Genomic DNA, 143,320 nt, shown 5'->3' on the forward strand with positions numbered 1-143,320 from the left:
AGGCCCGACGGCGGGAGCCCGGCTGCCGAGCGGTAGGGGCTGCGGTCCGCCCCGGAGAAAACTGGGGGAAGGGAGCAGCTCCCGCCGGGGGTAAGGCGGGCGAGAGGAGCCGCGTGGAGCGGGGCTCGAAGTCCGTGTCGTGCCTTGCAAGGGGAGCGGAGGGCGAGCGAAGTGCCAGATGTTGGAGAAGCTGCCCGAGAGCCGCTTGATCTGGGAGCAGCCCCGAAGGGAAGGGAAGGGGAGGGTCGGCGCTTCTGCGGGGAGACCGGGCTGGAAGCCGGGCTGCGAGCTGCGCAGCAGGGACGGGTGGGCTCCCTGCGTAGGTAGTCCTTGTGCCTCTCCGCTTTTGGAGGTTTAGGGGTTTGTAAACACACACGCACATAAATGTAGAACCGTAGGGCTGAATGTAAATTTCAACAGGCGCTTGTTCTGTTTGATGTTCAGAGTCGGTCTGTCCTGACTACAAAGTGAGCAGTTTCTATGGCTTTCCTTTCTTAGAAGGACCCGTTCTTTCCTACTAAGTAGCAAAAATAAACTTCATTAAAGGCTTACATGCACATAGGCTTGTTATCAAAAGGCTTTGTAAGCGCCAATGGATCGAGCTTAAATAAAATTAACATGGTAATCAGGCACCTGTGGGCGAGCTCTGGCAGCGTGCTTTCACTGTCTAAATTACACTTGTTTAGTAGACCCATTAATTCTTTTACGTGATGTGGCTTTTCCATTTTCTCTGTGGTTGGTTAGGTATTAACGGGTTGCAGTTCAGGTCTGCCCCTGAGGCTTGGTGTTTGCCATCTCTGGTATCTGTGAGGAGCGAGGGAGGGGAAAAAACAATACACACAAAACAAAAAGCAAGTCGCCTTCAAGCAAAGGTGAAGGCACTGTGAAGCTGCTTTATTTAAATGTCACTGTTGCTGCCCTTGTTCTTCCTATTCATGACCTTCACCTCCATCGTGTTTAGTGCATTCTCTGAAGCAGAAGCGGTCTTTTCAGGTGTGGTTGGTAAATGTTGAGCAGCCCTTGTGAGTGTCTGAAGGCAACAGTTTGTAGATATCTATGCTGAAAGTTTGGAAGGTATCAATTTGTTTTCTCTTCTGGAGCCTCTCTCAGAACCAAGAGCTTGTTTTCCTCCCAGTGTTGCAATTCATGTGCTTCTCTGTCCTTATCTACCTGTAAGAGTGCAGTGGCAGTAGGGTTATGGGTTATTACACTGGTAAATAATCTATTAAATGGACTTTTCCACCAGTTTTCAGCCTTATTTCTAGTAAGGACAGTTTATATTGTGTGTGATAAACTGTGACAATCCTTTTCTAAAACTTCATTTCACTTAATCCTAGTAATATTCTCTTTGAGATATCTCTTTTTTTTTTTTTTTTTGTACCTGAGGGAAGGAAGAAATACTTTAGCTTATTGGTTTTGGTGTCCTATACGGATCTGTGCTCCTTTAAAAACTGTTGGCAAACTGTAGTATCTGTGTCTTTGAGTGATTTTTGCATTTGCAGCCACCTTTTCTGTGGCAGAAGTTGCATGGGGAGTTTAGACATGATTCTTTTAGAGTATTTCAGTTGCTTGTGAAATGCTTGAAGTGTCGAATCAGGTAGCACAGCATCTTGTAACAAGCGTTTTGAGCCTGTGCTCGTGAAATTATTTATTTTAAATGGTTGTAGCAGACTTGCTTTATCAATCAGGCATGTGAGCATTATACTTTCCCCCCTGCCAATATTCACTTGTATGATACGCATGTCTTCCTACAGCCAGAGCTTGGGCAAGATGTTCTTCAGTTGTCTTGAATTAAAGTATTAAAATGGTATCCTGAGTAGATGCTACATGGAGGTTTTGTCAGTTTTGGCGTGATGTTAGTTCTGACATTTCAATGCATGTAATAAATTTCCTGCCTAGCCACCAGTTTCTCAGTATATGTTTATGGAGCAGTGATATGATCTACTCTCCCCTTTTTTTGTTCTTTCTTTTTTTTTTTGTATGGTTGGGGTTTTTTTTTGTTTAGCTTTGTTTTTACCTTCTTAAATGTTTTGTGCTTTGCTCTGCTAAACGGCAGTTGATGAAAAGATGTGTTAACATACTGGGCAGCACTAGGTCTGATTTGCGTCTCGTACAGTGGGAAAACAGTTAAATTCAAGTTCGAAGTAGAAAACGTTACATAACACGTTCGAGTACCAGGAGTTGGTGATCCTGCTGCTTCAAAGTAGAGTGGTTATGACATTGCTATGCAATTTTATGCATTTCATGTGAATAACAACTCTATATTTTCCCCTACAGGCAGAGAACAACGTTTCAAAATGCTGGAGATTATCTGGTTGAAGCTAGAGATTACATTTAATGTGATTGTGTCCTCAGACATTCTGCTCCTGCATCTCCTGCGCTAAAATATTTTATAAAAATGAAATTAGATACCTTCACTGATCTCCAAGTTAACCGCGTCCTGTGAATTCAGAGAAGACTTCCTGAAGGAGGAGTAGATTCATCACATACGTGGACTTCTGTTGTTCCTCAAGGATACTTTTTTTTTTTCCCACTCTAAAAGGCTATCTAGATGAAGATGAGCCTGCATTTAAGATGTGATCTGTGGAATTAGGTGAACAAGGATATTTTTAATGAGTTACCAGCATTTATTTCCATCTGTGATTCCAGCTTTTTTTTTTTAGTGCATAAAAATGAAGGGCAAGTATAAAACAGCAGAGATGATGTATTTCTGTGAGGCCTCTATGTAAGCCTCTGTTGTCTGGACGTGGTGCTAAAGGACAGACAATCTGCTTTTGATCAGCTGATTGTGACTGCAGAAAAAGAACCTTTAATTTAAAGTAACTTACAGCTGAAATTATTTTACTCTTTGGCTTGCACAGAATGAAAGGGAAAATTAAGTTTTACTGGTCAGGGGTGTTTTACTGAACTAAGAAAGGGAAAGCTGCATTATCCTTGTTTTCATCGCAAACCAGGAACTGACAACATATTTTTCTTAGAATTTGACTACTAGGGAGATCTCGCCAGAGTAAAGCAAGTCAGATGTCAGCAAACAACTCTTCTCCCCCATCCTTACAGAAGTTTTCCCCACCTACGTGTCATGCTGCTGCACCGCAAACCCCAACCTTGTCCTCAAGTCCGCAATCGGGACTCTCCAGTCGACTCTCCAATGGCAGTTTCAGCACCCAGAGCCTCACCAACTCCCGGGGCTCTATGCATGGAGTCTCCTTCCTCCTGCAGATCGGTCTCACTCGGGAGACTGTCACCATTGAAGCTCAGGACCTGTCCCTCTCTGCTGTTAAAGACCTCGTGTGCTCTATAGTTTACCAGAAGGTATGGTATGACGCCTCCGGGTCCTGCTGATGACAACAGTTGTTGTGTAACAGAGTGCAGTAGTAATAGCAATGTGTGACTGGAGTATGCTGAGAAGTTTTGTACCGTGGCAAAGATCCGTGTTAGATGTTTGCAGTTGTGTGCAAAGAAATTTTGCAAACTCCCAATAGAGAAGCTTTTCATTTAAAGGGAGTAAAGCCTCCTTTGACTCTCTTCCTTGTGAAATCTGGTAAAAGAAGATATAGGAGTAAATTTTCTGCAAGAATTAGTTTTGGAACTATGGAGAAGACTTCTTTCTTTCCAGTGATTGTCACTGGGTATTCTAAGTCTTTACTAGTGTGTGCTTACTACTGTTGAAGGAGTATTCTTGGAACAGTATAGCCAGCCATAATGAAAGGACCGATTTAGCTAAAGAAGTGCGCTGAAGAGTTGCACGATACTGGCTTTTCTTTTTGTTTCCAGTTAACTATTAAAACCCCTACCAAACAGCTAATGGTGTCCTACTGCTGTTTTTCCACATAAAGAATACATGTGTTACTCCTTATGAGAGGACTGTTATCAGCACAATTTGCATTAATTAGAGGGTCAGATGAGAAATAAATAAAAAAATCTGAGTATGCTTTTCAAATGTGTCTTGGTTAAGCTTTTGCAAGGTCTGACTCTCTAGGAAGGAAATAATAGCAAACTTGCCTTTGGATCTAAGTTATATCTTATTTAGGTTAGGTAGGTAGATACTGCTGAGCAACTTGAAAAGTAGTTAGCATTGTTTCATAAAATGATGAAGAAATAACTGCTCTCTTCCCTCAAGGCCAGGGGTCAGTGAGAGGGAGGGAGTTGAAGGTAGATGATTTGAATTTTCTCCATGGCTTTTTGTTGATTAGTTTTATTAGATGGTTCTTTTTCACTTAATCGCTTGAAAGAAAGTAAATGAGAACATTATATGAGCTCTCATTTGCATGTGCTTGTGTGTGTCTCTTCCCCGTCTCACAGCTCTACCTCATCTTTCGTATTTTCACAAACTAGTTGTCAAGCAAGCAAGCTGATTTCAGAATGACTTTATAGGCTACCAAACCGTAGTTCATGATGTTAGTTCTCTTCTGAAGAGGCAAGGTATTTGGGTCAACCCTTGTCTTTTTTCTGCCACTCATGTTAGGTGCACTTCTTCGCAGCCATTTTAGGGGCCCGCTTTTTCTTTCTGTATCACCTCCCTCTCTTTGCATCTGCATATTTCCTGTCTTCTGTCTTCAAGATGAAAACATACACGTTCACACTTACTTTTCTTTTTCCTTTCTGTTCTTTTGGCAGGCTCAGCTAAAAGTTTAGCTCAAGTTTTTGTTACAGTTCAAAAAACTTTCTTTATATTGAGCCTGGTCTACTGCAAAACTGATGATCTGTTTTCCTCTTTTGTCTGGCTTTGGTTCAGTTTATGCTGTCTTGCAGCTGATGCTACCGAAAGTGACTGCTTGGTGAGAACATGTTTGCAGGCAGCAAACTGATCAGGAAACAACCTTATGAAACAACCTTATGTGTGGTGGATTCATCTTTCATAAGTAGCTTTGCAGCCAGTGCACAGGTGGCAATATCCTCCTTCCACCCTCTATTTGACAGTGATGCCTTCTGACTTTTTTTTCTGGTGACTGTTGCAAGGACATTAAATACACCACTGTTAATATAGAGCTAATTTTATAGTTATGTAAAAACTGTAAGCCGTGCTCATGTGTCTACTGTCATGCATATGGCTGCCTGTTTTTTTCCAGTTGAAAGCTTTGAAGCTACTGAGCATGTCTTTGAGATTCAACAGTATTCAAGCTTCCCTTTCCTCTGTTTTTCCACAGCCTGCTAAAACTGCATTTTCTCAACCAGTACCTTCAGGATACTGTAGAGTTTGTTCTTGTGTTAGTTCTGTGTTTAGCAATATCTATTTACTGTTGTACTGCTTTAATAAAAAAGGAGGAATGTATCTTTTTACTTAGAATCATTTACAGCTTTTCTTCCTGTTTGAGTGGTATCTTTGCTAGAATTAAATGGAAGTTTCCTTACTTATTTTTAATGATACCTTTAATTCACACATTTCAGGCTTGTATTTCTCTACATATCTTGAACAAAAAACGGTATTTCAGATGTTCTTCCTCATTTGCTTAGGAGCTTGAACTGCCTGCCTATCTCTATTGGTGACTGCAACTGCAGTACCAAAAATGTTGGTTAGGACTTTGAGCAGATCTCTGGGGAGGCTGGATTTTAACTTTTATAAAAGTAATCCTAGCATTCTCAAAAGTTTGTTTTTTTTTTTTTAATAACTTAGATGCCTCATCTTTATTTCTTCTGGGGGAAATGAACCCACTGTGGGGAAAACAATCCTGCAGAAGCCTGTGTAGGAGAGCAGTTTAGTTAGGAAATAAGTACTGTGTTTACATAGTGTGCTTTCGTAGTGCTTTCTGTATTGCCACTCCTGATGTATTGTTGATGGTCAACTGTGCTTCCTGCTTCAGACGCTGCTGGTCAGCATAGCTTCTTCAGGTTTTGCAGAAGGGTACTTAAAAGTAACATCAACAGAAGTGAAACTAGAGGCATGTGTCCGCAAGGAGAGCGAGATGAGTAATGCAAATATTTGATGTGTCTCAGCTCTGTTAAAAATATTCTAAACATTAGCAGAGGAGCAAAAACTTTTTCCAACTTGTGAAGTTAAATTTGGGGAGCTTTATTAGCAGTATTGTATGCTAGAGTGCTTAATAGAGGTCTTCAGAAAACCCAAACTTTAGACTTCATAGGGGTGCTTCAAAAGATTCTTGGTTGTATTCTCCATCTGTCTTCTCGGTTTGTTCCTGATCTAGATTAGTGTATGTTAAAGTACCAGACGCATACAGATCTTGGGGGAATTTTAAGAAGAACCAAAGCATAAATATATACGAATGCTGGAAGAGAGGGAGTGTGTTTAGAAGCAGAAAAAAATGTGTAGCATAAATTGCAGAGGACATTGTGTGTCTCTGCACAGTGATCAGATATTACAGAGGCAAGTTCTAATATTGTTTTAAATACTGTTTCTTCCTTTCTTATGCAAGAGGACATGAAGTAGAACATATGGCTTACTAGCTTCAAACTAGGAATTTGCAGGTGGTGATGCTCCACTGCCTGCAAATCGAGAATTATGTGGAACAGCACACAATAAGTAGTTTCTAACTTGTTTATTTTGCTCTAGTTAAACTAAGAGCTCTAAGTGTTCTATGGCATTGTTTGTATATTATCAATACCTGCAGGTTTTATTAAACTTTTTTCTTAAACTATTTGAAAAATGATTCTGAGACTTCCCTTATCTACCTTTTTTGTCTACAAACCTGCCCTTCATCCTTTTTGTTTTCAGTCATACTCAACATCCTCCTCCTTTACATGCTTTTCCTCCAATGCCTTTGCTACATTTTACGCTGAAATAGGCCAGTTAGTTTGCCTGAAATTCTTGTGATCCTTTCTAACTGTTGCCTTCTCTTTGACTTGATTACTGATACACCGTTTGCCCATACAGTATGTTTCTTAATCTTCCAAACTAGGTTTTTCTTTTTCCGTTTCACTGAACCCATGCAAATGGTTGCCACTTAGCAAAGTGCTATCTCTTATGTCTTACTGATTAAGAAAACTATCTCAAATTTTTCTTCTGTGTTTTCATAACATTGTGCTCCCATGTCTTAAATTTTAAAAAAGGGGAAAAAAAAAAAAGCCAAACCAAACATTTGTTCGCTACTGTCATCTTCTTTCTCTGCCCTTATATATTTCTAGTGTTTCATTCATGTTTGCTGCACTTGTTTCCTGTCTCTTTATCTTTTTCTTATCAAATTGGATCCAGCCTATTATTTTTTGGTTTATCTTGTGTCTTACTTAGTTGGCCTCCAAAAGTAATTTTTCCTTCCATGCCCTGTCTGTTTCAGGTTTGTTCTTAAGCCTTCTCCACCAACAGTGTTTACATTGCTGCTCTTGCTGCACACTTCCATGTGTAGTACTTGTAAAAAAAATTATTAATTTCTTTGAAGTAGTCTCAAAATGATCTTATGTTTAGGCTTGAAACCTTTATTTAGCACCTGTTGCTTTCATCTTAATTCCTGTAACTCCCGTGTGTTTGGTGTCTTTGCTTTTGCAAGCAATCTCGCTTTTATTGTCTTAATTTTTCTTCATCCTAATGCGATCAATCTCATTCAACTGCACATGTAACTGTCTCTCAACAGCAAATTCATGATTGTGTGCAAACTCCTTTCTACTTGGTTATTGTGTTTGTGCTGCTATGTTCTTTCATCTTTTGGCTAACTTTTCCATCATTTGTTTTTGGTCATCTTGCCATAGGCAGAGTCCTTAAGGTGTCACTGTTTACCTTAATGTTGTCTTCTCTGCCAACAGTACTTATGCTTTCTTACTGGTGTCAATTCCCTAATTGTTTCCCCACCATGTTATGTTGACTTGCCCGAATTCAGGCCTTACACAGGTACCTAACATGTAAACACTTTTCTTCAAGACACTGAACTGCCTAAGGTGTTGAGAACACAAGCACTGGAAGTGTAACTGTTTAAAAGGAGTTACAAAAACATAAAACAACAGAAATAGTAGTAGAAATATTTACAAGCAGGTGTAATACACAAAATGTAAGTGTTGCAGTCCCAGTACATTGTATTGCCTCATCAACACTGTCAGTAATCTGAATGGAATGTGTTCCTCCCTCTATGCACTTTTTTGATAGACCTGCCTATTATTTTAATTAGACTAGGTGGGATTTAATTTTTGATAATTGCTGTAGGATGGAAGTCCTTGAATTGCTTGGAAAACTAGCCAGTTTTCTTTGAAGATGAAATAGACTGGGAAGCAAGGGGAAGAAAGGTGAGGACATGTGTTCACTTTGGTAATTGAGGGGTGGGGAAAAAAGCTCTGACATGAAGAACACACTAATATATATGTAGACTTGGTTAGACCAAGTCTGACCAATTAACTGTCTACCTGTATTATCTATGTACCAAGGAACTCAAGCTTTAGTAGGGCTGAATTAGTTTGGATAGCTAGCTCTTCAGTGAGAGCTGTTGAAGGGAGGGGGAAGTGTTTGTTTGAAAAAGACTTTAAATTGTCATATTGTGAACAGAACAAAACATGTGGAGTTAATATGATCTGTCTTCCAAAGGTTTGGATACTGTTATGGTAATGGGGAACCAAGTTGTGACAGAAGTGTTGACTTGAAGCTTAATACGATTTCTCAAGTGTTAGATGATGGTTTACTGATAACATACTGAGAAGTAAAAGAATCATATTGCAAGGATCATATTACTGTCCATCATTTGACAAATGTGTCTTCCCAACTCTTGCAGTAGCATCTTGAAGTAATACATAGGTAACAGTACTGTGACTGTCCTGGGTTTTTCTCTAGGTTAAGCTTGTTAATAGTTCATGGTGCTTATTTTTGAATGGCTGTAAAATTAATGCAAATCATGTTTTATATTCATCAACTGTGCTCAGATCTTTTTTTGCCCCTGTTGGTCTGCTGACTTGACTTGTCATCTGATTTCTTCGTATGAGCTAAATAGGGCAGCAGAACAACAGAGTTGAGATGTGAGAAGCAAATGTGCCTGTGAGAAGATGGGAGCTGGGGAGTACTGGGGGCGTGGAGCTGGTCTATGTGGGGCATATTAGTATTTCCAGCATGGTAATAGGTTTTTATGCTGGAAAACCTAGCCAAGCAGTAGTCCAAGTACGTCTGTACTGAGGCATCTGGTGAGGGACAGATCTCATGCAACATGTTTGAAGCTCATTTTGTGTGTGATAATGTGATTTGGCACACAACTCTAAAGAGTGGGAGTGAATAGCTGGGTAGGGACTTGGGATAATAGATTGGAATGATTTCAGTGAAGGAAGAAACTTTCCAAGGTAATGGGTGTTTTGCACCATTAGACTTTGGAATTAACTTTCAGTGGTTTGAAGCATTTGTTTTGAGTTATGTTGGGTCATGAGATATTGGACCTTGAAACAATATCCGCCTACGCTTTTCCCTAGTGTGAATTTTTGGCGACTGGTCCAGAACTTTGTAAAGTAAGTCCTGGAACTTGAAGTAGATGGATTTTTTCAGTTACTGCCAAGATAGAAAGAAGCCTTAGTTGTGTTTCACTCCAGCAGTGTTGGCTGCTGGGTAAAAGGAACGGTGTAACGCACTGTCAGTTAAAGCTAGACATAATGTACTACTTGCAGTATAAGCCTGCTAGATGACACCAGTTGTTTTTCTCCATGCAACTGCAATAATGCACTGGTGGTGTTACTTGTGCTACTACCACCCAAATACAATGGATCACATACATTCTTTATGTTAAATTGATGGTATTAGCGTACCAGAGATTCTGGCACGGTCTATCGCATACGTAGACTTCCCGCAAGTGGTTTCCTGTAGTTAGATGCTCTCTTGGAACTGTTAACAGTGGGAACAGTCGTCTTTCTGCTTTTAGGAAGCATAGTAATGGTGGGATTAGCAGTTTATATGTTCCAATTCACTGTGTAGATGCTTTGGGCTTTTATGCAGTAAAGTAATAGCTGTATAATCCCATAAGATAAAACAGGCTTAAAAAAATTCTGCTTTGAGTTTTGTTTTCAAGTTTACATTATGAGCTCTTAACACTTCAAAGGAGCTGGATAGTGTTCTTCCTTAACAGCTTTGTGTAATTGAGCGTAAGGGAGGCTATAAAAGCTGTGCTTTGCTGCAAGTACAAGAGAGACAAATTTGGTAGCGTGCAACTTGAACATAGCTTCAGCTCTGGGTAAAAAATTCTGTTTAAAAGATACCGCTTGAAATAAAAACCTTGTTAATCGATGAGGTTATTCTTGGCCAGCAGTCTGCACATAGCCTTCTGGCTAAGGTGCTAGCAAGGAATGCTGTATTCCCGAACGTACTGGGGAGTGGAGGAGAGAGCAGGGCGCTGCACGCCTGTGAGGGGCCAAGCTGCTTGCACGGCTCCCCCATCGAGGCCTGGCCCGGTGCCTTAGGCGCCGGCTCTGAGGGGCCACCTGCAGCTCATCAGGGCCGGCGTGCAGAGGGCAGCCAGCCAGCACTTCCATTGCTTGGGTGCGCGGGGCTGTACTGGGGGCAGAGGAGAGTAATCTGAGATGAAGTGTGCGGAAGGGAGCAGTCAGAGAGGCATCTTTGTGCTAGGGCCTCTTCTTTCGTAACAGGGGAATCATGTAGGCCGGGGTGTTTGTGCAAGGAGAGGGCAAGACTTGTTCATCAGACTTTTTTGGGATGACTGAATCTGATGGCCTCCTGGCAGAGATGAGGGTGCTCAGTGCCCAAGGTCCAACCAGTAGTGAGACTGACCATGTTGGTGGCACAGGCACTTGGATACAGGTGTACAGCGCATACATGTGCACACACAAGTCAACAGAGGCCCACAGAGCACCCACATGAACACAGACACCACCAGTAGTCTCATACTGTACCCTTCTCTGGTGGTTCAGGGTGAAAGTCTGTTAGCGGGCACACACCCACCCCCCCACCGACATAGTGGATGTCTGCGGCAGCTGGATTTAGGCACCTTCTGCCCAGTAGCAGCTGCTGGATCTTGGTCTTTCCAGTTGCTGGTACCTGGAAATTCAGGGTCTTGATTTTATTCAATCTGGTCCCTCCAGTCACTGACACTTGGACAAACAGGTCCTCTGACCTGTGTTCTGGCTCTAGTTGCTGCCACTCAGACCCCCTATGCATACACATGTGCTTAGAATGAGAACCCATCATCCAGGATAATAGAAGTGGAATTTAATTAAAAGATAGGACAGATGGTGCTGATCAGGGACAGGGCATGTCTGGACAATTGTGCTGACCAGCCCCTGTTTACAGGTGAACAGCCTTTGTAATCTTCTTACCCGTCTGTTTTTTCCCCATTTTTGTTCCTCGATGAATCACCTCTTTTCTTACCTTTCGTTCCTTCCATAATCATTCCATACAATGTCTTGTATGATCCTGATCCTACAGCATTTTATGTGTTCCATATCATTGGACAGCAAATCCTCTCAGTCCAAAAGCTACTCTAATGTTGACTTATTTTGTTGGGTTTTATTGCTGGCAACTGGGGCTAAGGCTCTCCTGTGACATGCTGTTCTAGGCTGCTCCCAGCACTAGCCTTTTCTGAGACTCCTTAATTTTGGTTCGCCACCTGCCCACTCTCTGGCATGTGGAGATGGGCCTTTGGTGGGCTGATGGCTCCTGGGAAGGGTCTTAAAGGAGCCAGGCATGGTGTTGTATGGGCTGGCCAACCTCTGTACTCCTTTGTGGACATCCAGACAAGCACCTAACCTACCAGGCAGGATGGTTAAGGGAGCTGTTGCAAGGTTCCTCAGCTATACCTGTCTCTGTTTGGGATTCAGGAAAACCTTGTGGCAGCTGCAACTCTAGTACCAATGAACAGGTTACCTGTAATGCCTTTAGGTTTTGGAATTCTTGTTTTAGAAATGGAGATTAGGCGTGTGCCACGCATAGGAAAATGTGTCCTGGACAAAGTCTGTCACATATATCTATAGAAACTCTATACAAAGCCTGTGCTTTAATGATAGATTTCTTGCAACAAATAATAGCATAGGTTATTGTTAGTTAGGCCTGGGATTGTGATTCTGCATCTTAGTCTAGAAGCTGCTGATCAAGCTGAAGCTTGTAAGTAGAGGAATTACCTCTTACGAAGCTAAATATTACAGTTAGAAAACCAGACAGCCTTCCACAGACATTTCATCCACGTGTATGTGTACTTGTTTTGAGAGAAGGCAGTAAAACATGTCATTGCAGTATCATAAACATTCACAATACACAGCTTAAAAGGTTGATTTAATTAGTGTAAAACCAAACTCAGATTTTGATGTCAACAGTTTTCACAATCTAGAATAGATGATTTAACTTTTTTTTTTACAGTACATTTATTCCATAGAGGTTAACTTGGCTGTTGGAATTTATTTGAAATCTGAATCTTAATTATAGGTATTATGCTGTTATTTGCAAATTATGGAATGTTGATGTTGCTTTCTACAGAACGTAATATCTCATCTTTTTAATGATTACACTTGGTGTCACAAAGAGGATTTGGGTATTCATCTGTAACTTTTGTTTATGGTGTTAACCGATGCTTTTTAGTCACCAGAATTAATGTAGAGTTTAAAACATTTTAATAAATCCAAGGTTTGTACATGAGACTGAGTAAAAGGTGCACATAGCATTAAAAATGAGTGCTTCTGGGTATATGATTATGTGACCTCTGGTTACTAGCCTGGGGGATTATGTGTAGAGATGTTCTGGCAGCTGCATGATAGGTTTAACGGTCTCAAAGAATGAAAAAAAGAAAACATAGATGTATCTCTATCCAAAGGAAGACTTAAGCCTGTGAAATATCTTAGAAGTTTCTTAAAATCTGTGGTTTGTTGGTGCTTCTGTGAACTTAATGTAAAGAGGCAATAGTTCACACTGATTCTCTGAAGCACCAGATGTCCATCCTGGCAGCTGAAATAATATCAGCATTAGTAATAAAAAGTGTCATGTGTATCTGCAGGCAGATACATACCATATTCACGTTGATTTTCTCTGCCTTTTGTTGGAATTAATTTCTGTTCGTGGTACATCAGTTGCATCGTGCTGCTGAAGAACTGACCTTGGAGGATACGACAGATTGTAGCATGGATGCGGTAGCTTCCTCTTGTTCATACTAGCATTAAGATGTGATACCTGGCTAAACAGTGTGTACAGTATCAAGGAATAAAAGCTCACAGCATTTATTAAAAATGTAAATATAACTCATTCTCCTGCTAATTGAGGTGCAGTACAATTTCAAGTTAGAGTGTAAAGCAGGTTTACGTACTGTTTAAGATATGAAGGACTTTCAGTTCCTTTGGAAGAATTACTAGCGTGCTCTATCTGTGCATGTTATGACTATGAAGTCCAGTTGTGTGCATGCATACAGAGACACTGAGACACATATTTGGGCAGCACAGCTAATTCTTAAGATTTTAATCTGCTTTCCTAATACAAATAATCTTTGCGAGACTGGAAAACTTCTAATTTGCAGAATATTCATGGACATTTGTTATTTATCAAGATGAATGAGCAGATGAGTGTACTGAAATAAAGTATGGTAAGAGGGGAGTTCTCAGAGGCAATTCAAGGTGACCTAAGGGATTTTAAGCAATAGCCTTTTATTGTATAAAGGTTTAAAAAGCATCTGGCTTAAGGGAATAGATTTCTGTGGTCATATCTGTACCCTCATGGCTATTGTACAGAGTACAAGAGCATCTCAAATTTCTATGGGGAGCCCAAGAGTGAGTTGGGAGGCAGAGGAAGCAGCCTGCTGCTTTGACATCAGCGCAGTAAAGCAGTTTCTTGGTGTCTATAATTTTTTCAGGTCCATCTTTTGCTTTTGCAGGACTAAATGGCACACATTCTGCCTCTCTTTCTGACTATCCTAGTAGACAGTATGTGTTCCAGGGCATGGGGATTCTTCAATATTATGTGTAATGTGAATGTGTAGGGTGTGCACACCAAAGCAGAGAAGGCTAACTTAATATTTTGGCTAAAATTGCTACCGGAAAGAGGAAATTATTTTCTCTCTGAATGGGAAGGGAGTGTGAAAACAATGGGCGTGGCGGATACCTTCATTATGTCTTTGATTTGGTACAAACAAGTCTTTGTCTATTTTAGTGAAGGACAATTAATATACCATGAGCTTCAGGAAGAGTAGACCCTGTTACTTACTGACTGCACAAGATCTAAATTACCAAACTGTAGTCTGTTACCTAATTGAAGCTTGTTGTGTCCTTTTCTATTCCTCCCCCTATTTTTCCTGTTTTCTTTTGTGGAGCACTTGTTTGTTTGTGTGTGTGTGTTCCCACCTTGAGTTTGGATCCTGGTTTGAACGAAAAGGCTGAAGGAGCTGATTGATTGGTACTCATTCCTCTCCAGGGTATATTCCTGCTCTTTTCTTTGTGAATCCTCAGTTGATGTTTTAAGATTTTTGTTTTAAGAAGTTTTACTCACACTTGACAATATTTTGAAGAGTGGAGAAAATACAGAATAAGGAAGCTATTTTCATTGAAGCATCATGGAGAAGTGGTGTGTTATGTAGTGTATCTTTTCCCTATATGGATGTACAATGCTGCCTTCTGTCTTTGGAGTAAATTGAGTTCTCCTTTTCTTGCACCTGTAAGTCTAAACTGTTGTAAAACAGTGACATGGAGCCTCTCTTGACTTGCTCCTTCAGAAAAGTGTGGCAGGTGCTATTGGCATGTCTTGAGCTGAATATCTGCCTGCCTGACAGAGAATGTCTGTGACATAAGGGTTATGGGTGGTGGTATTTCAGTTAGAAAGATCTGCGTTGGCTTTTAGGTGCCAGACTGGTTATGCAGGTCTGAGAGATTAAGAACCCAGAGAAGCAAAATCCCTAACACTTCTTCTGTTCAGGTTTGATAAAAGCGTCACTTCGATAAAAGTGGGGGGAAACAGGGAAGAAGTTGGTATTGATGGGTTTTACTTGGTGGTTATTTTTTTATATGTTTTTGTTGTGGGTTTTGGGTTTTTTGTAACCTTTTAATACTACATTTTAGTTCAGAAAATGCATAAGTTCTTCAAAAATGAGAAGACGAATTTTGTTTCCTTAGAATGTTTAAACCACTCAAGCTCTGTAGCTGTTATTAAAAACATTTATGGGTAAGATTGTCAAAGATGATGTGTTAATTTCGAGTTTGCTTTCTGTTGCAGTTCCCTGAGTGTGGTTTCTTTGGCATGTATGACAAAATTCTCCTTTTCCGTCATGACCTGAACTCAGATAATATTTTGCAACGGATTACATCAGCAGAAGAGATACATGAGGGAGATCTTGTTGAGGTTGTGCTCTCTGGTAGGTATTGTTGTAATGGTGGAGCAACACTGTATTCGGTAGATTAAAAGAAAACAGTACTTGGTGGAACGTTATCATGATGTTTGCCTTGAGCTCTTTGACTTACAAGTGACCCAGTGTAAGATTTTTTTTTAGGTCGAGGTCTCTGAGAAAATCCAAGTGGTACTGATAACTCAGTACTGAGTTTTGTTATTGCTGCTTTGCCACTTTTAAATCTTCTTCAGGCTTATTCTTATAAATAAATCTGAATTATAAGAATATGAATTTGTAATTGCAGCAGTACAAGTTCATTATAATTATTGAAGCTGAAATACAGGTATGATTCTGGATTTGCTCTTCCAACCCTGTTGTGTGGGCTTTTCCTTGTATTTGTCGCTTTGTTTCACAGCTTTGGCCATTGATGGTTTATTCTGCCAAAAGGCTTCATATAAGTGTAGTTGCTGAATCAGACCTACAAGGACAGAGTCTTAAGGGTTATTGTAGTGTTTGAAAACAGTTCTTTTTAGTTCTTAGTTATAGTTATTAACGTGTAGTATTCTTCAAGAACAAGATAAAGAAACCACACAAACCCGATCTGGTTTGAATTGTATTTATTTCATCAGTACACTGGCAAAGTCAACCAAAAGCCAGCTGTAATTAAACTGCAAATACCAATTGGACTAGTACTGAGCAGTTCTTTCAGACTTTGAGGACTAAGTGCTCAACTGAGGTTTCATCCTAGAAAGAGAGATCTCTTGGCTGTCACGAATTGGATTTGGAAATTGAGTCGAAGTATGATCTCCAGAGCGTTAAGGCTGAGTTCTTTGGCTGCATTTCAGGACCTACAGTTCTAGGCATGTCTAGGACATCCAGTAGTTGATCATCTTGGTTTGAGCTTGATTGCTTCCAGTGAACGGTGTAGTTGGAGTCGTGTGTGCCTCTTTGTGACAGTGTCTGACAGTTTCCTTATAAACAGACCGCAGAAACTGAGGCATTTTGAAGATATGTTAATCTTTTTCAGCAGGGTTTTTAAACTGTGAGGTATGAGAAGCGGAAGTTTTAGTACATATTTGTTCAGAGACTAGTAACTGTCAGAGGTAGGCAACATTGGTGTAAAATACCAGTTTGGGTTGGTTGGTTTTTTTCAGCCTTAAGAAACAAGACAAAAATGAATTTGAATTGTTGCTTGTTTAAGAAAAAGAACATTGTTAGTGAAGTGTTCACTGTTCCATGGAAACTCTATCCACAGTTCTGTGTTGATACACACAGAGTTCAAGCTAATAAGCATTTACTGAAAAAGTCTTTTAGAAGATAAAATTTAACCTGTACAACTGTCCTCCTTTGAAAATGTAGTTTACAAAACATCTTGGAAATTTAGTTGTTGTTTCAGATGTTTACTGTTGAGTTGATTTTAGCAAAGCTCACTGTATTTACCCTCTCAACTTAGTGAGGTTTTCAACACCGTGACTCATTCTGTTGATTAGTTGTGGCCGTCAGCCTGCAAAAGGTAGCAGATTTTTTTTTTTCCCTCGGTGGAAAAAGCTTACTGAAAACTATATAATCTTCTAAATGCATATTTAAGTGATCTACTGTGAAATGTTGATGGCTAAACAGCCTATTGCTGTTCTTTGAATCTCCCTTTTTAAAAACAACATATTCTTTCCATAAATCCTTGTTGATCCTGTGGCAAGAACCATAACTTACTGCAATTTTTTAAAAGCTTTGGCTACAGTTGAAGATTTCCAGATTCGTCCTCATGCACTTTATGTGCATTCCTACAAGGCTCCTACTTTTTGTGACTACTGTGGAGAGATGCTGTGGGGTTTGGTACGACAAGGATTAAAATGTGAAGGTAAGTCTGTGGTTTTTAGTGGGGATTTTTTTTGTGTGTGTATTTTTATAAACGATGAGGAAAAAGAAATTGTATCTTGTTCCATTTGTTAGCACAAGGTAAATGTAGGATTTCACAGAGTTGGAGTGGGTTGTGCATCAGGATCCTGGCTGTAACACAAATGCTGTGTGACCTTGGGCAAATGACTTAAGAATTGTTCTTGTTTCCCACTTTGGAAAGCAAGAAAAAAAGAAAAGACCTAACTTTCAAGTGTGTATTCTTCGCACAAGGACCACATACTTTGGAGAGACTCCCAAAGGGGAATCCCTTTCCTTATGGCCTTCATCCAGCTGGCTGCAGAGCACTCTGCAGCCTGCTGTCAGGTACTGACGCTGCCTGCTCACTGGCTTCTCCTTGGCTCTTGTGCTCCAAAGTCAGGGAGTGATGAAAACCTCCTGGTGAAGGGAAGTTGTGAGGGTGGCCATCAGCTGCTTCAGCGTCTGAGACCTTGGGGACCAGTATTTTAGCACATAGTGCAAAATGCTGTTTCTGTGGATTGCATCAAGAACGTTAAAATAAGAGAATTTAATAGGAAAAATCTATTCCTTTACCATTTTCCTGGATCATCTTTTTAACTGTTTTATCAAAATATTAGTAGTGTTTTGTGTTGTGGGTTTTGTTGGTTTTTTTTTTTTTTTTTTACTTTGAATGTTGGGATGCTCTTTTTGTCTAAAAACCCCTTCTCTTTCAGGTTGTGGGTTAAACTACCATAAGCGCTGTGCCTTCAAGATTCCAAATAACTGCAGTGGAGTGAGAAAGAGGCGCCTGTCTAACGTGTCCTTACCAGGAGCAGGGCTTTCAGTTCCGAGACCAGCACAAGCTGAAAACACATCCTCTGCCTCTGAGGAAGTATGTAGTTGAAAGGGGAAAATGTCTGGTTTTCAATCCTTTAACTTCTGTGGAACTAGATAGTGTTGCAGGTGGCTCATGATGAGTATGAGGGAGTTGAGCTTAGCCATTATGATTGGTTTTAGTTCGCTTTAAAACCTGGTGAGTCTTAGACTGTGACACTTCCTGATAACTGTTATTACTGTGAGAAATGAATTGGGGAGTAAATTACAACTCCTGTGTAATTTTGTTATTAGCCTGTCACTTCTGGTTGCATGAACTCTGAGATCTTTGGGTTCAAGAATGATAAAATACCTTGCCTTCTTTGTAATACAGATTCGTTCTGTAATTGTGGTATCAGTGTAGAATAGTTACTTGGCTAAAGCAGTACAAATTGTAAGCTTTTATGCTGGGAGAGGAGAGAGTGTTCCTGATATGCTCTTATGCCTTTCACATAGTTGATCTAAAAAAACCCACCAAAAGCCCTGTCAAGGAGGGTGTAGGGAAAGAAGGGCTTACAGTGAAACCCATCCGTCATCCCTAATAGCTCTTTTTTATAATGGTTAATGATGATTGCTGAGAAGTTATGGATGATACTGCAACTGCATTGGGATTGTAAGGCAGAACAGGCAGTTATTAGATCCATTTGTTTCATTGCTGCTTTCACCATGGGGTAAAAGCAGTGCTTTTGATAGTCTTTCCTATTTACCTAATTCCATTGCTACAGTATAGCATTTCTTGCTTTCTTACATATAAATGGTATAGATTTTTCTAGTTGAAGAACACTGTTACCTTTTTGTAAATTTTTTTGCTAGAGGCTATGAAGCCTTGTCTTGAGTCACGAAACATGCTTATTCTGATGTTGATAGCTCTTGGTAAGATTTAGTTGTTGAACACAGAATTGTAATAGCTTCTCCTATCACAGAATTTAACTTTTGATTTCTACATGAGTGTTTAATACCTCGTTGACACCTCTTCTTTGCTATCCAGTTTTGCATACTTGGCTTAGGTGATCAGTAGTATATTGTCATATTTGTGGTTCATCTTTGAGCAGTCTTAAAATTCTTTTGTTCAGATGTCCAAGGCCATGTTACTTTACATTTTTTGTGGGGTTAGGTAACTGTAATTTTATCCTGCTGGATGTTCAGTATGATACTCAATACCTTTTTGCCTTAATTGCCAAAGCTTTTGTTTTAATGTAATTCCAAAGATTTTGGGGCTGTGGGTGTTGTGGTGTTAATTTCCAAAGATACTTTTTCACTTTTCTAACCGTTTTTTCCTAACTTAGGAAGTTATCTAGGCACTTTTGAATTTTGCTTTTTAAAGCTGACAGTTTGAGGTATTGATTGCGTTTTGGTTTGCCTACCTCCTGTATTTTCCTTATTATCCTCTAAATGGTGGTCTCTGTGTGCTGATTGTGAACCTTGCCAGGTAGCTTTTAAACAAACAAAAAAAATCATAAGAGTGAGTTTTTAGCCTTTTAGTTTCTGTGGAAATAAAGATTCATACATACTTTCCTGCTCTCTGCAAGGTTTTTCCATCTGGTGCTGTCTTGATTGTTTTATGATACCAGAATGTCCTCTGAAAGCTTCTTGGACAGTTTGCTTTCTTATCTGGTCACTTTCTGAGCCAACACTTTGCTCCCAGCCCCATTGACTATTTTTCTCTCCTCTAAAGTAGAATCACAGAATAGTTTGGGTTGGAAGGGACCTTTAAAGGTCATCTAGTCCAACTCTCCTGCAGTGAGCAGGGACATCTTCCACTAGATAGGTTGTGCAGAGCTCTGTCCAGCCTGACCTTGAATGTTTTCAGGGAGGGGACATCTACCACCTCTCTGGGCAACCTGCTTGTGTTTTCACCAACCTCGTTGTAAGAAATTTCTTCCTCATACCTAGTTTAAGTCTATCCTCCTTTACTTTAAAACCACTGCCCCCTGTCCTATTGCAACAGGCCCTGCTGAAAAGTCTGTCCCCATCTAAACCCCCTTTAGGTACCAAGAGGCTGCAGTGAGATTCCCCCCCCCAGAGCCTGCTCTTCTGCAGGCTAAACAGCCCCAACTCTCTCAGCCTTTCCTCATAGGAGTGGTGTTCCAGATTTCATTTTGTGGCCCTCCTCTGGAGTTGCCCCAACAGCTCAATGTCTTTCTTGTATTGAGGACTCGAGGTGGGGGTCTCATGTGAGTGTAGTAGGGGGGCAGAGTAGCTTCCCTTGACCTGCTGGTCACGCTGCTTTTGATGCAGCCCAGGTTATGGTTGGCTTTCTGGGCCGTGGAGCACACATCGCCAGCTCACAGCCAGCTGTTTTCATCCAGCAGTCCCCCTAAGTCCTTCTCTGCAGGGCTGTTCTCAGTCCCTTCTTCCTCCAGCTCATACAGCTTGTATTGATACTGGGGGTTGCCCTGACCCATGTGCAGGACCTTGCACTTAACCTTGTTGAACCTTATGAGGTCCAGGTGGGCTCATGTCTCAAGCTTGTCCAGGTCCGTTTGGCATCCTGTCACTCAGGCATGTTAGCAGCATAACTCAGCTTGGTGTTGCCTGCAGACTTGCTGAGGGTGCACTCAATTCTTTGGTGTCATCAGTAAAGATATTAAAATGGTACTGGTCCCTGTATGGACCCCTGAGGGATGCCACTTGTCACTGATTTACATCTGGACATTGTGCCATTGATTGCTCTGGATGTGACCATCCAACCAATTCCTCATCTACTGAACAGTCCACCCATCAAATCTCTCTCTCTCTCCAATTTAGAGAGAAGGATGTTACAGGAATTCTGTCAGAGGCCTTGTAGAAGTCCAAATAGATGACATCTATAGCTCTTCCCTTGCTCACTGATGTAGTCGCTCCATTGAAGAAGATTGGTCAAGCAGGACTTGCCCTTAGTTAAGTCAGTGCTGGCTGTCTTGAATTCACCTCCTTGTCCTTCATAGCATAGCTGTTAGGAGAATCTGTTCCATGGCTTAGAGCTGAGGCTGTGACAGGCTAGTAGTTCCCAGGGTCCTCCTTCCTACCCTTTTGAAAGATGGATGTAATGTTTCCCTTTTCCAGTCACCAAGGATTTCACCTGACACCTGTGACTTTGAAAAGCCTGAACTCTTTTGGTGCAAATCACATATACCTTCTTCATTCCAGCGCTGCTGCCCAGAACCTAGTAAGAGGATTCCCTCCTGGAGCGGTCGTCCCATCTGGATGGAAAAGATGGTGCTTTGCAGAGTGAAGGTCCCACACACCTTTGCTGTTCACTCTTACACTCGTCCCACCATATGCCAGTATTGCAAACGGCTGCTCAAGGGCCTTTTCCGCCAAGGAATGCAGTGCAAAGGTAAAAGTCTCATTTTGCTGCTGCAGTGAAGTAAGGATCTTGTGTTTAAAGCTGGTTTCAACTTACGTTTTGATTGCCAGACAGTTGTTGTGTAATGTGAGATGGGCAGTACAATTTCTGAAAGATTGCATGTTTTTGAGAATTCCATAGCAGCCCTTGTTTTCTTTAGTACACTGCATTGCCTGCTTTAATGAAAAATAATATTTAATCATGGGTAGACTGGGAATACTGGAATTCTAGGAGGATAATTCTAAATTCATAAAAATGGGAAATACTTCCCTTTGTTCAGTGCCTGTCTTCTGGACTCATCACTAAAGAATTTTTAAGTTTTCATTGTATTATTCCAGTACAGAACACCGGTTACTATCCTTTGGGAAAAAAATCATACAGCCAAGTGCCTTTCCTGAACTAGCTTAGGCTTCATCAGCTGTGTGTGGGTTTTTACTTAGCGTCCGTTAAGATGCATGACACCAGTTTTTAGGCTCTTCCATGCAGTTCCCATGGCATAACTATGACATTGTGATCATCCCCTTCTGTCTCTCTGTTGCTGGATAGTGCAGATCTGTCAGCTTGGTGGCAGGAAAGAAATCTGCCCTGATGAATCATAAGCATTGATATGGAAAGGGCTTTCCATCTCTGCCACGTGAGGTTATCAAACGTGAGCACCGAAGGTCAGCGTTTTGGAAGAGATCCCTGAATATGTTTTCAGTTTCCTTTAGGAGGATAAAACAAAAATTGTAGGCTTATAGCTGAGTTAACTTTCTGTTGACTAAAAATACTGCTGTCTCATGTAAATAACGTAGTTGTATCTCTCACTTCTGTGTTTATTAATTTGCAGTCTTTGTAGCCTGCATCCTAAACTAGTTTTTTTGATGATTTTTGTTTTTTATAGTCAGTGTCTCTTGACCATGTGTAATACACAAATAACACAGCCTGAAAAATGCTTTGCAGTTTTAACATACAGAGGCTACTGACTGTATACAGCTGTTGTGACTGTATCTACAGTGGGACTGAACCAATGGGGCTACCTCATCAGTTTCAGGGAAGTGAGGGACACTAGATAAAACCAGCATTTATGTATGGAAAGCAAGCCTAGAGAAATGTTAGATACATGCACAGACCAGTAATAAATATATTACTAGGCCTCCATTTATGCAGTATTATCCTGGGCATATTTTAAATATATCAGGGATTTATATCAAGCAAAATATTTTCATTCTGCCTTATACACATTCTTAAGATTTCTGACTGAATTCCTTATGCACATTCCCAAAGCTTGGGGTCTTTCAGCAGTAGCATGTTCCTGAGTACTTGTAAGAGCCCTGGATTTCTTGAATCCACCCAGGCTTCCACTTGGACTCTGATGATCTTTGGGATGCTAAGGCTAAGTTTGTGGTAATAAATGTTCCCAGGAACATTCCTGGACACTGAGGCAACTGGGACAAAATGACCCATACTTGTGAACAAGGTTTCTAAGCATCCCAGCCTGGGTGGCTGTATGCAGACTGCCTGTTGGGAACAATTTCATGGGATGCACTGATTTATCAGCTAGACCTGGGAACTGTTTGGGATTGTGCTAATGCTGTGGGCCATAAGTGCACTAGGGGATGTTTCTTACTGTTCACTAGGCTTGACTTCCACTGCATTACTCAAGAATGTTTCTGGATGTAGTTTCATTTATTAGGATTGAGCAGCTCTCAGTTTTTCTAGTTTCCTGGTAGGATTTGTGCTTCTGTTGCTCCCAGCACCCTTCAAATTAACCTCCCTTTCAAAATAACCATATTGTATAATATGGACTGAAAAAGCCACTGTAGAAAGGACAGTTCATTTGTCTCCTAGGATGCTCACAGGCACTCAGAAGCTGAGCGGGACTGTGTTTTGCTCCAGGGTTTGGCTTCTCTGCTGCTGTAATGTGGAGATAATGATTTTTCTCTTCTCTGGGTTTAAAAGGAAAGCACAATGAGCTTTCTTTGGATAGCAGAAAGGGGCTAAATTACTAGTTTAAGAACAGTTGTGGAAGCAGTACAGAGTTTTGAAACTCATGATGTTGATACAGGGTTGAAAATTACAGTGATGATGCTAATAAAGGAAATTCCAGTTAATACCACTAATGTGGTATGCTGAACTTTGTTCAGGAGGCTGCATCTGATACCTCAGATGCAGAAATGGCACACATCCAGGTTAGATTCCATGTCCACGTCAGGCCAGATCTGGACATAATGTTATTCTGCCTGTCCTGTGTCAGCAGGCAGAAATGGAGCTTCAGTGTTCAGCCAGATCTGTAATCTGAATGATAGGGGAACTGGACTTTGGGATTTGCCCAAAATCTGCTCTGTGACAGAGCCCAGGGGATCTGATGGCTGCAAGGCTGGGCACCAGGTGGGGAAAAGTGATAGAGATGAGACATTTAAGTCATCTAGCAATGGAAAAAAGGGTGTGGGACAGATGAGAGGATAGGAAATATTACATCATAGTGGAAAGAATAGCTACAGAGAAAGCTAGAAAAGTAGAAAACTGTTTTGTGCTGGAAGGGGAAGCGCTGACATAATACATAGTGATGGGGCAAATCAACATGTGACATCAGGACAAGACTGTTAATTTCCTTCTGGAGGTGACCTCATTGGTGCTGTCTTCAGTTACACGCCAGTGTATAAACCTGAACTGAAGCTTGTGGTGGACGTAGTGAATGATAGAATGGTAGTGTTGGAGTGGAAGTAACATTCTGGTGTCCTGGGCTTATTTGTCTTCCATTTAAGATTGCAGATTCAACTGTCACAAACGCTGTGCATCTAAAGTACCCAGAGACTGTCTTGGAGAGGTGGTTTTCAATGGAGGTAAGATGAGAAACATGCTTTCACACACTGACAGAACTTTGGAGGCTTAACAAGATGCATTAGCTTTTGCTTCCCTCATCTTTGAACATGTTATGTATTTTTGTTTTATCTTCCCAGTTTTTCTATCTGCCCTCACTGACAATTTAAGAGATTCATTGTAGAACTTCCACACTCTGGTGGCCTTAGTTTTACTTAATCAGTCTTGGCAAATACAGTATGTTTTGCTTGAGATTGCTCAAGGAAAATAGAAAATCAAGAAGCCTTCTCAAAGCACAAAAATTAAACATCTGTTGTGATTGGTCTGCTTGTTTTTTACCATGAAATTTTTATTTTTAAGTGTTAATTTCTGAAAACAAGTACCATTTTTTGTGACTTTCTGATATTCATGATTTCTAGTGGCCAGAGCTAGTCCAGCAGTTTGTGAGGTAAAAGAGAAAAAACGCCAAGCCAAACAAACAAAAAACCCCAAACCCCACACTCAATTTTTTTTGAAACCTTAGTTAGGTAAGACTGGTTTTGAAATTGGCTGTAGAGATTTGGAAGGGGAAGGTGAGGAATAATATGTGGCAGAAAGTTTTAGAGTCTTACATGTGGAACTTTTTGATTAATGTTAAGTTGACGATGTATGAGATGGATGAGCAAACACCGAGGTGGATTGAAAACTGGTTGAATGGATGGAGCTAGAGGGTAGTGATCAGTGTCATGAAGTCTAGTTGGAGGCTGGTAACTAATGGTGTACCCCAAGGCCAGTACTAAGTCCAGTCCTGTTCAACGTTGTTAATGATTTGGATGATTAGAGTATACCCTCAGCGAGTCTGCCAGTGACTGGGAGGACTGGCTCAGATTCCAGAGGGTTGTGCTGCCATCCAGAGGGACTTTGACAGGCTGGAGAAAATGGACTTACAGGGGTTGTTGGAACAGATGACTTCCAGAGGTCCCCTTCAGTTTCAACCATTCTTTCACTGTGTTGCTGAAAGTCCTGATTCTTAGCATGTGTATTTTTGAGGGGAATGAATTTGATGGCAGATCACACCAAACTCTACAACATGATTCAGGGGCCTGGACAGCAGCCCTGTTAGCCTGTGGGTCTGTTGCCATTGCACAGCATATCCCATCTGTTCATGCCTGTCTTCTACAGCTCCAAGGCTCTTGCCTGCGTTTTGAGATTGGTGGCCATCAGCAGTAATGTGCCACACGTTGTTGCTGTAGCCTGCTTTGACACCCTTACGATGCTGAGGTGCTAGAGCATGTAGTTTTGGACAGTTCTTCCATGGATGTAAGCAGTTGTTTATTTTTTGGCTCTTTCTCCACCCTTTAATTGGGCTTTCCTCAGACAAAAAAAGAAGTAAACCAAACCCAAATCAAACCACAAAAAATTAAACACCCCCCCCTGCAACTCCAAAACAAACAAAGAAGGCAAAAACCCCCAAATCAAAAGGCTACAGATGAAGGTATGTGTTTTCCTCAGTGCAATTTGTACAGATTTTTGGAAACTTTAAACTTTGGCCAGCTGAGTGTGTGTAAAATCTGTTCTGCTTTTCTCTTTTCTGGCAATACCACAGCTCCCTTTTTCTCTCTTTTGCTATTATGGGCTACAAGGGCAGTGAGAACAGAGTTGGGTTTCTGTTGATGGAGAATTTAATTTGCGCAGGAATAATTCTCTGGGTCATTTCTAGCCACCAGAAGGTTACTTTGTACTTACTATTTGTGGGACAGAATTACTTAATGCGGTTTTGGTTTAGACTTTAAGCTTTTTCCTCAATATGATTCTTGTTTTGGTTGGGTCACTCTTGCCTTGGCATTTAGCAAAACCAAATAGATAATGTTCATTAGCACACTCAGCATAATTTGGCAAAAGCATGAAGATTTTGTGCCTTTTACTTGTATTAATGTGAACTGAAGAAGAAATTTTATGGAGGTTTTTTTGTGGAGTTTTTCTTTGGGTGTGTATTTTTTTGGTGGTTGTTTTTGTAATTGTTTGTTTGAGATAATGTCTGAATCCTGTGTTGTTTCCAGAACCTGCTAGCCCAGGCCAGGACTTGGACATGCCAATGGAAGTTGATAGCAGTGAAATGAACAGCGACGGTAGTCGGGGTCTAGATGATGCTGAAGAACCCTCTCCTCCAGAGGACAAAATCTTCTTTATGGATCCATCTGACCTTGATGCAGACAAAGATGAGGAAGCTGTCAAAACCATCAGGTATATATTGAATATTAAAACTCCTTTGTTCTAGATAATACTTTATTCAATATTTTGAAGTAAAACTTTAAATAAAGCACTTCTGATTAGCCCAGGTTTACAGCTTAAAGTGTGACTTTTTTTAATTGTGTGTGTTATTTTTCTTTTTAAACTTGGAAATGCTTTGCAAAGTTTCCTTGTCCCAAGCAAATCTGAGACAAAATAATACAGTCTCTTCCAGTAGCAAAAGGTACTGTTCTATCAAAGAAATAAAGCCAGATTATCAAAACATGGCGAAAACATGAGTAAGATCTTTGTGACTTCAACCTAATTTAGTTACTGATATATATGTGTTTATTTCAAATTATTTACTTGAGGTATTTTAATATTCAAATCACAGTTTATGTGCATTTTAGGCAGAAGTTTGATTTATGTAACTTGAACATGATTTTTCTGAACTCTTCTATCTGATAACTGTTCCTTAGTTCCCGTAATCAAATTTGGTCGTTTTACTTTCTGTATTATGCCAAATAGTGTCATTCTGATCTTCTTAGGTCATTCTTTCTAATGTAAGAACAGTGGTGTTAGGTCAAACCAAAGGTCATTTTAGCTCATTGCTTGATAAAAATACATGTGGAAGAGCATATAGCCATACCTTCTTGACTTTCAGTGATTTAGAGCTCAAGGACTTCCTGGGTTGGAGGTAGCACCTCTTTTTGTGTTCCACCTCTAGGTAGGATTTTCCCATTTATTTCTAATTGCATTTGAAGCAATTAAAGGAATTTTTGGGCATATACAGACTCCTGTGGCACCCAGTTCTGCAGTGTAAATGATGCCTGTTAAAGCATTCTTACATCTTTGTTTTTGAAGCTGCTGTGTGATTTGGTGTGTTTAGCTTGGAGAAGAGGAGGCTGAGGGGAGACCTTATCACCACCTACAACTACCTGAAGGGAGGTTATAGAGAAGGTGGGCGATGGTCTCTTCAGCCAGGTGACAGGTGATAGGACAAGGGGAAATGGCAAGAAGCTGTGCCAGGGTAGGTTCAGTTTAGATGTTAGGAAAAAATTTTTCACTGAAAGAGTTGTCAGGGCCTGGAACAGGCGCCCAGGGAGGGGGTTGAGTCACCTTCCCTGGATGTGTGTAAAAAAAGGATAGATGAGGTACTTAGGGATATGGTTTAGCATAGGACAGGAACAGCTGGACTTGATGATCTTAAAGGTCTTTTCCAACCGTGTGATTCTGTGATTCTGTCCAAACATTTCCGTTAGGGCCATGTGTAGGAGCTCTGGTGTTAAGCAGACAACTGAGCTGTTTGCTCCACCTTCATCACTATTAAAACCTGTATGTGTAACTAATGACTCTGTCAGAATGTCAGAAACTGTCAAATACTTGTCTGCAGGACAGTTGATAACACCTGAACATTGATAAAATTAAGATGCTTTTGTTGATATTTTCATAAATTAAAAGTATCATTAGACAAGGACCTTTAGTAGTGTACTAGCAATACCAAGAAGTAGCACAGTCAGCTTACATGGAGAGGAGAAAATAACAGCAGTGCTAATGTAAGTTACATTTTTATGCTAGATGAAGACCAGCAGCCTCAGCTAGCTGTTTTGAGAGGATGACTTCTGTAGGTGTCCTCATTCTAGTGTGTGTCTTCTGTATTCCATGGAGTAATTTAAGCACTGTAATGCTTGCACTAGGAGAGGTAGTGGGAGCTCAGATACTTTATCAATATCATCTCAGTTAAATAATTTGTATGGGAAGAAAAGTTGCCTGTTCCTGAAAATTACAGGCTAAGTACGTAGCACCATAAAATTGCAGTACTGTTGCATCTTAACTTGTTAAATATTAATTGTTCTCCTTTTTTTTTCTTTTTCATTATTTTTCTTTAGTCCTTCAACAAGCAATAATATCCCTCTCATGAGAGTTGTACAGTCGATCAAGCACACGAAGAGGAAGAGCAGTACAATGGTGAAGGAAGGATGGATGGTCCACTACACTAGTAGAGACAATCTGGTCAGTGACTTTTGTTTCTGCCTACGTTAGCTTAAATTATTTCTCTAAGCAAGTGATTTTTATTTATCTTACTTAGATAATGTGATTTACAGTATCATTTTGAAAGAACTTAGCTGTTCATTATAAAGAAATCTGGTGCAAAGGAGAAACTAGCTTATTCAAAATTTTTTGTGTGGTGATTCAACAGTACGTTTCCTCCTCCCTTTGGATGAGGAGAAGCATCTCTAAATTGTTTCAAATGAACTGCATGTTTAAGATTTCAGCTTTCCTGAGAGAATAATTCAGAATAATTTGCTTACATCTTTCTGTTTAGCGTTTGAATTAAATATTTGTATCAGTGTTTTCATTCAGCTACATATGAAGATGGAAATCATTATAAAGTGATAAGTACTGAAATGGTATCATTCTAATGATCTAGGTGTTAGTAAATACGCTTTTTGGCTACGTAAACATCCTCCAGGAACTATGGTTTTTTGTTTCTGGTGATACCAATAGTGGTATCTTAATCAAACCTTCTTAGGCAAGCTCCTTGGTTTTGTGTATTGTGGAGAAAGGTAAGAATAACTGGGTTCCTTCCTTGAGATTTCTCTGATGGAAGGAAGTGAATCCTCTTGTCTTTTGGTAGATAAATGAAAAGGATGAAGTCAGGGAGTTCCCAGATCTTGTGAAGAATGGCATGTCGTATTGAGGCTGTTCATGAAAGGCAGCATAAAAACTTATCCATTCTTTGTCTCTGTGCCAGGAGTCTGGTTGAAGGGGTCTTCAGGAATTTAGAAGAGCAAAATGTTATTTAAGCTCAAGCTGAGGCATGATAGGGGTCAGCTCAGGCTACTGTAGTAGTTCTGCTTCTGTGATTGTTGACTAAACAAACCACTCCAAGTGATCTGTTGGAAACAAAGCCTTATAAAACATTTCTTTAAAGTGCAGTTTTCTGATATCTACAAGTGTTTAACACAAGCCAGAATAAGTGTCTAGTATTTTTCAGATGAGATTCCAGCCAAGGCTACTTAATTATCATCAGGTGGCTGCAGAAAAACTATGGCCATGCAGTAAAGAACGATGAGTAGTTGTAGTAGTGTTCAGGGCAGACCTGGTATTCAGCTCTGATTTAATCTTTCAGTACAGCCAGTACATCTTTCCAGGGACTGCTTTGGATGACCTCATAGAACACTTACCAGATTGTATACCTTAGCTTACGTTGTTGTTGGGGTTTTTGAGGGGTGTTTTTGTTTGTTTGTCTGTTTTATCTACATCTGGCTACTACCTGGATGTCATTTACCAGAAAAGGCCATCCAAATGAAGTGATCTGTTCTGCCCCAAAGCTTGGACTTTCTCTCAGTTCCAGAGAGGTTCCTTTTATCAGCAGTATCTGTATGCTTTTTGCTGACCCTGGATAACAAGTAGCTCATCCTTTATAATGAGAAGTTTCTCTATCATTGTCTGTATTCCCCCCCGCCCCCCGAGCCCATCCTTTCTCAGAAGATGTTATTGGCAGATTTTGAATCCCTGAGAGAGTTACTAATCTGTACCTGAATTCCCCCTCTCTGAAGTCTCTTCTGATTCATGATTTAATAAAGAACATGTATGTCCAAAGGACAGGTTCTCACCCTTAAGCTTTCACACTGTTGCTGTTCAGTGCTGGCTGGGAATTCCATTTAGTTAAAACCATTTATGTCCCAGCTTTCTTTAACTCCTGCAGGTAGCCTGAGGTTCCCCCGGAACGAAGTGATTTAAGCCCTGCTCTATTACGTTCCAAACTAGTGTCATCTTAGGCCAGAGTTAAGGGTCTTGGATTTTTGCCACATAAGAATGAAAACTGATTTCAAACTAAACGAGCACGGTGCAAGCAAAGCAAGTTAGATTCAAATAGCTGTATTAGTTTTCTAAAAGCTTCTTCGTTTCACCAGATGTTCCTCTGCTTAAAATTACAAGAACAACAGCTTATTTGTATTACTTTTTGGTGGAGATATTTCTTATTGGTGGGGACTTCCAGAAAATGGCTATTTAGTCTGTCTTGGTTTTTATTTTTCGTAAGAAGTTTTGTCCATTTGAATCTCTTAATCTGTCTTGCCACTGCATGCTTGTAGAACTCTGTGACAGCGAAAGAGTTATGGACTTCAGGCTTCCTTAGTCCTTGAACCCCTGTAATGTTGGTGTGAGGGCACTGAAGGAGAAAGGACAACTCCCTCAATTGTTGATAAAATAATTCAGATTTTGTGTGCATGTGCTCCTGGAGTGAAACCTGTGTAGGTAACTGTTTTTTCTAGTATGAGATAATAGCAGTGATGACAGCAGATACTGTAGAGTAAGTGATTTCTTTTTTTTTTAATATTTTTTTTCCCTGGCTTGTGGAAATAATTTTATGACACTCTTCAAGAGTTAAAAAAGAAAATAAAACCTTCATTCCCAAAGTGTGCATCTTCACTTACCTAGTTTAAGATGCAACTCTAGATTAATGTTAGCTGATTGTTTTAGTCATTTGAAACATTTCTCATTTAAATAATGGGACAACAAAAGCAATACCAGTGATTTATTCCTTACATTATTGTACCATTTTTTTTGTAGAGAAAAAGACATTATTGGAGACTGGACAGCAAATGCCTCACGCTATTTCAGAATGAATCTGGAACAAAATATTACAAGGTAATTAATGATGAGTAATAATTATGTTGCACTTGACTTAGTGCTTTGTAGATCTGAATACTTCAGGGGTTAAGTATTATCTCCATTTCCCCGTCTTTTTTTAATCAAAACTGTGACAGGTTTTTGGTTGCCAAAGCTTGTAAGTAAGAAGGACCAAGACTAACTCTGAGAAGTTGTTTGCAGTTCCTGATCTAATCCCCTTGAGTATGTCTCTCCTTACGTTTTACATGTACTGTACTCCCGAATTGCCTGGCATATTAAGCTTTCTTCACAACTACCAGGGAATTTCTTTGGCTGCCAGTCCAGTGATGGCTAGGCTTTGTGTGTTCTGGAAGTTTGCATGCACATGTACCTTGTTTTGAGGTTCCCCAAATAAAGTTATTCCCAGTGGTACAACTGAAAGTTGCAAGCAAGGTTTAGAGGAAAACTTTACTGTGCAGGCTGGTGTTATACACGTGAAACTTGGCAATAAGTTTAGGATATTGTTAATGTGGTGATGTGTTCAGTGGTGGAATATTCAGAAAATGTGTTCAAATGTATAAACAGGTTTTTTCCCTTTCTTGTCTTACGCCTTTAGGTGGGGTCCAAATCTTGCAGCTTCTTCCTTTATAACATCTCTAAGATCAAGCCTTTTCTCTGTACACCCAGCTAAACTTGCCCAGATCCTTTTCATCCCTATCTTGACCAATGCAGCCTCTTCTCAGACCTCCCTGATGTTTGTATTGCCCTGTGCATTCAAAACACAGCTGGTAAAATAATGTTCCTTGCTTCTTGCTCCGTTACGTCACTGCTTTCAGTCCTTTGACTTGCCCCTGTGCCCCCCTTTTTTAACTGCTTAAATCTCAGGTTGTATATCTTTGCTGTTAGAATCATTCACAGCTGCTGTCTTTACATTTATTTGCTCTGCATCTTAATCAGCTACTGTCTCTTATCCCTCTAATGCCAGCCTGGTGTTCACCTGCTTGTTCACTACTCTTGCAAGTGATGTGCACCCACCTTCCTATGTCTGTGGAATGTCTTCCTCCAACGAGTGTGAACTTGCAGCCGTTTCTTCCTTCAGAACTGTTCTCTAGTACTGCTTGCACCACGATCTTAAACTGAACAGAAGTAGAGTCGTCAGTAGAAATCATTAATACCTGTATGAAAGAGAATCTTCACCCAAAATGACTTGGAAGTGTGAAGCAGTGCTTACAGACTAGCTTGTATAACCCCATCCTCTTCTTAATGTTGTCTTGTTTCACTTTTCTTCCCTGTCATGTTCTTCCTTAGCTGAGCTGGATAAGCTACAGGGGGGAATGGTTATTCTGTGGTTGTGCATCGTTTGTATGTGATGGGCGTGTGTCTCGTGCTGAATGTAAATGCTGACTGAGAGAACAGTGGTTGTGTAGGGAGAACTGTGGTGGGGCTGGAAGTCTCTTCTGGAATAGTGGAATTCAGAAAACTGTGTGGGCAATGGTCATGCACAGCCTAGCGTTAGCTATGAAGCTTGGTGTTTTGTTATTTTGATGCATTTACTTTGATTTCATTGCAAACACTTTAAGTTTTGAGTATCATTAAATATTAAAATATTCTATGGATTTTCATTTTCTTAATCTTTAATATTTTTCTTCAGGAGATTCCACTTTCAGAAATTCTCCAGGTGACTCAGCCTCGAGATTTTTCAAACGTGGTGCAGGGCAGCAACCCATACTGTTTTGAGATCATCACTGACACCATGGTGTACTTTGTTGGCGAAAACAATGGCAGCACTCATCACAGTCCTGTTCTTGCTGCCACCGGAGTCGGACTTGACGTAGCTCAGGGCTGGGAGAAAGCCATTCGTCAGGCTTTGATGCCAGTCACCCCTCAAGCTAGCGTTTGCACTGCTGCAGGACAAGGAAAAGACCACAGTAAGCAGGCAGACAAGGCACTGTTACTAATTTTCTGAAGCTGCTAATGGGAGAGATTCCTTTCAGAAAAGTGCTGATTTAGGGTGAAGTATTGTCTGTCTATTCTCTGCTGAATTGGGTGCGTAACTTTCCACCAGTCTCAAAGAGGTGACACTCAGGTTGGTGGAGGGTGGGCAAAACCTTTAATTGAGTGTAGCAGGAAGTAGCAGTTAAGATTCCAATTTGATATGAATGGATATTGCGGGGCTTTATTGCAGGAGCATTAAGGACTTGCACATATTTGCTGGATGTAAGAAGGGACCATAGTGTACAAACTTCCAATGTAATTTATTCATAAATTCAGACTAGATACATCTACTCTGAAAGAACTCAATGTGGATGTTATCCCCTATGTATTTTTTTCCTTAATCTGTGAGATGTCAGTAACTAAGGAAAAGAAAAAGAGATAGTGTTGCAATGTAAATATGGTGATGAAAGGAACACTTGCTGAGCTGGGGGTAATAATAAAAAGTGCCCTGTTCTTTTTATGCACCTGTCCTTCCTTTCCTTCTCTGGCATACTCCTTATACTCATGATCAAGGCTCCACCGAACTACCTTGTCTTCCTTCTCTTCAGTCATCTCCTTGTTCCTTGCAAGGATGTTCATTTACAGTCTGTGCTGAGATTTATGCTTTCACTCTTTGGTTTCCTTTCATCTTTCAGCTACTGCTGAATCTTCTTTTAGTGAATTTTTCTTTTGCAGGAGATTCTGAATTTCTCTGCCTCTAGTATCTGGCTAATCTGCCTCAGCAACAGTTACAAACTTACAAATACTGGTTTGATATAAAGGCGTTTTCTAAAAATGCAACCTTGATATGAAACAGTAAACTGTGAAATGCCACTACTGGGATCTGTATTTAATTGCAGTGAAGAAACATACCCCTAAGATGGCACCTCATAACTGGCCTTACACAAAATGCGACTTTTGATACAAAATTCTTAGTTCCAAATTCTATATATACACACCCCAAAGGTGTCTCTTGTTTTCTGGAACCTAAGGCTTACTGTTGCAGAGAGACTTGCAAAGGCAGTTGCTTTTTTTCCAAAATCAGTATTTCTATATAGAAACTTGACAGTGCTAGGGAATAGAGCTGCATAGATAGATACAGAGAGGAAGTATTTTAGCATGTTTGGAATTGTAGGAGTATAAGAAACTACCGTGAGTTGTGGAGTGGCCTTTGTGTATTCTTAGAGACACAGGTTGGTTTTTAAAGCCCATAAAACACCTGTTCATCCTTCTCCTTCCTATACACAGTGTGCCATGAAATGCAGCTTTTAAGAAAATTAGACTTTTAGTTCAAAAAACAAAACCCCAAAGCTTCAAATATGTTATTTTAAATGAAAAAATGCTGCTAGTGCCTGAAACGCAGCAGGGATCCTGTAGTGTCAAAATGTCTGCAAGGGACGGGCTAGTCGGTTTATCCCACGTTCTAGCCAGAAAGTGTCTGGGAATGACATTGCTCTTCCAGTCTGACTCACTGGAAAGCATACTTTGTCACCCTGTACCTGGTGGTTGGGGTGGGATATTTCTTTGTGGGATGTTTCTGAGCTGAAATGGGAAACCAGTAAGCTGTTACCTGCTATAGATTCCATGTTGAACACTGATTTCTTCAGAAGTGACACTTTTTCAGCCCTTATTCTTTTGCATCTCAGACACTGGAAAAACGGGTTTGTTTGGCAGAAGTAAATCTCTGCCTACCAGATTGTATTCTGTAGCCATCTGTGGAGAAGGGTGCAGTGTGCTCTCTTGAAACAGTTTCAAAAAACGTATCTTCACTTTCTAATCACCTTGTTTCAACCTTGCTGCCCTTTGCATAGACCTTAGTAACTTTTTGTCTACCCTCTTGGTTTTCCTTGCGTTCTTTACTGTTATTCCAGTACAGGCTTGAGTAGCGTCAGTGATCCATAGACAGATGCAAGGTGGTAACTCCAGCTCATAGTTCAGACACAGTATTCAGAGTGTCTTTGAGAACTAGGATTTGTTGCCTGCCATCTTAAGTATGTAAAATTCCTTCTTTGAGATAAAGCACAAGTGGCAAAAATCAGACACAGACATTTTCTTTGTTCTCTGAAGTTGTGTTTTTAAAGCTCAGTGCTCTTAGGGTGATAAAGGCTCTTTTCAAAGTGCTAGTAAATCTGTAGTATATCTCCTATGTTTACCTTGTAGGTGAATTTGGTTCTTTTTTTTAAGTTAACAAATAATAGATGTCCGTTTGTCTGAGACGCTTCACCTGTGTCTTGCAAGTCAAAGGATACGTAAGGGTGTTTTCCACCTTCCTTGATGTATCTCTTCTTGGCCCTGTGTCATGATGTTGTTCCTGTAACAAAAACTTTGTGTCAACATCTGCTGCGGGCTGAACAGTTCTGTGTCTTTATCTGGTACTTTTACTTACACTGCCTAGATGTGCACTTACATTCCAAAGATTGATACAGTTCTGTAGTTTGCCCATGAAACAAAGATTGTTTATACTGTGGGGGTGGTTGTTGTTGGGTTTTTTGTTTTAATTATCAGGTCTTCTATACTTGCTTTGCTTGATTTATTTCCTTATGCGTTAATTCTGTATATCTTCATGCAGCAGAAAATCAGCAACCGCATTCAGGTTATATTCAGGAGTGTGAGGGATCTACCTGACTCTTTTCCCTGTATTTTTCTATCCTGCTACCAGAAATTCTTAGTATTTTAATGACCTCTGATACAGTTGCCACATGACTATTGCTTTTGGCTTCCCAATTCTCTATTGTGTACACACTCACACTGCTCTACTCTTTCTGTCATCAGCAGTATGACAGCAATAGACAAATAATGCCAGCAAAACTCCCGGGGTTGTTTATCCAATCAGCCTGTGAAATTTGAGTTCTGGGGTACAATGTTTCTGCAGAACATGCATAAAAATTGTTTCACCATGATGGGGTTAGAAGTCAGCAAAGGTTTGGTGGTTTGGGTTGTGTCGTGTCCCCGCGCCCTTACTAGAAAAAGCTTGCCCTTCCTGTTTACTTACTCAGTCATATCTTCTTTGTTGCAGAGGAGTTATCTCTAAGCATCTCTGTTTCAAACTGCCAGGTCCAGGAGAACGTGGTGAGTCTCATGCATTATACAGTAACGGTGTTTATTTACCTGGGTATTAGTAAGTCATTGGCAGCAACCGGTGTTTGGATGAGAAAGCAGCACCCTGGGGTATTGTAGCTAAAGAAGCCTGAGTTACGTAGAGGAAGCAATCCACTCACCTGTGCCTTACAGCTGTGAGTTTGCATGAACCTGTGTCCCTGCTCATGGTGCAGCCTAACAGACTTTTCCTGAAGAGGATCCACTGAGGTGTTCTCACTCCGCTCAGGGTAGCGATGGCACCCTGGACAGAGTTTGGTTAATGTCAGGTACAGCTGAGCCAGTGCTAACTAGTAGGCTCGTGAACATTATGATTAACTCCTGATACTTGTGATTTCTTTTTTTTCATGCATTAGGACATCAGCTCTGTGTACCAAATCTTTGCTGATGAAGTGCTGGGCTCTGGTCAGTTTGGAATTGTATATGGAGGTAAATGACCTTAGATTCCATTGTGCATTTATTAAGGTGGAATGTCTGTCTGCTTGATACAATTAGCTTTTTTGTATTTGCTTAGCTGCATCTGGAATGTCTAGGTTAAATTTATCTTGTTAAAAGCTTTGCTTGGGTTACTGTGTCTCTCTGCAACTTTTTGTGCTGCATTTCTTGCAATTCTTTTTTTTCCTTTAGAGTTTTACATGGGCAGCAGAATCAGTTTAGAATACACTTTGCATTTCAACCACAGTAAAGTACAAAGCCATCTCTGGTCTGAATTTGGCCTTGGTTTTTTTCCTAATTGCAAATTGTAACCCTGTTGTTGGTATTATACAGTGTTAGAAGTCGTGCTTAGGGAAGCTGTCAAATAGACTTGCTATTAATGCTAGGAGAGATGTGGCCAAAAGCAATTCGAAGAAGACATATCTTTGTTTATGCTTTGACAGTGTTTAAGCAAATCTGTTATTGACATATTTTATACAAACAGATTTGCTGCGAATTTCTGTAATCAGAATAAAGTAGAAGGAAGGCTGGTTTAGGTTTCAACTGTAGTTTTATCATTTCTGCTTTTTAAAGAAATTCTATTGCAGTGTATAACTTACTTTTACAGTGTGTAATCATAGAAAGAGGTAGTACCAGAAATGCATCATATGAACTGTTTATCCTTTTTTTGTTTGTTTGTTTGTTTTTAATCCCATGTGTTATATCAAGTGTTGAGAAAACCACAGACCATAAATCTGGAAACCAAGAGAAAGTGATAACTAATGATTTAAAAGTGGTAACATTTCTGCTTCTGTCATGTTGTCTTTCTAGTCAGAAAGTATTGTGGCTATGATTTTTCTGTGTACCAGTTGTGTAGCTAAATACTTTTCTCTCTTACTGTTGAACTGCTTGATAGAAATGCAGTTTGAAGCTCTGCTGCTGTATCACTCTTGAGAGAGATCTGGAGGGTTTTTTTTGCCCCCTGTATTTCTTAAAGCAGAGCGTGAATCAAAGTGTGCTCCTCTTGTGAATAGAACATGCACACATGGAGATGGAAGTTTAATGTTTTGATTTTATTTCTGTATGTACTCTGCTAAACTGCCTTTTAAATTTTTCATTAGTCAATGCTTATAGCTGCTATAAACATAGTAAATGCTTTAGTTTGGGGAGGCTAGATCTGATAACTTCTAATACTGGCTTTTCCCCACCTCTGTAGGATTACTGAAATAATGATATCAAAGGTAAAATTAAGTTAGTGACATTGTGGGGTTTGTTTTTTGAGGGTTTGTTTTTGTTTGTGCTTGTCCCCTCTATTCTGGACAGACATTTACAAATTGTAAATCCAGGTTACAGGATATGGATACCCAACTCCTTTCAGTAAGAACAGTTTCCCTCTGCTTTTCCTGGTTTGGTTAGTTTTGAAGGCTCTAGAAAATGGATACAGGAAAAAAAGTTTTCTTGACAGTTTCTTACTGATGTAAAACCCTGAAACCTGGGTAGCTGTGTTTCACATAGGAAAAGGAATTTTCAAGCTGCTTTTCTATTAATCTTTCTTTCTTTGATTTTTTTTTTTTTTTAGCTCTACTGTAGTGTCTGTAGATTTGTTAGATTAGTGGTTTTGCTTTATATTCTCTTGCAACCCAGCATTTGTCTTCTGGATTTTGCATCTAGCTTGTAACTAGTGGTATTTCTGCTAGGTTTCAATATAATTTGATGTCTGGTGGAGCCAGAGTAACTTTCTCTGTACCTCAGGGTTTATTTAAATTATAGTTGGGTGCTGCCATTTCTAATATTTGGCCTAAAAATTGCTGATTTGTTACAGGCAAAATGACTGAGCTTCCCAGGTCTGCCTCTTTCTTTAAGAGATTTCTTTACACTGCTCTCTGTGACAGTCCATTGCATAGTGTATGCTTTCCTCAGGACTGATACACTCTTTAAGATTTACTTTTGCTCTCCAGTTGTTAGTTCTTTTTGTTAACATTGTAGAACCTTTCCTGGACCTTGAGTGATGTGCCTGTTAACTGCATTACTCTGTCTGCTGGAGATAAGCCTGGTTTTGACCCTTTATTTGTGGTGGTGCAGTAGTTGCTTGGTGCAGCAGCTTTTTGGAGCTGTTCCTACACCCTGCTTAAGCCCTGGCCACCTGTACTGACTGCAGAGCAGCAGGCAGGGACCTGGCTGGGTGCTTGGTGAGGTGTAGCTGGGCTCCCCACAGCTCCCCAGTAGAGCCCCCTCTGCTGCTTGTTCTGTAGCCCTGTGTGCCACCCCCTTTCCTAAAACAGCTTCCAAGCCTTTCACTAAGCAGATAAATGCTTTCCCCCTCCCCTCCTCCTTCTGGTGAAGGGTTATTTATCCTGTATTAGTTTAGTATTAAATGTCTTAGATTGTCAGGGTCTCGCTGCAGGTGATCCTGTTAACCTCTGTTGTGAATGTGGTAGAAGCCGGTTTAGCACTGACACCCACGTTAGCCCTTGAAACATCCCACCTGCGTGTTGCAGATTTGCTTTTCATTCAGCTGCTGCAGGCTGCATCCAGGAGTAGTATTTGGTGCTGTCTTTTCCCACAACCTCTTAGAACTGTTTGATCCCAACAGAGCACCCCTGGGTGCTAACATCTGCTTCTTCGTGGCGCTCTCTCGTTCCTGCAGAGTATTAAGTATACGGTTTCTGTGCATGTGGCACCCATGAAAGTATGAAACCACTGGAGAGAAGACTCGCAGACCTTTCTTCACCTTTGTCTTGAGTGGTTTTGCTGTTGGTTTGTTTGGGGGTTTCTGTTGTTTTGGCTTGTTTTTTTTTTTTTACGTGAGAGGTAATATTCTGTGGGAGTAGGTATTACTTGCTCATGTGCAAGTCCCTTGCACAAGCAAAAACCTCTCTTTGACAGCAGAGGAGTAACTAGTTCATCTACAACACTCTGGTGGAGTGGAGGCTGATCACTTCCTGTTCCTCACATACTGGTTGCAGTTTTAAAAATTAACGAAGTAATACCCTACCCTTGTACAGAATATGCTGGTTTCCCCAAAAAAGAATTTGTGCTGCAATGCTGTGTAGCTGTGAATCGCTTCTACCTCCTGACGGCTGACATTGATTGTCTGTTTAGGGAAACACAGGAAGACTGGAAGAGATGTGGCTATCAAAGTCATTGACAAGATGAGGTTTCCAACTAAACAGGAAAGTCAGCTTCGTAATGAAGTAGCCATTCTCCAGGTACAGTAGTATTTTTGGATCACGTTGGAGTCTGTCTTGTGCCCTTTTTAAGATGTTTGTAACGTAAGTGTTCTGAATTTCCAAGTCTGTGCATGTCATTTGAGGCCCCATCCCAGGAGATACTCAAGGTCAGGCTTGATAGGGCTCTGAGCAGCCTGATCTAGTGAAGATGTCCCTGCTTACTGCAGGGGGATTGGATGAGATGACCTTTAAAGGTCCCTTCCAACCTAACACATCCTGTAATTCTATTATTTCTGAGCCTTTTTCTAAGGGATAATCTTAGAGTGGGAATTACCAAGTATCTGGTAGAATTGAGAACTTGTGGTGGCCTCACCCCCTTAGAGGAGATCCACATGTGCTTTGCCTCTGCCTCCTGCAGGTAGCAGGAAACTATTTTTGGCTACCTTCAACTACTGGCTCCTCAATCTGGGTGTAATCCTTGCATGTTCTGTGTTCAAGCTACTGAGTGTATCTGCTGTAAAATGTAATCATTACAAGTAAATTGCTTAAAACACATTAGTCTCAGTAGTGACAATGTGTGTGTTCCAGGGGTTGATGTTTGTGTTTCAAGCTGGTTTCTTGCCTCAGACCTTTTGCTTTTTTTCATTGCTACGTCTGCCCTTAGCTGCGTTTTGATTTGGGGCACAACATTTCTCTGTGATCCAGCCTGTTCCATACTGCTGACATACCTGTGCTGCTTGATTTTAGAACCTGCATCACCCTGGGATTGTGAACCTGGAATGTATGTTTGAAACCCCGGAAAGGGTCTTTGTGGTGATGGAAAAGCTGCATGGCGATATGCTAGAGATGATTCTTTCCAGTGAGAAGAGCCGACTGCCAGAACGAATAACGAAGTTCATGGTCACTCAGGTCAGCATTCAGTCTCCTTTCTGAGAGAGGGAAGGCTGGATTTGTCTCTTGTGGAGAGTGGAGTTTGGAGAAGGGCTTTTCTGTGTTGTTGTGTAAAAGAGAGCGCACGGAGGTTTGCGCATCTAATGTGATTTGAATAAACATGGAAAGAATTTTGAATGTTAATCACGTTGATTTTCTTGCCCTTCTTTCCCAAAACATAACATTATGGACAAGATGCATGTCAAAATAGTAAGCATTCAAAAAGATGGGGAGTGGGGGAGGAGGAAAACCCATCAGTTCCAAGCCTTGATAGGCTGGAGAAATAGTACTTGCACAGTATGGGTTAAGTCTTGAAAACTGTGTCGATACAGATTCTGGTATCACTTAGTGTCTGTGGGGTTTGACACTTCTGATTCACATGTGTGGTTCTGAAAATGTTCTTTCCTTTTTGCAGATACTGGTTGCTCTGAGGAATTTACACTTCAAGAATATTGTGCACTGTGATTTAAAACCGGAAAATGTGTTACTAGCATCAGCAGAGCCGTTTCCTCAAGTGAGTGAGGATTGAAAAACACTTCTTTCATCACTTCTCATTGCCTACATTTCTTGTAGAAAAGAACATTGTAGCTTAAAAGGTGACCTGTTGTGGGATTGTTCAACTCAGTCTAGAATGACTTGAACCACATGTATCACAGCCATCTGTGTATTGTTTCCCTTCCAACTCTTACCCTTGCTTTGTGCTCAGTGCTCTCTTTCAGTCTCTTTCCCCTCAGATGTGGATCATGTCTCACTGCGATGCTATGCACCACTGATCCTTCCTTCCAAGGAGCCCGAGAAGTATAACTACTGGCAGCACTTAGCAAAGGGCTGTGTAGACTGTGTCTCTTTCCACAGTTTTGAAGTGTGTGTGGAAATGGTCATTCTGGATTATTAGAAATGGGTGCTCTGGAAATTGGATTCTGTAGTAGTCTTGTACCTTTTCCACTGGACTAGAAGCTTCAAGACCAGTGTGTGTTTCCCTTCCAGTGCTGCTTGACCCTGGGAAGCAATTTCTTCCCTTGTGCATCCCTCCTCCTCAGTCTTCTCTGCCTTGCTTTTAAGCTATTGTGAAACTGGACTGGCTCATTTGTCACTGGTCTTTCTCAGGGATCTTCATCATCAGTATGTGGTATATTACATTGTAATATAAACTAAATAGCTAATTCCTCTATGAGAAATGCTGTGCAGTGATACCCAACAGTAGTTATGTATTGTCAGCAAATACCCCAGTCAGCTATTACCTCCAATACCTTGGATAGCACAGGTTTTGTGGAGGATATAAAGAAATTGAAATCTGCTAGGCAGCATCAGGGAGTTGCTTCCAGTCCTGCGACATTAATGCAAACTGGAGTGGACTTTCGGAGACTCACTCGTATGCCTTGGTGCACTGCTCTTTCTCATACCCCAGGGAGGGCTTATTAACTTGGCATTAGTGTTGGACTTGATCTGGATCCTTTTTTCTGTACAAGTGTGTCTGCTGTGCTCAAGGAATTATTAAGGAAGCATCCCAGAACTGCAAAGGTTTGAGCATCAGGGCAGATATCGGCTCTTGGTCCTTTCTACCTGGGTTGCATTATTCCGCCCAGAGCTGTTGGGGGCTGAGTTCTGGCTGTACCACTCATCCTTTGATTTCCATGCAGCTGAAGCCTCCAGCTTCAGGAATGTGATTAAAGGGAACATGATCTGGCTGGGATTTGTATGCTTTTAAAATTTTGGTTCTGTGCCCTGTGAGGGTGCAGATTTGCCTCTGAAAATGAGCTGAGTTTGGAATCAGGGGCTTGGGGGTTTTTGTGGGGGTTTTTGTGTCTTTGTTTGCATGCTTGGGGCCATGTACTACACAGGCTGCCTCAGACCCAATCTGTGCTAGGCCAGTTGAGGTCTGGGTCTGAAGCATGGTTGATCTGTAACCTAAAACCTTAACTGACCAGCTTAAGGTTATGTTTTGTCTCTATTTCAGTGCGTAAAATGTTTAAATGATGGCAAAACCAGCATCAAGTACCCCTCTGGTCTGGGACAGTAGCATGCTTTGGGGATGAAGCAGAGATTTCTGGGTTTAAAATAAATGTCTTTTGCAGGTGAAGCTGTGTGATTTTGGCTTTGCACGCATCATTGGTGAGAAGTCTTTCAGGCGCTCTGTGGTGGGGACACCAGCTTATCTTGCCCCTGAAGTGCTCAGGAGTAAAGGTTACAACCGCTCCCTAGACATGTGGTCAGTAGGAGTTATTGTCTATGTGAGCCTTAGTGGTACCTTCCCATTTAATGAAGATGAGGATATAAATGATCAGATTCAAAATGCAGCATTTATGTACCCACCGAATCCCTGGAAGGAAATTTCCAGTGAAGGTAAAGACATTTTGGGTTTGGGGTTTGTTTTTTTTGTTAGAATGTCTTTGTATGTAGCTAACACTTGCAGATGCTTAAACATCAAGGTTCATACAGGTGGGAATGTGAATATTATTGATAAGTTTGAGTTAAGTCAAGCATCCCAAAATAGATACATATGAGCTGGCGTATATTTGTGAAAGATGAATTGTCCAATGCAATATTTTAGGATTAGCCAGTAGATTTAGCAAGAAAACCTAAATGCATGCAGGAGGAGTGGAATAAATAACCTGAAGCTTCCCAAGGTTCCGGAGAAAAGTTAAATGACCTGTGAGTGTTAGCTGAATGCTCATATCAAAACATACTCATCTCAAGACCAGAAATGGCTCTTGAATCTGGACAAAATTGAATCTGGAATTTTTGCCTTTTGTCCATTAGTGAGGGAAACAAAACTTGGATCTTAATGTCAGGCCTGGACAATCTTGGAAGTCTGTGAGGTTGGTCACTAAGCTCTCTGATGCCAGCTTTGCCATTAGCAACGTACATATGACTAACGCGCAGGTAGATGTGGAAGGACATACACAAGAATATGCTGTAGTGGAAGTGTCCTACATCATTTTGGAACACAGGGCTGTGCTGAAGTTATTTAGGCACTTCTGAAAATTACTAAAATCAGTAGGGGAAAAAGATTAAGAAGTATACAGTAAAGCTTCTAGTGCTCTGTCAAAGCAGGGGGAAGCTTACTCAATACCTTTTTTGTGGCCTCATTTAACATAAGCAAAGCTAAATAGAAAATTCAAGAGCTTAAATTATAAAGAGTTCAGTAGGATATACTCACATGAAAAACCCAGTGTGAAGCATGTGAATGGTGACAGGTGAATAGCAGTTAAACAATCTAATGTTTGTTCTATTGTTCTTTGTCAGCCATTGATTTAATAAACAACTTGCTTCAAGTGAAGATGAGAAAACGCTTCAGTGTTGACAAATCCCTTAGTCACCCGTGGTTACAGGTAAACCCTTCTGCCGTTTTTACAGTGTTTATAATGGGTGAATAATGATTTCTTAAAAATGATTTTTTAAGGAAATCTTTCAGAGGCTTACTAAAACTATCAAAGTCTGTTAACAAGCACTTGTGGAGGCATGAGCATTTCTGGTTTTAGCTTTACATTTTACGTGCCTCCAGGATTCTGCCCACCAGTTAATGGCTTCTTTCTTCAAGGAAAACTTTGTCTTGCTGTCTGTCCCACCCCTTAGTTTTCCATCTCACACTGACATAAGAGTTTTACTCTTCTGGCACCTCTCCTGACTGCGGGCAGCGATGGGTGCGTGTAGCCCCACTGACGTCAGTATAGAGACAAACACTGTTTGGTGGGTGCAGAAGCAGACGCTCGAGCTGGTGTGTGCTGTGACTTCTTGTAGGAGAGAATTGTTTGGAATGGAATCTATCCACTTGTTTGACATGGGTTCCTTTCATGGTGGTTTCAGAGTACTGTGTGCACATATCTATGCACACAAATAACTTAATTAGATTTTCCCCTTTAATGTCTCTTGAGTACAAACAGTACTGGAATTTCCTGTGTGTATACACACCATTAATTTCATAGCAAAGCTAACGTAGCTTTCCTGTTACAAAAGGTTTTAATGATGTGCAGTATTACAACCCTAGATACAGTTTTGAACGATTCTTTTTGGACACTCTGTGAGGGTATTATGTAGGGGTGTGGTTTTGGTGGTTTTAATCAGCTCTTGTGGAGTATATTGCATGACTGTTTATATTAGAGACTAACTGCAGGATTTATCTCTGGGAATGTCGTGCTGCTGTTTCTTAAACTAGTTCCTTAAATATCTCCTACTCCTTAGGATTATCAGACTTGGCTTGACCTCAGAGAATTTGAAACGCGCATTGGAGAGCGATACATTACCCACGAGAGTGATGATGCACGTTGGAAAGAACATGCTTATGAACACAACCTTGAGTACCCCCAGCATTTCATTATGGCTCCTAATCCAGATGACATGGAAGAAGACCCTTGATTTACTCATTGTGCTAAACTGCAGCAGAGGAGGACACTCCAGGCAGAAACTGAAGATAACCTCTGGAACAACTGTTGCTCTTTCTGAATGCTGTACACAGTGTACAAAGCCCTAGAGGATCCCGCGTTGACGTGGGAATAGACTGTAGTCTGACAAGATGTTCTCCCTCTCTGACGTAAACTATGCGTAGTTACTGGGCAGTGGGATAAGTCCTGTTGGGTAACGTTACACCAGGCCGTGTGGCTGCAAGGCCATTACTGAGGTGTAACGTGTACAGACTGAATAGGCCATGTGTTCTTCAAGGTTGTCAGGTTGTTGTTGTTTTTCTTTCATAGCCTACACAGTAAGAATTTTGTAATGGTTTTCTAATCCCTATTTACTAGGCCATAGAGGACTGTTTCCTGTTACTTAGATACACCTCCCATTTCCTAAACAGTGCACGGTGAAAAGATTGTCAAAAGAAGTTGGTGCAGAACACCTTGGGTAATCGCAGAGCGCGGTGGTTTAGGTTGAATACAGCTTCACAGGTGAAGGAGTAATTTGCTGCTGCTGAGACAGTTAACCATGTGTGTCTTTGCCTTAATTGAACTTTTCCCAGATACCCCCAAAAAAGCAAAGCCTATAACTTCTTATATTCCTCTTGAGATCCTTCCTGCCAGTCTGAAGAGAGGACAGTCAAAGCCGCGCCAGTCCTTTATGTCGATAAGCCAGAGCAGAAAGCCACGGCAGTGTGTTGCTGTGTGAGGCTGGCACACCTCGTAGATGTGTGCCTTGAACTTACACAAGTATTGCACAGAGAGCACACGTGCCCAGGGCTCCATGTAGCATGTCCTTTCGCTCTGGAAAACCAGCTCCTCGCAGAAGGGTGTGGAAGAATAGGGGGAAACCCATGCAGTTTTATTCTGTGGTTTTGAGTAATTAGGTTTTTAAAGTTTTCTAGTATTTTTCTAGTTTTTCTTTTTTAAGGTTCCCTGGGCTTACATCAGCAGTAGTGTGCAGCCTGCCAGCTTGTACCACTAACTCGGCTCAAAACCTGGGAGTCACAGCGGGTGCCGCAGGACCTGTTGTTTCTGCCGGGGCAGCTGGCTTGTAGGAGAAAGGGCTGTGCCTTCTGCCCTCCACCCACAGCCCCACTCTTTGCCATGCTCGGTGTCTCTGTTCAGGCTGGATGAAGAGTCCAAGCCCCACTCCCAGGCCCAGTTTTATACCGAAGCCTCATGTTGATGGATTCCAAACCACCCCGCTGGACTTGCGGCACAACAGAGAGGAGGCAACAGTTTTCTCTTGAAGTGATTCGAGAGAATCATTTACAGTTGAAACGCACGGTATTTCAAAGAAGCCCTGAATGCTAAATGCACATGGAAGAGGTGTGTTTTTTCGCTTTTTTGGTCCTATTTTAAGAAATAGGGAAGGTGAAATCATTCCTTTTACGTGGGATAACAGCACTGTGCTGCAGGGAGGGGCTGGATGGCTGCATGTATCCCTTGTGCTAAGCTGTTTAACTGGAGCTTGGCTTGAATTTTTTTTTAAGTGGCAGTGCAGGCTTGAACAATGTGAGAGGCTCTGGGGTAGTTCCCCTCTCCTGCAGAGATCCGTGTGTGCGTATAGATAATCACTGTGTTCTACTGTGATTCAGGTAAGGAAACAGGAGAGCAGACTGAGTTGTTAGGTATGCATACATCAAACTTTACAGTTGATGTAAAGCAGCTGCGTGCAACAACAGTGACGTGGCAGTGAAGTCAGTGGCAGTTGCAGAGGATGTACCCCCAGGTAGGTTTGGGTCTGTAACCCACCTTTTCTTTTCCTGTTGCCCATAATCTGACTGCCACTGTTTTGTAGGTGTCAGAGGTGGTAAAGGCCTAACTCCAGCTTTCCAGTTGTGCTACACTGAGCTTTGCAGAAAACCCTGGTGCAGCACGTAGGGCAGTCTGCCACAGCCAGCAGAGCATTTCAGCCCTTCCCAACACCCCGCATCCTCTCTCCTAGCACATTATTCTTAGGTTGGTGCAGGGGACCTGCCTGATCACAGCCCTGCCCCTCCTGTGCTGGGGGGCATCCTCCCCTTTCCACCCTGTTAAGGCAGCGTTTCTGAAGCCATTCATCAGCGAGGTGCTGTTTTTAGGCTTGGGATCCCCAACAGTTGCCTATGCAGTTGGCAGTCTGGGACTTGCCCAGGCTTGGCGAGGGTAGCAACGCTTCTTTCCAACTAGAGCGAAGCCCGTGCTGTCCTCCATCCTAACTACAGTCATGCAGATAGGCTTGGGTTGTAAGCTTCAGGTTTTATAGGTGAGCTGTCACTTCAGGTTTTCCTGGGTTTCAAGGTGTTTTTTTTTTTCCTGTTGTTCTAAGGGAGGAAAAAACCCAGCTCAGTCACTTGAAAAAGCACAACAGGAATAAAGGAAGGAGGGAATGATGATGAAGTAGAAGGCCTGGCGATGTCTCTCCCCATGAAGTCTGCTTTACTCCAAGAAGTATTTATTCTGCAAGTTCTATTAACCAAAACCGTTGTTGGCTTTGGAGGAGGTTCCCTGATGTATATGCAGACTTATGGGGCCAGACCATAGAAGCCACAAGCAGCTAATAATTGTGGAACCAAAAGATCCAACATAATTAGGAGTAAACGTTTTTCAGAGTAGTAAAAATAGCTGAGGTTTTTTTAATCCTTTTTTCTACCTTTACTGCAAACCTTGACAGCAGTAGGTTACAGTGTTTAATACCCTTACCCCTAGATGAGTTAAGTTGCGTTCACTCCAGAAATAGTGCTATGATGATGCTAGGAAAAAAGCTCATGTAAAATTTATAGGCTCAAAAGGACACTGTTAAGTACTTTTATATTTTTATACATCCCATTGTTTGTAAATATCCTCTGATAAGCTTGAAAATAAAATTTATTTCCCTATCAGACTTGTTCTTTTTATTTATGCAAATGATCTCTTCAAATGTTCTCAGAAGTAAATGTTTCTTTGTGCTTCCTTGGTTGTGGGGCTGGTGTTACATATGTCTTGCTTTGGGAATTCTGTTAGTAAGTAGATTTTTAAAGTAGTAACTCTTTTTTACATGGTTCCTGCCCCTGTTCTCTTCATAAAAGTGTCTTCAAGACAGCTGATGTTTTCAGCAGTACTGAAGCTGAGTACCCTACCTTCAAAGCCTCCTCAGCAGATTTGTTACTGACATGTTTTTAGCTTAATTCCAGTAAGAAATACTGTACTCTGCTGTATCTGAAGACCCCTGAAATGTGGTTCACTCTCTGCTCTGTGTACACAGTGGACGTACTGCGTAGGCCAGTCAGCTTTACTCTGAAATAGCCCTCCCTCCAAAGTGGCCCTGAACCATAGGTTGGTGTGAGAAAAGTGCCTGGGGAAATAACGTGATGCTTCATGTTCAAAGACAATCGCTGCATATGGAGCTATATGCCAACTGCATTAGCACCAAACAGTCTGTATGGGAAGCCATAAACTACAGGACTCTATTCCTTTCACTTAGATTCTTTAATAAGTTGCTATTGAAAGCTACTACTACCCGACCCTTTTCTGTAGTAAAGTTACTTCACTAAGAGTTCGCTAAATCCAGCAACGGGCGGTAAGGGAGACTTTGGCTCTGGCTTTTGTTTCTTGTCAGGATGGATGAGCCTGTGGTGAGGCAGCAGGGCAAAGAAGTTAAAACAGTCCCCCATCTTCTTAGGATTCATCAGCATATCATAGCTGTGATGTAACTGCTCCTGAGTTGCTGGGTCACAGGAATTCTGCAAAAGCACCTAAAAAAAAAAAAAAAACAAACACCCCAGGTAAGAGTTAGCCCTTCACCCTTTCCCGCAGATGCCCTCATACCTGCACTTGCTGTATCATCTTTACTTAGGCTAATGTAACAGCACCTGGTGTTCAGCAGAACTGGTGCCATCCCTGGTAAGATGCCACATGCTGACATACATTGCTACATGTTTGCATTAAATACTCCAAAATATAACACAATCGGTTTACTTTGAGGGATCCAGGGTAACTTATGTCTAGAAGCACCTCTTTGATCTCACACCCATGTGTTGTTTTAACCAACTTTATTTTTAAAGTCAGATTTCTATAAAAGTTCTCATGCTGCTTAGGAGTACTGACTGTGGGTGAGCAGAGCTGGTATGTGCCTGCGAGCACTACCCCACCTGCAATCTGAGATCGATGCCCATGTTCTTTAAGAACTCCCGCTGTTTTATGGGGCCTAGCGTGGCTGTTCTTCCCTCTGTCATCTTTCGAAGATAGCTGAAATCCACATCTGCTGTCAGGTCTGCGGTGCCCGGAGCTCTCAGCACATCGTGAAGCTTGTGGTTCCGGAAACCCTGGAAAATTAAATTGGAAGGTTCTAGTCAGCTGCACCCCTGGCTACCACAGTGGGGCTGGCAAAGGCTAAACTGGGCATGTGAGGGGTGAGAACAACTTTGAAAGTGTGAAACAGGTGGAGCAAGGGCTCTGATTACCCTTTCCCTCTGGCAGAAACTCTTAGAGGCGCTGGTTAAGTGAGAACCAAGGGCTTGGTCTTACGACCCCAGTGCAATGCAGTTTTTGCTATTGCGGCCACCCAAGACCTTTCACAAGAACTTAATTATCCAAGCAACAAAGAAAAGGCAACAGAGTATTCTGGGTGAGTGACCTACCCGGAAAGTGTCAGTCTTGGTTCCATCATGACCATAATCAGCAACGAGCGCAGCCCCACCATCCTTTTCTATCCGGCAGGCAAGCCTCTGAATGACGACGCCAGCCTCGGGGCACACTTCCACGTGGTCCCTCCTTTCCTCAGCCTAGCGCAGAGTTCAGAGAGCAAAACACCTGTATTAGCAAACAAGTACAGGGCAGGAGTTCTTCACACCTGAGATTGTCATCCCTTCACTGGGGACAGGGCTGCCTTCTAGACTACCTGGACCTTGTTTAGGCTAATTGTCATGTTCAGTCAGAGTGCTGGATTTCAGTCATCTGTCTGTGCAAAGGAACTGCTTCGTGGCAACACTTGCAGCACTAGGTGAAACTGTGTTGATGGAAATAGCTCTCCTAGCTGTGCACACCCGTTGAAAAGGCCCTTCTGTGGGAAACCACCTAGCTGGCTTTAGTTTCAACTACTTCATTTTGTCACTTAAGAATCCAGTGAACTTCAGAAAAGTAGAAGTCTCCGACACTTTCAACTGAAGGCCAGGATGGCCCAGGAGCACCCAGTGGGACTGAGCATGGTCCGTGGCAGGCTGAGAGCCTGGCTTAGGCAGGGCCACTGTTGAGAGGGTGATGTGACACATGACGCCCTGTCACTTGCTGCCTCAGCTTGCTCCCTGAAGCATTTTTATCTGTTTAAGCTCTGATTTTGGAAGGTCTGATAAATGTGTTTATTCTTACACTGCATTTTCACAGCCTGGGAAGTTAAATGCCTATGGGAGGGCTGCAGAATGGGAATGGCAGGTGGTATATACTCATGTATATACCAAGGACCAAGGACCCTCTTGTTGCCCTCAGCTGAAGGTGCCTGGTACAAAGTAACCAAGCACCTGACAGAGTGTGTACAGATCTAAGTATGAACTCTGGTAGGCACATCCTTACCTGAATGAAGTTCTCTGATGCTGGAGTACTGGATGGTGACAGGACAAACCGCAGCTGGTCAGGAACTTCTGGATCTATATCAACCAACACTTCACGCCAGCCCTTCTCTGTTCGCTGTTTAAGGAACCCAGAGTACTCGTTTTATGCTCTAGTGGGTATAGTACAGCACCTTGGGTTTTGAATTGACTGGTGTGTAAAATGTTTTCATAGAAGTTTAAATACTGTATGTTATTAGTAAGTTATTCACTCCTATCTAATTCCAGTAACCACCCTGGCAAAAGTCTGTGGCAGAGCCAACAAATAAGGGCTAACTACACTTGGAAGGAATGAATGATGCTGTTCAGAAAACCACTGCCTCTTCTAGTGGCAGCGCAACATAAAATAAACTTATTCTACCAGCAATTTTCATAAGTTATCAAACTGAAGTTGCAAATTTCTTCCAAACCCTAACTAGCCTTTATTTTGCTGTTCCCATTACCATTCAAACGAAAGCCCCCCCAGGCATTGTCTTTGTTAGCAGCACGTAAAACATAATAAAAACGTTTAATGTAGCATTAAGAAACAAACTTGAGCTTTGTCTAAGCAAAAAGAAATCTTTAGCTTACTGCAAGTTTTTTCTATTCAGGAACAGTAACCGATTTCACAGTTATCAGGCAAATTAAGCCTTACATGTCCATTGCAGCACTACAGACAACACATCTGTCTAGCTTGGCACCCTAATTCTATTCTTCCTCAAAAGCAAAGGCATTCAAACAAACAGTCACAATTACAGTTATCTGCTTGCCATACCTGAAACTTATGTATTGGCAGGGCATCAAAGAACTCATGTGCTAAGTAAAAGCTGTAACCTGCAGGAAGGGAGAAAAAAAAGCGCTTTCAATTATTAATGCTTCCAGAGCAGCTTCTAGCAGAAAATGAAAATGCTTCTCTGAATGTTAATGAAGTAAGCTAGCTAATGTGGTTGTGAAACAATCAGCGATACTTCCAGCTTGGGTACATCAAAGACAGCATTTCTACAGCTAGCTCTAGCTTCTAGTCTGTGTATTTTGAACTGTTCTTGCTCTCTCACAAAAGGAGATTCAGGCAAAGCCAGCAAATGGTTCTGCATGAAAAGAAGAAGTCAGAATATATGAGATGGGGTAGCTATCCCAAACTGAAGGTAGCCAGGCTACACAGCAGCTATGAAAAATGAGTTAAGATCCTGCCTCAGACTCAAACAAGAAGAAAAAACACACCTATTAACTACTTTTCTACCCATGACGAAGGCCAACAGAGATGTCTTCCGCCACGTAAAGCCGCAGCCAGAGGAAGGATGCCATCCCTAAAACAAAACCTGCAAGTTCTTTACCTGGTGGCACATCTTGAATGTCCCTGTACCAGAAAATGGGAATTCCAGTCTTGCTAATGCCTTTCATGTAAGCAGAGTTGTCCTTGGGGTTGGCCTGCACCTTCCCTCCTGTCAGCATCTGCGCTTGGGTCTCGCTGAGTTTGGGACTCACTTCTACCAGATGAATAGAGACATCACATTTACTAATTAAAGAGGCAAGCTGGTTGAAGACCTATAAAGGCAGATGATTTCTATTAGGCACAGTCACATGCTATACACTTCAAGCTTTAACCTTTAATCTCATTATTTATATTCAAGATCAAAGATTTAGTTGGGCTTCCTTTAACAAAGTAGTCTCAGTGAAAGAGACTGCAGTTTGCTCCTCCAGAAGGAAGGGGGAATTTCTCCACTGATTTTAATAAAACCTGCTACGCTTCCAGTAACACCGGCAAAAGAGAGCACGTGTTATACAGCAACGTAAGGACAACAACATGAAATGCTAATTTAGAGTAGTCATAGCCTGAGAGTGAGGAGCTCCTCTAACACCAGCAGGGGTTTCAGCATTAGGAGAAAAATGGTTGAGTTTTCCCAGACACCATAAACGAAAGTGCTCAACAGCCTATGTTATGCTGTGCTTGTCAGAGTTATTTCGTTAACATACATAAATAGAATAAAAGTTCTTCTGAGGTACTAAATCTCATTTGCAATCTGGTTTTGAATCAGTAGTATTTAACTTAATATGGCCATGCCAACATGACTGAAACAAAGGGTTAACTCACAGGAAATAAACCCCTGAACTCCCCAAAAGAACTTCACTCCTGCATTATTGTCCTGCTCCCACCCCCTCGCACTGAGGCCTCCCTTACAGTTACACAACAGCACGTTCCTAAAAGATTTCCAGGTTGAATAAAGCTTTCCTGTACAGAAATAGTTTGTAATGGAGTATTCCCATGCTCCCATTCTATCGAGCTGTGTTGGAAGGATGCACACCGGCCCCTGTTCTGCTTTCAACTCAGAGCCATGTGTGTGCTTCGGTTAGAGCGTGAGCTCCAGGTCTTATGACTGAAATTATCTGGTTACAGAACACCTCCCCACCCCCCAAAACCAAACCAAATCAGCAATGGATTTCAGTGTAGTCACAGAATAAAGGCAGAAATAGAGATTGTTGCTGTTAGTTTTCACCTACCCGTAACACATCGTCAGTAAGCGTGCCTCTCCCTGGGCCCAGTTCCACCAGCTGGAATGCTTTGGGTTTGCCTGCGGCTATCCATTCGCTAATGTACCATATTCCTATTAGCTGTCAGAGAGAAACACCACAAAGAGTTAGGGTATCAGCTTGAGAACTCGTATCTGCCATTTGCCTGATCCTAAGATACTGTGCAACATTCTCTCTCAGGGCTTTAAAAGTATGAAAAGTCATTACAACACAACACTTTGCCCTCTTCAGGGATTAAAGTCACAACTGTTTGTTGCCAGCCCTGGAGAAGGATCTCTCTACCGGTACATGAGTGGGACTCTTTTCTGGCTGGCACAAGAAGTTGCACTTAAGGCTCAAATGCAGGTCCCTGCCCAGCTGCCCCTGAACAGCTGTTCTTCATGGCAATGCCTTTACCAAAGTGCCATCGAGAACAGCCTTTAGCTGGCCTTCCCTACTGGAAGTGATGCACAAACCAGAGTGAACCAGATCAAACTCTGAACACTATTGCTGAGAGGGCCTTTCATATTGGGAAACTTTATATTTATAAATAAGTTTTACATAAAAGTAAGCGTTATTAACCACAGACAGGGGCCCAGACTGTAACACGTGAAAGGACCCCCCTACCTTCCAGAAAAGGAACTCCCCTTCCCCCTCCAAACCCATTACTTCTTTGGGGAAGCACCTCGAAGCTCAGTGAGCACTGCTCGCCGTTACTATTCAGGTGTTTTGACATCGGTAACACATGCAAATACCGGCTTGGAAACGGCAGCTGTGCCCGCTACAGCTCAGGAATGAAGAGAGTGCCATAAAACACAAGGAGCTACGCGTTACCTCTCCGAACACCTGACTTATCTCAGGCGAGGTGACAAAGTCCCCGGTTTCGCCAATGCCGCCGCGGCGCGTGTAGTAACCCTGCGGGGAGGAGAGGGGAGAGGAGCCGGGGCCCGGTGAGCGGCACAGGGCTCTGCCGGCCCGCGAAGCAGGGCAGCCCCCGGCCCGGCTCCTCCCGCACCTGGCCGGGGTTGGTGAGCGCCTCCCGCATGTACTCCGCCACCGTCACCGGCCCGGTGGCCCGCAGCTTGAGAAGCAGGTGCCGCAGCATGGCGGTGTCTCGGCTGGGCCCCTCAGCCTCCGATTCGCCCCCCGAGCCCGAAGAGGCCCGCGCCGCCGCCACAGCTGTGGGGAGAGGAGAGGAGAGGGGAGCTCAGCGGGGTAGCGCGGCGCACACCCCGCGGCTCCGGGAGGAGAGGAAGGCGGAGGTTACCATGGTGACCCGGCAGCCGCCGGCGGCCAGCAGAGCCCAGGGCGGCGGCGAGAAGCAGGCGGCGGGCAGCGAGCAGGACCATGGCAGCTGCGCCGGCCGCCGCAGCCTGCGCCTGCCCCGCCTCTTCCTCCACACCAGGTCCTGTCCTGCCCTCTTTGTAGACTCACTGAGGCCCGCCGCCCGCTCCAGAAAGAGACACTGAGTAAAGGCCGGTAGAACCGGCAGAGAGATAGGTGAGGTTCGGCTGAAGCGCCAACGACGCTCGCCCCGTCCTGGTCCGGCAAAGCCTGTCGAGGAGCATCGTCCCCCTGGCAGGACCTGGGGTCCCGCCATCCGGCGGGGCCGGAAACGCGCGCGGGCTTCCGGTGGGCAGCGATGGCGGCGTTGTGGGACTTCGGCGGGAGGGACGCGAAGAAGGTGGAAGGCGACAGCGGCGAGGAGGAGGATGAAGAAGAAGAAGATGAAGATGGGGACGACGAAGGGTTCACGCTGGACGAGGTGCTGCGCCTCGGCGGCACCAAGGTAAGGGGCGGGGAGGGGAGGGAGCGGGAGCACGTGGCGGCCGGGCCGGCTCCGGCTCCGCCCGGGCCCGGCTCCGGCTCCCCCCGGGCCCGGCTCCCCTCCCCGGGCCCGGTTCCTGTGGAGCGCGAGGTGTGGCGGGGGGCAGCCGTTGGGAGCGCGCGGCCCGGCGCCGGCCCTGCCTGTAACGGCCCTGCGCGTGTCGCCCGCAGCAAGACTACGTGATGCTGTGCGCCGTGGACGAGGCGGAGGAGATGGTGGACGGCGGCAAGAAAGACGCGATCGACGACCTGAAGGAAGGGGAGCTGGAGGCCTTCGTCGGCTCCCTGGGGCTCGGCAAGTACGCGAAGAGTTGCGTGGTGGTGGAGGGAGATGAGGATGAGGAAGGCAGCGAGGAGAAAGGAAAGCCCCCAAAGAAGGAAAAAGGCAAGAAGGAAGCTAACCCTTCTCCGTCTCAAGGGAAGAAAGAAAAGAAAGTCAAGGAGAAGGGCAGCAGTGTGAAAGATGGCAAGGCACAGCGAGCTGGTGGTGACCAGGACCAGCGCCTTCCAGCTAGGAAAGAAAAGCCAGAAGAATGCTTTGAATTTCTCGCTAGGCAAGTGATACTAATCAAGCCGGGGGGGAAATGGTATGATCTGGATTACACCAATGAATTCTCTTCAGAGCCACAAGATCAGATGCTCCTGACCAAGTACAAGGCCTTGGCCCAGAAGCTGTACCAACACGAGATAGATCTGTATAAGAACAAGACAGATTATCAGAAGGGAGCCTCTTCTGCCTGGATGAAAACTGTTGTGTCGTCGGGTACCTTGGCTGACAGGATGGCTGCGATGACCCTTCTCATTCAGGACAGCGCTGTCCACAGTCTCCAGTTTGTCGAGAACTTGGTAAACCTCGTAAAGAAAAAGGGCAGCAGGAATCAGAGCCTCATGGCTTTGGATACTTTGAAGGAGCTTCTCATTTCAGATATCCTACCAGACAATCGGAAATTATGGTCTTTCTCACAGCGACCGTTTAACAACATAGAGAAGATGTCCAGTGGCAACAGGGATTCAAGAGACAGACGCTTGATCCTGTGGTACTTTGAGCATCACCTGAAACTGCAGGTGGCAGAGTTTGTGCACGCGTTGGAAACCCTGAGTCATGATTCTCTTACAGCAACGAAATCCCGAGCGCTGGCCGTTTCCCACGAGCTTCTCTGTAACAAGCCTGAGCAGGAGAAAGTTCTGCTTGTTCAGCTGGTAAATAAACTGGGAGATCCTCAGAACAAAATTGCCACCAAAGCCTCTTACCTTTTGGAGACGTTGCTGCACAAGCATCCAAACATGAAGGGAGTGGTGTGCAGTGAGGTGGAGAGGCTTTTGTATCGGTCAAACATTCATGTGAAAACCCAATATTATGCCATTTGCTTTCTAAATCAGATAGTCCTCAGTCATGAAGAAAGTGCATTGGCCAACAAACTGATAACTTTGTACTTTGGCTTTTTTCGGAACTGCATTAAGAAAAAGAATGTTGAATCCAAAATGCTCAGCGCTCTTCTGTGTGGGGTAAACAGAGCTTATCCTTACGCTGAGACTGGTGATGAGAAAGTGAAAGAACAAATGGACACCTTATTTAAAGTTCTGCATCTTGTGAACTTTGGTACCAGTGTCCAGGCCCTGATGTTGCTGTTTCAAGTGATGGACTCTCAGCAGACTGTATCGGACAGGTACTACGCAGCGCTGTACAGGTAAGTTGGGGGTTCACATTCATTTTTTGTATACGTTTCATTTTATGAGGGAGTCACCATTAATTTCAAGTTGTATAAACACTCATTTGGCTGGCATCTCATTGGCTAAAAACTTCTGATGTTTTCTATGAGCTAGAAGAAAAAGCATGTGATTTCTTTGACTTAACGTGGGGATAAAACAAGTGGTAGTGATAGCGCTACATAGGGATTTCATCCTTTGCACTGTTTTCTGGTGGCATGTTTTAATTCCAGATATTATTTGAAATGAATAGATAAAAATTTCTGTAATAATTTGTTGCAGGTACAGTGGTTTAGTCACATAACAGCCTAAAATCTTGTATCCTTTCTTTCATATGGGGAATTGGGGAAATAGTATGTTGACAAATTATTTAGATGATTTTGTTATAGAAGTATCTCCTTTTTTTTTTTTTTTTGTCCAAGCATTGTTTAGACTCTTTGCAGGATCCTTACAGGCTTCTGTTTAGTTGACCAAAGGGAAGTTCCTGATTCTTAAAACAGAGAACTCAAGTTCCCCTGGAACTTTTTAACATTTGAATAAAGCGGATTAGTTTCTTACTTTGAATATCTTGAATTTTGAAACTCTTTTCAGCTGAACTCAGGTTCTTTAGATTTTATTACAGTTTGGGTTGGTTTGTTGGTGGTTTTTTACTGACACAGATGTATTTTAAAATCTGCAGTCTCATATGTATCTAGAAGTATTACACAGCTGTTGATGGTTCAGGGTTGATTGCAATAGTTTTGAGTATGGGGGGGACAAGCTGTTACTGGCCTTTTAGGTGGCACTCTGAAAAATGCAGGTGATTGTTATTAATAGCAGTTATTCTCCTACGTGCTTTGTGACAATCAGCAATGTTTTCTCCTGTGTGTTCTACAGGAAGCTTCTAGATCCAGCTTTAGCAACCTGCTCCAAGCCATCCATGTTTCTTAATCTTGTCTATAAATCTCTGAAGGCGGATGTAGTGCTGCGGCGCGTGAAGGCCTTTGTGAAGAGGTTACTACAAGTCACCTGTGGACAAATGCCACCCTTCGTTTGTGGAACCCTGTACCTTCTGTCTGAGCTTCTGAGAGTAAAACCGGAGTTAAGGCTCCAGTTACAGGATCATGTGGTATAAGATGATTTCTTTATCTCATTGTTTTTTCAATAAGAGCTGGTTTCATAAGCATCTTTCCCTGACCTGTTTATGTACAGCCTGAGGGCGTGCTAATCTGTTACGTTATGGGAGAAAGCACTTCAACAATTACAGCTACATTAAAAATTGGCATAGGTGAGGGTGTTTTAAGCATTCTAGTTGGTCTTAGGGGCTTCATTTGTGGAGAGGATTATTTTGCTAGGTGCTGTGTAAGTAAGCCAGTAAACATTCTTCATCCAAAAGCTGTGTAAAAACGTGGCCTGTTTTCTTCTGTCTGCATTGTCTGAAGTGTAGCTAGGCAGAACTGGGATTGGGGCTTTTTTCTTTCGTCAGGCAGAGAGGGACCATTACACTTGTGTGATGTAAGCTGTAAAGTTCAATTTTAAGTCCTTTATTAAGGCCTCAAATCTGTATTTGGCCATCCTTTGTTTATATTTCTGCAGGTAGCTTCTTAAGGGCTGTATATGCATTTTTCTAGTAAATCAGAATAAAACTGGGAAGGAAAAGCTGTTTGCTAACGTTTTTGTTGTTTAGGAGTCAGATGATGAAGAGTGCTTTAAGGATCAAGAAGAGGCTGAAGAGGATGAGGAAAAATTTGTGGATGTGGACAAACAAGGAGGAGAGCAGAGCACGACGGAAAACTCTGCTAAAACCAATGGCTCAACTTCAACAGCCTCGTGGGTGCATCACCTGAATATGGGAGGTAAATTAACGAGAGAATGTAATTCATTTTACTTCTAATGTTCTGTAACAGTGGTGTGTTGATGATCAAGACTTGTAAAATTGATTAAAACATTAGTTTTTCAAGTCGAAGTTTGATTCAAAGCGCGCTGTTCAGGATATTTTATCTGTAAGCTGAGGAGTGAAGCAGAGGCTGTGAATCTGCTAGTCTATTGCACTTTTTGCAGTTTATTATGTTTGTGCATAAGAATAAACAGGCTTGGGATTTTTTTGCTTCCAAGCTCAAACACCTTCAGAGCAATGTAGCCAAGGTTAGGATACTTAATGGCTCATTTGATTGCAAAGCTCGTTAGAACAATCTGTTTAGCTTTGAACCTGCTTTGAGCTTCACTCTTGAGAACCTTTTGGGACAGTGCAGTTTTTCAGGAGCTTCTTTGGAAACGTGTAGGAATTCATCTCTTTGCCCATACTTACACTGGAGAAGGGCAGCTGGATATAACTCTTACATGCTGCTGAATTAGTCTGTGGCCTTTCAGCTAAGAATGATGGGCAGCATTACTGTTGTGGTGAAAAGGAAATAGTACTCTCATAAAGTTGGCTGAGGAAATTTGTTTTTTCATCTCCTCCACCCCTCAGGCAGGAAGAGTGGAGCTTCATATGATCCCATGCACCGTAGTCCTTTGTACTGTGGTGCTGAAAGGACCAGCCTGTGGGAGCTGAAGAAGGTAAGGGATTCTTACATTGCTGGGTACAGTGTTTCTCAGCGTGGCCCTCATATTGAGTGAGAGAAGGAACTCGACTTGGTTATTCATGGAGTAACTGCCTGGGTAGCATAACAGAAAGGTTAAGTGGCATGTTCCTTGACTTCAAGCTTCTACATGTTACCTACATCACTGATGTTCTAGAGTGGGGAATAGGGATTTTTTAAAGTGGATATCTGAACAGCAGTAGTCTTCTTTGATTTTTGAATCTTTGCTTTGTGTCAAAGCTTTTTAGTGTCATCTAATAAAATTAAGGGGATGTGTTAATACAAACAGAATATGAGATCTTGAAGTCCTTGTTCAATGGCAGAGCACATCAGCCTTGCACTACTTGCATATACGTGTTATTTGTTGAGTTACAGAGTGATCTTGTGACTTAGTCGTGTTGTCAGGAGTCTGATATATCAACGTGAGTAATGATTGCATTTGTTTTTAAAGTAGAAATAAGTCATTCCTGTTTTTTCAGCTTTCTGAACATTTTCATCCATCTGTGGCCCTCTTCGCAAAAACAATTCTAGAAGTAAGTGCTTTTACTGGTCTGTAGCTCTGAAGTTTGATTTTTAGGTTACCTATCTTTTTCTGTTTGCAAAAACGCTTTGTAAAGCCTCCTTGCACTCTGCAGGTAACTAGCAGCTCTGTAATATACAGGCAAATGCAAAGCTTTTCATGGAATTAGTTTTGTCTAAAGGAGATTGCTCATGGAAGTAATTGATGTGGTAAAAATGTGTGTATTACATGATTCTTACAGTTTTTGGGGGTTTTTTTAGAGTTTTTGTCTTTTTTATTTAAAATGAGTTTTTTTGTGTTGGGAACCTTGCTGTTAGAACAAATTCTTATTTAATACTATTGTAGTATCATGCCAGAAATACTCAAGCCTACACAAATAAATATTTAAAATACTTATTTTCATTTGAATATATGGTGTCCAGATAGTGCTATTAACTGCTGTTAGCACAGTACATTGCAAGGCAATTAGTCACTGAAACAAAGTGAAGGAGGTGGTTTTAGTTAAGAAATTACTGGAATTCCAAAAATAAGAACCTGTACAGGAATGTATGATGTCATTCAGCATCCCCAGTGTCTTTTAAAAATGTAGGTTAGTGTTGTTCTTGGACTGAGTCCCCTGTCTTTAGCTGCTGTCTTTCTAAAATGAAAATTGGCTGAATGATTTTTGGCTTTTATTCTTCTTTCAGGGAAATCACATTCAGTACTCTGGTGACCCTCTGCAGGATTTCACATTGATGAGATTCTTGGATCGTTTCGTATACAGAAATCCCAAAGTCCATAAAGGCAAAGGTACAAACTTCTCTGTACATTTTAGCTTATGATTTGATTATTGTTGGTGACAAAACTCTCTCACTGATTGCCAAGTAACCCTTTGTGCTTGTTGAGTATTCGGGATGCACGTGGTGCAGCAGAAGCGGGGCTCAGTCTTCAGGGCGGCAGGAGAGTTGTCAGCAGCTCTGCTGTCTGGCAGTCACACACCGCTGCCTGCCTCACCTGCCTGCAGTGCAGGGCTTGCTAACCTAGTGGGAATAACCCAAGTGATAGGAGAATGTAAAGGCTGTGGAAGGGTTGAGGTTGTAAGGAGAGTTTGGAGGTTTTCTGCTCCAGAAGGGCCACTTGATGCTGGCTGCCCAGGCTGTCCAGATGGCTTTTGAATGTCTCCAAGAATGGACACTCTGTAGTCTCTCTGGGCAACCTGTGCCAGCACACGGTCACCCTCACAGTGGTTCCTGATGTTCAGATGGAACCTCCTGTGTTTCAGTGTGTGCCAGTCACCTCTTGCCCTGTCATGGGCACCAGTGAAAAGAGTGTGTCTCTGTCTTCATTACACCCTCCCTTCTCTTATTTACATACATTGATGAGATTCCCCCTGAGCCAACTCCAAGCTGAACAAGTATAGAGCTCTCAACCTTTCATCACAGGAGAGATGCTCCAGTCCCTTCATAGTGACTCTTCTTTGGTCTCCAGTATGCCCATGTCTGTCTTGTACTGGGGAGCTCAGACCTGGACACACCTCTCTCCACCTGCCAACCTAATGCAGCCCTGGATACCAGCTTTTTTTTGCCACAAGGGCACATTGATGGCTCACAGTCAGCTCGATGTCCCCCAGGATGCCCAGGCCTTTTCTGCCATCTGCTTTCCAGCGGAGCAGACCCGAGTGTATCCTGGTGCACGAGGTTCTTCCTCCCCAGGCACAGGACTTTGCGCTTCCTCTTGTTGAACTGTGTGACGCTCCTGTCAGCCCATTTCTCCAGTGTCTTTAGGTCCTTATGGATGGCAACAAAACCCTCTGGTGTATCAGCCACTCCTCACAATTTTGTATCAATGGTAATAATTTGTTTCTGATACGTGTTCTGCTACAGAAAACACCAGCAGTGTGGTGATGCAGCCAAAGAAGAAGCAGTTTATGAAAGAGATGCAGAATCTTGCAGGTAAGGTACTCTCTTTTCAGGTAAGGTGGTGACAGCTAAAGCACACTTGGCTAGTTATTGCAGACAGTTGTCATCTAAAGAAAGTCCTGTACATCGGGGGTGCAGTGGTGGTGCCTCATGTTCAGGGAAAGGCCTAATCTTGCAAGGGTGTGTGAAATCTCCATCGCTGAACCTTAAGATCCTTTGAGTCTTTTTAAGAACAAATGACATAAAGTCAGTTACCTCAGCTGTTAGCCTCTTTATCTTCTACTGTAGCTCTGGGCTTTAAACATCAACTTTTTTTCTTTTTAAGATCTTTCTTTTCTCTCTGTTCCCCCCCCTACTTATTAATTGCTTTCTATTGCAGTGATTCCTTTTACTAAGGCGGTGCACGATGCAGATCATACCTTCTGTTTAGCCAGCCCATTCATAATGTGTAACAGCAAGGACAGAGCTACTGAAAGCTGTGTGCCTTGTTTCCTGTGCCGATTTTGCTATGACCTGTGTATGCTTCCTATCCTACTCTTATGCTGTTATCTTTTTCCTGCATCCTGGTAAAAGGAAATACACTCCCTGGGTAAAGCAAGATTTACAGTCTTGTATGAAAAGTTTAGAACCTTGCTACAAATTTGTTTGCAGCTGACAACGTGACCTCTTGGGGGAAGAAAAAAGGTTAAAACAGCCTTAGAATTCCAGCTCATTCTGGTGGGTTTCGGGGGTTCTCTGGTGGTCGAGGGATAAAGAAAATTCTTCCACAGGTGTTCACTGATTGATGCTCTTCTGTTATTCTTTTGATCTCGATGACTTGACTCCTGCTTGTGACCCAGGAATCGGTTTGATAATCATGCAGTTAAATGTGAATAGGCTTAATTGTTAGATTACATGCTTGATAAGTGTGTACAATTTGCTTATCTGTCTATGTGACTAAAAACAAACATACTTGATGAGTTCATACAATTTGCTTAGCTATCTACGTGACTAGAATAAACTACCAGTTTGACCTTTAAGGAATTCCCAGTCCTTTTCATTGGTCTCCTTCATACCTTCACTAGTGATATTTCTAGTTAGAAGAGAAGTCTCTTAGGGTGTTAACCTCAGAGGGATATGAATTTATAAAATCGTAACTCAATTTTCTACTCACAAACATGTCATGCTTGTTTGGCACCCTGTATTTATGAATAATGTGGGGCTTTAAGTTCTTAAAAATACCTGAATTGTATAATACCTTTAAAAATGTATGCTGATTAGCAGTAGTTAGTAGAGTAGTATTGTGTGGTCAATGTTTTTGTTTCTTTCCAATTTACCATACAGTGACTTTTATTCTGCTTATTGCGATTGCAAAATGACTTAATCTTGGAGAATGGATTTATATAATGATTTATATCACACTAAACTCTTTCATTAAATTATATGGATTACTCCATACAATGCCACAGCTGCAGCTATTGTTAGGATTAGTGTAAGGTATCTTTGGCACTGCTGTTTTGCTAAGTCTTCCTGCCCCCAGGAAGAGGCTGCCTTTTGTCTAGCCCCACTGTTTACAGTGATTAAGGGCAGGATTCGGTGTTAACCAGCAGTTGAAAAAATCAGGGTAAGCCATGAGCAAAACATGCTGCTTGAGAACAGGAGAGATACTGTCTTCCATGGCAGAAGCTCTGTTACATTCCCAGGAATGTGTTTAACTTTGGGCCTACAAATGTATTCTATAAATGTAACACTTGACACAAAATATGGAGGTATTAACATGGATACAAAATGGTGATGAGCCCCTCTTCATTTAACAGATGACATGGGCTATCAGTTCATTTGGGGTCGGATTTGATGATCTCTTGAGGTCCCTTCCAAGCCCTACAATTCTGTGATTCTGTATCCGTGTACTTCTGCATGTTCATGCTATTTAACTTTTAAAAATCATAGCAGTCATTTCAATTTGAGGTAAAATCAGGGGTGTTTTTGTGTTTGTAGTTAACAGCAAGGAATTCCGTGCCAAAGATGAAAGCAAAATCCCAGTGGATGAAGTTTTTTTCCACAGGTAATGAAATACTTGTCAACATTCATTTGAAGTGTTGTTTTTTTAATGCAGTGCTATCAAAACTCATCACATTTCCCAAGTATTCTCTGGTGTTCCAAGTGTTGCAAAATTGGATTGAGTGACTTGTGATGGTAGTACGTGACTTGTGATGGTAGTACTTTCCTTACAAAGCAATTCCAGTGTTTGTCAGAAGTGCTTAGGAAAGAGTGTCACTTGAGAACAAAGACTATGAATGCTTGTAGTCTGAAATTAGGTATGGTGACATTGTAATAAAGAAGCCTTAAACAATGTCTAATGATTAATATCTTGAGTTGTAATTTTTATGCATTAGAAGTATATTTTAAAAAAGAAAAGCAATACACCTTGCTTATGTTATTGGCATCAAAGCCTATTAGAATGGAAGAATGTCAAGTCAGAGGAGCTAGTTTTCTGTGTTTATTTTGTTATTATTCATAGTTCTTTCCTTTTAGTTGGCTTTCTTTTCAGATTATGATATAAAAATGCAGCTCTAACAGGAAAACTGAAGTGATAGACATTTGGCAAGGATTTGTTCTGTAATTAGGTCAAAATACTGATTATCTATGAGTGTCTCCTTAGGAAATTGGTGCTTGGATTAAATTACTTTAATTCACTGGTGGCTTTTTGTTTAATGTATTTCATTGCTGAAGAGGCTTTTAAAATTTGTTTGAAGTATCAGGTTAATGGAACTTACTAATGTTAGTTAATTGATATTATAATATTGAGGAATAGAATAATAGTAAATAAATAAATGAAATAGTGCTATTAATTTTGAGATTAAAGAAAAGCAGCCTAAAAACATTCCCCTGCCTGAGAAGTTAACGGTCTTGTTAGGTTAAAGACGACTGAAATTGACATCACACGTTTGAAGTCTCCGATATGGTGCCGTTCTCTTTTGCTCTTGTGTAGGATCAAAATTGCCTTCTGTGTTTGGTGGTTCTTTAATAGGAAACGAAGGAGAGAAGGTGATTCAAAATGACTAACAGAAAGTAAAACTAAGTGCACAAAAGAAGAGGGCTACAGGGAAAGCTTCAACAGTACTTAAAGGGCAAATCTCTTTTATGTAATGCTTTTCCCCCAAATAGATTACCAGAATAAGGCAAATTTTCCTATCTTTCTTGTGCCCTTTTGTAAATTCATAATGGTCAAAATAATTTCTGGCACCTTTAGCTGTGAAATTTCTTTTGCTTAAATCTTACAGCAGTGGTTTACTCTTTGAAAAGCAGAAAAATAGAAATCTCTGATTTGAGATATGTTTGAAACCATTACAGTTTTCAACTGGAAACATAGATGTGAAATATCTGCAGGGGTTTTTTATCTAAAACTTGTCATAAAGATCATCACCTGCAACTTTGTGTCTGAGATCAATATGTTATTTCAGATTTTATTCAAAGTTTGATAAGAGGAGAGAGAAACAAAAGCGTCAGGATGATGAAGAAAGTGTGGAAGATGTAGATGATGATGAATTTGAAAGAGCATTGGGTAAGGTTGTGTTTTTCCTTGCAGTAACTATCCTGGTATCTTCTGTGTTTGCTAATTATTAATCTATCTGTCTTGGTTTCTATTCTATAAAGGAGCCAGTTACAGGTAGATGTAAGTGGAATAAAACTGGCTTTCCAGGTCAGGTAGATCCTTGGGAGATTCTGCAGTAGTCTTAGCTCGTCCTGTAGCCTGTAGTTTGTTTGCTTTGGAATTAGCCTATGATTTGTTCCAGGATTCAAATGTGTTAGTGTACCATAAAATGTCCATTATTTTATTATTTCATAGTTGAAATCAAATATGTATGTGAAACAAAAGTAATCCAGTCAGCTCTCCATAACTGCTTTATACCATATTTTTAGAGAATCCTGGACTCGGGTAGCAGGATACTTCCTCAGTGATGCAATTAGTATGGTCTTAGTTATAACAAGAATCCGTTCCAAATTGTGTTTGTTGTTTCATTGTTAGTATCTCTAATAAGTTGACTGTCTCTGAGAACTTGCTTCATAAATTCAGAAACTTAAAGACCCTATAATGTTAACATTTACTCTTTGAAACAGAACAGTTGTAATTTTCTGGATTTTGTTTTTGCCTGCTATTTTATATAGCTATTTGTTCCTAAGTGAATCCCATGAGAGGATCCATCCTCTAGTCTGCTTGCTTTTTTTGTCAAAAATGCTAGTGAATACTTCGAATCTGAACATTAACATACAGATTGGCTGGACACCTACCTGGAGTATCGTAATTGAATCTTTGTTTTCTCTGACTTGGAGCAAGTGTTTGAGGCTTGAGATATCCCTCCCATCTGCCAGCTAAGTTTGAATCATTGGGCAATTGTGATTCCATTCATGTCTGTCTGCTTTCCACATCATCTAGTTCTGGCCAGAAATTACAGCCTGGACAGAAGAAAACTTCCATTATTTTTCAAATTTGAAAAAAAAAATGAAGCAGCTTTAAGTAACTGTTTTGTGGAGTATTTTTCTTTAGGAGCATAAACCCTTTGGTATTAAGGCCCTTTGTTACTGACGCAGAAAAAAAATACCTAAAAATAATATAGTTTGCAGTGAGTTCATGTTTCTTTATTTGACTTTGTTTTGTGATTATGAACTTTTTTTTTCCCCCTAGATACATTTGAAGCTGATGGTAATGTTATTGATGTTGGCCAGGATGACCTTGATTTTGCTGGGTATGACTTCAAATTGGTTCTTTCAATCTGTTTTTGTTTTTTTTTTAAATTCCTGTCTAGAGGTTTAAATCTCAAAATTGGATAGCCATTTTTCAAAATGTGTCAGAAAACCACCTTGCAAAAAAGGCAGTAGCAGCTGGATGCTGGGTAATGCTGCTTTTCTGTGTATCCTGTAATGGTGCATCATGATCCTGTGGTGCTTACGGTCTGCTGGCTTGACACATGAGCTGTGTAGTATTTTGCTTTACAGTGCAGGGACCTAGTAATCAGGGTAAAATCTTACCTGTTTTTCATTGTCTCAGGTTTCTGTTTGAGAATTACCAAGTACAAAAGTGAGCAGAATGAGGCATATTGTTACTGCTGCCGTAAGGACTGCCTGGAACTAGACTAACAAGATAAATTAACTTTGTGGAATCCAGAATTACAGAGTTTAGTTCTCAGGAAGTCAGCAGTTTCATTAATCCTAGAATCATTTAGGTTGGAAAAGACCTCTAACATCATCAAGTCCAACCATGAATGATTAAGTAGCCTCTTTTTTACTTAAAGTATCTGCAGTACAGCTTTTGAATCAGCACAGAAATTTCTATTCTGTAGGTGAAAGGAGAAGTAAAGCTTAAACTACTAGTGAAACCTGAACATTTTTGTGATCTAGACTGTTGTGAGTAAAAAATAGCAAAGAGGAGACAAAAAACCCCAAATAAACATCTAGTACATGAAGAATCATGTTTCCTTTCTTTGGAAAAAAAATACTCTTATTTCTTTGAGTAGATTGCCAGGGATGCTGTCAGGTTGTGTGTTTTAGGGAAAAGATGTTCTGGAAAGGAGCAAAGGCAGGTAGGAGATAAAATGCTGAGGTTGTTGTTTCTGTTAATTTTAGAATAGCATTTTCTCCAGAACTCCTTAAAATGGTTGACTTGTATAATGCAGTTCCATATGCTGATGTTGAAAACATACCTGAGTACATAATACACGTTTCTTAGGTCTCAGTCTACATTTACAGTAGTTTGTGATGATGTCACACGTTCTAATGCAGTGGTTGCTTGTGGGTGTTACTTGGATGCCAACAGTGTTCTGCCAGATGAAGTGCTAAGCTTGTTACCTGTGTTTTTTAGTAATATAAAAAAGAAGACTAAAGGCAGTAAGGAATCCAATGCTGACTGGGAAGATTCTGATGATGATGATGATGATTTTAATGATCTGGATGATGAGGAAGTCTCCTTAGGAAGTATGGAGGAAGATTTTGGAGAGGATATGGATGAAGAAGGGGGTGTATTTATGGATGTGGATGATGATGACAACAGCCTAGGTAAAGTACCATTTATTATCAAAAAACAAAAAGAAAAAGCTTTAGAAATAGGTTATCTAATGCTATTACATATTTAAATCCAGGTTTAGTTCCCTAGGTGGGAGGTTTGGCTTTTAAGTAGAGAAGGGACAACAAGTCCTTCTCCGGGCAATGAAGTCTGAAGAGAAACATTTCCTGGCAGAGTCTCCTAAGAGAGAGTGGGAATTAGGCATCTGGGTATAAAAACTTGCAAACAAGACACATTTCTTTCATTCCAAAAACATTGGCAGTAACAAAAGTTGCTTTATACAGAAGTAGTTATAGTAGGCAAAAATATTAAAAGATCTAAAAGAATTTAAAAAAAAAAAATTGGGTACTCTGTAATTCTAAAAATTTCTTTGACCTAGTTAATGTTGATTTATTCATTTATTTTTTAGATGAGGTAACTTTTATTTAAATTGCTGTCTCATAAGTAACAGCTTACTCTTCTAGAATAGCTGTGCACCTGTATTTGCAATACCACTGTAATAAAAGCTGATCAGTGTGCCTGCATGGCATCTCTTCATCTGGAAAGCACACTTTACACTGTATGCACTTTATGAGGTTGGAAAAGTGTAGATCAGTGGAGTATTTCAGTTAATAACATAAGGTCGCAGGAAAGTGGTTGAGGATGGGGAAGGTAAACCGTTCATACAGCTGTTAACACGAAAATATTTCATCACCAAACTTTCCAAGCACTTTCATATTTTATGTATCACAGTGTCATATTTTATTCCTGTGTGATGCTGTGGGGAAAAAGCCTAAAGAATGGCACTGACCAATTCTTAATTGTCTGGGCTGAGGGAATCCCAGATTTGGTTGTGCGTGCTGTTTTAAGCCTTTTAAAAGTAAAGACTCAGACATTGTGACAAATACGCCTCAAAAGAAGTTTCAGTCTCTGCTGTGCTTTAAATACACATAGGTGGTGTGAGAATGAGGGACTAGTATATCTTTTTTCTTTGTCAGACCCAAACAGTGACAAGCAATTGAAGACTGTTGGGAAAAAGGGCAAGAGAAATAAAGACAGGAATTTTGTGGGATCACCTCAAGGTAAGGAAACGCTGCCAGGATTTCCACTTAAGAAGGCTTAATACAAATATAGGGCCTGAAAAACTGGAATAAGAGGGGTTTAATATAGTAGATTATCTATGCTGTTGGATCTGGGTTCAGGATTGAATAAACCATAAATGAAAAGGAGGTTGTCCTCAACTGGTGTGGCCTAATTCAGAGTGACAATCTGCTGCTGAAAGACTGGGAATTGAAAAGGGAACTGTCGAAGGAAGGATGGACTTGTACTGGCAGTTTGTATATCTGTTACTAACATCTGATGCAGAGATTTGTGCTATTTAGTTCTTGGTTGGAATCTTTCCCTTTTTTGTGCGTTTTTTTTTTTTGTTAGGGGGAGGTGGTCAGTAAAGGTCTCTAGCAGAACTATTTCAAACGGTCTCATTAAATATATTTTTTAAAACCCACCAAAACGTGGTAACACTTTGAATGCCTTTGTTGAGCTTCAAATTCTGTCTGATAAGTATTATACTTTTTGTTTGAAGGCTCTAACAGAGGAAAGAAAAGAAAACTCAAGGATGCTGGTATTTTGGCATCTGCAGAAGAGGTGAGTTGGACAGTTCCTTGCAAAAATGTGTACAAGTATTTTACCAGTTTCTTTGTAATAAAATACTAAAAATTCTCTCTTTAAAGTTTGGCTACCTGCTGGATGAAAATGCTGGGTCAAAGTTTGACAACATCGGAATGAACGCCATGGCCAACAGAGATAATGCAAGTAAGTACCTGCTGCAAACAGTGGCTAGTTGTAATGCTGCTTTACTCCTTTCTCTTCACGTTCTGTACTTAAAGAAGGTACATCTTTTAAACTGAGATCCACACACTACCAGAAATCACACAGTAGGGTCACGAGCTAACACCAGCAAGACACCACTTAGTTTTCTTCAGTTAGGGTAGATGCTCTGGAGTGATTACTAGGAGTGAATAAGGCTTCAGAAAAGAGGAAGAAGATCTCATGTCACCTTTTCACACTGTAAATAGGGACAGGCTGTGTGGTGTTTGTCATGCGTTCCTGGGCATTTTGCTCTGGTAAAAGTGTCCTGGATTATTGTGAAGGGAAGGCATAAAGCATGGCTGCTTTTACCTCTACTAGCCTATTTCCTTGCAGTATCAGGGAAGCCAAAACAGTTTTCCCAGAAATAATTCTAATTAATTAAATGTGTATTTACAAGTTTTTCTGGCGTCACCTGAAAAATGTTAACAGCAGCACTCAAACATGGTGTAGTCCTAACAGAAGCATGTGTAGCATTAGTAAAATACAGAGCAGTCTTAGACTCTGAAATTCTGAAATGGTGAGGTGTTCTGTGAAATGAAAAAACCAACACTTTCTCTGGTGTAAAAAAATTAAATAAATACATTGGCAGCTTGCACTTTATTAACGTTTTATAAATACAGAAGGCAAGTTTAAACTTCTACATGATTCATCTGGATTCCACATCTCATGGTCAGAGGTTATCCATCAGCTCCTTATTTCTCACCTTTCTTCTCTAGGTGTCAAACAGATCCAGTGGGAAATAGAGCGTGACAAGTGGCTTCACAATAGGGATGTGAAAAGCATCATCAAAAGGAAGAAACAGTTCAGGCACAGAGGGCTGAAAAACAAGTACAAAGGCAAGAAATCAAAAAGATGAACTGGACATTTCAATGTGGACGTTTTTAGAGTAATTATTTTAGAAAATATTTTTAATTAATCACACATCTTTCTTACTTACTTCAGTTCTTGTTGCTTAACCATGCCATTTGGTCATTCTCCCTTATGCCGTGAATCCCAGACCACTCATTGGATTTGTAATACACTGAAAAATAGGAAAATCCATGTCAGTTGGAAGTCAGGTGTATCTGAAGGTGAACCACTCTGGGGCAAGTTTCATTGGAGTACTCATTCCTCCAAAAGTCGGACACTCCAGCCACACATGCATAACAATAACCCCAGAGAACACTGCATAAGTGGTAAGTTTTAAGTGATAATGAAATATACATAAGATACAACAGAAGCTTCAGACATCCTTCTGAGCCCAACAACTACAAACCTACCTTCCAGAATTGATGGAAACCTCTTCTGCATTTTATATCTGAAATCTGACAAGAAAAATAAGTCACAGTTACTTTACCCAACATATTTTACGATAAATAATTAAATGCACTATGTCTTCAAACTACATTAGTTTTTCCTAAATTTGTTTGAACTTACTTACAGCTGCCATTAAATAATGTGATCTGAATTTAGGTTTTTGGTTTGTTAATTGTATCATGGAACTACAGCTTAAGAAAGGCATGAGAACCAGGACCTACCACTGGAAATAGGGAACAAAGGAGAAACTGTGAATGCTCGTCCCTAAGTTACCAAGATAGGCCCATACATCTATTCCCCGTGTTTTAGTGACATGTTTTGTAATAAAAATGGAAAGAAAGATAGTTCAAGTCTAACAGCATCTAAATCTGGGATAACACACAAACTGATGATGTGTCGGCAAAGTTCAGCCTAACATGGTGGAAGCCCACACTGCTACTGCAAGGAGTGGGCTGGTGCCCTGCCAGCCACAGGAGCAGCTACAAGGACACAGCTCTGTCAAACCAGTGCTGCACCCTGCAGAGCCCTGCCTGCAACACACGGCCAGTGCTCTGCAGAGCAAATCTCTCTGCAGGAACTGAGTGGGTGCCCGATTTCTTTTTGTTACCTGGGCGCTGAGTCCCAGGCGGGAGAGGCTTGAGGGCCCGAAGCCACATGCCTTCCTGGGACATTTCAAATCCCAGAGCCCGCGAGCCGGGTCCTCGCTTCAAGGGCTGAACACCAGATGCCCGAACAGGGCCGGTCGGTTCACGTCTGGTCTGCAGGCGGCCCCTCCTGTTGAAGGCCCTGCTTGAGCCGGTGCCGCTGCTGTTCAAGCGCCCAAGAGTCGGCTTGGTTCCGGCTGGTTACGGGCCGTGTCCCACCCCGGTTCGGTTTTGTACAACTCAACCAGCCGCCTCCCTTCTGGCCCCGCCTCGCGCGTGGCTGCTGGGTCCCCGCACCGCCGCCCGCCGAGCCGAGCCGCTGGCCCCGCGCACGCTCCGCCGGGCGCTCCCCCTGTCACGGCGGCAGCGAAAGCCGCCCCCTCCCCCGGCCGCCCCGCTGCACCTTGGCTGCGGTCCATGGCGCGGTAGAGCAGGAGGGCGCCGAGCAGCCCCGCTGCCTCCAGCAGCAGCAGCCCCTTCACGACACGCCGCGCCATGGCTGAGGCACGGCGCCCTTCCCTTACTGCCGGTAACGGCTGCACATGCGCGGTGCGCCCGCGCCGCCTGCGGTTTGCGCATCGTTCCTGCGCAGGCGGTGCGCGCGGGCGCATGCTTGCCGCTCGCTCCCGCCCGCTCCCGTGGTTGTTGGGGTGTCGGCAGGGCGCCCGCCTGCGGCCCGGGGATGCGGAGGCTGGCAGAGAGGAGGAGGGGGCGCGTCTCGGCTTCCTCCCCTGCCCCGCTCTCCCTGGCGGCTTCCCCCGCCTCGCTGCTGCCCGGGCCGGCTCAGAGAGGGCTGTTAGCAGAGGGATGGCGTTGGGCCAAGGGCTGCCGCCTCTCGCCCTCGGCGGGCCCCTGGCTGCCGGCAGCAGGACCAACTGCCCTCGCCCCACTCCTCTCGCCTCGCTGCTTGGGCCGTGAGCTGGCAGCTTGTGTGCCCTTCACAGCTAAGAGGCCAGGCCGGGCCTTGCTACTCCGTGTTTGGGCTCTGAGCAGCTGCCCCGTCAGGCGGGGGAGCAGGTCTGCAATTCACTGCTGTCCTGCTGCTCAACTGGGGGAAGAGCTCCTCTGTTCCTCCTGATGGCCAGCACTGGTCTGTCTGTTTCTTGCTCAGGGAAAGCAGACCCATGCATAAAGCTTACGGCTGTTAAAAAAGGATCCTTGTTCTATCGCGAGGATGCTGGAAATGGGCTATGCAAGATCTCGGTACTTAATTGTATTTGTAGCATGAAAAGGGGCATTAGTGCAGGCTAGGTCTCATGGGGAGTGTTTAGAACCAAAGCAGGCAGCATCCCTTCTCTCTCAGTGTTGCTCTTTCTGTTCTTTGATTTCATCATTTTCTATTACCCACTATCTGTTGCTCTCAACTCATAGCACGGGGCTGACTTTGTAGCCAGAATAAAGACTCTTTACTCCTTTTTACCAAGGACTCAATTTTTTTGTGAGTTTTTTTTTTTCTTTAGTAATGTTACTTAAGATCAGATATATGGTTGCTCATTGTTACAGGGGGAATCGTTTTCCAATTCTGTTTCCTGGTGGCTGAGCTTGCTAGTAGTATTTGCCCTCAGTGGGATTACTTACAAAAGTAATTCCTGCTCTGTGTATTCTAAGTGGGCAGGATCAACCCGGCTTCCATTTCCAAAAAGGTGGGAAGGGAGGAGAGAAAGAAACATATCAAATTTGGGGGAGGGCAGAAGTAATGCTGGGGATTTCTATTCCGCCATTTAGAAACATCTATTTAAAGGCACTTACTGCACTAGTCTATCAGTTTCCACACCCCAAAGGTGGTAAACATGGCTGAGGATAAAAAAGCCTTTGTTGATGAGATAAATAAGGCGCTGGCAAAGTCTGAAGGGCTGACCTTGAAGGACCTGCTGTTCTCCTACCGAGGGACCCCGTATCCTGTCACGGTGTGCAGTGTGGAAACATTTCAAGCCCTGGAGAACCTAGAAGCCAGAAGAGATGATATGGTGCTGGTGTCCTACCCCAAATGCGGTGAATACATTACAGATGGCTTGCTGTAGTGCACGATACTGTAATTAGTCAATAGAACAGGAAGGAAAACCAACTGGTTGTGGTTGGTTGTTGTGTGAGGATATCGGGCATTTCTAATGTAACCAGAGGCAACAGGGTTTTGTCCTTCTCTGTCTTAAATACTGCTTTTTTATATGGTTTGTGTTTCTGAAAGTAAAAGAAGTTCTAGTGGTCAAAGATCTTTTAGGCTGAAGAACCAGGGATAACGTACATACTGTTATATATCAGTGGGACAAGAACTCTACCAGCATGATAAACTGTGTTCTGAAACATGTGTTAGGAATGTGATGTAGCGTAGTGTACAAAAGCAGCAAAGTTATGCATCAGACTAAGCTGTCTAGACACGGCACAGCATCGTTACTTGTATAATTGTAAGCTGCTCCTTGGCATTATTTCAGTATCAGTGTTGGGTTTTGTTTTGTAGCTGCGAAGTAGTACTGACTAAGACGTACTGGAAGTCTGAATCTTTTAGTCAGATGTTTGCAGAAAGGAGGAAAGTTGCAGGGGAGCAATGAAAGAACCCCAAACAACCAACTAGTTGACTTTGATCAGTTTCATTAAATGCCATTTGTGAACTAGTTGCTTACAGGAGAGGCATGGGTTTTGCTATCCAAGCATATGTTTCTTCTTAGCGACCCAAGCAGCAGAGGCTAAGGGTTGTCAGAGAAGATGTGGGTGCAGGAAAGGATTTTATTGCACTAGCATGGTAGTGGATGGGGTCAAATTGTGCTCTAACCAGAGTCTCATTCAGCACATGTCATTCCCACTGGTTGGCAAGTTCTGATCTGGAAAGAAATCAGTGTATTTAGGGACTTGAGAAGTACACTGTACTAAGCACCATAGTGCTTAGGGTGAGTTTATCTGTGACACAGAACCAACCCTGAACTGAGAGGAAGAGGGCAAATACAAAAGGAAGGACCTGTCACAAAAAGTGCATCTTCATTTTAAGGAACCTGTAATTCCCTTGGGTTTGGGGCTAGTGAGTGAAGAGCACAAGTCTGGCCCCTCTAAAGACCTAAACTGTCACTACTGTAACTTGGCACTGGCTGTGATTTCTCAACAAGTTTGGAAGAGTTCCGACATGGAGTCATCTTCAGCTTAGTAACTCAGTAAAACCCTTGTGCTCAGGGAGAGGGATCAGCAGATAAAGAAATAGATTGCACACTGTTAATATCAGGCCGTTTGTGACAGGGCAGCAGGGAGAAATTTAGCAAAGATCACTGCCAGCTGTTCAGTAGGAGGGTGAGTTCACAGCTCGCTGTGGTTTGCTGGGGAGTGCAGCACCCTGTTACCTGCAGGCACTGCTGGGAAGGTATGTACAGGAAAGATGTAAAAGAAAGCAGGAAGGAGAGAAAATGCTGCACTTGTGCAGTGCAATGTAGTTACAATCTGCAGGTAAATCAGAATTTTCTCCTATCTGGACGTTTCCTCTTACATTTTGAAAATTTTAAAGACGTTTCTTTTCCTAATTTCCTGTAGCTTGCAAAGTGTGTGTGTGTGGGGGGGGGGGGGGGGGCGGGGGGGGGGTGGTGGTGAGGGGAAAGCAAACCAGGAGGTTAAAGAGTGAAAAGGAGATTATCTGCCCCAGTTTGAAATTAGGAATTGCTGTGCTCCCTCTTGCCCCTTGATGTGACACTTGGACCACTGAGCTGTAATGTCACCAGGCAGCAATAGCATTCTCTCTGCAGGGCTCTCTCCTTGGCCTGAGGGAGCCTGGTGTCTGGCTTCCTTGGCCAGCTTCTCAGGTGCTTTCCATGTGGGGCTCAGACTCTGGCATTTTGCAGGTTGAGATGGTCATGAACACGCCTGATGAGGGACTCACACTGAGGCCCTTGGAAAGCTTCTTCCTCATTTTCTTTTACTTTTTAGGTGTTATGGTTAAGTTGTGGTAAAGCCCCACTATGTGAAAGGTTTCCTCCAGCTCAGGTGTGCTCAGGAGAGAGGAAAACTGATCTATTGATGAGGTAGGGGTGAAGGCTGATGGAGCTCCAGGATACAGTACTTCCCAGAGATGGGTCACACTGTTGAGAAGCCAGTAGGGGATTGAGAGACTGGGAACTGTATGTTTATCAATGATTACTTTTCATTAGGTGTGTGTTTGTGCACGTGTTGTTAATACTGGGCTGGTGAGGATGTGGATTTGGAGGCTTAATGCTTTTGTCTCTCGTCTGTGTGTAAATGGGAGAGTGATATAAATGATGTACATCACTTACAGTGTCATATGGAAATACGACGTTGGGTGGTGTATAGATGTGATATGAGTACTGTAAGGCATCGTATGATGTGCACACATTGCATACACATCACTGTATGAGCGACGTGAATCAGCTGCGTCCATCCAAGCATCCCGAGGCACGTCATGTAACACAGAGTGGCGGTCACTGCTTCCTGGCAACAGCTCCTCACTGAAAACATGGGAGGTTAAAGCCGATTGCGTTGTGTGTTCTTTGTTAGCGCCTCTGGCAGCTGCGTTCACAGGGGACTCGCAGCCTGCAAGGAGGCGTCAGCAGCTCCGAAGCTCCGTCTCTGGGGGCCGGGAGGGAAGCCTTCCAAGCGCCTCCCCAAAAGGATGCGGGGAGGGTGCTGCGGGCCAAGGTGAACACGCTGTTCTCGCTCTCTCCTGCGGCAATTGGCAGAGCATCAGTGGAGCAAATGTGGTTCCTGGAGTCCCTGGGGAAGCCCCGGGAGCTGGCCACAGGCTCGTGCTGGAATGGGATGCAGTACGGGGGAGGCTTTGCTGCAAGATCCCTTTCGAAGGGTGAGCGCTGGGGAGGAATGCAGGTGTCCAGTGGGTAGCAGCTCTTCTAGCACACATTATGGCATGCATTTCCACAACAAGCACATCTGAGGACAACCTCTGGAAGTGACATTGCATTGATATCTCTGTTTCGTCCTTGACTCAGGGCAGAAGAGAGGCAAACACTTTGCTAGGCAGAATGAGTGAATCTCCTTTCTCATTCCTTCCTTTTCCTATCCAGACCCTTCCCAGGTATGTCTCTGTAGAAGCCAGGAAAGCTCCTTTATTGTCTGTCACTGCCTGTTTTATGAACATATTAACATATGTTAAGTGCATCACTGAGTCAGTTCTGCCCCTGGTGCTTTCCTTCCACATCCCACTGGTAAGTGAGACAAGAAGGTCACACAGTTAAGGACCTCACGGATGGAGAGCTTTAGTGTTACTTGTCATTTGATGACTGTCTATCATGCTGAATTAAGCCATGTAATGAGAAGGCTTTGAGATCTTATGTAAGCCTCTGATATGTTTTGTTTTGTTCTCTGGGCTTCTTGGTGCAGGTGTGAACTGGCTTATGCAGATTTTAAGTGATTTGATATTTACAACTACCCAGAGTAAACTTGTAAGCACAGAACTACCATTTATTGAATGTGGAGATCCAGATAAATATCAGGTTAGTGAAAAGAAACTATTGAACTGCTTGCAGTCTGTTGTTTTCTCTGTCCTGCACCCCCGCACACAAGTTATTAAAATGAAGTCATGCAGCAAGTACAGATATTTCTCCTGAGAGAGGAAAAAAAGATAATCTTGGATGACTAATGCCTTTTGATTAGGGGCTGTTTCACACAGGCGACTCTCACAGATCATTGCTGCACACATGTAATAAACCTGTTCTCACTTATGGTTCTGTTTATTTCTAAAGAGGATGAAGCAGATTCCATCTCCGAGGATTTTGGCAACACATCTGAATTATGACTTCCTCCCCAAGTCTATTTTCAAGAACAAAGCCAAGGTGGGCTTTTATCTCTTTTTGCAGAAAGCCTCATCTCTCTGACAGTACCACTGTGCAAGAGTAACTTTGGGGCCATGTCCTTTTCTTGCACCCAAGCAGTTGGCACTGGGGGAAAGCAACTTGGACACAGTGGGAATCTCACCATGCCTGGGCTGGCTTTGTACCACCTACAATTTGCAGTACCCTTAGGGGTGCTGTAGTTGACATAAACATGAAGAGATCTAGAGGTAGTTGCAGTGCTTGGAATTGGCTCCTCTTCTTTTCCATGCACAGCCCTGGTGGGAAGGAATGTGGCATCTGTATCTCTGGGGCACTGACTGTCTCCTTGCAGAGTCACACTGTTAAAACTTTGGTATTCCTGGTACTGGGTCACTGAGCAACGGCTGATACATAGCACTGAGGAGATGTACCGCTGACGAAGGAAATAACTGGCTAAGGGGTGGGGATTTTATTTTCACATTTCATTGGTATTTTTTCCTGCATGATACAGAAAAAAACATAATAGGTAAAACAAAAGAAAAAAAGTGTGTATAATGTGTTTTCAGAAGTGTTTACACTTCTTTGAGGATTACTGCCTCTTAGGATTTCAAGAACATTATTGCCACGCTTTGAAAAATGGGAGATGGTTGTAGCAGCTGCAGTTTCCTGAAGGAGAATCAAACAGAGCTTTTCCTGTCAGGGTGTCAGCAAATGGCTCCTTACAGTTTCCTAGGTCTTAGGCAGTTATGGGATAGTATTCAGTGACAGTATCACAGTTTTTCCACTTGCTTCTTTCTACAATTGCTTCATGAGCAAATCTTAGAAGTGATAACAAGGTCTTTGTTATAATCACATTATAAGTTTGACCCTTGTGCCTTAACAAATATTTTATAGCCTGTAGGATGTTATTGATTGCAGAATGTTTGGTTATACTCGTTTTGGTTGCCAGGGGAAATAAGTGATCTTAAACTGTTGACCTCTTTCTCCTACTCCAGATACTAGTGCTGTTTCGAAACCCTAAAGATACAGCTGTTTCATTTTTCCATTTCCACAACAATGTGCCAAGTGTCCCCAGTTACAGCTCCTGGGATGAGTTCTTCTCTGAGTTCATGGATGGGAAAGGTATTCTTATAGTTATTGAATGTAGCTGAAGAAGCAACAGGAAAAAAATATTTAAAAACAACTAAATGGGTCCAGTGGGAAAACAGCTGTGTCAGAATTAGTTTACTGTTGACCATACGTCATGATAAAGGAGGCAGCTGAATGCCAGAGTGGGGAGAATGTCCAAAAGATGCTTTGCTTCTGGGTCCTTCACTCTTTCAAGCAAGAGTGAGGGAGTTGCATGGTGGCTTCACAGTACCATTGGGTTCTGCCACTTAATGATGGAAGAAAAAGCTACAGGTCTAAAGGGGCAGTGAAATGGTCGTTTGTTGTCTTTACTGGTTTTGCACATAATGCCAGACACCTAATGAGGAGCACAAATTTTACGTTGGTTGAAGAGGGATCAGCAGAACTCCCTCACCTTTTAATGTTTTGATTTGTTTTTTGTTTGTCCTGTGAAACTGTGTTTATGTCAACCCACGAGTTCTCTCACTTTCACTCTTCCAATTCTCTCCCCCATCCTGCCTGGGAGAGTTAGCGAGCGGCTGTATGGTGCTTAGTTGCCAACCAAGGTTAAACCATGACACTGGCTTTGGATTTTAAGAGATGTTTAACTGACAATATAGTAACAGAGGGAAAGTGCATAGTGAAATTCTTATTTCTGTGTGGGAATCATTTACCTACCAAAGTCCAGAGGAAAGGTCTGTCATTGGGTATGGTACGTCTCAGTACCACAGAAAGGAACAGGCTGTTCTGTTTGCTGGCATCGATGTAACCGATAGGCAACAGAGGGCAATTCTTCAGTCAGAGAAAAATAAGGATCCAGTAAAAAAGAAGTTCACAGTGATCCTTTTTTCTCCTCTTTGCAGTTGGCTGGGGATCCTATTTTGATCATGCAGTCACCTGGAACAAGCACATTGAGGATGAGAATACTATGATTGTAACATATGAAGACCTGCAAGAGGTAAAGCAGATGCTGGGTGCTGACAGGCAAAACACATCTGATCCCATTCCTTGGAATGTGCTGAAGTGAACAGCAAAAGGCCTGGGTTTCTGAAAGAGCAAAATCAAGTTGATTTTGGTGACAAGTCAAGTCTGTCTATACAAAAGCTGAGCTCCAGTGTAATGGAGAAAACGTGCTGTAAAGGGGGAAAAAATATATTGTTAATAAATGACAGCAATGCACATCCCAAGTGGGCAACTCCTTTTTCAGAGGAAGCATATTGCATGACCCCCTTTCACTGTGTTGCTTTCAGAACCTGGCTGGCAGCGTAAAGCAGATAGCTGAGTTCTTTGGATTCTCCCCAACAGCAGAGCAGATCCAGTCCATTGCAGACAGGGCCACTTTCCAGGCAGTGAAGGAGAAGGCTCAGGAGACTCACGGTATTGTTGGCTCAAATCTTTTCCGTAAAGGTAAATCTGTTTGTATTTTGCCAGGGTGGTGACTGGTAGCGCTGTATCTTAGGCAGACAGGAATTTAGATCCGTAAGGTGGTTAATCTTTCTGAATAATTTTCAAGGTTGGGGTTTGTTTAAGAAACGTTGGTTGTGCTTCAGGACACTGTCACTTGATTTCATCACAAGGGCCAGTATTGTTTGGTAAAGCCCTGTGTAATGTCATTAGCAGAAGTGCTCTGTAAGTAGCACACCCTTCAGTCATGTTATGCAGTGAGCACCAATTAAAATAAAGGCTTTTATTTTGGCTTCTGTGAGTACTGGGGATAGCCTGGCCTACAGAGTACTTCTTGGGTTTTCCAAATAACTCTTCTACTTGCCTAGGGACCTCAGTCTGTACAGGGGATCCAGACATTCCACAGAGTGAACCATGTCTTTTAGAGTTGGATCAAGCTAGAGCTGTAGACTCAGACAACCTCAATCAGTGGGCTCTCCAAAATCCAGATTAAAGGTAGACCACAGGTTAAAGCAGTGTCTGGTTGCAGTGCACAAAGGGCTTGCAGTTTAAAGCCACATCTTTGAACTTTCTGGGTTGGTTTCATGACAGCTGGTTGTCTTTTGTACTCTTCTGTAGCTGTACAAAACACATGCCACAATTATGAAGGCAGACCAGTAGCTTCCTATGTTCTCTTGATTTTTGCATTCTGTTGAGGACACCAAAGAAAAGGTGGATGAACATAGGAGTGTGCTCTTGGATCAGGAGAAAGGACTCTTTTCTTGCAGGGAAAAAAGCAAAACATATTATCATGTAGCAATAGGACAAGGTGTAGTGTTTTTAAGCTAGAAAAAGGTAGATTTAGGTTGGATATTGGGGAAGAAATCTTCAATATGAGGGTTGTAGATCACTGGAGCAGGTTGCCCTGAGAGGTACTGGAGGCCCCATCCCTGGAGACGGTCAGATTGATGGGGCTCTGAGCAACCTGATCTAGTGAAGATGTCCCTGCTTACTGCAGGGGCATTGGACTAGGTGGCCTTTAAATGTCCCTTCCAACCTAACACATTCTATGATTCTATGATACTATGCTTATCCTGAAATACAATAATAAGCGAGACAAGGTAGGGTTATGTTTTAAATGATACTCCTTGGTCCTTATAGTCCAGGGTAATATTTTACTTTTTATTTCAGGTGTTGTTGGAGACTGGAAGAATCTTTTCACTGAAGCTCAGAACCAGGAAATGGATGCCAAATTCAAAATGTTCTTAGAAGGAACTAAGCTGGGAGCGAAGCTAAAATATGATGTGTACTGCAAGGCCTGAACCTCCTTTAGAGAACAAAACTTCATGTCCAGGCTGGATTTCTTTAAATGACCCGTAGTTCTTTGTCCTCACTTGTTTTTTAACACTGATTTTTTGCTACACTTTCATGTCACCTGAGAGAATCCTGTGTGGAACATGTATGTAGTAAGTGGTTTTAAACCTGCTGAAATCACTGGAAATGTATTCGGTGGGTTGGAAGTGATTTTTCTGTGAGATTTTTTAAAACAACCATGAAGTGTAATTTTGATTCTTGATTTCTAAGTTCATAGTATTCATACCTAATTTTAATGTTTTAAAGTGTAAAAGGAAATGTCAAGAGGTCGTGTTGTAGCTGTCTTTTGCCACTTTCTGTGTGCTGATAAATGTGTGAAAAAAAATAAAGGAGCTCAGTAGTGGAAATTTTCTCTCCCTTTCAGTGGTAGTGTTTTTCTTTCCTTTGGCAGGGAGAGATTTCACCCTGACCAATTGGAGGAATTGCGTCGGACAGAACCGGCTCATGGAGGTTGGAGTCCCCCTCCTGGTGATACCTTGCTTTGTTTCTTAACCCCAACACAGAATTACCCATGGGGGGAAATTGGAAACACTTGCTGAGAATCCCAGGTTTTGTCCACGTGATTGTCAGGACTCCTGAGCACCATCCTGCGTTGGGTGTTGAGGGAGCACATGGAGAAGCTCTTGGCTGGGCAGGACTGGGAGGAAGTCACTTTGTGGCATCAAAGTAAGGTAGGGTGGTAACTGTCTGGCTGACTTGTTTGGAAGGAGGGACAATTTAGACATGAGAGAAGCAAGTGTGCAACATGCATAGCTCTGGAAATGGAGCTGTTGTCTGGGTTACCTTATGCCTAACAGTAGTAAATACGATCTCAGAGCCAGGATGTTTTTTGGGATGTCTGGGAGCTTTGAAGTGCTGCTGTCAAGAACAGGATGACTCTCTGGTTGGAGCCAGAGGACATTTACAGGATGGTCAAACATTGAATGGTCTCACAAAGGGCTGACTTTTTAGGCTGCAGTTTTCCCTTCGGAGGCTGATTAAACACCAGTCTTTGACAGCTCATTGTTTTCCTCACCAGAGACATTTCTTTATCTCCTAAAAGAAGGAATACAAAGGAAAAAGCATTCAGAGAGGGAATGGCAGAGTTGTTAATTTAGCCAGTAGGGGAGGTTAAAGTCTTTCTCATAGTTTGTCAGCTTCTGCCTGAGAAATAATTGGCTTAAGTGTCGAAAATGACTTGGCAGAAGGAGTGTTTGTTACAGATGTGTTGGGTAAAGAAAATACATTAGCCAGGCTAAAAACTCAAGCATTGGGTATTTGAGGTCTTGACACAGATGGACTCTGAGAGACCTTCTGCTTTGTTAGCTGATGGTGAACACAACAAACTCCCTGTCACTCAGTGCTAATGAGAGTGCCTTTCTAAAAGTCTGCCAGTGACAGGGAAACGGTTACAACAGGTTAATGTAAATGCAGAGTTAGAATGTCTTGTCATTTTTGTAGTCAGGTCTTCACAAAATCTTGCTTGTTTGTTTTTTTTTGTCCTTCCTGGTGTATTCCCTTTTAATTTTCACCTCTTCTACCATGCTTGCTGTAGCAATGAAAAGTGCATACAGCTCACTGATGGTGCAAAGTCCCTCCAGCCAGTGGTCTTTTAGGTTGACTAGCCAAGAAGCTGGTGTCCCAAAGGCTGGTGTCCCAAAGACTGGTGTTCATGTGGTGCGAAGAAAGGATCAATGCACATGTGAATTTGCTTTTAAAATTAACAGCTTTCATAATGGCCGTTTAAAAAAAAAAACAAAATAAAACACAAAATCCCCAAACTGTATCGGGATGAAGTCAGTTAATGCCAAACAAATGAAAGTTTTGGGTTGCTAAAGCCATCTCAAACCAATCTGAGGTTCCCTATAAGATATTCATGCAGGCACTGGATAAAGCAGCAGCAGCAGCATTCCTTGGGTGTTCACCTCAGCTGTACTTGCTGCTGCAGCAGCATGTCAAGGTCATTGTTAAACAATTAATGAAGGGAAGTTCAAAAGGCTTTGGTTATGGATAATATTGAAACAGGAGCACTGCTTTCGGTTACTGTAGGTTGCCTGAATTACTGGTAGATCAATAATACCCAGCCTGTCCACTTAAACCACCGTGTTTCTCCCAAGGAAGTATTCCAAGGTAGTTCAAGAGGATGTCCTACCTCAGGATGCTAAATAGGCTACTCTTCAATTTTTTACACCATTTGGCAAGCAAGGTTATTTAAGCTGGGATTGTTTAGCTATTCAAGGGAATATTTTATAGGTGTCATATGAAATTCCTTCAGTCTGACCTGTGCATTCTTCTCAGCACACATTTGCATACTCGATAATTGCCAGCTCATGATGAGCGTGAAAGAACATAGTGTACAAGACTGGTGAGCGTGAGGGGCAGCTGATGTTTTTTGCAGCTTTCTGTGTGTTGTAGGTTTGGTTCTGTTACAAATTAAGTGTTGGAATAACAGGGAAGAAAACTGACGTAATATCACCAGAGAAAAGGAGAATTTGTACCTTCCTCAAGCACATTTAGGATGAAAAAGCACTGTGAAGTGCTTTGCGATAGTGGCATTGAAGGTCAAATCCAGTAGCCCACATTGATTGATGCTATCAATGGACAGCTAAACTAAACAGAAGATTCAAAGCCAACAGAAAAATTAAGCTCCTTGTTGTGGAAAATCACCAGCTGTATGTTCTTTCAGCCATATATATAGGGAGCAATTTTGGATAGATATTTTCCATTTCTGTATCTTATACTTCATATATGTTTTCATTTTTACACTTTTTATTATGGTACTCAGCAATAAAACTTTAAATGGTATTTTTGACACACAGCATTTAAGGAGTATGTTGGATCATTCAGCTTCACTCACTGACCACAGTTTTGACTTAATTTTTTCTATATTTGTGACCTGCTTCACACTTACATATTTCTAGCAGTTGTAGGTATTTATGACGTCTGCATTTATGGTAACAGGTAAATGCTGCTCTATTAGTATTTTTGTTGCCTCTATTTCTCTTACAAGCTGTTCAGTAACAATCATAAGGCAGGAAAGTATATTAAAGTGATATTGAAAAAGAGAAACTGGAGGTCTTTTCAGAAAAGCGAAGCATAAATGTATCTTTTGTATGCGGGAGATGGCTCCCTTGTGTGCGTTTGGGGTGTCAATCCAACCAAAAAGGAAAAGAATTTTGGTACTGAATTATAATAGAAGTAAAATGGGATCAAAGCAGACAGAACTGAGCTCAATTTTCTCCTTTACAAAGTGTGAGCATTTCATATTGCACCATTATGCAGTACATTAATTGGAAAGATAATTAATGTTGAATTACAATAGAAGTGCTGTAAAAGTACAGGGCACATATGGCATCCACAGGAACATCAAATCATTTTTTCTGAGGGTAGGCTAGCTATTAGAAAGGATGCCAAATGGATTTATAATGAAGGGGGACATGAAATACAGTCATTGCAATCTTGTTATGACAGCACATGCCTGGACTTTTATTCTGATGTTTGGTCTTCTTTTTTTCTGTTAAAGTCCCAACACTTTGATCTGAGTTTTGGCTGAATGGTCATCTTTGGTGGGGATTAGCACCTTCTGTTTAACTCTTAACACGCTGCAGCGCTTGGCATTGTACACTGAAAGGGTTGAGACTGGTCAGTGATTGTTGTGAAAGTCAATATTGTCGGGACTGATGCGAAGGAGAGAAATAAAGAACAACAACATTATGCCTGAGAGCATACTGTGTCAGTGCTGTGTCTGAGTGCATTGCTACACCACTCTGCTAAAATGTTATTTACGTTCAGATGTCTGTGGTAATGGATACAATTGTATTGCTATCTTGTTTGCAGATTGGAAAATATGAAGTACTAGCTGATAACGTATTCAGTTTGCATCTGAATGGAAGGGTTTTGGTATGATCATTTGGCTCCTGCAAAAACTTTAGAGGCTTTTGGAAGATAGAACATTAGGCTCTGACTTTGTTCAAAATGTGAGGCAGTCAGGAAATGAGAGGAGGCTGGGAAGCCGGTGTACTTGTGAATAATATAAGCTTATTGACATATGCTTGTGGGGTCTCCAGTGAGTTCCCTGCTGTTTTGCATTTTACCAGCCAGTGAAGCTGTTTTCATTACTAAAACGCTCATTAGCATTCCCCCAGTAGGTAAATAAGTCATAGTTTCATTATTGTGTATTTCTGATATATCCGTAGGCAATGTATTTATATTCAGAGGAAAAAAATAAATATCAGATAATAATATTAAGCATTGGCCATGTCCCCAAAATGCACAAAAAACCCCAATATGAAAATGGAGCACTTAGATTATTCCCTTTTCTTCATTTCTTTTCTGCAGACACACAGAGTGACTGGTATAACTTCTGCAGATGACCAAGCCAGACTCTTCTTTCATTTTGTGAGTATTTACACTGTCTTCACTTTTTTCTGGTCTCCCAGCACAGTGTTTTGAATGGATGGAATGTTTTGGTTGTTATTTTCTCCTGACATTTATTTAGAATGTTGTTATGCTGACAGAATATAAACAGCAGCTTTACTCATCGAGGCTGTAAGGTGGTAAGAGAGGGGGGGGCCCGGGGATGCCTCCCCTACCTGTGCCCAGGAGAGCTGGGCCATGTCCCTGCGGAGGCTGCCTCTGTCAAGGTGCCATTAAGTAGTCTCCCTGTTAAACAGGGCAGCCCTGCCTCGAGAGGATGGGACATTATTGGGAGTAGGGCAAGGAGCAGTAATGGAGGCTGGGCTTCCCTGTACCTCAGTGTCTTTGAGGTCTGGTGTGGGAGCCTGGAGGTGTCATGTCAGATGCATGCTGGAGGCCCTTGCTGCGCTGAGGGGGAAGGAAGGTTGCGGAGGGAAAGTCACTCTCTTCTCACCTCAGGAGCAGTGGGAAAGCAGGATCTTCCATGGCTGTCACTGACAGAATTGGTCTTGGTCTAATGCTACATGGCCTGCTTTGAAAGGTGGGAGGACTTGTTCTCCTGTGTCAGAAATATACAGTTCTGCTCTCAGGCCACCCTGGGAAAATACACAGGGGAGCTGTTTCCCCTCCTGGTGACTTACACCTGCCTTATAGACATGGCCTGCATAGGGTGAGTGCTCACAGGGTGGTGGCAAATGCAGCCCCCTGTGTTTTCTAAAGGATTTTCTAGTGGTGAAGCCCAGCTGTGATCTTACCAGAGAGAAGATGTGGCATGCTAGGATGTGGGGGAACGGGAGCACGCAGCAAGTGAGCATGGGAAGGAGAGCAGCTCTGAAGGCTGTATGTGTTCGGTGAGTGTGTTGCCCATACAGGCAGAGATGATCATTTGGAGTAAAAAGCCTCGTGAAACGTGTGTGAACTGCAGACCCTCAGCAGAGTAGCAAACATGTCTGAGTGCTGGGGTTTGCTCAGGCCTCCTGTTGTCCTACGGTGAAGCACAGTATTCACAGTGGAGGAGTAAACATGGCAATAAACAGTCTTCCGCTGCTATCAAATGTGAATGTGTCTCTGGCACTTAATTGCTTTTGCAGGCCATTTAATGCCTCTCCAGCCCTCTGCCCTGACTATTGCCATTTTAAATGAGCAATCTTGAAGCTGAAGTGTATTTTATACATGGGTGATTTAAAAGTTTCCATGCAGTGGAGAACCAGCCCTCTAGGTCTCTCTCATGTTGCGTTTTTCACTGCCAGTGTTTTGAATGGTTTATGACGCAGGGCCATACTTTTGCCATGTGCTTTGTCCACAAATGAATTGTGTGCTGAAAGCCCAAGGGCACCAAAAGAGATGAAGAACTCACTAATACAGAAAAACTACCATGTAATGCAGCAGAAGAAGTATCATTATTGACTGATGTAAATACAGAGATGTTTGCCAGCATGACAGACCCTCCAGAATAACAATAACAGAAATAGCCTGAGTTTGCTTCAGAAGGAAAATTGCTTAGAGTCCAGAATGAAGTAAAATTCACCAAGAGTAAAAAGAAAAGATGAGGCAATGTTAGTTTGGGTACAGCGATCGTGCAGCCTTTAAGTGGCACAGGTATGAATGCTGACATACCAACTGTGTCAAAGGAGTCAATGTAGCAAATCATATTCATGGAGTAATGAGAAAAGGAAATCAAACAAGCCTCAACATCTCGTTGCAAAAGAATGAATTTAAGTACAGAACAAATTGAAACTAAAGAAATCAAAGTTAGGCCAATGTCCCTTTGGCAAATTGAGCTCCTCCTGTCTACTGGCCTACGAATTACATTTATAATCATTTACATCAACGTACATGAAGTCCTGTTTTGAGATACAGAAGTCTCCAGGACCAAATTTTGCTTGCTGCCTCTTGTAACCCACCTGTCACAGTATGCCTCTCCCCTGCAGGTCCTGTATCCCACAGCCACCCTGCTGTCCCCTGATGTGTCTATTTAAAATAGCACCACAAATAACCTGCCAAAGGGGATCTTTTGAAGCAAAAGCTCATACAAATTGCTGGAGACTAAAGGGAGATGTAGACCTGAAATGCAAGAAGTGCCTTCAGGTTGTCCATCCCAGCTCCCTGGCTGCCTGATGCCGGGGAGGGGAAGGTGGGCTTTCGGATGTGCTACATTTGTCAGTCTTTTCTAGCAGTTAGCTGCAGTGACATCTTCCTTCCCTCTGCCACTCCAATTCAGCATGCCGGGACGCGTGAGCCTTGTTCTTGGGTGCTTGTATCTTCTCATTCACTGGATGGGGGATGCCAGCTTGCCAAGCTGGGCTGTTTGACTTGTAGATTGTCTGCTCTCAAGTTGCTGTCCTTGAGGGGGCTGTCAGAGCACATGCATGGTTTGGTCAGGGCAGGAGGCTTTTGTAGCCAAGTAGCTCATGTGTGTTTTCTCAGGAGTGCTGTAGTTATGGCCCACCCCAAAGAAGCTGCCCTGACTGACTCATTATATGATGGGAAGAATGTATTTGCTCGCTCTATCAAGCTTGTTATTCTCTGGTCTCTGGAGAGTGTACAACAGTCTTTTCCTTCCTGTTTTTTGGTGCTGTCACAGTCTTTCTGTGTTGCTTCTGTTTCAACTGAAGGCTCATATTGACTAAGTTTCTCAATGACCATGTAAGAATAAACATTTGGGCTTTTCCTGCTGTCTGGCAAGGGGTGTGCCATGCTGTATGATATCCTGATGATGCTGTCATCTCTGTCTGGGAATAGGCAGGAGCTGCCTAGCCAAGCAGCACAGGGCTTGACTTTCAGCAAGTATGGAAATTGTACTCTCTAACGACACAGCCTTTACCAGGACCTGTGAAATGAACCTAATGGGTCTCCAGTCTGGTAGTACATTTTATCTGTGTAGCCAGACCTGTCTTTAGGAAAGTGATGGATTGAAGATGGGTGCTGCCAGGTGGCTGTTCTATGGTCAGAGAAGCCAGGGCATCCTTAGTGTCTACAGTGTAATGATGGCAGAGATACAAGACAGTGCTGTTCTTTTATGCTGCTGGGCAACAGTGAGCTGCCTCGCGCTGCCCAGCAGTAGGGATATGGTAGTAAGTGTCTGTGGCACAGTGGCAGCCTGTTGGCTTGTGTGACTGTGCAGGGAGGAGTGGCCATTCCCCTACCACTGCTGAATGTGGTGGGACTCAGCCCTCTGTGCTGGCTAAGAGCCTGAGTGCAGCCCCTCTGAGTGACACCGGTGCTCAGCAGTGTGACCCAGAGGAAAGCCAAGACTCACAGCATGGATGCCACAGGCTTGAATACCCCACCTTGCCAAATTGTGGCCCAGTGGCCAAAGGCAATGCCAATGTATCCCGAGGTGAATGTAGGGGGTAAATGTGTGGTGTCGTGGGGCTGCTCACGGGTGTACTGCTGGGTGTGTGCCTAAGTGGCTGCAATATTGGTGCACTGCAAGAGTAAAGCAGAGAATGAATTTGTTTTGGGGATGGTCTGGAAAATGGTGGCTGTTATTTGCATATTTAAGTATTGATACATGCACTCACTAATCTTTTTAATGGTAAAACTGAGTGTAATTTTACTGTGTTCTGGGATGATTATATATAAACCACTTCCTTTTAGAAATGGTTATTTAGAATTAAATGAAATATTGGTGGGGTTCACAGACTTTTGCGAACTTATATGAACATAATAGTTAGTTGGCATTTAATTATGCGTGTAACTAATCCAAAGCAATACAAGGTTTTCTAAGAATAATTGGTAAGTTGTCATGTAGGTGGTTTCTCTAAATGGCTTAATAGCATTTGGAAGGACAAAAGAAATTGCACATAAATAATAGGTTATTAGAAATAAATGGGTACGCAATTACTCATAGCATCAGAAATGGACAATTCAGCTCACAATGGAATTCTTCAGAAAACTACAGCTACAATAAGTGTAAAAAATAACATTTGAAATTAGCAATTGGCTTTGTTTCCTGTTTAGAATGCTTTCTGTAATTACAACAGCGGTTCCCTTTTGAAGAAAACCATTATAAATTGAATTATGTTAATTCTGGTGCTGTGAATAATTGGGCATATATTCAGTAAAATGAATTTGTTTTCTAATTTCTTAGATATGAGTGAACTGTCTTATGGGGATACATACTTGACATCTTTGTAGCTATCTTCTTTTGCTTTATCCTTTAAAGTTGTTTGTATGAGAGTGTCATATAATTAATTCTCTAATTAGGATGTAATTTGTGGTTGGGGAGAAAGTTTAGACCTATATTTACCTTTGGAGAATGTAGCTGGATAGTGGGGATGGTTAGAGCAGAAAAACCCTTAATTTTTCCTCCTTTGGACCATAAATATTATCTGAAATTAAATATAAGAGAAGAGCAGTGCAACATTCTGTTCTCAGATAAATGCCCTCCTTAGAAACAGCTGCTGTCATGGCATCAGCATCACTCTATTGAGGATGAGTTTGACCTTTTTAGTGCTCTCCCATGTGTACTGGAAAATGCTCCAAGTCCCTTTCTATTGAGGGGAACAGGAGGGAATTCATATTGTGCTCATTTTGTGCCATGGGAACACAGTCGGATCGCTGAGGGGCTGTCACTGGTTTAGTCAGTAAGTATTCATTTCATTCTATCTATTTGATTACCAGGTTCAGGCAAAAGTAATATGTGAAAAGACTATCAAAATGCCCTTCAGCAAAACGTGGCATGATCCTGCCCTGTAAATGTCAGATTACTGTTTGTATTGTGACAACCCATTTCTTAGTGCAGAGTAAAACCAAAATGTCGAATATATTTTACAGGACAGAGATGCCAAGTAAGTGGGAAAATCCTGAGGGACAGTAAAGTCTCTTTAGTTGTATGTAATTTTGTCACTTCTTGTCTCAAGGCAGTATTCCCGGGAATGAAGCCATCAGCATCTAGGTGCTGTCAGTGGTCACAGGATACAAGGAATGTACTAGACTTCTTACTCATTCTTTTACAATACTTTCCATAAAATACTGGCCTGGTTCCTCCAGACAGGTCCCTTGGGGATTTCCATGTCTCAGTGCCCTAGTCAGATATTGTGGAGGAATGTCCATCTGCTGATTCTGGCAGGTTTAGAGTGAGAGGGTGAACATATATGGACATATGGGCATGAAAACGTTGTGATCCCCAGGCCAAATGGAAATTTCTGCTCTCTGGGTGATGTTTACCTGGGCAAACTCCTCTGCCTCTCTGTCCTACACTTGCTGGATATGAGTGCAGTACCCTCTCTGTCACCTTCATGTCTCAGGACAAGCAGCAGGACTCCTGGGAAATAAATGGCAAAGAAGGGAGGCTGGGGCAGCTTGAAAAAGAGAAGCATCTGACAGATGAATGGTGGGAAAAAATAGCTGAGGGTTGGTGAAAAATTCTGCAGCAGCACGGAAAATATAGGAAAAGAGATGGTTGGTTTGCCTTTGTGGCACCTTGCCACTGGTGCCTGAGAACAGGTGGGTAATCTCTAGTTTGCAGCGTCATTTATAGTCTGTGCTGTTTCTGTAGCTCTTCTGGAGGGACGAGATTAAAAAGCTCCCAGACATGCCAGCATTACATGGAGATCTTGGCATGCAACAGGCCTGGGAACATCAGTGTCACAGTTCTCTGCTTCTGAAGAATCTTTTTGTTCCCAATGTTTGTTTGGTTGGTTTTTTTTGGAGGTTTTTTTTTTTTTTTGGGTGGGGGTTGGTTTGTTGATTTGGTTTTTGTTTTCCAGGGAATGTACTCAACAGCACAAGCTGTTGTCTTGTCTCTGATTCACAGGTGTGAATTGTTGTTGTCTCTGATCCACAGGTGCACAGATCCTCTAGGGAAGGCGTGCTGAAGAGACCAACCTAATGTGCAACCTGGAGGTTGTTAATCAGCTGAAGTCAGCTACTTCAGAAGAGATAACAAAAGGAAGCATCAATGTGAAGAAGATGATGATAGTAGGTAAGAAGCTGATTTTTTCCCCCTTCTTTTAATGTAGCAATAATATTAGGGGTATCAGCGCTTTATAACCTATTTATTCATACCCCGGGCTTCCTCTCACCCCAAGCTACATGTTCTTTCTGTGTAGTTACTGCTATTTTTACACAACAGTACTTTAAGAAACAATTTGTGCAGGATTATTACTCTTGTAAATGTCTCATTATTAGTCCTGCTAATCCCCAAACAAAAGCTGAAACTGCTGTAGTTATTGTTTATTGACCAGTTAAATAACATCCTATCTCCAGCACTGAGTTTGCTGATTTTTTTTTTGTCGTTGTTTTACTGCTAATGAAGTTTGACGAGATTTTAGTTGTAAGGGGATTTGGGGATTTATACTGATGTCAAAAAGATTGGTGCTAAAAATTAGCTAATTATATTTCACAACTTTCCATTACAAATTGCAGTTCTGCTCGCGTCGAAGGATGGACTCTGAACTCAGTTTGCCACAGTGTTTGTGTTGAATCAAAAGTAACTGATTTTTACCTTTTCCTGATAAATGCTTCTATTGATTTCTCTACTACTTAAGCCCCTGCTTTAAGAATAAACACTTGTTTAAATCAATCCCTATTCAGAAAAACATGTGAGAACAGGCTTAGTTTAAGGCCCTCCATAAGCCACAAGGGAGTTCTTTCTGCATAGGAGTGTTTGTATTAAGATCCTGTTTGGGTTAAATCCATTAGTCATGGTCTCACTCACCCTTTATCCACTGCTCTCCTCAATCTCCAATGGTGGTAAATTATTCCCTCCAGATAAATGAATGGTTCTAAGGTGGGTCAGCCTCAAAGTCCTCCTGGAGATTGTTGCACAGACTACCCTCTTGAAAGCTGAGACTACTTTTTCTCCTTCTCACTTTTGCTTCAGGCTCCTTTGCCCTGGAGGTCTGTAGCTGTTCTGGTGGGTTCAGGATGGAAGTGGCCACTGCTCCTCCTGGCCCAGTGATGGCCTCACGCAGCAGGATGAAGGCCACAGGTTTGTTGCAGAGGAATGCCTGTTGTTCTTTGTAATATTTTGTTAAAATATTGTATGTTCTGCATACATGGTATTGCTGAGCTATTGAAACAAAGTTGTACCATAGTTTTCAAAAGTGTATTCTGCCTGTAACTTAATGTTACGTGAATTATAATGCCCTGGATCCATAATTGGGAAAAGGGTCCAAACATTGAACCCCTTAGAATGTGGATATACTTTCCTGTTTCAGATAATGTGAACAGCTGAGAAATATAGATCCAGAGTACTAACCATGCTTGTTTTACCAGCAGGTGTTTGTAGTTAGGATTCAGATTTGGGCCCTAGTTGGTCAAGAACCACTCTGCCAGTGCAGGGTGTTGCTAAACTGATTATTTCCCTTACCTAATGAACATAGAGACATTTAGCAAAATAATATGCATTTTTAGATTAGCATCTTTCATGTGAAACGTTGGAGAACATTAATGAGACTGAATGGATGGGGGTAAAAACCCAAACATTTTCCCAGGCTGAAGTGTATTTGCAACAGCAGAATGCTTGGGACAGCAGCTATCAGCTTTCTTCTCAGAGTGTAGGTGAAGTCACGTCTCACGTAGGAGAGTCACGTCATCATGGAAGAGTTTGAGTTGGAAAGGACCTTGAAGATCATCTAGACACAACCACCCCCCCTGCCATTGGCAGGGACACCCTCCTCTAGACCAGGCTGTCCAAAGCTCCATCTAATCTAGCCTTGAACACTGCCAGGGAGGGGGCAGCCACAGCTTCTCCAGGCAACCGGTGCCAGTGACTCACCACACTTACAGGGAAGAATTTCTTTCCCATATCTTATCTAAATCTATCCTCCATCAGTTTAAGGCTATTTCCTCTTTGTTTTATCACTTGATGCCCTTGTGACCAGTCCCTCTCCAGATTTTCTGTAGGCCCCCCTTAGGTACTGGAAGGCTGCAATTAGGTCTCCCTGGAGCTGCTCCAGGCTGCTCCAGGCTGAACAAGCCAAATTTTCTCAGCCTGTCTTCATAAGAGAGGTGCTTCAGCCCTCTGATCATCTTTGTGGCCTCCTCTGGACTCGCTCCAACAGGCTCATGTCAGTCTTGCACTGGGGGCCCCAGACCTGGCTGCCGTACTCCAGGTGGGGTCTCATGAGAGTGGAGTAGAGGGGCAGAGTCATGGCCCTCAACCTGCTGATCTCCCTATCGATACAGCCCAGAACACGTTTGGCATTCTGGGCTGCAAGCATTGCCAGGTCGTGTTGAGCTGCTTCTCCATGAACACACTCAAGTCTTTCTCCTTCCTTTTCTCCTCCTCCTCCTTCAACTGGGGTTATTCTAAAACATTTTACTCCAGTCTACTGTACGAAATACCAAGATCTACCTTCTGTGATGTTTTTCATACTTATGTACGTGCTGGAGTGCGAAGCAAAAATTTATGCCCTACATTCTGTCATCACTGTGCAAGCTACTCATAAAGTAAGTTTGTCTTACACTGACTTTTGGGGTTTTTTTAGTGAAGACCCTGCTTAGTAGAGACACACAGTGCAATGTATTTCAGGTGGAAATTCAGGACCAAACTATCACCTGGATGCAGATCTAATAAAGAAATTGGCTTATTCTGTTGTTTGAGATCTAATACTCTGAGACTTAACGTTCATGGAAAAAAAAAAAAAAATGTTGTTTATCTTCAGAAGGTATTTTTTGTTGTCCTTCAGAAGTATAGGAGTTGTCCCTACAGCGTTACACCTGGGATCAGGTTACTCTAGGTTTTGGGGAATTAACAAGACCTGTGGAAGACCATTCGTGAAATATCAGATATATGTTACTAAACCAATTCAGCTATAGTAATAATTGCTTGTGTAGTTTGTATAATTCTAATTGCCCCTCCTTAAGTCAAGTACAGGTGGGCTCTTCATTTCAGATGGCTTCTGCAATTGCTTTGTAAGTTTGTAAAAGTATTTGCTGTTCTGTGGCTTAAAGGGTCAGCTATGGCCTGGGGCTCAAACGTAGTTTTGATGTAGACTTTGTGTGTGCTGCCAAAGGTCAAGGATTACAAAAACCTTGTTTTATCATGTGTGTAGAATGGCATATGGATTTTTGGACAAGATAAAGATCCCAGGAGCAGTGTGAAAGCCTTAGTGACCTTCTGAAATGAAGTGTAACTGAAGTCCAGTATCTATCAAACTGTGTGGGAAACTTCTAAAGACCTCAAAGTGCTCTGTGAAGTACCCCTACCTGCTGGCATCACGTGACTGTTGTGCACTAAGAAGTATTTTGGTTATGCATTAAAAAATATCTGTGACAGAATGGGGACTGTATGAATACTTATGTTTATGGATTCTGTGGGCTGTAATGAACTCGTAGAGTGTAGTGCCAGGCTGCAAAGTTCATTTTGATTACAGGGCTAGGCCTTGCATTCTTTTCTGAGTGACCTGCAATTCCTTCCTCTGTTTCCCTCCAGTGTGTAATGCAATTTGAAGGCACAGCAGTACAAGTCTGCCATTAGAAGGCTGTCAAATTCGGAGTTGTTTCTGTGAATGTACTATGTACTATGCTAGCAGCTGAGTCTTCTACATCACTGCATTACATGACTGAGCCGTCAGAGATGTCTGACCCTCAAAAAAAATGATTGACATCTCAATTTGTGGTACAGTGCAAAGGTGTAGGAGGCTGAATTTGAAATATTTTTCTTCTTAAATCCTCAGAGGTATTTGAAGATTAGGGATTCATATTAAATTTCAGTATTTCCAAGCAGTTCATGATACTATAAAAATAAAAGGAGGTTTCTGGATTTTTGAAGGTACTGTGCCCTGAAGAACAACAGAATCACCAGTGGGCTCTCATTAACTTTTTGGCCTCGTGACCTCGTCAGGTTGTGTTGCCGATCCAAGTAGATTGTAACACTTTTTTCTGTGGACTTGTTTTGTTTGTTTGGGGTTTTTTTTACCATATTGTGAGAACACATTCACTCTCTGACAGCCTTTTGTGGAAAAGCCACCATATTGCATGCTGCCAGAGGTCTTAAAACCAGTGGCTGCCCTTCTCAGGTGCTGCTGGCTTATGGACACTCCTTACAGCTCTGCCATGTGGCTTCTCTGAACAGAAGTGGATCGCTGGTTATGAACCCACAGCAGGGGGAATGGGCAGTGTGCTACATGCTAGCACAAAGTATTGTAGGGTCGCACTGAAGAGATGCACAGCCAGGAGTCTCTCTGCGTTTCTCTGTATGAAATTCTTCATTGTTGTGCTGTGTTTGCAGTAGTCCTCAAAGACTGTGTGGTATGGGAAGACAGCACAGGTACTACAGGAGCAATTATCAGCTATGCCTAATCAATTCTTGAAGGAGTTTTCTTTGTGATTGTGTGACCGTGGTTTTATTTTCACTGTGATATGGCTTCTTGTGGAATGAGATTGCTACCTTAGTTGTTCAAATGGGTTTGAGCTTCAGTAATAACATGGTAAAGTTCCCACACCAGTAAAGGCACTACAGACCTTCTCTCCTTTTCCTCTTACCTTTCTTTTTTTCCCCTGATAGCAATGGATTTTATTAGAAATTCAAGTAATGCTGCTATTGGAAACACTTTCAGTTTAGATCACTCCAAGTTTTTGATGATACTTCCTTAGCCTACTGTCCTGCACTGAAACTTCTGCAGATCACTGGGGTGGAGTTCAGCAGATCCAGAGCCAGTTCTATGAGCTGACACCATGTTACTTTGGAGACAAATCAGTAGAAGACAATCTTGCACTTGCACAAAGTTCCTAATTAATTTAATTTGTAAATAAAAATGGTAGATGTGTTGCAGCCATCTTACCTTTGCAAATGTGTGTACCTGGAATTGCAGTGGAATGTTCTAACTAGATTATTTTTAGAAAGCAAAATATGATTTTTTGTAAAAAAATATATGTTCATATAAAATTGAGAACCCCATCTCTGGGGAATCTGAATTCTATGTGTGAAAGGGTCGTACGAAGACTTATGCAGTGTTATGTAACAACCACCCCCCTCCTCTGTTTGATAGAATTGATTCACAGAATCTTAATTTATAATCAAGAGAGGGAAAAAAAATCATACAGCTAGAACAGTGTCCTACTCTTATGAAAAACTTTTAAATTAATTATTTTCACGTAAATAGGCTCTCTTACGAGTAATAAACTAGAAAGGTGATTAGAGGCTGTAGTTCATCTGAACTAATCTCTGTGGCTAATACAAAAGGTGATGGATAGTAATGAAAATATCTGCTTTGAGTTGTTTTTAAAATTGAACCAGATGAACAATGCTTCATTAGTTTCCAGTCATTATTCTTTTCTAAGAAAGAAATCTTAGAATTACATCATAGCTACAACCCTGGACTCCATGCTGAGTATAATTTAATAAAAACTAGGGAAATTGCAGAATTTTAGTATCACTAGCCAAAGGTACTGCATATTTGAAATGTGGAATCTCTCTTTAGTGAGAGATTTGTTTTCCTGTTTGAATCAATAACAAAATATGTAATGGACTCTGAAAACTGGCTTTTAACAGTATGCTCTGTCTTGTACATGTCAAAATCTTTCTGACACATTGGGATGCAAGTCTGATTTTTCATCTCTCTTCCTTTGGTTAACGTAAATCATGTTTGCTTTGGCCTTAGCTGCCACGTGATTCCTAAAGTCCTTTCTCTAGTGTTTATTTGCTTTGATGTTTTGAAATGCTTGCTAGTTATTATGGCAGCTTTGTCCAAGGAGGAGGTTTATGACCAAGTTGAGACAGGTCCTAAGGAAAATTGCATACACTCTGAACCAAAGTTAGAAAAGTTTATTCCCTTTGGAGGTAGGCACTGTATGTAATTATTTGCCATTTGTTACTTTTAGTAGATTGAGTGTAAGTCAGAGACAGACACTCTTTTAAACCTTTTCTATAATTACCTTAATACAGGCCATTACTTTTCTGAATTCCCTGGCAGATGTTCATGTTGATGAATGCCTCAAAAGGCTTTTTAAAAACTCATTTATTTTTTTATTTTTTAGATTTTGTTTTAATTACCAACATGCCAACATTTGTTCTGTGACTGAGAAAGTTAGTGGATTCTTAGCTGACCAACGTGAGCATGTTTCATCCCTACAAACTAGCGTGGATAAACCAGAAATGCCGTTTGCTTGATTGCTGCAGTTTTTTTCTTGGGTAGTCAAGCAATCAAACTAATAGCACTGAAATACACTGTAAGATATGAGTGGCCCTGTCCTTTGAGGGCTTTTTTTTGTTTGTACATGGGTAAGTGTTCACAGGTCTATCTGCTCAGGGGAGCTATCAGAATAACCTTTTTCTTCCTTGCAAAGACTGACTTTGATGTCTGTTTATCTCAGGAAGACCCGATTTTCCCTGCATTGGTAGCATTTGCCAGAAAGGCTGGGTGAAGCATAAAATGTTCCAATACAGGAGACCTGAGGTTGGGAGATGAGCCACAAGAAACACATCCAGATGATGGATAGTAATTCTGATTCTGCTGTGTGACCTTAAGCAAATTGTTTCTTCTTTTGCGCTTTAATTTTCTCTAAACTGCAGGCAGACCGTCTCTTGTTCAGATGCACTTAGCACCACAGGTCCAGCTTTGTTCATGCTCTCATCCTTTAGGCAGAGCCTCTACACAGGCCTCATTGGGTAAGCTAATTTGCAGCTCCTGAGCTGTTCCTGTCAAGCCAGGGCAGCTCTATCTGTTTAAACACTGCATGCCTGCGGGGTTTTAGGTTTGATCCAAAGCCCTGTGGGTCTCTTTTCACTAATTCCACTGAGCTTTGGATCAGGAATTTAATGCTTCGTGGGATGTTTTCAGTGTGGGAAGCATGCACTCATTCCTGGTGTTTCAGTACAGTTTTAAGCTTCTGACTAATTCCTATTTACAGGTTTTGCATTTTAATGATTTATGAATTTGTAAAATGAAGGTAGAATTATTTAGGTATCGTGGGGAATGCAATCTGAGACACACCTGGTCTAATTAGAGGTTTAATTTCTCTCCTGAGTTAAAGTCTAAATCCTTTTAACTCTCCGCAGAGACAGAGAACAGAAATGATTGTGAAGTATTGAGCAGAGCCAATTACAGAAAGAAAAGGGTATTGTTGGATGGCCATAAAATCTGCAAAGCGCTACCACAGGCACAGAATAAGATGGCTCAGAGGTTCTCAATCTATCTCCATGGCAGGCTTGTTAGAGCAAGAGAAACAATTCCGAGGCACACAGTTCTGTAGACCTGCCTGTAGATTAATACCTTTTGCATATGAATGTTTTTGTTTTCCTGATGATATAGGGTTGTTCTGGTTTCCTGTCCCTCTGAGTGATCCTACTGCAACCCTTGACTGCGGTTATTGTATTGGTGGTCCCACAGAGTTTAGGAGCCTTCCTTACAGCTCGAGACTTGTTGTATGGAGAGATGGTAAGTGCATGTTGGAATTTGTATGCTTGACATTGGATTTAGGATTGCATCCTAAATTATGATCCAAAGAGTTTTGTATGGATACTGTTTAAACCCTGTGGGTTTCTAACTTACACAGGGGCATCTTTGCTTGACTGAAGTTGCCCAAGTGTCTGCATTGTCCCTCTCTACATGTTAGAGATTATTCTTGTCTTGACAAGTCAAACAGCTCAGGTGTTAAATGATGTCTGAACCCTCTGCACAGAAATGAAATTCTTGTTCTGCCTTTGACTTGTGAGCTGCTTGAATCTTGCATATGCTGATGGAGTGGGTGTATGGTAGGAGACCCCCTACAAAATACAAGTTTGAGCAACTTCTTTTTAATAACGTTAGAAGGGGAAATGTTGCTGCCTAATACAGTATGTTAGCTTTAAAGTTCTGTCCCAAGATTGTGTTTTTGTAGTTTAGTGGTTAAGATATGTAGCTGCAAGGAGCCAGACTTTGGTTCCAGTCTTTATTTTCTGGTTGTGTTTTATTCAGCACTGAACCCAAAATATGGACTCAGCTTGTCTGAAAAATCAGCCTAAAAAAAGAGCCCACTAAGGTATAAGAATGAAAAAGGAAGCAAACAATGATTCAAGTTCAGCTGAAACCCAGTTCTTCTATGTTCTGTGATCAGAAACATTAAGCTGTAAGAAATAGTATAGTCAATCTTTGTTGTATATTTTGGATTAGGCCCTCAGCCAATAGTGCTTTGTGGTTTTCTGAATCTTTCTCCTACAGCACCAAAACACATCAGAAAGCTGAACTCAAAATGCTAGAAGCAGAACAGTATTCAGAGGAGCAGAAAACAAGTATGAAAGGAGGATAACTCATTTGGTCTGTTCTAAATAATTGTTTTTCCCCAGGTCAGGGAAATAGACAATATATTATCATCAACTCGTGATCTGTGTTTGGATAAAATTGTTTTAATGAGAAATACATACTTAAACTGAAGGGAGAGAGAAAAATAAATATCTGCCACTGTTGCTGTACTGCCTCTTCGGAGTACTCAGAGTACTTTTGCAGGCAGTGTGTCTTCAAGTGATAATTATAGATCTTTTCAGTCCATCTTAGCTAAAAAAAATCAGATGATAGTTCTTCTTCCAAAGATCATTTGGCTTTTGGTTTGTATTTATTTTCAGAAGAAAACTCTTATGCTTTCACTATAAGGGTTCAAACTGTGGGGAAGGAGGAGAGCAAATTAGAAACTTGTGTGGAAGGAGCAACTGACCCTATAAGTGGATTTTCTGCCGAGTGTTTACAAAAAGCTCATTAGTTATTCTTGACATTTTGATGTGATGAGTTTCCTCCAAAGGATGAAAAATTAGACCTTGTCTTCTGGGAGACATGGGAATGTGCTGTTGACAGTAGTTGCCTTGTCAAATAGTCAAGAATAACAAGACATCAGGTAAACAACTTATCACTGTTTTATCTGTATCACTGTACTGTCATGCAGACTTGTTGTCTGCCTTTCTCTCCCAGTCTTTTAATTTTGATGACTTGGACTTGCTGTTAATTTGGTTCTTTTGATGACTTGGCCTTTCTAGTAGTGACTCCTTCCAACATATTTAAAACCATACATATTGGTCAAAAGTAAAACCTTACTGCCCAACTTTCTCTCACTCCAGTTTTTTAATTATTTTTTTATTTCTTTATTGATAGACAGTGGTAATTACCAGCAACAGAGGGTTTGGCAGGGGGCAGTACATAAGTCAGGAGTTCTGTTGTTTTAGAATTTTATATTAGCAGTAAATTTTTTGAGTGCTTACCTGGAGTCTCCCAAATTCCAGAAATCTTCTCCAGTGGTCACCACCAGAGTCAGACATAGGCAGGTCAGAAGGTAAAAGTCATCATTATCATGTACCTTTCAAAATATGTGATGCATGTATGTGACCAGTGCCATGCAAGTTGTGCTTCTCAGACAGCCAGGTATTTCACAGCTCTCTGAGTTGAGTGGATTCTGGTGTGCTTTCATCATTAAAGGCTTTTCCCTCATTGTTTTTCTCCACTTGGTGGTTGTTTCTTAATTTTAATTCTTGCCCACTATTCTCCCCCTCCACTTTTTAATGCCCACCTTTTAATGTGTTATTTCTGTTGTGGAAATAACTGTTGTGCTCTTTAACCATTCCCTATGATTACCCTTGGCTATCTGCTGAGTTTTCAAATCTGAATATGGCATAAGTGTTTGTGGAACATTTTCTGTTCTACAATAGTTACCCTCACTGTTGACTTGCAGGCACCTCCTTTTCTTATCCCTCTCTTTATAGATCACCATTAACTTTGAGCCTGAACTGGGATAAGCAAAATCTCTGTTGTCTAATGGATTAGGAACCAACACTTGGTATGTATCAATTTGCCCTGAAGAGAGATGTGTATAGATATGCTGCATATTATAGAAAAGATGTCTCTCCAACACTGTTACAAGTTGGTTTCACTGGTGTTTGTCAGTCAGAACTGAGTTGCAGGTGTGTGATTCCCTGGTGGCTCAGGAATTCAGACACAACCCTCTTGTGTGTAACATCTAGAGAACATCACTAGATGGCAACGTTACATAGCTGAAAGGGACGACCTCGTCTTCCTATTGCAAGCTTGTTATTTATTTGTTATAATCCGTAGATGAAACGGTCTTTTTCACTCAGGTTATTTAGCCAGGGAGGAAGATTTCTATAAGCCTGTAGGATGAAGAAGAAAATTGTCACTGCAGATTACACAGCCATCTCAGAAATTAAATAACTATTTAACTTGTTAATCATTTTCAGGTAGTCTAAGGACAGGCCATTCTGCATCAACAAAGAGCTGCTATATTTACTGTTCCTTAGGGTAATGGCTTTCATTTTGGATAAGGATCTTTTAAAAGATAAAAAAGAAGGACCGTTACTGCTTTTTTGTTTTCTTAATGGAAATATGCATTTGAAGCTGTAATGCTCTCTGACAACACTAAGCTCAGCTTGCAATAGTGACCTTGTGCACTGATGCAGTTTTGCCCATTCCATGGTGGGTCCATGGAGTTCTGGTGAACGTCACTGGTTGTTCCAAAAGGGAGCTTTCTGGCGCTAAAAGTCCCTGAGGTTTCTTCAGCTCCTACCAAGGCAGAAGCTCTTGGAGTGCCTAAGTATCCTGTTAGAGGGGTAGATTTCAGAAATCAATAACGAAGTCAGGGAATATTTCTTAATTATAACAGATCAAAATGAGATTGATCATTTATGGGTTAAAGTACGTTCCTTTAAATAAAGTAGCATGAACATTGAAGGCTAACCAGAGTAACAAGCCTCACCTATGGCAGAAGAGAAACAATTTTCTGCTGATACAGTAGCATATTAACGTTGTAAAATAGCGATTTCAATAACTTTCTTGAGGACAGTGACTCCAGAGACATGAAGATGTTTGTTCCAAATTCACCATATTGCTGAAGTGTTTCTTTTGCAAATTGGAAATTGCAAACTGGGAGAAGACCAGATGAATACATCAGTATATATGTAGGCATGGCATCCTGGTATCAATGGTAGGATGTTTCTGGTAAGGTATTTCCACTAAAAACAGGAAAGAATTAATGCTCTGGAGAAGTTTCTTTCTGACCTCCACATGTATATATGTATATCTCATAGTTCTGGCCACCTCATTTTCAAGGAAGATAGGCTAGAACAGGTGTTAGTACAGCCCCAGGTCTGCTGTGCCATAAGGTACCAGACAAGACTATAACTTTTCTCGTGAAGGCTGTGAGGCTGAATGTTTGGGGGTAAGAAAGTGAGAGAAAAGCAAAAGAGTCATGGTAGAAAAAGAGCAAGTAGACATACATTAGGCACATGTTCTGGGTGGAAAGTATGTCTTGCCCTCAGAACAGGGAGGTCTATGTGATCTTCTGATATGTGCAGTGCAGGCAAGAGGCACTGAACTGATGCTTTTCTGGGATGAATTATATGGCTTGGTTGACTGAGAAAGGACTGATCTCTCCTGCACTTTTAATTCCTCATGTATACAACCAAAGTGTTAGATGCTCCAGGGGGTGGGTAATCATGCAATAGTGGAGTATACTGTGGCTGTAAACCACACTGCTTTGGGAAGGGTTGTGTGCTGGGTAGTTCAGAGAGATGTGCTTGAGATGCCCACTGTTTTCAGCATTGCTGTGAGAATATTTACTAGTAGCAGTAGTCTTATACGGGGATTTCAGAAGCTGAACATGGCATAGACATAATCTTTCCTCTTATCTCTGCCAAGTGAAGAGCTTCTGTCAACAGGAGAAGCTTTTTTTTGTTTGTTTTGTTTTTATTTTTTGAACATGAAGATGAGTAGGAAAAGATTTTAAAGCTCCATTCACTTTTGTGCTGCTTCATTGCTGGTCCCAAGATCTGGGGCAGTAGATAAAAAGTAGTCTGAAATGTATAGGATGGAATGTATAGTGCCAAGGCATAGTATCTCCCTCAGAACTTCGGTATGTGTCTTGTGTTTTCTCACACCTGAAAAGATAACGTTTGGTCTTGTCCACTTCACAGTCTGTGTAACACAAGATGCTAATCCCAAGTGGCTGCTGCGGTGTTACCTTTGCAATGCTCTGATCCTGAATCTCACAGTAAGGAAAAATTCCATGGAGGTCTGCCCTGCCTTGTTCCATTCAGGGAGAAGGGTAGAAGATGGAACATGCTGACGTGTTCACGTGTTTTAACTAACTAACATAGGCAGTGGAAATTCCCTGTGTGTTGAAAGGTGACTTCTGCTGCTTTCGTCTTGTCGTGGGAGTACGTGCAAAGCAAAGGCTTCCACGAGGAGGAGCCCCGCGCTTGCTGAAGGCGAGCCCAGCCCTCTCCTGTTTTCCACTGCCGCATCACCGAGGGTAGCCTTGTCTTGGAATGTAATTAGTTCTGAGAGAGAATTGTGTCGGCCTAGTCTTTGGGGAGTGATAGCATGTAAACGCTTATTAAAATGTTATTTTGAGGTCATAATTATGTCATGAGTCAAACTTGACACGTGCAGATAGAAGAAGGGGTTATCTCTCCATGGGGACTGTTTGTGTTTCCTTCTGAAGATTTACATCAAATGGTGCGTTTCCCCTCAGTCTGTGAGATTGTTTGAGGATAGAGAATGTTTTAATATCTTGAGGAAGAAAGTGCATAGCCTTTTGCACTGGGAAGGATCTAGACAGTGTAGATTCTTATAAGCAAGATTTTCCATCTAGTACCTTCAGAAAGAAAAGCAATGGACATTGACATAGACATCAGTTCTCACATTCCCTCCTGTCCCAGCCCCCCCTTTCCTGAAAAATACCATTCAGCTGCTTTTAATTTAAGACATTAGAAGGGAAAACAAGAAAATACATTTTCAGCTCTGTGATCTTCCATAGGCTTGCTGTGTGACTGGATGGATTGCCTAATCTCTCTGTTTTGGTTTCCTCTTGGTAGAAGTAGTACCACAGTTCTCCCTGCTTTCTATTCTGTGTGGGAAAGTCTCTTACATACTGTCTCACATGAGGGAATGGTTACACAGGGGCTTGTTTGGGAGAATATCTCAGGATGCATTAACCTTTTTTTTGATTTTCTAGCTGAGGAGTAGGTTCATTTAGATTATAGCCACCAACCTACTGGTGAAGGCAGATTGGTAATAGCTTTGGGGCTACCTGCTACTGACACTGATGGATGCAGCCCTCTTCCTAGTGATGGAAATGTTGTGCCGTGCTGTCCTGTTAGGGGTTGTAGAGCATGTGCTTCCTCAGGCAGTGTTTCATGGGAAGGTGGTGGGACTACAGACATCTAACTTCCTGCCTTCCCCTCTCCAGTTAACCTGTTCTTGTGATATAATTGTCAAAATTTCCCTAGACATTAACAGGACTAGAATCAATCTTTTTGAGCCTGTTCAAATTTTAAAATTACTTTTTTTTAAATGTGAACTGCATTTGAAATGTGGGAAGGAATTAAAATGCAACATTTTGAAATCATCTATCATTACCTTTGCCAGCTGAATGCACAAATACACTTCAAAAGCTGGAAACCAGCATGTTCCTAAAGCCTTACTTTTATCTTGCTGTTGCACATTGCTGAATCAAATGCCTTGAAGCTATTTGACTTCACTTAGAAGCCTAATTCTCATCTCACCTCTCAAAACTTTTATTGTGGGGCAGCCCTAGTACCATGTGGATCTCGCCTATGTAGCTTTACAACAGTGTACCTGCTCTGGTAACAGTGGTGCATCTTTTGACCTGGAGGGACAGCTGAACTGGCTCCAGGAAATCATTACATGCAGAAGACCTGCTGATATCTATGTTGTCATTCCTCGACAGAGGTGACTGCCTCTAAGGTAAGGATATGCAACTGTTCTTTAGGGAACAGAAACAGTGCCTCACACTTTCATTTGTACCTACTGAAAACTGTGTTCTGTTCCTCAGTGCTCATTAGCAGTGAAATTGATAACATCATCTGATTGTCCCAGCGTGAAACAGGCTTCTGTGATTGATTAAATGCAGAGGTGAATTTGAGACATTCAATTAGTTGTAGAAGTGGCTTCTTGCAAGTGGACCTTGGAAAGTAGTACTGATTACTACTGCACAGTAACCCACAGGAGTCTTTGTCCTTTACCTCTGTAGAGGCTTAAATGTGTTGTGGCATTTTGTTTCCTCCATGGTGCTGTAATGAAGAGGAATTAGGATGTGGTCATGGAAAGGAACAGCGTGTGGGTAGGTGTCAAGAGATTTGTGTTGTGCCTTGGCTGCTTCAGTCAGACTCCTTGCTCATGTTGAGCTAAGCATCTTTGCCTCTGTTCTCCATCTATAAAATGAAGCTAATGTGACTCTGCGGTTGCCTGGGGACATCAAGAGGCTCAATGTTAAAAGCTGATAATGACCACCAGCAAAGTGAGCCTCTGGAGAGGGATTATACCAAATAGTTTTTTCAGCTCAGTAGAAAAAAAAATAAAAATCTTTATGTTCTTCAAGACAGGTAGGAGTTGTTGAGCTAGTGCCTCAGGGTTATGGGGACTTTTGAGTGCCTGTGAAATGCAGGTCTGGGTTTGAAGACTCTCTCCCTTTGCACATCTAGAAGTGAAGAGTGGTTGGAAGCCTAGAAGCTAGAGGCAGCAGAGGCACTTCTGTAAGGCCTTGAGAGGAAGCAAGACAACTGATTTTTTTGGGTCACTTAGAGAGATGGCTGGCCTGGGATTTCTCTGAGAGCAGCATACTGCGTGTTTCTGTTGAATTTAGAGTAAGGACTTTACATTCCCCTTTCTCCTTATGAGCCTTGCTCACTTAAGAAATTGAATTCTCTCAGAAATTGCTCACCCCAATTGAACAGGTCTCCAAACCCTGGCCAGTCGCAACCTTCCCTGCCACAAAGGCAATGTTAGTATTTATGAAGTGCCTCTTGGATCCTTGTTCTGGTGGTGTTGTATAAAACCAGGGACTGTCTCTGTGTAGAGGTTGAGTGGCTCACGTCCATAATCAAAGCATTTGAAGTTAACCAGTAAGACTAAATGTTGTGTTAGTGATTCAAGGATTCCTGTCTAGCAACTAAGTGGCACAGAAAAGGAATGACCTGGACACTACTCCAGCTCTTTTTAAGGATAACCGAAGGACTTCAGCTGTGGTGTTTTTCATTGGTACCAGTTTTTGATGGGGGATTATCAACTTTTGAGGGATAGGTTTCCCCTAGCCCCTTCTTTGGGGTGCAATCATCTGAGCAGTTATGTTAAGCATAGCATTTGGGCCATGCTCTAATACCAGGAAACCCATTGTGGCAATGAGTTTAACTTTCTTCTTCCCTTTCCCCTCCCTGGTCTCTCACTTTCAGCTGGTATTTCAAGGCCTCATGCTACTTTGCTATGGCATCTGCAGCACCTGTTGCTCAGAGAGCATGGGCCCATGTCCCATGGCTCTGAAGCTTTTAGCACAAATTGAAGTGCCTGTGCTTTTTGCAAGTGCAGTTAATTTTGTTTCCTCCTGGAAAAACTCAAAAGGGGAAGGTAGCATCTCATGGTGATATCAGGATGTTTCCTCAGCCATGCTGACAGTCCCTGCCATCTTGTCCAGATGAATAACAAAGCCAGGTCTGGGGTTTTGTCTTGAAAGGTAGTAAAAATGAACTCCAGCTGCCTTTATTCTGCTGTACAGAAACTGTGAGCCTTACCGTGTGTGCTCCAGAACCAGAATCTGCTTTCTCTTTTCTGGCTATTGGTGGTGCTGATGTATGGGAGAAGTGCCGTGGCCTGTGTTTCACAAGCAATGTTTATAGTATGGAGAGGAGACTAATACAAATATGGCTATTCAAGTATATAATAAATTAGGCAATGCTGACATGGAGGTGATAAGATACAAATAGGTAACATCGAGTTGTTGTGCTTAGTAGGGCAGTTTCTCCAGAAGCATAATCAAGTAGCTGATTCCCATGCTCTTGCACTCTTCTTTCCCCTCCTCCTGCAGATTTTTCTATCTTCTTTCCAACTCAGTTTTTGCATATGCTTTCTCCTGTTGCATGAGCCTTAAAATCTAAAGGCCAGCCTTGTTAGGGGGGGTTATTTCTTTAGACAGAAGGAATAACAGTAGAAATTTGACATAGTTTATGTTTTCTGAGGCAAACAGCTCAAACCCAAAGGAGCCACACTGATTTACATGTGTGAAAGACCTACTGCTGAAAGCCCTATCTCCAATGTTTGAAAGTACCCAGGCTACTTCTGCAGACGTTCTACCTTGGGAAGTGGTTGACATGAAGCATGTTAGTGTGATGGGAGATTATGGGAACTAAAGTATACTTGGGAGAGGTTTATTTGAAGTCTGTGTTTGTTTTGAAGGACCTTTTGAAGTGTGTACTTTTTCACTGTTAGGGCAAAGAGATGTGACAAAGGGCTTAGGCTCAGGCTGTCCTACAACCAGTTCACTTCTGCAAACCTATGGCTGCCATGTGCTCAGAAGGAAGCAGGGGCATAAATTAGCCTCTGCTTCCAAGCAGGGTTGTACAAGGAAGGCTCACTACGCATCTCTGCCTGTCCTGAACCTGTTGTGCCATTGTGGTAGAACAAGGAAGCACAACTGAGAGTGTAACAGCAGATTTCTGAAGAATCCACTGTAGCCCTTGGGGCTATGAGGAGAAAAAGTTGTTGTGCTTCAGTTTCATTGCTGTTTCCTGAGGTCATAAGGCTCCTAGCATTTATTGCTTGGTGTGTTAGGGTTTTAGAGCAGTGGAGGTCACCCATCTGTGGTTTTGGTTTTGCTGCTTAATTGTAAGTGACACCCACCCACTACCCCCAGCTTGCTTTAATAATATAAAAAGAAAGGTTGCAATTTGGAGCCTGAGAATTTTTTTTTTTTTTAATTTTAGTAAAAGTCATGTCTTCCCTCTAAGGAAACACCTGGAAAATTAACATTTTATGGTGTGCCAAATTAGTTCCTTTGAAACTGCAAGGTGAGAAAGGTTGTTAAGTCAGAGGCTCACAGAGGATTTCTTCAGCTCGGTGAAATACCTGCATGACCAGCAACAACCCATTCCATCTACAAGTAGCTCTGAAGACAAGATCAGCATTTTGCTTGTGTTGATCACTTCTCCCTGCCTCAAAGACTTATTCTGGACTTCTTTAAAACCCTGAATGCCAGCAATAAAATAAAGCCGTGGAAGGTTTGATTGCAAGAAAGATTCATCACTGTATGTGGAGACTCTGGGTAAAATTTAGACTCTGTGTAACTATCATGGAATGTTTTTCCCAAACATACGGGATGATCTTGTGTGTATCTATGTATTTGTGTAAGTTCTGTTTACCTACACACTGAGTGTGTTTATACCAGCTCAGCTGTAAGAAAGGTTTGAGATTGGGAAATAATTTTAAACCATGGATTTTTTGAGTTGCTAAAATCCATCCAGGAGGTCAGCAGCCCATCCATTTGATATGCATGCCTCTTACCAGGAATGCAAGCAGGAAACAAATACACAAGAGGTAGCTTTTTCAGTTCTCTTGTCAACCTCCCAGAACATAGTCTTAATTAATTACAGTTGACATTTAACTAAACCACAGACTCTTCTTCTTGTCTCCTAAGGCAGGAGATAGGAGAGAAGTGGTAGCAAGAGGCCAAAATTTTAAGTACAGAGCTACCATCACCTCAGTTGCTCTCTGTCTGATTTCTGTTTTGTTTATTTATTTGTCGTAATTTTGACAAGAAATATCGCTTGTATTAAACGGATCATTAGGCCAGGTGGCTGCTTAGTACTGAAGTTCAATTAATGACTTTGTATGACAATTTGCTACACTCTGATCTTCCACTGCTATTATAATTTTACATATCTTAAAAGGCAAGATCCTGTGCTGATTATGTTCGTTCTGCTTCATTTTTTACCTGTTAAGAATAACCTCGCCTGCTGAGTAAGAAAGTGCATTGTTCAATAAGCGTGCCATCTTCCAGTGCCCTTCTGATAACTTCAGCAGGGAATCTGAGCTGCTAAATGCTTGTCTGTGATGGAGCCCATCAGCTTCTACATTGCCCGATTTGGGAGATTTACGTTTGGTCATTTGAATTTCCACGGCGATGAAACTTAATATCCAGGTTGTCAGGCTAAATGTGTGATCTTTCTTAATATAAAATGATTCTGATCTGTTAAGCTGGTTCTAGAGCTGTAAAGTGACAGAGGACTGCTAATTTTTTCAGCTTTAAGCTCTTTAAATGCTGAGCCTAAGCTTGGAATCAGCTTAATGCTACAAAGTTAACATGGACAAGTGGTTGTTTTGCATTCCAAAGGTATCATGTAAGATGGTTTGGCCAGGTAAAGCTCCTAGCCCTGTAATAAAGCTGGATGAATAAAGCAACCTGACCTTTTACGCCTGTGGAGCACCACAGACCTGAGCAAAAGCTGGGTGGGTGACTGGAGCAGCATGGAGCTGGTGTGGTGGTGGGGGGAACAGACTGTGGGAAGGCTGCAGGTGGACCCCAGACCCTGCTCAGGTAGAGAACAGTGCTGGCTACCTTGTTGCACAGCAGCAGGTCCAACTTTGCTCTCCTGCCTCTGGCAGTGAGCACTGGGGAGGCGTCGGGACATGTGTCTGGTTTAGATAGGGTTTTAACTGCTGTGTTTGAAATGTCAGCTGGAGCACGTGTTGCTGGGGCAGACTGTATCTTAAAGACCTGTGCCTCCAAATGGAACCTGGTACTGATGAAACATTTGCCTGTGCTGTGTTGAAGCATGGTGCTTGCTTTTTTGGAGCAGTCCCTGCTCCTTCAGAGATGCTGGAGAAAGGCCATGGGGTTTGTCACAGTTTAGGGTAGTAACTGGGTTTTCTCAGGGTCTCTTGGGATTTCCCTGGTGTGGTACTACTCTAACATGTGATATTTCTTATGGAGCAATCAGCGCCCAAGTTCACAGGGACTTCAACGAATGGCTTCTTGTCATTTTTAGTCTTTTGGCCACTTAATAGCCTTAGATTTGTGAACTTGGCCTTCCCATGTCATACAGAGAGCCTGTAGGGGTTAAATTGCAAAGGAAGATGTGCATAGCTCACGTGGGCTGTTTTTCATTAAAGGCAATTTACTAATCGAAAATTGCCACGGGGAGAAAAAAAGTTCTATATGCACTTTAGAGAATTTCATGGGATTCTTCTTATTTTTATTATAGGGGAGGGGAAAGCCCTGTAGCATTTGCAATGTGACATAAATGTCAGCTTTCTTCTAATGAAGAGTCTTACAGGATGATTGCTTTCTGCTTTTGAAACCATGGCAGAAATAAGCCTGAGGAAAAAGAATAGTGTGTCTTGTCGCTATCCTATGCTGTCTCACAGCCACCCACAGAGAAACTGGTAGGAAGTGTCTCTTGATCATGGAAGATGGATGGGCCCATGGCAAGAGCTTAGCTACCAGATTTCAAATTTACTATCAATTTTTGCCTCTGGGTTTGAGCTGTTTACAACAGGTTTTAGCTTGAAGTGCAAAATTACGGTTGTAGGAAACTATGGCATTTTTGCTGCTGAAAAGAAATAAGGAGGTGTGTGAAATAGAAGTGCTATTCTCAATGCCTAAACAAGCTGACTGAAAAATTCAGTTGCTATGTGTTCAGACATTTTTAAAACAATCTGAATGCCAGAATGTTTTCAGGAAAAGTTGTGTTCTGTGGTATTTTAACCTCAGCAGAAAATTAGAGGCAAACTCCAAATCTTGCTACCCTACCCTGAGTATTTTTGTTCAGACTGAAGAAGCTAATTTATTTTAATCTCCTTATCTCCCTCTCAACTAATTTGGGTAGCTTATTTACATCTTCTAAAAGTGAAGAGAAATAACTGGTGGAAGGAATTTTTTTTTCTTTTTCTAGATGTTTTTGCTTTTGATAGTCATTGTATCACTTGCTGCTTATCTTGCTTTCTTGCCATAGCAAATACCTACAGTACCTGAAATCTCAGCAAACTGGTTTAGTATATTACCAATAACCTGAACATTTTCATTTTTGAGACCAAATCCTGTTCCTAGCTCCGTGTCCATGTGTACCTAGTAGTTGACAGCATCATATTCTGTGATTTCTGAAAGTTATTGTAGGACTGATACAGCTGTCAAACATGGTCTGTGTTCTTGTTGTTCTAAAATGAAGTCACACAAGAAAAAGTCACAACAGAAATAAGTCTGCTCTGCAGCCTGCAAAAAGGCTTGGTCAGGCTGAAAATTGCATGAGAAGTAGCCTTATTCCATGAGGGATAAATCTGGACTCTTGGTTCTGCTCTGGTGGTGTTTTACATCCATCTACAAGGAGTAAAGGAATCCTAGTGATTCATCCTGTGAAATCCTGGTTCTGCACTGGTTGGTACCTCATGATCATGAGCTAAAGGAGGGAAGGTTTAGATTAGATATTAGGGGGAATTTTTTTACAGAAAGAGTGGTGAGGTGCTGGAACAGGCTGCCCAGAGAAGTGGTGGATGCCCCGTCCCTGGAGGTGTTCAAGGCCAGGTTGGATGGGGCCCTGGGCAGCCTTGTGTAGATCCAGGCCTGGAGGTTGGTGGCCCTGCCTATGGCAGGGGGGTTGGAGCTCTATGGTCCTTGGGGTCCCTTCCAACCCAGACCATTCTATGATCTGGGGAAAGATTTAAGCATCTCAGTGATGACTGGTGTGATAGGAAGGACAAAAAGTGGTTTTCTCTTCCCATGTGGGTAGTGATTAATTCATGCTCTAGTTTGTGATTGACTTCAATAAGAAGTGATGTTAAATAGGGATGTTGGCATTTCAAATCTTCTTATGAATAGGTGAGTTTCTTAATGAAGTGTTTTGGGAAATCAGTATTCTACAGGAACAAAGAGATGATCAGAAAGTTTTCATCTGTATGAAGGTAAATTCCATCCAGAAATCTGTGGTATCTGTGAAGACAAAAGTTTAAAGGAAGAAGCTAAGTCAGCTGCTTTGTAATGTGTCCCATTCCCCGTGTTTGCTATCTTTCAGTTTGAACAGATAAAATCACGGTTGTGTGCTTTAATCCTTACTAAGAGCAGTCTGTAAGTTTTTCTGAGTGCCTCAGTCTTGTGCGAATGACCAAGCAGCACATTCTGTCTCCACAGGGCATATTTTTAGTGGGATGTTCAAGGGAAGAAGGTGCAATTAGAACTAACCCATTAACTGTAATGGGTCTTTATGTGCCACACTGACTGCAGACCCCCGTGGGGGTCAAGGCATTGCCAATTAGCCTACATCTGTCCAGCAAGAAGGTTCTCTTTGATCTCTTATGTTTAATTGTATTTGTAAGCAAAGTTGGAAAGCACAGCCTGAAAGAGATAAATGAAAATATTGCAAAATGGCCCTGAATTTGGTGGTGAAATTGTTGGGGGATGTGTGTTTGTTTATAGTGCGTTTTCAGCAGTAAAGCCACTTAAGCCTTGTCAGCCAAGCTGGCATAACTCAAGAGCTGTTGGGTGCTAACAATTCTTTCAGGTAATAAAAGAAACCTGTTCTGAAAGAGTGCATGTGCTATGACTTGGGGACAGGCATTTTATATGGTAATATCCCAGTCTTTTATTCATGGCCGGTCTAGTTAAGGATGTTGATGGAATAAAATGAAGGCTGCTTCAGACTGAGCTGGAAAAACTGCCATGGATTCTGTTGAAGGTAGTAGAGAGACTCGGCATGCTTTAGTCTCCGTCACTCGGCAGTCAGGTATGTTTTGTCTACAAGTTAACTCCTCTTCTAGAGGAAGTTTTGCATCATCAAAATCATAGGCCATCTAAATAATGTTTAAAGATTACCTGGAGTGATAGTTTTCCTTTCCTTTGGTTTTCCACTGAGCAGAAGGCAATCTGAAGTTAATGTAGCATGTCTGTTAGGGATGTTATACTTCATGGATACACGGAGGGTGAACTGTGTGGTTGGCTTAAAAAGCAGTAAAACAAAGCAAATACTCCAAACTTATAATCACTAGGGACTTACATAAATGTGAATTCACTTTTTCAGTGAATGCTACACCAAGAAGTAGGTCAAAAATTTAAAAAAAAATGTTTACAGAGTATGGGAATGGTCATACTATGTCCCAACCTTACTGAACTGGTTTCTGTTGATGGAAACTATACCTCCCTAATCAAACAGAATTTTGAAGCATGTAATAAAGAACTGGTTAATGTAGCTTACTTTTAAGATGTCAGGAGTGTAAGGTGTTCATTATTCCATATTTGCCTACTGTGAGGCTTCTACAACATTGCTGTGCACAATTTGGGACACAGCATGGTTGAACCACAGGTCTCAGGCTGAGAGAGCTGGGCTTGTTCAGCCTGGAGAAGACAGGGCTCCAGGGAGACATTATAGCAGCCTTCCAGTACCTAAAGGGGGCCTACAGGAAACCTGGAGAGGGACTGTTGACAAGGGCATGTACTGACAGGACAAGGGGTAATTGTCTTAAGCTGAAGGGGGGTAGATTTAGATGGATGATGAGAAAGAAATTCTTCCCTGTGAAGGTGGTGAGAGACTGGCACGGGTGGCCCAGAGAAGCTGTGGCTGCCCCCTTCCTGTCAGTATTCAAGGCCAGGTTGGATGGGGCTTTGAGTAGCCTGGACTTGTGGAGGGTGTCCCTGGCCATGGCAGGGGGTTTGGAACTAGGAGAGCTTTAAGGTTCCTTCCAACCCAAACCGTTCTATGATTCTATGATACATTCCTTCCTAAATGCAGACTGCTTGCTTGACAGTAACCCTTGCTTTCAAAAGAGGAGTTATGTAGAACCTTCCAGTGCACCAGGAAAAAGAAAGTTAACTTTGCTTTATTGTGTAATTGAATTTAATAACTTGGTATTTCTCAGTGGTGTTGTTAAAAAGTATCAACATGAGGGACAATCCTACACCCACTGGCTTGAAGCTGGATTTTGTTCTAGTTGAATAATGAAGCTTGCTACCACTGCTGTGGCAGAAGAGTCAGCAGGTTTCAACAGCATGGCACCACACAAACCAGAAATTACATGCAAATTACACTGTGCGTGAAACAGTCTTACAGTGTCTTCTTTACTTATTCCTGGCAGGTAAAATATCTGGCAGGTATTTTTCATGTCCCAATAGTGTCCATGCTAAAACGCTTTTCCAGCCAAAAAAGTTGAGAATGTCTTAACAGAGAGCGGGAGGAACCCTGCTGAGCCAAAGCTCAAGCTTGTTGATGTCCTGTTGCATCAGAAGTTGTTGGTGGATGTGGGATTTTTTTCCTATCAACAAGACTCTATGATTCTTTTGTTGTGTTATGGCGTGGCTTCTCTCTGACTTTTATTGGAAACTATGCATGTGAATCCCTGCACTTCTCTGCCAAATGTTATTGTAGTCCTTCCATTGCCTGGAACTGTGAGCACAGCAAGACTATATGAAGCACTAGGGTAATAGTGCAAATATACTCCTGGATTAGTTTCACCTACTTTCTTTTTTTTCCCCTGTCCTCTTTACTCATTTCATCCACTTTGTCTGGTATTATAGTCATGTCTTCCACTTCAAAGCCTTCATTTCAGTTAACAGCCTCTCTGCTGTTACCATAGAGTCCTGTTACCTTTGTTTCTATTTGCAGTGTGAATAGATGTCCATCATTACATTGTTGATCATGACATGCATCAGTAACACAATAAATGTCTGGGGAAATAGCTTCTAAGAAGAAATGTGCTGTGGCTGCTAATGCCTCCAAGGAAAAGGAATTTCATGTGGGGTGAAGTCTAGTGAGGGATACAGCAGCCAGCACAGTACAGTGCCTTTGGAAAGTGGGAAGCCTGAAAGGGACAAGAAAATCAACCGTGGTGTAAGGCTTTAGTTTGAGTGAAAGTAATAAGATGTAATGTAGCAACCAAGTGTTGAGGTACTCATCGATGGTTGGTTCATGGAGCAATTAATTAGCAAGCATGCAAGGGGTGCAGGTATGCTTGACTTTGTGCAAGGTGATGTGTAGTTCCTGAAACCTACAAACTCTGTAAATAAGGACTATAATGTACTTTGGCTCAGCATCCTTGTTAGAGAAAGGGAGGCCAAAAAAATTCATTGCAGCTGTCCTTGGTGCAGAGAAAGGTCGTTGTATGAATTCTGTGAAAAGCTCAATTTACTCACTGGTGGTCAAAAAACCCGAATCAAAAATTAGGGCTTATAGGGAAAGGAATACAGAACAAAGCATGACATTACATGTAAATATGTTTTTTGCCTGCATCAAAAATAATGTGTGAAGCTCTCATCTCTCTATTTAAAAAATAATTCTGGAAATATTTGGAGAAGGACAGCAAGGATGATCAAAGGCACATAAATCTTTTGTAGGAGGCTATGACAAAGTTAAATGGAACTCCAGTTTGGAAAGAGACATGTAGCACAACTACTGAAAAAGAAGCTTATGTGGATTTGGCTGGTGGGTTTTTGGGACTGTTGCTCTATACTGAGTATACTACAATCTGAGGTTTGCCCTGAGACTTGCCTTCCAGTCTCAAATTAGAATAACGTTATTCAGTGTACTGCATAATGCTCTTGCAGGGTTCATTTTTCTTTCAGTGTTACTGAGACTAGATTTTTTTCCCCTTGCCATTTATTTTTATACACACCTTCCAGAGCCTTGTCCAATCTACCTGAAGTCAGGGAGAATCTTTCCCTTGACCTCCCCAGCTTTGGAGTCAGTCTAGGAGTGTGCTCCCTGCTGTGCTGTACCCCGCTTTCTGTTAACTGTAGGGTGGCACTCCTGGGGAACCAATTTACCACAGCCTGCACCTGAAAGTTTTGATAGCTGAATGCAGTGTGGAGACACAGGAAGGTGTGCAGAGGGAAAATGTGGGTTTATATTTTTCCTGTAAATCATTGGAACTGACATGTATTTCCATTTCTGATTTCTGCATGTGAATCCAGGAAAAGAACAGAGGAAAGGGTATGTTCATCTATTTTTTCCCCTTTGTACAAAGAAAAACAAATGCAGACCTTGTGCCTATTAGAAATGGAATAGCAGCGTGTTCCTTTTTACCATTTTCTACTAGATGTGAGTGAGCCACAGTGGTATATGTGGGATGTTCAGCCTGGAGCTGAATCTGTGCTGTGGTGTGACACACTGGGAGTGTCAGACTTTTACATCCAGTTTCTAAAATCCTGAACAAATTGGCATCCTGAAGGAGGACATCAAGACAGGGTCCTGTGTTTTACCATCACTCTGACCATCTTGGGTTACATCTGATAATTGCACTTCATGACTTGTTGAGGTCATGCTGCTGCTGCTGCGTAGGTGTAAACTGCTGCATTAATGTGGCTAAAGCTTGTAGCCAGTCAGTGTTTGCTCAGTTTTGAGCTGGCCTGTGCTTGTCCAGCAGCAGCTGCAGCATGGGTGAGCTGGGGTTGTTCAGATGCTCAGCAGTGATGGCTGATGGCCCCGTCTGTGTGGATGGTGTCAATCTGCCAGCCTTCTGGCTCTTTCTGCTCTAGGCTTGGGATGCTGGGTGAAGAGTGCAGTATGAGTGATATGGTGGGATTTTTATGAGCTGTCTGGCCCCAAGAACACATGTGTTTTCCTGTCTTTTACTTGAGCACTTTTTTTGTTTTCTAATATATTTTTCTGACCTGTTGCCATTGTCCCTTCAATAGTGGTGCTGACACCCAGCAGAACCAGTAGAGTTAGTCTGCTTGATTGTGGCTGTTATCTGCACTTTCTACAAGAGGCCACTGAAGCCCAGCTGCTGTGAGAGGCTCCTCAGATCCATGTTTATTCCTGCATCTTCTGTTATGAGCCAGGTAGTCCGTTCTTCATTCTGGAAAGCTGTGGCTGGGTCAGTGAAATGCAGTCACTGGGGGCTTACCTGTGTATCATTCATTCAAAAGAGGATGCTGGCAGCCCTTGGTAGCAAATCCACATCTGTATTCCTTGTCTTGAGCGGAGCTGCAGGTGTGACTGACTGCAGGGAAACTGAGAGAAAGCTATGTAGTGGAAAAAAAAGATGTGTGCCAATGAAAACGAGAAAAGCCTAGGAAAGCATTTCATGTCACCAGCACAGAAATAAAGGGCATAAGGGAAGGGACCCCAAAAATGAGTAAAATGGTAAGTAAAACAATTATAACAGGAAGGGGGAATGTAATAAGGTTGGGCAGGAAAACCAGATGTGTGGATGAAGTTACTTGTAAGGTGGATTTTAAAGGCAACCAGTTTTGAAAGTCTTGTCTTAGGACTTCATCTCTCTTCAGACCTCTCTGGTGGCTGCATGTTTTCCATGGTTTTAGCTGAAGAATGGATTTTTAGATCTGCCAGCTAGCGTACCTTCCTGTCTGGACTGCTCTATCTGGGATCTGCAGACAGTTTTCCTGCCCACATGGGAGGCTCTGGCTAACGAGGGGGCTGCCTACAGCCCTCTGTTCATTCTTTCAGGGTGAACTAAAATGTCAATTAGGCTGTGCTCTGCACTGGAAAGCAAGCAAAACACGTCTGCCTCTCTAGACCCTGATATTAGCCAGCTTGTGTTTTACTGGTACATCCTGCTGCCGAATATGGCCCTGGCTGGTGTTTGCCAATTCACCTCCTGAGGAGTGAATGTTCCTTTCAGGCGCTGAGCTGGAGTAGCGTGCTTTGGCATGACAGAGCCCGGTTTGTGGAACCGCTCAATAGGAACTAAATGTTACCAGATTCCTGTGTTAATGAACACCTTCTAGCAATAAAGTGAATGAAATTAATAAGGACCTTTCCTGTTAAAGGAACTCTGCACTAGGCTCAGTGGCCCTTCCTATGCTATGCTTTAATGTGGCCTTCAGTGGGACAGGAGGCCAGTTTCACTGACTAACGAGGCCGTTGACCTGCCTGAGAATGTATAGACTGGTTTTATGGCAACCAGAGTAGTATTTTACAAATGAAAAGCTGATGTCTGCCTATGCATTGAAGGGCATTCAAACGAACACTTGCTGTTCACATTAATGCTTTATTGCTCTGCCTGGCACACAGATCACTGCAAGAGTAGAAACACTGACCTGTCTCTACAATGGTTCTGAGATTGTGTAGGTGGGGGCAGATGCGGCTTTTAGGCAGTTTTTGTGCCCAGCTTCAGTGGGGACTCTGCCTGTGTCTGACTCATTAGAGCCCCAGGTATTTTCCAGCAGCTGGGCAAAAAGGAAGGCTGCATGTCAAGGCAGGGGCTTATTGGTACGTCTTTCTTTCCATTCTTTCCAAGGATGCTGGAGAAGCAAAACCAGCATGTGCTTGCTCTCTCTTTCCCTGCAGTGGTGCAGGGCATGATCTGGGAAAAGGATAATTATGTAACTTTGTATTTTCAGAACAGTTTATGAGCCAGCACAATTTATGCTTAAGTGTAAGAGTAGTAATTTACTGGTAGCTTACATCCATGCTTACAGTAAAAGACCACCAGCATTCACTAGAGTTTCCTCCTGTGATGCCTCTGGAGCAGCTCAGAACATACCGTCTTTTATTAAGGGTGCAACACAGTCCTAAACAAAGTAAATATTAATTGTTTTGGTCAGCTTTTCTATGGCTCTGTACAGTAGATCAGAATGGTTTGAACTGGAAGGGACCTCAAAGCCCATCAAGTTACAAACCCCTGCCATGGGCAGGGGCACCCACCACTAGACCAGGCTGCCCAAAGCCGCATCCAACCTGGCCTTGAACACTGCCAGGGAGGGGGTACCCACAGCTTCTCTGGGCAACCTGTGCCAGGGCCTCACTGCCCTCACAGGAAAGAATTTTTTTTTCTCATAGCTCACCTAAATCTACCCTCCTTCAGTTTAAAGGCCATTACCCCTCTATCTGTCACTTGATGCCCTTGTCAACAGTCCCTCTCCAGCTTTCCTGCAGGTCCCTTCATGTACGGGAAGGCTAGATTAAGGTTTCCCCTCAGTATTCTCTTCTCCAGGCTGAGCAAGCCCAAATCTCTCAGTCTGTCTTCATAGGAGAGGTGCTCTGGTCTTCTGATCATCTTTGTGACCTCCTTTGAATTTGCTATAACAGCTCCCTGTCCTTTTCGTGTTGGTGACCCCAGAGCTGAACGCAGTACTCTGGGTGGGGTCTCATGAGAGTGGAGTAGAGGAGCAGAATCACTTCCCTTGACCTGCTGATCTCCCTTCTTTTGATGCAGCCCAGGACACATTTGGCTTTGTAGGTTGCAAGCACACGTTGCTGGGTCGTGTTGAGCTTCTTGTCCACCAACATCCCCAACTCCTTCTCTGCAGGGCTACTCTCAATGAAGTCTCTGCCCCGCCTGTAGTTGTGCTTGGGATTGCTCTGACCAAGGTGCAGGACCTTGCACTTGGTGTGGTTGAACTTTATGCAGTTCACAGGGCCCAACTCTCAAGCCTGTCAAGGTTTGTGTGGAATACGTGTTCTATACAGATGCCTGTGGAGTCAATTTTAAGAAGGTTTTCAAAAAAACAGACATAATATCTCAGAAATGACACCAGCTGATAACTAAACAGAATTAAATATTTCTTATGTGATATAACATAGGAAATATGTCTGAGAAATATTTTGGAAAGTGTTTTAAAGTATTCATTATGTTCCCCAAGATAGACTGAGAAGAAACAGAATTATTTTTGATGAAACAAATTGATCTCTCATCGCTAGACATTTTCTTTCTCTCAAAACTGATGAATTTAACATCATGTTAGCTTTTGCAAATGTCATGTGAAATAGATGAGGAGAGCAACTTGGGAGAAAAGCTGTAATCAATCACAAGGTGCCACAGTTCTCTCTTCTCTGTTGATCGGCTTCTGGGAAAACAATTTGAGAGGGGGAAGATTACCGTTATAAAGAAAATAAAAACAAATATCCCTCCCCACTGTGAAGGTGGTGTAAGCAGGTCAACAACCCACTATGGTTGGACTCTATGATCTCAACGTTTTTTTCTAAACTAGGGATTCTGTGAACCATCTTTTTCCTGGAAAAGAAAATCCAGGGGCTGCAGGTTAGTCTAGACTTAACTGAAAACTTCTTACTTATTTGAATAAATGGAAACTAATGGCCCATTCTGCTAGCTGCTAATTGAACTTCTAAAGTGGAAACAAAGTCATTAGGAAAGGAGCTAAAGGGAAGGTGCTATGTAAATAAACCAGAATTTAAGATGACACTTTGAGATCTGACCAAATGATCATAATGCTCAATGGAAGTGTTTTAAAGCACCAAACTGTTCACACTTTTTCCAGGAGCGGCTCCATTGACTCTCAGGATTTGTACCTTAACTATGTATAACTCCTCAGGTTTTTATTCTCTGGTCACTTCTATTAAATGATTACTGCCTTTTCATACTGTTCACATAGGTGGTCCCCTTCTCTCCTTGGTTCACAGCTGCCTGCCGAAGGCTGGAGCTTTCAAGGTGCCTGCACAAAAAAGGCAACCACAGATGTGCCACCTAGATGCCCTTTTGCAGGCTGTGTGCTCTGCTTTAAGGACACACTGGAGGAGAAACAATGCTTCTGTGCTGTGGTTGCTCTTATTTTAGATGGAGCCTATGGTGAGCTTTTCAGTTTGACATTTCAGGAATGAAAAAACAAACTTCTGCTTAGGATGGTATTATATGTGGACTTGTGCTGTGCAGTGGTTGGTGTGACTACAGCAACTTGCATTCTATTTGCTTGGGTGTGAAGTGGGGTCTGTATTAATGAAAGTTGAGCAGCTCCTCTGCTAATTGGTAACCCGGGGTCACTGACTTCCCAGTGAGGCAAGTCACCTTCTCACACAAGAGAAACGTTTTGGGCAGACACTGTACTATACTGCTTAGCATGGGAACTTCAGTGTGACATGAATTTTGAAGTCACAGACCATGTGCTATGTCACGAAACTGAAGGGAATATATTTAAAATGTCACCTTTAAGAGAAAGAAGAAAGACTTTTATTCATTTGGTGGCTAAAATTTCAAACTTTTAGGTGGTAAGTTTCAGAGACAGACTCTCTTTAAAAAGTAGGAGGGAAAATCATTCACGTATGAGCCTGTAAATGTCAGGACCGGGAGTTTTAAAGAAAGAAACAGTGTGAGGTTTGTCATGCTTGCTGCTGCATACCCTTAGCAGGTAAATTTGCTGCCGCTCAGCTGACCTGTGCAGCGTGCTGCTAACATGCCTCTGGGATCCCTACCTCTGGGCTGGCTCCAGAATGGCCTTTTTCCTCATTACTGGGCCGCTGTGCTTGCAGCTAGCCCTTAGCCTCAAGCTTTAACAGCTCTCACTTCTATGGGAGGGCTGCTACATGCACTTTTTTCTGTTTCCCATCTTTTCCTTGGCTGCAGACCCCTGACCCTACGGAAGCTTCCCTCTGAATGGAGGGATTGGAAAACTCCTGCTGTTAAGACAGGTGGCATCTGTATCTGTATGCAGACTGAATTGTTGACCTGGTCATCAGCATGGTTCCTTGGATGATGGTTTCCCTGTGTATCTGCATCAAACACTGCATCTCTGGCTGCTTTAAGCATACAACAGTGTTGGGTCAATAAAAAAGTCAGAAAACATCTTTAAGTAAGGAAAATTCCAGTGAATGGTATTTTCTTAACTCTGGCTGCTGACGGTGTTGTTGGGGGCTTACTCTATGTTCCGCTGTCACTTGCAATATGCTCAGATGTGTAAGGATCTTCATGTTCTGTAATGATCCAAGCCCTCCTGTATCACTCTCCACTGATCTGAAAAATAAGCAATTTCAGAGGAGTTGTCATCAAAGCTAGAAAAAGCTTCTGAACAGTGGATTTTTTTTTTTTAAATCCTACATAACCCCCTGTGCCTGAAGCACAGGGAACGTGCGAGTTCAGTAAGCAACTTCAAACGGTATCACACCACAACTTTTGAGCTTTTCTACAATGACCTTTCTTTTGAAAAAAGTTTTTCTTTTATTTTCTGGTTCAGATCACAATATGGATGTATGGAAGTGCGAAGGACAATGGCCAGCAAGGTTTCTAAATTTTAGATACATTGTCAGAGAGATTTGGAGTGAAGGAATTTTGCTAAAGCTGGAAGACAGGAAATGAAATGGAGATGTGGCTAAACCATTTTCGCTAGAAAGTACAAAACAATCTCAGTTTGCATGACAAGTCTTCAAATTACTTTATTAAGCTTGCTGACAAAGATGACCAGAAATCATATACCGGATATCATGCTTTTGATTTTTGTTCTCACATGTTCTTCAGTAAATACAAGAAACAAACAAACTTCTTTTTTGCTTGATGTCAAACCAACATTTTATCTCTAGGCTTTATATGAGGATCAGCATGGCTCTGGGGCAATGCCCTGGGTCCCTGTGGTCCCAGAAACATCAGGTGTGCCATATAATATGGATCTGTGTGAAGGTAGACGAGTTCTAAGTACAAATTAAAACCACAAAGGATATTTTTCAGGCATAATGTTCGTGGTCAGTGTTCATGTGCAATTACACTGAGTGTGTGCAATAGCCAGATGTATGGCACTGCCTGTGTGTGCTCTCTACCTGGTCTCTTCAGTTGCTGGTACTATGGACACAGAGGTAGCTCTGGGTTGTGCTCTTCGCTCCAGTTACTGCCCCTTTGGCTGCTCACGCAGTCCAGTCTCTCTCTATTTGCTAGTACTGCAGGTGTGCTTGGACTTCTGTACACACACATGCACACGGGGTCTTCTCCTCACCCAGGAAAACAGAAAAGGAGTTTCGTAAGGACAGGCTACAGTGATCAGTGGCAGGGCATGGCTAGATAAGCATACTGACCAGCAACCTGTTTCCAGGAGATCAGCCCTTTTATCACTGTACATCTCTGCTCTCGTATGCACATTCCTTCCAGACTGCCTCGACCCATACCTTTTCCTGACTTTGATTTCTTTCCTAAGTTTCCTATAATGAATCTTGTGCGTTCCCAAGATGCTTTTCCCTTGCATCCCATAACAAATCCCTCTGCCTAAAGGGATATGGAACTGCCATATCCTCAGTCTGTGAGGTATTCTGAGGAAATGCTCCTGTTGACTCGTATTGATAGTTTTCACATCTGGACTACAGGGCTGTTCATTCACCCCTTCTGGGAGGAGTAAAGGCATGGGGCTCCTTTCTCTTATTAAGTTATTGGTTTTGCCCTGTTTGGCATTGTACTTCTGTGCTGCTTTGTGTTTGTGAAAATGAGCCTTCAAACACACAACCCAACAACTAGGTTTTCCACAGACTTTAAATCAAGCCTTCTGTTATGTGAAGGGAGGAAAAAACTGGCAGCTGAGTGTTCTTTTGGCTGCTGGAGGAAGAGAGATGGCAGCACAGTAAAAAATGGGAAAGAACTGTGTGGAGCAAAGGAAGCAATTAAGGGGAAAAGTGTAATGGAGGAATGACTCTTGGGTTTATGCCCTGCATTGAGAAGGAGAATGAGGAGAGAGGAGGAGAGTAGCAGATCAATACTAAACTGAGACTGCAGTGAATATGACGTAACGTGCATAGTGAGAAATTGAACTGAGCAGATTGTGATACTTTCCTGTTGACGTACATACCTGTGTGGTTACTGTCATAAAGCCTCAGTTTAATTGCCATTTCTTTGTTGGAATATCTTAATTCTCTGGTTCAGGCTCTCGGTAGCCAGATATACCTGTCTAGCACTCCTGAGACATTCTTTTTACTGATGTTCCCCTTGAAAGATAGCACAGGCTGAAGCTTGTCCCTGAAAGTGAGCAGCAGTAACCCCCTAATCGTAAATTTTTTCTATGACCTTGACCTCAGGGCTTAAGGCATGTTGACATGGAAAGCTGTCATCATGTCTTTGGGACATTTTACCTTCAGCAACTTTCTGGTGGTGCTGTGGGAAATTGCAGCACTCTCACTGTAGTAACTCATTAAAAACTAGCTGAAATGATACATAAGAATAACATAGAAGTATAGCTAGGGGTTACTTAGTGATATGGAATATGAACATAGAGTATCTCAGAGAATAAAATCTCCAAACTTCTATTTCTATAAATAGGAGTTACAAATGCATACCAGGAGCAAATGTATTTTCAGCCAGACTCCAGATGGGATACAGGAAAAGAAACAAGCTGCAGAGGTGGTTGCTTCACTATGCCACAGGAGAGCACAGACCATTGGTAAGGATCATCATAGAATGTGTTAAAGGGACCTTTAGAGGTCATCTAGTCCATACCCCTCTGCAATAAGCAGGGACATCATCAATTAGGTAAGGGTCTACCTAGTACCTAGACAAAAACTATTACAGGTAAATAAAAGAATCAAGAATTTTTGTGAGGTTTGAAAGCAATAAATACCTTTTAAAACTCAGAAGACTGGGTTGATAGAGCAGGTGCTGAGAAAAGCAGAATCATGACTGACTTCTGTCAGACACAGAAACAATTAACAAGCTGTTACCATAAACCATTCACTGGCTGGCACAGCTTCCTCCTAGCCTGTATGTAAGTTTGGAGTAATTTACGCAATTAGACATGAGATTTTCTTTCCACACTTTAGAAAGATTTCTCTACAGAGTAAATTATTCGTATAAATATTCTTCCTGACTGATGTGTAGAGGAACATTCACGGGCTTTCACTCATTTACTGAGTGTAGTCACTGCATGTTTCTTGACCCTTTTCCTCCTTGTTATTTAGTTTTCTTTTCTCTATGCTCCAGCATTCATTTACCTCTTTGTGGAGTGTGAGAGATGAACAGCAGTTTTTCTTAGGAAGCTTATTTCCAAGATCCCTTTTTATCTATATCTGCACCTCCCCTTTTGATTAAGTTATATCATATCCAAATGTCTCAGCATCTCCAAATCTCCATTGCCCGTATTCCCTTCTGTTAAGTAGAAGTTTACTGCTGCAGAAAAGGACCTTTAGCTAAGAGTTTTCCTGCCACGATCATGCCACTCTAATTATTTTCTCTACAGATTTCTTTCTTTCACCTGAGAACTTTCTCTCTCTTATTCTCTGTGTCATTACCATCTGCTTGCCTGCTGGACCATTCACTGAGTGCACTGGAAAGGTAGTGTTATGTACTCAGAAGTATGTTACGTACTCGTATATACAGACAAATGTAGCATTGCATTTGCAGCCCTGCTTCCTATGTACTGCTGTTCATTTCTGAGCAGCTGCTATGCATCTCTTTCCTCTCAAGTCCTGTTGCAGTTTTTTTGATTTTAATTTTCCCCTCCTTTCCTTTAAAACACCTTTCACTATTCCTGCTTTTCCCTTTCAAATCTTCATTCTAAATTCCTGAGTTTCTCAACTGTCATGTTCTTATCTCTTGCTGTCCCATCCAGGTTCTGGAGATCCTGTTATTTTTCCAGTTATACCTAGTGAGAGATATATATATATATATATATGTATATATATATATTTAATTGATGATGCTGTCTTATTGTACTCATGGTTTTGCCTGCAAAGACCTTATGGTTATGGTTGCCTGCTTTCCTTGTGTTGCACACACTGCCAATAAAATGACTCTGTATCTCCCTGCTCTTTAGCACATGGACTGCTGTTATCAAATATCTCAGACGTGCAGCAACAAGAACACATCTCTTGGAGCTTTAGCCAGTGGGTGCTGCCTTTCTATAACTAGCTTGTCTGTTTGTGCATCATCTTGATTATCTCCTCCCTCTCATCTTCTTTCTACCTATCTTAACCTATGATTGTATCTTACCTTATGATTTTATCTCTCTAACTAGCTTTTAATCTGGTGAATCCATTTGAGATAGAAACTGTTAGATTGTATTTAAAACTCTTATGAAATACATTCCTATATAACATCTGTAACATCTTTATTCCTACAAAACAGCACAGCATACAGACAAGCACTCATTCCAAGCATACCTTAAGTGCAGTCAGCTCTAGGGTGAAATGCTATGACTATTAAACAGCCCACAAATGCCCTGCACAAAATAACAGTACACAGGAACACAACGTCTCATACCCACTTGACTGGAGAGGGAATTTTAGTGCAAAGTATGTCTCTACACACAGTGGAGCTGTTAATTCCCCAAAAGTGCCAAGAGGTACTATAGTGACCCTGCCCATGCCTATTATCTGCTTTGTAGTGATAGTATTTCCTGTTATGGGTACTGGGGGGATAAAACCTTTGAACTCTAAAGTGAGGAAAATTGATCTGATGAAAAGTTAAACATAGGTTTGGAAGACACTTCTTGGATTAAATTAGATGCAGAACATAAAGCTAGACTTTAATGATGATTCATCATGTTTTAATCAGTCCCACACTAGCCATCTGATGATACTGATGAGAGCTGAAAAACACAGGAAATAAAGAATAATTTGGAAGAATAAAGGCATTAAAGGAGGAAGCCATGTATTATTGAGGGCTGTGGCCCTGTTGCTGCAAAGTGTTACTCATTTATATAACTGCAGACAGTTACTTCAGTAACAGTGAAGCTACTCATTATGCTAAAAATCAAGCATGTATGTAAACCTTTGCAGGTCCAGGGCACACTGAAATAGGCTTTGAAGATCTAGTTTTAGGATAGAACAAAAAGAAAGGGGTGGTAAGATGTCCTGAAATATGTTTTATACATATGTACTCTATACTTCTGTCCTTGTCATAAAATGGGAGGGGTGTGTGTGTGTGTAGATCTCACTGTAGAAAGCTGTTCTACAGTGTGCAGCTGTGTTCTCCCCTGATGTTTTTTGTTTTTTAAATGAACACAGTGTATGGAAGGTGGATGATAGAGCATGGTAAATTAACTAAGCTTAAAACCTCCAGACCCTGCAGAGTATTTACCTTATAAAATAAAGATTGCTGGCTCTGTAATGCTCAGCAGGGACTTCACCTCTCCTTTTGTGGAAGGTGCTTGGATACTGTGACAAGATAAGTCGAAACAGTAGGCAAGAAGCAGAGGCAAGGACACTTAAACAGACCAAAAGCCAGGACACAGGTTCCAATGCTGTCGTTAAACTGTGTTCACTCTCTATATGTATAGGAAAAAAAATCATGGAGGAATGTAGTAATTTTTGGCCTTTGAAAATGTGGAACTATCTCCCACCTAAAGAAGTGCTTCTATGCAAACCTTCTCCCTCAGGGAAGCTGCTCTTCGGATTTCTTCTCGGTATTTCTGTTTCTAGAAAGGATGGGCTTCCCATTCAGAAAGGTTCAGTGTGTGCTTTGCACTTGTTCCAAGCAGCTACTAGTGTGCTCGTGCGTAATTAAAAGTAAAGTTTTCTTCTTAGAAACAAGTTATTGAGAGTCCAAGGAAACGTTTATATAATCAAAATTTGCATATTTGGAGAAAAGGTACTTGAAAATCTGTGCAACAAAAAAGCACAACTAAGGTAGACAATGGCACAGGGTTGCAAAATATTCACCGAAAGGGATCTGAAATGTAAGCAATTGATCAACAATGAATGAAGTGAGAGACAGTAAATAAATAGGAACTGTACCTGAAAAACTACATGCTTAAGGAATCACAAAAAGGAAACCAGTGTGTGTGTGATGAATTCTAATACAGTATTCTCAGATTACTGGCTTTTTTTTTTAAAGATAACTGCCATTTAGATCATGATGATTTCATATTGCAAATTATATCTTCACTGAGAATGCTCAGATTTTGTGGGATTACGCTCCCTCAGGTATGTATTTAGGATTCTATTGGTAAGGATCTTTTCTAAAGAAATAATGATCTGAAATCCTGAGCTGTTAAACAGGCTCATTTCTTACTGAAGCTAATAGAAATTGCAGGCTTTCAGAACCTGTTTGTGCAGCAAATCCTAAGATTATATTCGGTTTCCTTTGGACTGAACATGGGAAAATCCCCCGAGAAATTGATTGTGTGAGTGCATGGCTTCAAGAGGCTGTTAAGAAAGAAATGCAGTAGTCAAAACTCAAAACAGGCAGGTGTGTAAGGGTTTGGGTGGAAAAGAAACGAGGTCTGGTGGAGGAGGAATAGATATTATTCCAAAGACAATAAAAGCATGAATAAAAAGAAGTTAGAAGAACAGAAGAACATACAGGGACAGCCATAGTTCAACCAAGATACCTGTCCTTAGACTATACAGACTTAGCAAAAGCAAATAACCCATGCTATGCAAGAAGAGAGAGAGAAAAAGAAATTTAATGCAAAAAAGTCTGTTTGGCTGTGAATAAACTGAGCTTGTTCAATGTGGAGAAAACATAATTGGCATCACCATTTACAAGAATGACCTAAGCCAAGCTTTTTGAAAAGTTCTGTCTGCTGGCCGCTGCCTTGAGTTACACCAGCAGAAACCCTTCTGTATGTGAAACATGTCAATTCGAGATCATGAGCACTTCACAGTGCCCAGTTTTTTCATGGGCTCTGGCTACAGGCTGCTTCTTGCAAGACAACTACTTATCTGCTGAGGGGCAAGTTTTCACTGAGTTATCTGCTGACTTTCTTATCCAGGACTCTGCTGTGCTGATTGCTCGAAGGTTACAATTTGACAGGTGTTTCAGGTATGTTTTAGGAATGCATGTGTTTAGGAATATTTGAAGAATGACTCTTTCTTTCACCACCAAAAGCCATCACAGTCCCTCAGGCAGGAAACTATGAGGGGCTATGCTAGCTTTAAAGGCTTGCTCTCTGCAATGTTTTGACTTTCAAAGTTCAGTCAAGGGAACAAGCGAACAGACTTGGTAGGCTTGGATTTACAAGCCCTGAAATTGCTGAAAGTGAAGGGAAGTCTGCAGAAAACTGGCCAATAGGCTTATATTTCTTCTCTAGGTAAACAGTTTAATGGAGATGTTTCCATGCTGTGCATCTAAAAGCTGTTTTAATTTTGGCAAGGCAGAAAATAATCTTCTTGCCCACAATATGATGCTCATATCTGCTGGAGTACAGGCTCGGCTGATAAAAGAAGAAAATACCTTATTTTTTTTTAAAAAAAGAAAAGATTTGGTTTATAATTGTGTTGTTAACATTGAAAGGATAGTTCTGTCTGAAATGTTTTCTATTTCTCATCAGAAAACACAAAATCCTCATAGCTTTCATTCTGAGACTGTCTTCCTATTCATACTTTCTGGTGACCTGAGGCAAAATTCTCCATTGTGTGAATGCACAATTGTCATCACAGCTGACCTACAGTAGTATAAACTCATATGATGCACAACAGTCATGTGAAGTAGTTTATCTTGATGTTAGAACAAGATGGCAAAGCAAGTCTGCTAGTGGGGTAAAGATTGACCCATTACGAACTTCCAGGATGACTGTTTAGTAAGGTGCTTTCTCCAGGTACTCCAAAAATGCTTTTGTTTAGAACTGCCTTGTTCTTTCCCTTTTTTGTTTTCATGCTGCCCTTACTTTATCAGGGTGTCTGTCTCCCAAGAGCCTCATCTCCGGGTTTTCAAGTGGCTTTGAGAGTTGAAAATTGCGAGGCCATGTCAGTGGTACTCTACAGTGCGCAGAGTTAGATGCTGGATGCATAAAATGGACATCAGTGCAGCTGCATTTCCCTTTAGGAGTGCCAGATTTCAGGAGTTTTGAAGAATTACATTCCAAAAATTAAGTCTACTGTTAGGAATAGCATTTAGAAATACTGTCTGCTCTTAAAAGCAGACACAAAAACCACAGAGCTATTTACAGCTGTAACAGCTGAGTGTTGTAATTGCTGCAAATTTATTCATCAGAACTACCCTTGACATGCTTGAGAGCATCAGCAGTTAAAATTATTTGGAGAATGTAGGGAAACATCTGGGACACAAGTGCAAGATTCAAAGCCATTTGTGGTGCCATGGGATTGCAAGTGTTTTAAAGGAATATATCTATTCAGTCTTTCCTGAGTATAGTGTGTGCGTGTGGGTGGTGGGACAGGAGGCTTACCCTTTCCCCTTAATGCACCACTGTCATACTCAATAAGGGTGAGAAATATAAAAATCTGAGGTGACTGTGAGGAAAAACCTCAGTATGGAAGCATTGTTCATGATAATTTTCTTGCCTTCTCTGTTCACAGGAATAATGATCCCACATAGCTGATCATGTTTCCACAGGTCATTCTGGGAAAAACCCCTCATATATTTGAGTGATATATTTTCTACAGGCATCTAGGTAAGACAGAGATTCAGTAAAGCAAACAAAGAAAGGGCAAAAGTAACCAAATGTGGAGCTGAGAAAGTCCATTCCCTTCCCTTTCAACTAACTGCTTTGCAGACTTCTAGAGCAAGGCTGCTCTTGTTTGATGTTTCATGTTAAATAATTTTTAGCAACAGAAGCACAGCAGTCAGTGCAAAAGAGTCAGTGGCTCCCAGGGAACCACTGTTTACCTAGAAAGCTCAGCCTGGCCACGGCAGTGGAAGTGAGCTTTGTTGGCTGTAGACTATGTACTTGCATTCAGGAGCTGTTTTTATCTGAGAATGTCATTTTTGATAAATAGTGCACGTTGTATATTGGGAAAAATCATGATAGTTGTGGAAATTGAAGGCAGTGAGCATTGGAGAGGAAAAAAAGAATATTGAAAAGAAACTTTAATTATGTTGGATTCAGTTTTTGAGATGGAAAATAGTGGCATTATCCATCAGATAGTCGACCATCCATCATTCCTGTTCATCCAATCTCACCACTGGAACATTTGAAATGCATGGTCAAAGCGCCAAAGAGACACAGCTACAAATATCCCTCGGAACATTTAGGAAATGAAGGAAGTGGGTCATACATCTTTAACTCACTGCTAAGAGCAACTGAAACAAATGGCTTCTTATTAGATCCAGTTAGTATTGTACCACCACTTTTAACCTGCCCAAACTTTGTGTCTAGAAGTAGAGCTTCCACTTCAGGCAGAGAAATACTACATAAAAAAGGGTTACAGATTATAGATGTTATTCATTGGCCCTGGATTTGAAATCATGCCCAACACCACTCAGTAATTTAGTGTTAATTGCAAATTTTAAAATTGCCATTGGTGGGAGTTGAGACAGTTTCCAAATACGATCCTAGTATTTCATGTTTAGTTATTTTTGTCCAAATCAAGATGATTTGTTGTCACAAATAGCTGGGAACAAGATACTTTGCAGAGAATCACCTTAGCTAGTGATGAATCCCCTCCTAGAGAGATTTTATTAGACATTAAGACATAAATTTTGTGCCCTATGAACACAAGAAATATCTGTAGATACTGTTAAGTATTATAAGCTGAGAATACTGATTAATTTAGGAATATTAAAATCTAAATCAGTAATCAGCCCATAGAGGTTGTGGGAAGAAAAATACTTTTATTTCAAAATGCACAATATCCTGGATCTGTGACTAAAATGTTTTATCAAGCCATTTGTAATGAAGGAAGCTTGGTAAAAATAGCTGAGTGGTAAGCCCAGTTTAAGCACGGCTTTGGTGAATAATTAAAAGCATTGCTCTGAACTGTAGCATTTTTAATAGTCGCGGTGCTGCTACTGTGGATATGCTGATAATTGCTGTGCTGTAAAACTGTTGAGCAGGAGCAGAAGTGAAAAACAAGAGAGAGAGAGACTGAGTGGCACAAACAAACCACTTAGAAGTCACCTGGTTAGTAACCTTGAAAAAAGGAGGAACAAAATTGTGATTAAATTATATTTATTGAGTAAAGAATGACTGTAGGCATTAATCATTCTTGGGATTAGACAATAGAGTGATTTGTTGACTATGAAAATAAACAAAATAATTCTGTGATTAGAACAGTAAAATCTGAGCAGCACAAATGTATTAGCATGTCTTACTTGTGTCACCAGAGTGGTGCAAGCAGTATCCAAATGTTTGCATGTTGGTCCTGAACATGTGACAGGCATGCCCAGGACAACATGACAAGGCATTTGTGTCTCAACTCCTAAGTCCAAAGTTGTGTTCTTGTAAAGGTGCTGGCAAATAAAGAGCTTTGAATTTTTACTCCAGACAGATTATTACATTTCAGATTCCAAAACAGAAAGCAACAAAATATTAATTTCATCAAATATCAGACATTAAAGAATTAGATTTTATTTTGTTGGCAGAGCAGTCTTACAGTTACCAGTACTCAACACCAGTAAGGGCAGTTAGAGCTTTGTTTTGTTACATCAAACAGATGGGGAGAGATGAAACCCCTTGTACAGGTTATACGAAGGCTGGGATTTTAGCTCAGGTCTTTACAGGTCACTTTATCTGTCCTGCTTTTACAGTCTCAGATAAACAAACTTAATTTTATCAACAGTGTGGAAAATTAGTACTACTGTTTGCTCATTTTCCAAGTTACAGTATTGTTCCTACATCCCTCTGGAAGAAATCTGAGGGTCTATTAGAACAAGGTTAGTCACGCAGGTATCATTAAAAATCCACATGAGAAAGAGACTGCTTTCTTTTGCATTGTTATTTTGTGTAAGTAACTTGCTACCTTGCTTCCTTATGAGAGTCAGTGCATATTTGGAGGTTTTGATGCTGCTGTTTGAGTTAAATGACCTCTGCACTTCATCACTGCATTTCTCGAAAGAGATCGGGCTTGGAGACAAGGTATTTTGCGGTGAGTGCTTTGCAGCAGTAGTAGAAGGGCAAGAAAAAACAAATGGGTGCATTGACAGTATTAGTGCCTCCACTTGAAGTACAAATCGCTTATAATCCATCTGTGCCTCTAGTGTCAAGGAATTATTTCTTCCAGAATCAGTAGTTTAAGTACCTGATACTAGGAGGTACCTGAGTGGAAAGACAGAAGGTAAAAATGTAATGGAAATGTAAACATGACTGAAGTCTTGGTGAACTTCTTCTTTTTCTTTGTTACTGTTTTGTGGGGGTTTTTTTGTTTTTTTTTTTTTTTCATTTTACCCCAGTGGTATTGGAGGAATGGAATAACTTGACTTTATGATTCAATTTTTCTGAAATCTACACATTTTTTCCCCGCTGGAAAGGGAAAAAATGTATAATTAAGCAGAAAAGCAAAATTCTGCTCTGTTGCCCCAGTGTAAATATGGAACACGAAGCTGTGCTGGAGAAAAATATTGACCAAGCTGTGGGTACTGTCTATAATTTAATTAACATGAACCTGATCATTAAACCTCATGGCTTCTTATGTGAAATGGTAGAGAAGACCTTTCTCCAGTAATTTTGGAAAGTGCAGTTAGTGCACCTGGGTCCCTTGAGGACGCTGAAAATAAGTGATCAAAGAGAGTTTGAGAGCCCTGTGAGGTTTGAGCAGAGGACTGAGAACTGGCAGAGGAGGAGAGAAAATGAACAGAGTAGCTGAAAGTCAGGTCAGGTAGGAAGGATAAAGAGCCCGAAGCTGAACAGGGGACAGGTAGTAATGAAATGTGCCCAGGGAAGGTGTGTTTGGACCCACTTTATCATCCACTGTGTGCCTTTACTGTCTGAGTGAGAGATTTGAGTGTCTCAGTGCTGATTTTTCTGTGGCAATCACCAAGACTCCTGGTTACATCCACTGCTTCCTTCCAGCTCTGAGAAAGGCTCCAGCCTCACTTGGACATGTGTGATTGCTGACCGAGCACATTGGTTGGAGGACCTGCATTTCTCCTCATTCCTTTCACGATGCATAGAGCAAGATGCACAGAGTTTTCCATAGGTCACTGGAAAACAGTTTTGTTTTTTTTTCCTTGCATGAAATATTTCTTTTTTGAGGGGCCATTAGGCAAAAGTGAATAAAAATTGAGATGAGAAGTGTAACATGCTATTCTTGGAGGACAGAAATCTTGTAGCTTGTTTCTCACAGTGAGCTGAGGTAGTAGCTCAACAGACTGCAGTACTGGTGAACCCTTACACCAGCATGGGACCTTGTGTAGATCCTGTTGACTGGGAGAGAGCTTGAGTGAAAACATCCTCTAAGACTCCATTCCTGTGTGAATGAGGGCTGTTTCCAGTCAGTACTCAAGACAAATGTTTCTTCATGTGTTCTATTACTTAGATCAGATGTATCCTGCATCCTCTACTTGTGTTGAGCAGACCGGTGAGCATCTGATCACCAATAATGCCTGACAGATGTCTGAACTTTGCTAGTGCAATAAATCCAGAAACATGCATTAACAGATTTCTGGACGTCGCCCTCTTAGTTGCAGCTACAAGTTCCTGTATGAAAGGAGCAGCTGCCAGTCTGCTGGAGAAGAAAAGCTATAGCTTGGAGCTACCACAACCCATTCCCTTGATAGCCTGTGACTAGATCCCAGACGTACTTCAAGAAAACCCAGACTAGAATTGCTAACAGATGAGTAGGTTATTGGGAGGGAAGCAAGGGAGTGTGTAGCCAGGGACAGGAAAGTCTGTTTTCTGTGCTTTACAGCCCTGTATACCACAACATGAAAAAAAAGGAAGGAATACTCATCGGACTGGCTGGTAAAAAAAGTCTCCCAGTGAGGAAGCAAACTTGAATTTTAATGACATAAACCCAACCCTAACAAAGTTTTAAAAACCTACAATTTTCATTTTAAAGTAAGCATTCAGAATTGCCTTGTACAAAATCGAAAGAATTACAAGGTGCATTTTTTTTCTTTTTCTAGTTAATCATTAAGACAAAGCAGTTTCTGTAAACATTGAAATGAAAGGAACATCAACAGTATTTGGCTTGAGTAAAACCTTGAGTCCTAACACTGGAAAGTATAGAAGAATTTGACTTGAAAATTTAGCCTTTTAGTTTAGTTAAACATGTCCTTGGCATGCTGTGCAAGAGAAAAGAGATGATATAAAAGCACTATAATACGTAGTTAAGAAAAGGTGCCTGAATCTCGCGGTATGAAACAACCTTCACAAGGCTGGCACAGCTTTTATTGAACAGGTCAGGCGGGCATTTTCATTATTTAAAATGGCCACAGCTGAAAGGTTAAAAGCTGGGGAAAGCTTCTCCCCAGCTCTAAGAAACACCTTTCCCCATGTGATAGAATTTAGTGCATTGCTGAAAGGGATTTGATGCTTCTGGCAAACAGTAGGACGTCTCAAGGAAAGGAGGGGACGCCATCACCTGAAGAGACTGAAATTTTGTGTGACTTTCCTCAGTGGTGTGCCCCTGTAGGAAGAGGAGAGGAAAACCTTCCTTAGAGCTACATCACCGTGAGAAGGTATCCTTAGCTGAGGCTATTCCTTCTGGGGCTGCCTTGACACTGGTTACATTCATTAGGAAGGCATAAAATGACACAATCTTGGATTTAAAGAAACTCGATTACTGACGAGATTTCTACTTGATTGCAGTAAAGACCCAATTTGGTCAAAAGTTAGAAAGCACTTGGATAAACCAGCAAAGACTGAAGAAAAGCTTGTGATAGAAATCTGTCTTTGTGAATATGTCTGTAGTTTTATTTATAGTGCTGACCATTTGCTTTGGTATTTGATCACAGTGCTGTGGCATGTCTTCTCGACGTTTAGAACAGGATTAATACCTTAGCAGTACAGCATTTGAAAATGAATGAGTGGACTCCTAAGAGGATGAAAAGTCAGACAAGCGATGATTTGGGTCAAAATAGCGATGACCAAAGCCTGATTTTCCTCCCAGCGTTTACACACATGGCTTCTGACTGAAAGAGGTTGGAGCTGAGGTCTGGTATGATCTGAACAGGCTACAATTTCTCTTTAATGTCTGATGAGCCACTGAAGGTAATTCCTGGGTTGAGAGTGGTTACGGTGGAAGGGCAGAGTAGTTTGTGTTTTTTTTTTTTTTTTTTTCTTTAAACTTGAATTTTGTTCTGAAACTCTGAATCATTCAAGTCATTTGAGCATCTGCATTCCTTTCTGACCTGGCTGAGGCAGATGTTTGGTGACTGCTGTAATAGCATACCTGTTCTTCAGTGAAAATGGTTCTTTTGATTTATGGTATAGTAAAGAGCTTATCAATGCCTAGGACGGAATTGTTATCTTTGTCTCTTTGTAGATGTGTGTCCTCTCTAAGCCTAATGGATATTTCAAATCAGTAAGTACTAACATAGTTTGACAAAACAAACTGAATATCATAATAAAAAAATGATTACTACTCGCCAGGATAATATAGCATCAGTCACTTTCTACTTTCTGATGTTTTAATGCCAATTTCAATGATAGATAATGAGGAATGTCAGAAAGCACAGCATGGCTGCCAACAGAGTTCAGTTGTTGTCTGATCCCAATATTAACAACTATGCTCAGACCATTCATATCAGTGTTTGTCCACAGCCTTATGATGGTAAGGCAGCCAAGGCATTGCACGTTCTTTTTTTATAGTGATAGATGTGGCCAAATGCTCCTCCTCAAGTCCTCCTGCGGAACACTGACTTGTTCATGATTGCTGTACCGGAGGACTGCACGCTGGACTCTTTACAATAGTCTTCAGCAATAGCGTGTTATAGGAAACTGAAGTTGGAATTTCTCTGGATTTGCATGTCATGAATACTCGGTTCGAAGGGTCATGTAAGAGCTTTCTCATGTGTTGATCTATAGGAATCTAATTTAAAACGTTATGTAATGATTCTGGGTTTTTTTGGTTGGTTTTTTTCCCCATCTGGATAGTTATTGGTCTGCTGTGTGTCAGTTTACCTGTTTTCATAAACTTGCAAGAGTTTATGGATCTTTGATGTGTTTCTGTTGATCTCAAATCTACCTGAAAAGTGGTGTGGGGAAAGCACCAAGCAAAAAACCAAGAGGTGTCTGTAATTCTTGGAAAACAGGTATAAAAGCCCACATCCTTGTAAGGCCTCCCTGCCCATGTCACTGTTGCTTCTGTATCTTCTCTTTCACTGAGAATATTGTGAATATTTATCTAATTGTGTTTCGCTGGGGTTATTTTGTTATTTTCTGTTTTGGTTTTGTTGCCTTGGGTTTTTTTTTTTTTTTTTAAGAAAAAGAGCTATAGGAACTTTGCTGCTTATTAATCCTTGGCAGTTATAACTCAGGATGAATTTTTTCATATGGTTAAGGGCGTAGCCGAGATAAAGTGTGAAGGACAGGCTTCAGGATGTATACTCTGATAGGGGAGAGCCATGATAAAAAGTATACTTTCTAGGCTATATGCAGAGAGAGGACAGCCCAGCAAACACATAAGCAACACTTTCCAAGCACCTACTGCAAGAGTACATATGTTCCTGTTCTTGAAAGATGCTGCATATTGGTAATACCAAAGCAATAAATAGTAACCTTATTATCCTACTGTCTCAGCAGTTATCTGACTCCTTACTAGGTAGTCCTATGTTTAAGGACCAAGTAGACAAAACGATTTGGGACAAAATTATTAAAATCAAACCCTAAAGTTTTACATAATTTACCTAATGATCTCCAGTGCCCGGAAGGTGGTTAATCAGAATTTGGCAGAATGTTGAATAGTTGTAATTTACTCTTGTATTTCTTGTCTGGGGACAGTTATGTATGCCCTGTTACCAGCAGATAAGCTTTGTTTCCTTTGTTAGTCATGAAGAAGCATTTTGACCTGTCTTATTGGGTAGTTTGGAAGTGTGAAAGTTTTTATTTTTTCTTCTCTGACAGGCTTGAGAAGCAACATGGACTTTGATTCTTTTCCTTAAAAAAATCAGTTTTTATATTTTCACAAGCGAGATGATAGCTGTAGATTCTTAGCACTAGGATGATAACCTCTGTCTGGCAATTTTACTGCATCTAGTGGGCTATTTTATCTAATATCCAGTCATGCTTCTGTTTTGGGGTAGGTTTTCAGTATTTTTTCATATATAGCAATTTGGGCAGTATCTCCTGTGTTACACTTTTGGAAGTACTGCTGTGCAAGTTTGTAGGAAGCCTTCCACTCAGCGGTCTGTATACCTTTCTTCCAAAGTTTAATTAAAGTGTTTGATCTTCTGTGTATGATGTTTTACTTCCCCAGAAAAGTTTCAGGCTCTACGAGGGTGAATTGTGATCCATTATTGGATACTAATTCTTCTGGGCTCCACTCTGCAGGAAACTGTAGACAGCAAAGTAATTACAGCAGCAGGTGTGACTTGTGACGTAAATGCTGTTTCTGGCCATTTATTGAAGCAATCTCTCAGGATGATGGCAAAGCAGAAGTCAATGGTGCATGAACAAATAAGTCTTTGATATCAGGAGCAAACCTTCCCCACAATGAATCACGTAAAGGGACAGGCTGCAATGGTGATGCATAAGTCTCTGCTGCCCTGCCAGGAGGCTGCCAATGCAGGTTCTGTAGTTGCTCTTTTGTTGTGACAGTCCAATGACATGAATCGTAATCCAGATGCATTAATTATCAGAGTGTATTTTAAAAAATTCTCTAGAATAATAAAGCGCTGACCCACAGCATAGCTTTCTGGTGGAGAAGGGTTATGCTATAGATTAAATGGTAGGTAGAGCTGGACAACAGGGTTTGGAATTTGCAGATGATCTGGGCAAGGTGCCATGTCGTTTTTGTTGGACTGAACATGTTAAGCAAGGAACATTTAATGGCTCTTTTGTAGATGCCGAGGAACACCTTTGTTATTTGTGCAACTATGCCTGTATCTCTGCATATATAGTGAAGGAAGAGCACGTGTGTTAAGCACTGAGTAGTCACAATTCTAGTTCTTGGTCTGTACTCCATGTTGTACTTACATAGATAAAATATACTGCACTACTGGATGACTTGTATTAGTGCTGGTTTGAATCCTCATTTATTGCTGTATAAATTACTGCAGTAAAGTGTAAATCTGTAACCCAAAGTTACGTTCTCTGTTGTAGCCACACAGAGGCATGTGCTTTTGCTCTAAAATGGAATGCTTTCCTGAGTTTCTTCAAATGATCTGGGTCCCAATGCAAGGGACTTTTCAGCAGTGGCCTGCAGGTTTTTGCAAGTATGAGTCGTCCTTCATAGCTGGAGGCAGCAGCAGTCACAATGGTGTGCAGCACAGGGTTGAATAAATCATGATCGGCCGTTTGCAGATCAGCATTGGTTCCAATCTTTGCAGTTTCACAAATTTTTTCTCCGAATGACTGTGCAGCAGAGGCACAGTTACAGAGAAGGATACCACGTTGTACAAATTAAAACAGAACATGTTGGTAGAAGCTTTTGTAATCATACTTGTTTGTTCTGAATTTTTGCTCCTGTTGGAGTCATTATGGACCAAAGAAAGACAATTCTGCCAGCATGAAGTGGTGACTGGAAAAATTTGGTTTCCACCTTGCTCTTCCAAGATGCTGTAATACAGAATGAAGGCAAAGCTAAAGCTGTACTACAGGGCTTGAGAAACCTTTCCCGATAAAATGCCAGTATTTTGATATCAGGCTTTAGAGTGATTATTGAGAAACATGGCTGTCATTCTATAAAAGCTTTGGGCATGGAAGAAAGTCAGTCTCATGCCTATTTAAAATGGAAAAACCCATCAAGTGGGCAAAATGCTGTGCAGTTCTGGCAGCCCTCGCACATTTTGTAGCAATACACAGTCTACTGGGGTAAATGACATCTTTGTGTATTTTGCAAATATCACATCTGACTTTTCATGGACGTACATGAAGAGCAATTGCTTGGCTTTGCTTGAGTTCCTTGAATACCAGAAAAGATGAAAATTTTTTTGCCTTTTCACTGTCATTGGTGAGACATATTCTGAAATTTAAGTTTCCTCAATCGTGATATTGTGGATTATTTTAAAAGGGTTTTAGTGCAAATGGTGGGCTGTGTCTTTTCTGTCATATGAATAACACAGAAGGTTGGATCTTTGGATGTTTGTTTAGAGAGATGATTTCTGTGAACAAACCTTTACATAGCAGTATTTTTTCGAGTCCTCTCTGTAATAGTCACCGACATTAGAGTCTGCCACGGTAGTGTACAGTGCTGCTGAAACACTGCAGACAAGCAAGTATTTGCATGTTTCTCATAACAAACAGGTGTCTGTGTTGCGTATACACACACTGTATTGTGCATAGCATTCCTTTATGGCCAATATGAAATTCAGCAAGTGTACTATCTGGGTCAAAAATCATGTTCATGTACAGTAAACCAAGCATAGAAATTGGTTCCCCAGCTCACTCACTGCATATAATGGAAGGTCAGTGAGTGACAAACCTCTAAAGCATTGCGAGTAAGTGAATTCAGGTAATAGAGAAACTGCAGAGCCAGTATCTGACATTAATTCATCACCCATGTCTGTCCTCCTGATGTAGCAGAAATATTAGAAAGTTTCTAGTTCAATGTACATTGGAAAATTTATGTATGAAGTTGAGGCATGTCTGGAACCGTGATTTTATTTACCTGTTTGTACAGGAACCAACACACCCCACTGGCAAAAAGTTCTTTTTTTATGCAGTGTTTATATCCCAATTTCTTTGTGTGAAATCCAGGATCACATGCAACATGTTGCACAGACTAGAGCAGTAAACTGGTTTTCCTTGAGAGTGTTGTTGCAGCTTGCAGAACCTGTGGCTTAATTCGTGCAGCCTGGGAATTTTCCATAGACCGTGCTTTACACCCTGGCTTGTCTGGCTTCAGTGATGCCTCATACTCCATAACATATCATTCTTCCTCCTGCTATTGCTGACTCAATCTGTTTAGCAATGATTTTAGTCCTCTGTGACTAAAAAATTTTCAATACAAATTGTTATTTGAAGCTAAGTTTTGGAGCACTGTATCTTCCACGCTTCCAAGCTTGTATGTGATTGTGATACTGGCAAAGCAGCAGTCTTGTGCTGATGTGAAGCTGTAATAGTTACCCTACAAGTGCAATGTCCTTGAATGTTCATGTGTGTATCAAGTACAGTCATGCAGACATATGTACGTATCATCAGTAAGAGGAATCACAGACAACATACATTGAACTTTGGCTTCAGAACAAAGTCTAAGCAGAACATGCTTTATTTCCTCAGAGAGATGATTGTCATTACATTTAATTACATAGCTGTGTATCAATTACATCTCAAACAGCAGAAAGAAACTGCAGGTTCTCTGAGTTTGCAGAAATGACCTGGATGAGTGCACAGGCAGATCAAACTGGGTAGTCCCGAGCCTTATACAAAAAGGCAGTCTACACAGCTCTCCATTTCCATCTTCTCGCATCTAAGCAGTGTCACTTAATGCTTCACCAGGTCTGAAGTATCCCAGAATAATGGGAATTACCTAGAGTACTGCTCCAAGATTCCTCCTTCCAGCTTCAAGGCAAAGATAAACTTGAAAGCTCACTGTTGGAAATAAACCACACTGACAACGCTTTACACTGATCTCTGAAATCAAAGCGAGTGGGAGAGAAGATGCCGATGCAAAGAAATATGTTCCTATTAAAATAAATAGGGATTTCTACATGATTAATAGTCTTTTAGTTTGGCGAAGGATTGCTGCTTCCTTAGTTAGTTTATCAAAGACAGCCAACAACCTGTATCTAAAATGCCTCATGAATGCACTGGTAGATCCATTTCAATTTTGTGAGCAACTTTTCTTTGCATGAAGATGATGGATACTTTCATCTTACAGAGCATATACAAAGAGAAATACTTATGGATGTCTTGCTTGAACATCGCTTCTTATAATCAATGTTAATTTACTAAGATTGAAAACCCACTATGAAACCATTCTGAAGAAAAATAAACTTGCTAGGTTACAGAACTATATCAATCACTATTCTTTATTCTTTTACTCTGTAGAAAACAAAATATGAAAGCCCAGCAGAATTTCTTGGATCACATTCTCTTGTTAAAATACATTGATGTTGACATTAAATCCTTTTGAAAGCTTACTGCTCACACTCCCTGCTCCCAAAAAAGGCTTTTAAAATTTGGGATTGCTGACTTGTATTTTCCAGTAGCAGTATTGAACTTTCTGATTTTTATTTCTGCTGTGAAACAGCAGTAAAAAGAAGTAAAACAGCGATGCTGACAGCTATGTGTACACCACAGACCCAACTATTTACCCCTCTCATCTGTGGGATTCTGATCTCCTGTAAAATGGGAGGGACATTCGCAAGGGTGTATTTCTGACAAGCAGTGTAAGACTGCCTGATTTCTGATACAATAAATCTAATTGATAGGACTCTGATAAAAATAATAATCAGGAATTTATCGATTCAAGCGCTGTAATTTCCAAGTGCATTTATAGATTACTGAGTTTCACAGCAAATTCTCACTTTCAACGTGCAGCTGTGGTGTTGAAAGACTGTACAACTGCAGGGTTTAAAGCTAAGGTGTCTTTTGTGTGAAGAATGTAACGTGAAGAATTGTGTAGGAAAAAATACTGTGTTTCTAAGCTTAATGTAAAATGATCACTGTTCAGTAAATATTTAGGTGTAGAATCTAATTCTTTTGAACTTGGCGACAAAACTGTCATGGTTCAAACCAAGGCAGTGACTGGAGGTGTTAAAAAGCCAATGAAACAGAGATCATACAGAAAGGGCAGTTAATGGTCTTTTCTTTTAAAGTGCACGTTACTATTAATGCAAAGTCCAGTTCGCTCTTAGTTCATCATTGGTTATTTTCAAATTTGGGCCTCCTGGAAATACAGTATGTAAAGGTTATTGTTCATTGCCTCATAACGTAGGAACATACCTTCCCACCTCCTCCTCCTCTACAGAAGTACTTTGCCTGAGGAATAATCACATTAAAATCAGTAGGATTTCTCACTGGCTGAGGTAGCACTCAGCATGAACAGCGTTGGCAGAGCTGAACTCTAAATTAAATCGGCAGGCTTGTTCTTCTGCCCATTTCTTCTCCCAGTGTTGTTCCACTGACACATGAACAACATCAAACCTCTGCGACTGTTATAAATTCGAGTTTTGATACTGCTTTTTCCCATTCTTTCAGAAGCAATAATTAAAGAGATTTGCATGTAGGAAAAAATCTATTGCAGCATTGCAAACCAACAGAGATACGAGATATGGGACTGAAATATCTATTGAAATACCAGTTATCTATTTGTCTGTTTACTGAAAAAGCAGTTATTTCATCATTCTGTGATTTTTCATCCTTGCTAGTCCCATTCCTAATAGTGTGCTAATATGCACACTTCCAAGCACAGCAGTACGGACAAAACCTGTGAAATTTCTGTCAGTTCCAGTTTTGGTTGTGTGTGTGTTGATTGTCACCTTGGACAGGAAAATGACTTAGGAAGAGAAGACTCTGGTCCTGAAAACGCTCCCTGTGGGGCTGCATAGTGCTAGCTAGCTAGTAATCCCTCCCTTGTGCCAGATGGTAACTGGATGTGCTAGCAGAACTGGGTACTGTTGTATGAATGTCTCGTATGCTTAGTTGTATTTCTCATTACAAAATTACTGAATGAGTGAGGAATCTCATCTGGTGGGTGTTCCAGTTATAGCAAGGAAAGCTCTATATTTTCTAGTTTAAATGGGTAAACACTGTCCATTTGGATTTGTCCCTGGTAACAGTGATAACTGTATCTGATGGGATACAGGTTTATAGGACTGAACTAATTGCATCAACCCTGCACTGCTGTATTGAAAGTATCCCGAAGAAACTGAAATGGAAATGCTGCTGCCCATCTCTTGGGTAGTAGCTACTGGGCCCTGTTCTTTACATCAAGAATTAGTGGAAGTTTGCATATATGAGCATTGCTGGATTAGATGGAAATGGTGATACTTTTGATTTGGCAGAAATCTGTTACCATAATGTTTAAACCTGACAGTTCCAAACCTACTGTAAGACCTCTCAGGATGTAGTTCT

At 41.7% G+C, this 143,320-nt stretch overlaps 4 protein-coding genes across 4 annotated transcripts; 3 read left to right on the plus strand and 1 right to left on the minus strand.

Annotated features, from left to right (window-relative positions):
• Nucleotides 1–3,021: 3,021 nt before the first annotated feature.
• Nucleotides 3,022–44,777, plus strand: PRKD3 (protein kinase D3; the record flags this gene model as incomplete). The annotated part of the gene is made up of 18 exons (XM_084261320.1): nucleotides 3,022–3,312; nucleotides 15,044–15,182; nucleotides 16,882–17,013; nucleotides 17,744–17,901; nucleotides 21,012–21,201; nucleotides 23,958–24,035; nucleotides 26,052–26,235; nucleotides 28,110–28,233; nucleotides 30,799–30,876; nucleotides 32,489–32,765; nucleotides 35,828–35,880; nucleotides 36,264–36,336; nucleotides 39,424–39,530; nucleotides 40,239–40,400; nucleotides 40,837–40,935; nucleotides 42,497–42,764; nucleotides 43,668–43,753; nucleotides 44,604–44,777. 18 exons carry the CDS (start codon nucleotides 3,022–3,024, stop codon nucleotides 44,775–44,777), a joined length of 2,673 nt encoding a protein of 890 aa, XP_084117446.1.
• A 3,479-nt stretch (nucleotides 44,778–48,256) lies between these two features.
• Nucleotides 48,257–54,230, minus strand: NDUFAF7 (NADH:ubiquinone oxidoreductase complex assembly factor 7). The gene is made up of 10 exons (XM_084261209.1): nucleotides 54,134–54,230; nucleotides 53,882–54,045; nucleotides 53,701–53,781; nucleotides 52,858–52,968; nucleotides 51,693–51,903; nucleotides 51,134–51,192; nucleotides 50,345–50,458; nucleotides 49,417–49,560; nucleotides 48,928–49,101; nucleotides 48,257–48,531 (listed from the first exon to the last, which is right to left on the minus strand). The coding sequence occupies exons 1-10, from the start codon at nucleotides 54,213–54,215 to the stop codon at nucleotides 48,319–48,321; spliced, it is 1,353 nt and encodes a 450-aa protein (XP_084117335.1). The 5' UTR covers nucleotides 54,216–54,230; the 3' UTR covers nucleotides 48,257–48,318.
• A 273-nt stretch (nucleotides 54,231–54,503) lies between these two features.
• CEBPZ (CCAAT enhancer binding protein zeta) lies at nucleotides 54,504–70,907 on the plus strand. The gene is made up of 16 exons (XM_084261230.1): nucleotides 54,504–54,655; nucleotides 54,865–56,381; nucleotides 57,277–57,508; nucleotides 58,067–58,235; nucleotides 58,850–58,938; nucleotides 59,441–59,494; nucleotides 60,168–60,270; nucleotides 61,344–61,412; nucleotides 63,357–63,423; nucleotides 64,823–64,923; nucleotides 66,046–66,106; nucleotides 67,219–67,412; nucleotides 68,397–68,480; nucleotides 68,981–69,042; nucleotides 69,129–69,210; nucleotides 69,984–70,907. The coding sequence occupies exons 1-16, from the start codon at nucleotides 54,509–54,511 to the stop codon at nucleotides 70,121–70,123; spliced, it is 3,171 nt and encodes a 1,056-aa protein (XP_084117356.1). The 5' UTR covers nucleotides 54,504–54,508; the 3' UTR covers nucleotides 70,124–70,907.
• Nucleotides 70,908–72,997: 2,090 nt separating this feature from the next.
• On the plus strand, nucleotides 72,998–80,775 carry SULT6B1 (sulfotransferase family 6B member 1; the record flags this gene model as incomplete). Its single annotated transcript, XM_084262110.1, has 7 exons — nucleotides 72,998–73,199; nucleotides 76,533–76,645; nucleotides 76,895–76,984; nucleotides 77,959–78,085; nucleotides 78,934–79,028; nucleotides 79,321–79,477; nucleotides 80,645–80,775. The coding sequence occupies 7 exons, from the start codon at nucleotides 72,998–73,000 to the stop codon at nucleotides 80,773–80,775; spliced, it is 915 nt and encodes a 304-aa protein (XP_084118236.1).
• Between the last annotated feature and the right edge of the window lie 62,545 nt (nucleotides 80,776–143,320).

The sequence above is a fragment of the Gallinula chloropus genome, assembly GCF_964237585.1.
Source record: "Gallinula chloropus genome assembly, chromosome: 3".
NCBI lineage: Eukaryota > Metazoa > Chordata > Aves > Gruiformes > Rallidae > Gallinula > Gallinula chloropus.

Coding starts and splice junctions, on each gene's coding strand:
- NDUFAF7 (XM_084261209.1), bottom strand. CDS start 54,215: ATGGTCCTGCTCGCTGCCCGCCGCCTGCTTCTCGCCGCCGCCCTGGGC. Junction 54,046..54,133: donor GCGGCTGCCGGGTCACCATG/GTAACCTCCGCC, acceptor CTCTCCCCACAG/CTGTGGCGGCGGCGCGGGCC. Junction 48,532..48,927: donor GCATCGATCTCAGATTGCAG/GTGGGGTAGTGC, acceptor TTTTTTTTTTAG/GTGCTTTTGCAGAATTCCTG.
- CEBPZ (XM_084261230.1), top strand. CDS start 54,509: ATGGCGGCGTTGTGGGACTTCGGCGGGAGGGACGCGAAGAAGGTGGAA. Junction 58,939..59,440: donor GCCTGTGGGAGCTGAAGAAG/GTAAGGGATTCT, acceptor CTGTTTTTTCAG/CTTTCTGAACATTTTCATCC. Junction 68,481..68,980: donor TTTTGTGGGATCACCTCAAG/GTAAGGAAACGC, acceptor TTTTGTTTGAAG/GCTCTAACAGAGGAAAGAAA.